The 144,179-nt window shown below is 46.3% G+C and overlaps 1 protein-coding gene and 1 long non-coding RNA gene across 3 annotated transcripts; both read right to left on the bottom strand.

Moving 5' to 3' along the window:
• Window positions 1-65,412: 65,412 nt before the first annotated feature.
• On the bottom strand, window positions 65,413-130,280 carry LOC123772789 (uncharacterized). The gene is made up of 3 exons (XR_011222473.1): window positions 130,077-130,280; window positions 129,406-129,547; window positions 65,413-65,566 (listed from the first exon to the last, which is right to left on the bottom strand). It is a non-coding gene; the product is annotated as an uncharacterized lncRNA (long non-coding RNA).
• Window positions 90,326-93,718, bottom strand: LOC138351585 (uncharacterized). Of its 2 annotated transcripts, none has more exons than XM_069303385.1 (2): window positions 93,002-93,718; window positions 90,326-92,758 (listed from the first exon to the last, which is right to left on the bottom strand). In XM_069303385.1, the coding sequence occupies exon 2, from the start codon at window positions 92,019-92,021 to the stop codon at window positions 90,612-90,614; it is 1,410 nt and encodes a 469-aa protein (XP_069159486.1). In that variant the 5' UTR covers window positions 92,022-92,758; window positions 93,002-93,718; the 3' UTR covers window positions 90,326-90,611. Both variants share the same exon structure in this region, with proteins under 2 accessions (XP_069159486.1, XP_069159487.1).
• Window positions 130,281-144,179: the final 13,899 nt, after the last annotated feature.

Here is a 144,179-nt window from a genome sequence, read left to right as displayed (position 1 = left end):
TGAACAAACTTAGGCCTGCCAACAATAATAAATTAGTCAGCAGTAAATCAATTCTCCAGCAGCCAGCTAAAATGAAAAACACAGCTGAGTAATAAACTCAGATTGAATGTAGTACAATTAGTATTCGCCGAGATGTTTTACAGCTCTCAGTGGAAAACCAGTGGTCCGTACCTAAACAAGTACAAGTCACAGCGACCAAGCCATTGAATCCACTGCAGACTTTAATTATTCTCGACAAGTAATAATTGACCACACTCAGTCTCCCTAGGTAATTGATAATATTAGGCTAGAGAATCTAGCACTCCCTAGGCAATTGATAATATTTGGCTAAAGAATTTAGCACTCCCTAGGTAATTAATAATATTAGGCTAGAGAATCTAGCACTCAATACATCTAGCATTTCCTGAATTTAACAATACTATGAAGTCATCAAGCAACTTCTATAATTATAAATTCACTGGGACCAAGGTCCAAAATACCTGCGATTAAGGTTTGCCAAGAAAACCTTATTAATTCAATGTTTTCTGCACTAAGAGTTAGTGAAAAATACTTGCATTAATTTTTGTTTGAGTTGTTTTTCTTTCGTTTCTGCTTAATTATTGTGGGAGCGCAGCATGAACAAACTTGCAAACTTACCAATACGTAAGTGAATCTACAGAGAACTAATAACCCGTGAAACGTTTAGGTTGGGAAAATGTTACAAATTATCTTTGAATAGGATTAATCGTGGCAGTAATTAAATTTCCAGCAACCTTAGGTTTCCCTTTGTTTAATGCATTATCATTAAACATCAGCATTGTTACTTAACATGCTTATTGAGATCAATATAGCTCACCTTTGAGTTAACGTAATATTTGAGCACTTTAATGTTCCCCATGCTAATACGAGCACTGCTCGCCATGACAATTGAACGATACAATGCTCCACCTCGTTAATTCGAGTTCAATATAACTCACCCTGAGTTAGCGTAACAATTGAGCTCTTTAATGTTCCCCATGCTAATACGAGCACTGGTCGCCATGATAATTGAACGCTACAATGCTCCCCGCGCTAATTCGAGCACTGCTCACCAGAGAATCTGTCTAGATTCCGTGCTTAGCTATTCTTCAACAAGGATCTTGCACTAATAAACCGAGTTGATCTTACAACTCACCTGTGAATTAACGTAATAATTGAGTGCTTTATTGTTCCCTATGCAAATACGAGCTCAATATTGCTCGCCATGATAATTGAACGCTACAATACTCCACCTCGTTAGTTCGAGCTCAATATAGCTCACCCTGTTAACTGTTAACGAGCTCACCCTGTTAACTGTTAACGAGCTCAATATAGCTCACTCTGTTAACATGCTTAATGAGCTCAATATAGCTCACCATGTTAACGAGCTCAATATAGCTCACCCCTGTTAACTCTGTTAACGAGCTCAATATAGCTCACCTCGTTAGTTCGAGCTCAATATAGCTCACCCTGTTAACTGTTAACGAGCTCAATATAGCTCACCCTGTTAACTGTTAATGTGCTCAATATAGCTCACCCTGTTAACTGTTAATGTGCTCAATATAGCTCACCATGTTAACGAGCTCAATATAGCTCACTCTGTTAACGAGCTCAATATAGCTCACAATGTTAACGAGCTCAATACAGCTCCCAATGTTAATTTGAGCACATTACTGCTCACAATTTAGCTAGAGTAACTCCACTAAGAATTAGTGAGTTATCACAATTAGCTTAGTCCTCTACTTACTTAGGTTAGAAATTTAAACCATTTATTTAGGTAGGTTTAGGGACTTTAGTTAGTGTCAACTGAGTATTAGCCTAGTCTGTACTCACAATTAATTACAGTTGACTATACTTAAAGAGACTGATTTAATAAACTCAATTTTCATTTAAAAGTTGAGGATGTATTAATGAGTTTACAGTGTCAAGCTTTTGAGCTGCAATTCAATTAGCTCATGAGTCAGAATGACTAGGCTACTAATCTCACTGTCGGTTCAGAATTTTCCTTGATTTTAATGAATAAATCTTTTCAGTTATCTAATATTACACTATTTTAGCTAGTTAGCAACTTAGTTATATCATCAATCAGAATGACTACTGCACGGCAGTGAATATTAAATCAAATTTCCTCATTTGATTTTGGGGTGATCATGATGCTGCGTGATGTTGTTGTCTAGTAACTCAATAGTTACAAGTCACAGCGACCCTAGACAGTAACCTTACTGTAGTGTCAAGGTCTCCTTGATCTTGAATGAACCAATAATACTTTACTGTATAATAATGTAGAATACAATTTATACAATGATGTTATCAGTTCTTGGGAACTTTTTCTGAGTTTGCCTACAATTCAGCAACTACGTAATACACCATTACATGTCACTGCGACCCTAGTTGTTGAGTTTATTGTAAGCTTTAGAGAGTTCCTGATTGCAGATAACTTAATCATCTAATATTTCAATTCTGTTCCACCGAGCATCCGCCCCACTAGAGCAGCTGCTCAACAATGCAAACGGAAACTACATGCCTATTATAGCTCTGACTAAGAGCAAATAATTTCCCATCCAATTTGAGTAATCAGGATGATGCTGTGTTGTGATGTCAAGTAACAAATCAGTTACAAGTCACAATGACCCAAGACATTCACCTCACAGTGGATTCTCAGTTACTTTAAATTTTATGATTTAATCCTTAATTTGTTTATGTAGGCTATCAACTATAACATTATTTCTTCAAGAGCATCTATGAGTTTGCAATACTCTAAGACTTAGTAACATAACCGTTACATGTCATAGCGACACCAGTCACAGAGTATATTGTAGGCTTTATTAGTCATTAACTTTAAATGATTCACAATACCATGTTTCATTCAACATGAATTTCTTTACAAGACTTAAAATTCTTGTATGTCCTTGACAATTACGGGACATCCGTTATGTGTGTACTAACATACTAACATTAATACTAATTTTGGGAGAGGTATGTCAGTACTCAACATTACACTGCGACCCGATTTTTCTCCCCCCAGAGTTATGTTGGCAATTTCCAACACTAATAAACTACTATTGTATTATAATAAATCATTATCATTATATACTAACTACAGTAGTTACTAATTTTACTAACAGTCGTGTCAACATAAATTAACCATTGTATCTGCGTATTAACCCTCAAACTGTGCATATCATATATAAATGATATCAGTGACAAAACCGAAACCGCGCACATCATTTATATATGATTTCGTGTCTGGCGCTATAATTTAAACTCCCCGCCTGGGATAGGGGCAGCTATAGTACAGCCACGACCGATAGTTGCTAGATGCCACCTAGAAAAAAAATCCAGGCCAACATTCTTGGGTGTGAGAGCGTCAGTATTGAGCAAGCCACCAAGGCTGGCGCACGCAGCACGAGCTCACAGCACCGCTGTTCAGCTTGTGACCACAGCATCGCCTACAAATACCATAATATATATGATACTGCTATTATTTAGCAGTGATAGTATTACTGAAGCCCCCTGACTGTGATAAAACTGACCAGGATTCTGATAATAGCAGGATTGTGGTGATATTTAGCGCTGTGCTCCATGGAGGGAGGCGTAAGGCTGTGCGAGGGAGGGTTGTGGCGTCGTCTTCTGACTGTGTGTGGCCACCATTTATTGACTGCACTCACCATACCAGCTTAGTGGTTCGATATGGTGAACACAAATGTAGATACTTATATATAACGTGTGTATATAGGGTATAAACAGCAAGAGGAGTAGGTTGGGAGCCGCCATTTTGGTGAGAGCGGTGGCGTTGTTGTTTACTGGTGACCACAATAGTCTTTGGGCACCATACCAGCTTATTTGTTCAGGTATGGTGAATAAAACAGGTAGATACTTATATATAATATGTGTATATAGCGTAATAACACCACAAACAGTATTGTTGAAGGACAAATATTAGTGCGTCTGGCCTTGAGGGCGGCCGCCGATCAGCTGACTGTGTGAGTAGCTACGTCTTTGTGGCCTTTACTCACCATACAAGCTTAGATGTACAGTTATGGTGAACAAAACATGTAAATACGTATATATAACGTCTGAGTATAGTGAATAAATACAGAAAGAGTATTGTAGGAGGTGAATGAGGGTGAGTGAGGTGGTGTTGAGGGAGGGAGTGGCAGTGAGTGGCTCGCTGGTGTTTGGCGGTCACTCCTCGTTGCTTTTTGACTCACAAGACCAACTTAGTAGTTCGTTATGGTGTACAAAACATGCAAATACTTATATATAACCTGTGTATATAGTGTAACAACAGCAAAACTATTTGTTTATTGTTTTATGAACATAATAATTGAATCACTAATATGCACACCATAATTTTGAGTACAGCGATGGTTCACACATTTTATAATATAAATGTACCACAATTCACTGTATGCAATAATATTACTGCAAAAAAACTAAGAAAAAATCAATCAGAGACATTGAAATAATTAGGTAATAATATATTTGTGGCAACTGCCGTCTGACAGCTCGGGCGGAGTAGACCTCATCTGGCGAAGGCTCTGCCAACGCCCCTTTTTTGCCACACTTCCCTACCCTATTGCGGCTAAAATATGCCACCTACGATTTTTTTGTTATTTTTTCCGTGATCAGGGAACAAAAATGAACACTTCTATAAGACGAAAGAATTTTTGGAATTTTTTTTTTTGTTGCGCCTGTGGGTGTGAATTCCATTTGGGCCCCTAGCAGTTTGAGGGTTAATGCTAGAACTCTCATGAAATAGAGCAGAAACATTGTGTCAGATAATGTCCAGTTAGACACGTTTATTACCAATGTGTTAGAGAATTGAATGTGGTTCTCTAAAATCATCAGTATTCCGTGTAATAATTACTTACGGATAATATAACTCCCAATAATCTTAAACCGAGAGTTATTAATTAAATTGTTCTGTAGTAACATTTCCTTCTGTTACTTACAAATGTCATGGAGAGCGATAAAATCTTCTCCATTTCTCATTTAACACCATAAAACGAGAATATGATAATATTTAAATCCCTATAATTACAACCCAGTTCTCATTAACGTATTACATCCATAATTGTGCGGAAAAAAATTATTCGTGATTAATAATTTCTGTGGTGAATGCGAGACGGGTTGAGGGAGGCGGCGACGCCATTGTTTGTACAACAGCTTGCGCGAGAGGAGGGTCCCTGGCATGAAGAGTGGCGAGACACGTGGTAGCGACTGGAGAGTTTATCGGCAAGAATTACGCTGACACTCGGTCAACAATTAAGTTACTCATCCACGTGTTCTATTGTGCCCAGCCAGTCAATAACACGTCAACAACTGAAGCCAAAACCCGTAAAAACACGTACACAGCAGTGAACGTCTGGGACTGGCAGAGGCAATACCGGCAGACCTCAGTATTCAATACGCTCACGATAAGTATAGATTTCTCGTTTGATGCATCATACAATATTTTATATTTATGAGTAGTCTGTCGTTATATAGCGAGAAGGCCCAAAATACAACGTTAGTACCTGTTCGGCTATTTCCTCCGTTTTCATGAATATTGAAATTAAAGCGTAGCCTATTCCAATACTACTTAATTCTCTCTGATTTCAGCGTGTAGGCGAGGAGTCCTCAAGTTGTTTCTCTTCATCCGTGTTATTCATCTCTAGTTCCTTCCTTGTGGAGATCCTGTGAACACGAGGATGAATGACGAAACGATGTTATAGAAATCGTCTTAAAGCTAAGACTTTTTTCGTACAAATTTAATTTACATGATTTGATTCTTATATAATTCTTGTAGAATCTTTACATTGAATAGATTATTACCAGAAATGATGATTGGTAATTCATGTGTTTACTTTGACTGTTGCTCAGTAATTTAATAATCATTAATATTCAAAATTTGAGTTCACATATTTGAATCTACAGTAGTTTAGATTTATAATATCATTTACTCAGCAATGAACTGGTGGCGAACCACACTAGTTCCTAGATGTATATGAATTTCTAGAAATACCCCCCCAATGTAGGTGTTTGAGGCTCTGACTTTAATTAATTAATCATACAGTCCATTCATTATTTCAAGTGATTATCCCTTTAATAATTATCCATAGACACTGATTCTCTAGTGTTATTCTAATGATCACTTTTATTAGTTTTCCCTCTTTTCTCAAAAGTGGGTGGTCCTTCGTTTTATTAAATCAAATAAGTAAATAATTAAATATACGAGTCAAGCCCCAGATATCCCACAGTACCTACTGTAGAAGGTACGATGTTCCCAGCTTTCATTTTATTGTCTTAGAGCTTGCTAAGAACTCCGAGAAGTTTGATAGTGATAACGTTTCTCCTCTAAGTCCATGGTGCCCTTCCATATGGGTCCGGTAGAACAATCGGGTTCGTTCTCAACGCACATAGAAAATTCCGGGTTCGAATCCCCGGTGAGACAGAAATGGTTGGTCACATTTCCTTTCACCTAAAGAACCTGTTCACCTAGCAGTAAGTAGGTACTCAGGAGTTAGTCAGCTTGTTGTGAGGTTGCATCCTGGACGGGGTCAGTAATTTGATCTGGGGGGGGGGGGGACTTCAATATAAGCCTAATGTGTATGAATACACTCTGGCTTCCTGTCCTCGACACAATGAATTATTTTAATTATTATACATGGTTTATGCTCACAACCTTTCTCCAGCACTTAACACGAAATAAGACAGTGATTTCAAATAAAGTGCCTCCGGTCTGTAACTGAGGCTATTCTGTTAATTCCACTAATGCAAGCAACTGCTCGATACACGACAAAACAGATAATTATAATCATGTGTTTAGCAAACAATATGTTCTTATGTGAACTTAGTGTTTGCATTCAATAGTAAAAATTACAAATTAAAATTAACACAAATTTGAGCTACATACTGATGAACAAGAAGTAAAGGTGAAGGAGGAGGAGGACTTGGGAATGTAAGTGGTGGTGGTAGAGAATATGAACGCAAAGGAACTTTGTTATGAGTGATCTCGTTACAGTGAGGTCTAACACTTTATCCCCGCCTATCCTTGTTGTACCTGTTGAGTCTTACTTTAATTATCTTGACATTCGAAGTCTTGATCGAATATTGACTTAATATTACAGATAGAGCTGGCTTGCAAAACTTCTCAGTAAATAGTTAAATATTTCCTTACACGTATTCAAATCCACCTTGTCTATGTGGACTTTGTAAGTTGTGATGATATAATCTCTCTTTCTTCTCTCCTTGTAAGATGTAGTTCTGTTAACCTTTCCTTCCAGCTTAACCCTTAGATAGATAGAAAGACAGAAAGAGAAATATAGATAGAGAGAGAGAGATTGATTTTCATTCATTGCTGGTAAATTAATCCAGTTATACTTGTGTTATATTGATAATATTTCATATATTTGACGTTAGTGAGATTACAGCAATATCCGAGCCAGGCTTACAATATACACAACCCAAACACGACGATACTTTTGATTTTGTGTACTTCACATGATTGTTTCCATCCTAAATGCACTCCCAGCAAACACTAAATGTTGTTGCAACCTCGGCAAACGTTTCTGAAGGTTTCCGGGAATGTTATGTAGTGAAAATGGCGCAGAAAGCATTTGACCAACGTTTAATCCAAGTTTTTTACAAATATTTATATATATAAGTTTTATAATATACGGTTTTTCTAAACTTATTTTATTCCAAATGTATTACAAATACTTTTTGCATATTTAAATTACAAATTTATGGTCTTTTGGTAAAATTCATTAATAAGTTGTGAATGATATTTAATGACTGTATGCATTTTAAGGGAGCCGGACAGCACACTGGACTTGTGATCCTGTGGTCCTGGGTTCGATCCCAGGCGCCGGCGAGAAACATGGGCAACGTTTCTTTCACCCTATGCCCCTGTGGCCTAGCAGTAAAATAGGTACCTGGGTGTTAGTCAGCTGTCACTGGCTGCTTCCTGGAGGTGGAGGCCTGGTCGAGGACCGGGCCGCGGGGACACTAATGCCCCGAAATCCTCTCAAGATAACATTCTTAAGACATTTAGTTATTCGATGATCTGATTAAATTGCTTTACATGATTTTGATAAGAATCGCTCCTTTAACAATATTTGACTCCTAATGTATCCCAATAAACACTAATATCATGTTTATATATTTAAATTATGTATTATTCGCTAAAAATATTTGATATAAATTGTAAATGATTCTTCACTGATCTGTGAAAAATTCTTAAAACATTTTGTTGTCTTATATATTATTAGAAGATCCTTTTATTATATTTTCTAATTAAGTAAAAATTTCTTTTTATAACACTATTTGCTTTCTTTTATATAAGACCAAATGATGTTTCCACAGTTATATATTAAATTTGTGTATTTTTACGTTAAAATACATATACATATAAATGTTGCAGCATAGGTTGCATGAAAGTTGTTGGAAACATTTACTTAATAAAAACTAACTGTACCCGGCCACGCATTGCTGTGGCTCAGCAATGCATGTACGTTGCTGAGTAATAGCAACCTTCCACTGTCTCCTAGTCATCCTCACCATTCCCCATGCCCCGTCCCCTCATCCTCCCAACCATTCCTCACTCACCCGTTCTCTCTTCCTTCCATCAATTCCCCACTCCCCCATCCCCTCGTCCTCCCCTCCCCCGTACCTTTGTCCTCCCCAACATTACCCACTCCATCGTCCCCTCCTCCTCCCCACCATCTCCCATTCCCCCATCCCCTCATCCTCCCTACCATTCCCCCCTTCCCCGTCCCCTCGTCCTTTCCACCAACCTCCACTCCTCTGTCCCCTTGTCCTCGCCACCATTCTCCATTCCTCTATCCCCTCGTCCCCACTATCCCCAACTTCCCCGTCCCCTCGTCCTCCCCACTATTACCCCCTCCCTTGTCCTCTCGTCCTCCCCACTATTACCCCCTCCCTCGTCCTCTCGTCCTCCCCACTATTACCCCCTCCCTTGTCCTCTCGTCCTCCCCACTATTACCCCCTCCCTTGTCCTCTCGTCCTCCCCACTATTACCCCCTCCCTTGTCCTCTCGTCCTCCCCACTATTACCCCCTCCCTTGTCCTCTTGTCCTCCCAAAAAATCCCTCACTCCCGTCCCCTTGTCCTCCCCAACATTTCCCACTCCCTCGTTCGATGCATTCCCAAACGATCAGATGATCCCATCAGAATATTAAGGACATCACATGATCTCATGTTCCCATCACTGAAATATAAGAAAAACAGATAAAAAACGAAATGAAAAACAAAGAAAAGTACAAAAATAAACTATACACAGAAAATGAATGGTATGGTAAAGAACACAGCTCAATTCCAATGCAATGTCACACAAAATAAATTAAATCATGAAAATAAATTGAAATTTAAGAAAATTATATTTATCAATGAAATCCTAAACATTGAAATGGAATTGTAACATATTTAGTATAGCGTGAGTTGCTATCACGTGTAACAGATGGCGCTGTTTTTCAAAAAAGCATGTTTTAACATGTCACAGGTGAGGCATCTATATTGTCGGTATATAAAAAAGAGTGTATTCGAATGGAACGTTGTATCTAAATTTCAAAGCAATCGATGACAAAATTTTGGAGATTTCAGCGTGTGTTGCTCTTAAGTCCAACAGATGGCGCTGTTTTTAAAGAAAGCACGATTTTTCCTGTCACAGGTGTGGCATGCATATAGGAGGTATATAAAAACAAGCGCCTATTTGAATGCAACGGTGTGTCAAAATTTCAAAGCAATCGTTAAAGAGGTTTCAAAGATTTCCCTCCCTGAAAACACATGAAAAAATACAGTTAAAAAAAAAAAAATCGTCACAGACGGGACATTTATATAATATGTATATATATAAACCCGTACGGATGCGAATGGAATGTTGTGGGAAAATTTCAAAGCAATCAGTGAAGAACTTTCTAAGTTAACCAATTTGGAACCAACGAGTATTTACATTTTTATTTATTAAATGCTAGCATGTGACCAGGGAGCCGGTCGGCCGAGATGACAGCACGCTGGACTTGTGATCCTGTGGTCCTGGGTTCGATCCCAGGCGCCGGTGAGAAACAATGGGCAGAGTTTCTTTCACCCTATGCCCCTGTTACCTAGCAGTAAAATAGGTACCTGGGTGTTAGTCAGCTGTCACGGGCTGCTTCCTGGGGGTGGAGGCCTGGTTGAGGACCGGGCCGCGGGGACACTAAAAGCCTCGAAATCATCTCAAGATATATATATATATATATATATATATATATATATATATATATATATATATGTCGTACCTAGTAGCCAGAACGCACTTCTCAGCCTACTATGCAAGGCCCGATTTGCCTAATAAGCCAAGTTTTCATGAATTAATTGTTATTCGACTACCTAACCTACCTAACCTAACCTAACCTAACTTTTTCGGCCACCTAACCTAACCTAACCTATAAAGATAGGTTAGGTTAGGTTAGGTAGGGTTGGTTAGGTTCGGTCATATATCTACGTTAATTTTAACTCCAATAACAAAAAATTGACCTCATACATAATGAAATGGGTAGCTTTATCATTTAATGAGAAAAAAATTAGAGAAAATATATTAATTCAGGAAAACTTGGCTTATTAGGCAAATCGGGCCTTGCATAGTAGGCTGAGAAGTGCGTTCTGGCTACTAGGTACGACATATATATATATATATATATATATATATATATATGACAATGTCAGACCACGGAGGAAAAATGAAACAGGAAATTTCCTTAAGTACTTTCGTATATTAAATACATCTTCCTAAGATGTATTTAATATACGAAAGTACTTAAGGAAATTTCCTGTTTCATTTTTCCTCCGTGGTCTGACATTGTCACATTCTTAATCACGTGTTTATTTTCGTGATATACATATATATATATATATATATATATATATATATATATATATATATATATATATATATATAAATATATATATATATATATATATATATATATATATATATAAATATATATATATATATATATATATATATATATATATATTATTAAATATGACCGAAAAAGTAATATTAATAATTCTAACGCGAATTTTCTCTATCTTTCTTATGTTTCTTTTCACTGTTGATGGTAATTCAAAGATCAATTCTCCAAAATTCATTTTTATTTCTAGTCTGACGCGACACTTGAGCACGTTTCGTAAAACTTATTACATTTTCAAAGACTTTAGTTTACAAACACACAACTGAAACTGAATAGAGCTTACATATCTTCGAGGTTTATATCTACATTTGGGTGAGGTGGATGAGGTGAAAAACGAACTTTAAACAATGGGTATTCAATGGGTATTAAATTCCAACACAAGACAGAACACGAAACAATGGGTATTAAATTGAAACACAAGACAGAACACGAAACAATGGGTATTGAATGGAAGTAATTGTAGAAAGCCTATTGGTCCATATTTCTTGATGCTTCTATATTGGAGCGGAGTCTTGAAGTGGGTAGAATATAGTTGTGCATTAATTGGCTGTTGATTGCTGGTGTTGACTTTTTGATATGTAGTGCCTCGCAGACGTCTAGCCGCCTGCTATCGCTGTATCTATCGATGATTTCTGTGTTGTTTGCTAAGATTTCTCTGGTGATGGTTTGTTTGTGGGAAGAGATTATATGTTCCTTAATGGAGCCCTGTTGCTTATGCATCGTTAAACGCCTTGAAAGAGATGTTGTTGTCTTGCCTATATACTGTTTTTTTTTTTGAGCTTACAGTCCCCAAGAGGGCATTTGAAGGCATAGACGACGTTGGTCTCTTTTAAAGCGTTCTGCTTTGTGTCTGGAGAGTTTCTCATGAGTAGGCTGGCCGTTTTTCTGGTTTTATAGTAAATCGTCAGTTGTATCTTCTGATTTTTGTCTGTAGGGATAACGTTCCTACTGACAATATCTTTCAGGACCCTTTCCTCCGTTTGTGGAAAAGAAGTTCCTGTAAAATAGTCTAATAGGGGGTATATAGGTGTCGTGTTAGTTGTCTCTTCAGAGGTTGCATGGCGTTTCACTTTCCTTCTTATGATGTCTTCCACGAAACCATTGGAGAAGCCGTTGTTGACTAGGACCTGCCTTACCCTACAGAGTTCTTCGTAGACTTGCTTCCATTCTGAGCTGTGGCTGAGGGCACGGTCGACATAAGCGTTAACAACACTCCTCTTGTACCTGTCCGGGCAGTCACTGTTGGCATTCAGGCACATTCCTATGTTTGTTTCCTTAGTGTAGACTGCAGTGTGGAAAACTCTGCTCCTTTCCATGACTGTTACATCTAGAAAGGGCAGCTTCCCATCCTTCTCCATCTCGTAAGTGAAACGCAACACAGAATTCTGCTCAAATGCCTCCTTCAGCTCCTGCAGATGTCTGACATCAGGTACCTGTGTAAAAATGTCGTCAACGTATCTGAAGTATATGGCCTGTTGCAAGTTCATGTCGACTAAGACTTTTTGCTCGATGGTACCCATGTAGTAGTAGTAGGCATCCTTCAGTCTCGGGAGACTATGGAGTTGCGCCCTAGTTGTCGGTCCTTGTGCAGCGTCTGGTGTGACTGATGAGGCCAATCCGAGAGTGGCAGTCCATCCCACACCGAGCACAAACGAAGTCCGATTCTGGTCTGTCTTCCTGGCTACAGGCTTTCCTTCTCTGTCTCTTTGCCTCCGATTCCTTGGCAAGTGACTCCTCGAACTTGGAGAGACCTCGTTGAACAGACTGCCTCCAGGCTGAACGGTCTGCAGCCAGTGTCTCCCATATAGCAAGATCGACGTCCATGGCTTTCAGGTCCCTTTTGCATACGTCTTTGTACCGTAGCTGGGGCTTGCCTGTTGGACGCTTTCCCTGCCTCAGCTCTAAGTACAGGAGATCCTTGGGGATCCTGCCGTCGCCCATTCGCACAACGTGCCCGAGCCAGCGCATTCGTCTCTGTTTCAGCATTGTGTACATGCTGGTGATTCTTGCTCTCCCCAAGACGTTGTTGTTTGTCACCTTGTCCTGCCAGGTGATGTCCAAGATGTGTCTAAGGCAGCGCATGTGGTAGGCATTCAGCTGTCTTTCCTGACGGGCGTGGAGTGTCCAAGACCCACTGCCATAAAGGAGAGTGCTCAGGACACAGGCTCTGTAAACCTGAATCTTAGTATACTCAGTAAGCCTATTGTTGGCCCACACTCTCTTTGTCAGTTTGGACATGGTAGTAGATGCCTTACCGATGCGTTTGTTTAGCTCCGTATCAAGAGAGAGGGAGTCAGAGATTGTGGAGCCCAGGTACACGAAGTCGTGAACGACTTCCAGTTTGGAATCAGAGATGCCGATGTCAGGTGGGGAGTCCACTCCTTGTCCCATGACTTGTGTTTTCTTTAGACTGATGGTGAGTCCGAAAGCCTGAGAGGCCTCGCTGAAGCGGGTTATGAGCCGTTGGAGGTCTTCAGCTGAGTGGGCAGTGACTGCTGCGTCGTCGGCAAAGAGGAAGTCACGCAGACACCTCAGCTGAACCTTTGTCTTGGCTCTCAGCCTGGCGAGGTTAAAGAGCTTTCCATCCGACCCGGTCCGGAGGTAAATGCCTTCCGTGACAGATCCGAAGGCGTGCCGCAGCATAACTGCAAAGAAAATCCCGAATAGGGTTGGAGCCAGTACGCAGCCCTGCTTTACTCCACTTCGGATGTCAAAGGCGTCTGATGTTAGGCCATCAAAGACCACGGTGCCCCTCATGTTCTCATGGAAAGATCTGATGATGCTGAGGAGCCTGGGTGGGCATCCGATCTTGGGGAGGATCTTGAACAGGCCATCCCTGCTGACGAGGTCGAAGGCCTTCGTCAGATCTATGAAGACTACAAAGAGTGGCTGCTTCTGTTCCCTGCATTTCTCCTGCAGTTGTCTGAGGGAAAAGACCATGTCGATGGTGGACCAGCTCTGAATCCGCATTGTGATTCTGGATAGACTCTCTCTGCAAGTACTTGGAGCCTCTTCAATGCAACTCGAGCAAACAGCTTTCCGACAATACTGAGGAGGGAGATTCCACGGTAGTTGTTGCAGTCGGTCCTGTCACCTTTATTTTTATACAGTGTGACGATGTTGGCATCCCTCATGTCCTGTGGCACCTCTCCTTCTTCCCAGCAGAGGCAGAGAATTTCATGCAGCTCCATGAGCAGGCCACCTCTGCAGCACTTCAAGGTCTCAGCAGGAATGCCATCTTTGCCAGGAGCTTTACCAGAAGCAAGGGAGTCTAGGGCATCGCTGAGTTCTTCCAGGGTCGGTTCGCTGTCGAGCTCCATTTTAACACAGGTAGACACTCAATGGCGCTCAGGGCATCTTCGGTGACCACATTGTCCTTAGCGTATAGCTCAGAGTAGTGCTCGACCCAGCGCTTCAGCTGCAGTGTCTGGTCCTGAATCACCTCGCCAGTGGCAGATTTCAGAGGAGCGGTCTTCCTCTGGATTGGGCCGAGGGCCTGCTTGATGCCGTCATACATTCCCCTTACATTGCCTGTATCCGCTGCAGTCTGTATCTGGGAGCAGAGCTGGAGCCAATAGTTGTTGGCACATCGCCTGGCGCTCTGCTGCACTTTGCAGCGGACGGCCCGAAGGATCTGTAAGTTGCGCTGACTTGGGCAGGCTTTGTAGGCTGCCAAGGCGTTTCTCTTCTCTTCGATTACAGGTGTCATCTCTTCCGAGTGAGCCTCAAACCAGTCTGCCGACCTGCTGGTCTTCTTGCCAAAGGTGGAAATGGCAGCATTGAACACAGCGTCTCTGAAGTGTCCCCATCTTTTACAGGCAGTGACCCCAGCTGGGCCAGGGAGAGCTTCCTCGTGCTTGGATCTGGGGTGTCTCCAAGATACTCGGTGTTGAGGCTTTGTGCCGAAGAACGTGTTGGTGACACAAAGACCATGAAGGCAGCAGAGTTCTAGCAGACGTTGCCCGTTCTCATTCATCCTTCCTATGCCGAATTGACCCAGACAAGTGGGCCAAATGTTGTGCTCGGCACCCACTCTGGCGTTGAAGTCGCCGAGGATGAACAGTGGCTCCTTTACAGGGATTCTCGCTATGACTCTGTTGAGGTCATCGTAGAATTTTTCCTTTGCCTCTACTGGAGAAGTCAGGGTTGGTGCATATGCACTAATTACATTGACTGGTCCTGTTTGGGAGTACAGTTGCAGAGACAGAATTCGTTCGGTTTCCCCCATCGGTGGCATAATGTGTCCCAACAGTGCATTCCTGACGGCAAATCCCACACCATGTTCTCTGGTCTCATCTGGAGGTTTTCCTTGCCAGAAGAAAGAGAAGGTCCTCTCTCTCACAGATCCTGATCCTGGGAGCCTGGTCTCTTGGAGAGCAACAATATCCATCTGCAGCTTGCTCAGCTCCCTATCGATGATTGCTGTTTTTCGGGCATCATTGATTTCTTGCAGGTCGTCAGAGAAACCTGGTGTCAGTGTCCTGACGTTCCATGTGCCCAGCTTTAGGGCAGTTGATATTTTCTTCTTTGGCTTGGTATTGCTTGGTGCAAAGTTGTCGGGCCGCTTGTCGGTTTTCACCCTAAACCCCACGCACCCAGTGAGGTTAACGGACCGTGGCGAGGCAACACCTTATTGGCTGGGGTTTGCCCAGCTTGAGGCGGGCGGTAGCTGCCCAGTGGGGCGCGATGACCCCTCCCACCGTCGGAAGCAACCCCTGGCGTCACACTCTTCGCCAATCGAGCAGAAGACTTAAAACCGGTAGACTGTCGCTTCCCATGTTGGTTCGACGCTGTGAGGCGAAGCTGGAGTGTCCTCTCCAGGGCGCAAAGCCTGGGTAGGTAGATATGGAGGAGAAGCTGTTACCCATGCAGCAGGTCCCCCCTCTCCACGTTGCTGAAATTATCCAATAGAAAGGCAAATGCCAATACGCATGGTTCCAGCAACGTCGCAGGAGCTGCCAGAACGAGGTCGACGTCAACAACGAACTGCCTTAGGGGCTCCAACTCCGGATTTTTCCTCGAAGTTGACTCCTGAAGCCTTCCCCCAAAAAAGGGTATGGCCGCAAGGCAGCGGAGGTTTAAAATCAGGGTTTTCCTTCCCCTAGATGGGCTGCCTTCCCAGGCTATCGAGTCCCATCTACCCGGAGCAGCTGGTTTTAAGGCGCCAGAGGCACGCCCTCGCCCCTTCTCCTGTCGGTAAAAGCAGTTCCGCCGGACTTAGACTAAGCCACCCGTGCAGGCCAGGAGTTGGACTTGGTTGTCAGAGGCTATTTGAGACGCATGCCGTATAGGAGCATTTTATAGGTCATGGGAGCTCGTCCTCCATTACCACCCCCTGGCTATGACAACCCCTTGGAACCATCTTCTGGTACCCATGTAGAAGTTTGCAAACAGGACACCTAGGGGAGAACCCATGGCGACCCCATCTACTTGCTTATACATGTGTCCATCCGGGCTCAAGAGGGGTGCCTCTTTAGTACAAGCTTGGAGTAGTTTCCTTAGCAGTCTGATGCTTAAGTGTCGCGTCAGACTAGAAATAAAAATGAATTTTGGAGAATTGATCTTTGAATTACCATCAACAGTGAAAAGAAACATAAGAAAGATAGAGAAAATTCGTGTTAGAATTATTAATCTTACTTTTTCGGTCATATTTAATAATATATGTCTACAGGAAAGACTGTTACCAATATATATATATATATATATATATATATATATATATATATATATATATATATATATATATATATATATATATATATATATATATATATATATATATATATATATATATATATATATATATGTCGTACCTAGTAGCCAGAACGCACTTCTCAGCCTACTATGCAAGGCCCAATTTGCTGCAAGGCCCAATTTGCCTAATAAGCCAAGTTTTCATGAATTAATTGTTTTTCGACTACCTAACCTACCTAACCTAACCTAACCTAACTTTTTCGGCTACCTAACCTAACCTAACCTAAAATGATAGGTTAGGTTAAGTTAGGTAGGGTTGGTTAGGTTCGGTCATATATCTACGTTAATTTTAACTCCATTAAAAAAATTGACCTCATACATAATGAAATGGGTAGGTTTATCATTTCATAAGAAAAAAATTAGAGAAAATATAATAATTCAGGAAAACTTGGCTTATTAGGCAAATCGGGCCTTGCATAGTAGACTGAGAAGTGCGTTCTGGCTATTAGGTACGACATATATATATATATATATATATATATATATATATATATATATATATATATATATATATATATATATATATATATATATATATATATATATATATGTACATATATATATATGGCCAACACCTGGCCAGGTGGCCGGGTACTGCTAGTGTATATTCTTATCCCCTGGAACCTTCCCTGTCCCCCATTCCCCCTCCCCCCCCCCCCACAATTCCCCCCCCCCCCCCTCACCTGTCTCCTCGGCCTCCCAACCATTCCCCACTCCACTGTCACCTTGTCCTCTCCACCATTCCCCACACCACCACCATCCCCTCTTCCTTCCCATCATGCCCCAGTCCCCTGTCTCTTTGTCCTACTCACCATTCTCCATTCCCCCATCCCCTCGTCCCCATTATCCCAAACTTTCCCATCCCTTCGTCCTTCCCCACCATTACCCCCTCCCTTATCCCCTCGTCCTCCCATCTCTCGCTTCCGTCGCCTCGTCATCCCCAACATTCCTCACTCCCTCGTCTGATGCCTTCCCAAATGGTCTGATGTTCCCATCAGAAAATTGGGAACATCAAGTGATCTGATGTTCCTAGCACTGAAATATAAGAGAAACAGTTAGAAAATGAAATATAAATATGAAAAAGTAAAAAAATAAACTATACTCACAAAATGAACGGTATGCTAAACAACACAGCTCAATTCCAATGCAATTCACACAAAATAATTAAATCAAAATGAAAATAAATCAAAATCTATGAAAATTCAATTTATCAATGGAATCAGAAACATTGAAATGGAATTGTAATATATTAAGTATAGCATGAGAGTTCTCTTACATGCAACAGATGATGCTGTTTTTCAAGAAATGCATAGTTTTACCTGTAACAGGTGTGGCATCTATACTTATATTTACGAAATGAGCGGTATGGTAAACAACACAGCATGCATGTAGTAAGTATATAGAAACACGCGCCTGTTCGAATGCAACGTCGTGTCAAAATTTCAAAGCAATCGGTAAATAGGTTTCGAAGATTTCTCTCACTTTAAAAACACATGAAAAACGCAGTTTTTATTTAAAAACATATTTTTTCCGTCACAGACGTAACATCAATATAATATGCATATAAAAACCTGCTCGGATGTGAATGGAACATTGTGTGAAAATTTCAAAGCAATCGGTGAAGAACTTTCGGAGATTAGCGATTTTGAACAAATGAACATTTCCATTTTTATTTATATAGATTATAGGTGGAGGAATGGGAGTTGTGGAGGAGGAGGAGGGAGGGAGAGGCAGTAGTAGTGGTGGAGGAGGAGGAGGGGAGGGAGAGGCAGTAGCATTGGTGGTGGAGGAGGAGGAGGGGAGGGAGAGGCAGTAGCAGTGGTGGTGGAGGAGGAGGGGAGGGAGAGGCAGTAATAGTGGTGGAGGAGGAGGAGGGGAGGGAGAGGCAGTAGCAGTGGTGGTGGAGGAGGAGGGGAGGGAGAGGCAGTAGTAATGGTCGAGGAGAGGTTACTGTCACCACTGTCTCCCCTCACCACCACCACCACCACCACTGTCTCCCCTCACCACCACCACCACCACCACTGTCTCCCCTCACCACCACCACCACCACCACTGTCTCCCCTCACCACCACCACCAGCACTGTCTCCCCTCACCACCACCACTGTTTCCCCTCACAACCACCACTACCACCATTGTCTCCCCTTCCCCACCACAATCCCTATATATCCCTCCCCACCACCACCACTACCACCACCGCCGCCACCAGCACTGTCTTCACTCACCACTACCACTGCCACCACCTCCACCACAACTACCACCACCACCAAAAGCACCACTGTCTCCCCCTCAAAACCACAACCACCACCAACACCTCCACCACCACCACCACCGACCAGCTCAACCCAGGGGAGCTGGTCGGCTGAGCGGACAGCACACTGGACTTGTGATCCTGTCGTCCCGGGTTCGTTCCTGGGCACCAGAGAGAAACGATGGGCAGAGTTTCTTTCACATCAAATAAAAAAAAAAACAATACCCCAGATTCTTTCGGCACTTCGCGCGCCTACGTGGTAAGACCGAAAAAGTGTACACTCTTTTGACTGTCCTGACAATAATTGAAGGCGCACGTATTTAAATTTGGTATCACTGTGTTCGCAATGAAATTGTCTATAAGAGCATACCTATAAAATGCCGCCCAAGCATAAGGAGTATCAACACCAAATAAAAAACTATGCAGATCACTCGCCGAGAGCGCCAAACAGCAACAAAATGTTTCCACTCTCTTAATGGTTGCGAAGCCTACAGTTGTCCTACATCGCTAATTTTGGTATCATTGGAATCACAATAAAATCCTCTACACGGACATATGCATATGAATGTTTAATATAGGTAATTGCCCACCCGCAAGAGTGTGTGAAGTGGAGAGTAGTTAGCCGCGAGCGCACTGGCGAAAACACAGGGGGGAAATCATGCTTGGAAAGTTTATACGTTTCCTGACCCTACTTTTCTATGTACGTATTTCTTTTTTATACCAATGTGTTCGCAATAAAATTTTCTATAAGATGAACTGTATAACATTTGTACAAAGCATGTGTAAGAGAAGCGCCAAATATAGAACCACGTCGCTCAGTATGCGTTCGCGGCAGAAACGAACGCATTGTTTTCGTTCGTTTGATGTTTGTCATGTTTATACTTGTTGAAACATTTTATAATTTGTATGACAGTGATCGCAGTAAAATTCCCTACACAGACATATACATAACACATACAAATATTTCCCACGCGTTGGATATATCAACGGCTAAAGGGAACCCACTGCCACACGCTCGCCACACCCCCAAACATACTTTGTGTATTTTTTATTTTACTCATAGAAGTTTGTGATATAATATTCATTCTGGTACCAAAAAATTCGCAAATAAATTCTCTACAAAACAAAAATATCCCCATCCATTTCGGTTAAAAAATGGAATTTATAGAAATATTTTTTCGATGGACGAGAAAAGTAGGCTGTTATGTGGAATCGTAAGAAAAAACGGCGACGAGTTATCTCTAATCTAAAGCGCGAAAGTGTTAAGATAACCTCAAGATAACCATTACCATCTTAACCACCACTGTCTCCCCCCTCAAAACCAGCACCACCACCACCACCAAAACCACAACTGTCTCCCCCTCAAAACTACCACCACCACTGTCTTCCCCTCCACCATCACTCATTCCCCCTCACCACCACCACCACTTTCTCCCCTCACCACAACCACTACCACTGTCTCCCCACACTAGCACCACCACCAACAACACCACCACAACCATCACTGTTTCTCCCTCCCCACCACAACCACCACCACAATCACTGCCACTTTTTCCCACTCACCACCACCACCAGCACTGTCTCCCTTCCCCACCACCATTACCACCACCACCACCACTGTGTCCCCCTCCCAACCATCCCCACCACTGTCTCCCCTCACCACCACCACTACTGTTTCCCTTTCACCACCACCACTATTGTCTCCCCCTCACCACCACCACCTCTACTGTCTCCCTCTCACCACCACCACTACTGTCACCCCTCACCACCACCATCACCACCACCACCATCACCATCACCACCACTGTCTTCCCTCTCACCACCATCACCTCCACTGTCAACCCTCACCACCACTACCACCACTGGTTCCCCTCCCCACCACCGCCATAGTCTCCCCTCCTCAGTGTTACGAATCCAAGTCCATCGTCAGAGCACGGAGCAACGACATCAACGCCATCTGTGAGTCCGCTCCCGAAACCCCCACTAATTGGACGACGCCATCTAGTAATGACAAGACTATATCAGCCAGAAATGCTAGAATCTTGTCCTGGTTGCTCGAGAGGTAGCCGGTGCTGACCTCTGGTGAGGTGGTGCTTAGAAACCCAGCGCCATCTATTGTAGGTGGAGTTGGGTGCATGTGTCTAAGTCAGTAAGTGTTGTTTCCTAGTGTCCCAGTGTACTGATGACGTGTCTATATTCACAGAGTCGACGTAGGGCTGCTGTGATACAAGGACAGTCAGTCTACCCAGGGCAGCCAAGGTCTCTACACCAGCCTGCTTTACGGAAGCAGTGAGCCGCTCGAAGAGAACTGTCAAGTGATCTACTGTCTGCCTGTGGAGTGGCAGTGACGGGTCTCGCTGTACCCGGGGCTGGCTAGTAGAAGAGATGACTATCGGTGCTGAAGAAGAGAGTAACCAGCGAGTTGCACGAAGCTCCTTCCTAGGGCTCGCTACCCTAGTATTTGCACGTGAAGTGGCCCAGCAGCGCGAAGCTGATTGGTATCTGCTAGCACCAGGCTGGACTGTGATTGTGGGCCTTCACAAGGAAGCACTTAGGGGGCATCTGACCGGAACTATGAGAATTGTTGTAGGGTATTCATAATTTATTATCCTGATACATGTGAAAGGTGCTGCACTTAGGCCAAGTTTCAGCATCTCAGCCTAAATAGAGAAGGAGAAAAAAAAAAAATTATACAATTTTTCAACAATGTTCAATTGCTTACACAGCCCACAATTGTGAACCAAAATCATTTCTACGACACTCAGCTATGACCTTACTATATAATAAAGATTTGCTTGTTAGATCTTTATCCCAGATGTATTTAGTGCAATAATACAGATTTTTAAAAGTTCCCAAAAACGTATGCAACAAAATGAAGTGTATCATTATTTATAAAATCAATAAATCTACGTAGATAAGAAAAATAAAATGCATTTTTAGAGGCGTAAACTCTACATATAATGTGCAAGTTTCATGTAAATTGAATAATAAATAAAGGCTGTGAAGGCAGATCTAGTTGTAAAAGTTGGAGTGGCGTAGCGCGCCGCGACAAGTTACTCATACTCGCAGTCATGATCTTCACTCTTGACAATGCGTGATTTACGCATTGCGGCCAGCTCGTACCTTCTATGGAGAGCTCGCATGCATCTAGCTTTCAATGCTTTTCTCTTGTTCGTTTGGTAAGTCATATTGCAGTACAAATAGCAAAAATAGCATGAGTTCTGGGAGATATTGTGAGAGCGCGTCAGCGATACATCCACTCCCTAAGGGACACACACATTGACTGAGGGGCTGAGCCACATACCCCACCCTCTCTCACACGAGACTGTTGCCAATGAGTGAGTTTATATTCATTTTATGCATAACATGTTATTTTCAATGCTATTACGAAATATTAGACTTCTACAACGTAAGATACAATACTCTGAGGCGCACCCACGCCGCGAGGACCAGATTCACGAAAGTTGCAGCGGGAAATTTGACTCTAATTACGTTATTTTTCAAGATAACATAAAACGGTTTGCACCACAGTATTGTAAGAACGTTGTAGTATTTTTCGTAATTTTTCGTAAATATTCCATTTTCTTCGGATTTTCGGCAGTTGGCCCCTTAGTGAGACTGAGGTTTGGCTGGCCCGTGGCAAGGGTAGACGCATTGTTGTTTCCCAGTACCTGCCGAGGACAGTACTATGGATAAGGAAACACGGTAGCTTACAAGACTGCATCGCCAGCATCGAAGAGCGCTTAGGCATGAGACACTTTTGTACATATTAGGTGTACTAATACTTTTGTTATGATTATATAAGAGGTGATGGAAAAAGTTATCATATGTAAATATATCGACATTTTATGAAGTGTAGTATTCAATACAACCCACCTTTTGTTTTACTTGCATTACCGAGCTCACTCCTTGAAAGCCACTACTTACTTGGGGCCGGATACCAGAACTTTAGTACCACCAGAAAAGAACCCGGTTGCAACCCATTGTGGCTGTAACACTCACTAAAACCACCACCACTTTCTCCCCCTACCCACAACCACCACTGTCTCCCCCTTACTACTACCATTACCCCCACTGTCTCCCCCTCAACGCCATCATAACTATCTCCCCCCTTCCCCACCACCACCACCAATATCTCCCCCTCACCACAAACACCACAACCACCACCACTGTCTTCACCTCCCCACCACCACTCTCTCCCCTCAATACCATCACCACCACCACAACTGTCTCCCCCTAACCACCACCATTACAACCACCACTACCACCACCACTGTCACCCCTCACCACAACCACCACAACAGTCTCCCAACACCACCACAACCACCACTGTTTCTCCCCCCACACCACCACCACCACAACAACCACCATTGTCTTCCCCTCCCCACAACTACCACTGTCTCCTTCTCCTCACCACCACCACCACATCAACAACCACTGTCTTCCCCTCAATACCACCACCAATACCATCACCACCACCTCCACTGTCTCTCCCTCACCATCACCAACACTGTCCCCTCACCACCACCTCAACCTCCACTGTCTCCCCTCACCACCACCTCAACCACCACTGTCTCCCCCCCCACCACCACCACAACTGTCTCCCCCGCTCATCACCACCACTGTCTCCCTTCACCACAACCACCACTGTCTCCAACTCGCCACCACCACTGTCTCCCCTCACTAATACCACCACTGTCTCCCCTCACCACCACCACCACCACCACCACCACTGTCTCCCCTCACCACCACCACTGTCTCCCCTCACCACCAACACAACTGTCTCCATTCACCACCACCACCACTGTCTCCCATCCACACCTTAACCACTGTCTTTCCTCACCACAACCACCACTGTCTCCCCTCACCACCACCACAACCACCACTGTTTCCATCTCCTCACCACTACCACTGTCTCCATCTCCCCACCACCACAACTGTCTCCTCTTCATCACCACTACCACCACCACCACGGTCTTCCCCTCACCACCACCATAACCACCACCCCCACACTGTCTCTCACTCTCCACCACCACCAACACCATCATCACTGTCTCCATCTCCCCACCACCACCACCACTGTTTCCCCTTCCCCGCCAACACCACTCTCTCACCCTCACCATCAGCACCACCACTGTCTCCCCCTCCCCACCACCAACACCACTGTCTCCCCCTCCCCACCACCACCACTGTCTTCCCCTCACTATCACCACCACTGCCTCCCCCTCACCATCACCACCACCACTGTCTCCTCACCACCACCACTGGCTTCCCCTCACCTCCACCACCCCCACTGTCCCCCACTCCCTACCACCACCACCATCATCACTGTCTCCGCCCCTCCCCACCACCATTGTTTCCTCTTCCCCACCAACACCACTCTCTCACCCTCACCACCAGCACCACCACCACCTCCTCCACATTTTCCCCTTCCCCACCAACACCACCCTCTCACCCTCACCACCACCACCATCACCACTGTTTCCCCACCACCACTGGCTCCATCTCCCCACCACCACCCCCACTGTCTCATCTCCCCACCACCACCTCTGTCTCCCGCTCATCACCACCACCACTGCCTCTCCCTCACCACCACCACTATCTCCCCCTCCCCACCACCACTGTCTCCTCCTCCCCACCACCACCACCACTGTCTCCACCTCCCCACCACCACTGTCTCACCCTCCCCACCACCACTGTCTCCCCCTCCCCACCACCAATGTCTCCCACTCCCACCACCAACACCACTGTCTCCCCCTCCCCACCACCACCACCACTGTCTTCCCCTCACCATCACCACCACTGCCTCCAACTCACCATCACCGCCACTGTCTCCTCCTCCCCACTATCACCACCACTGTCTCCCCCTCCCCACCACCAATGTCTCCCACTACCCACCACCAACACCACTGTCTCCCCCTCCCCACCATCACCACCACTGTCTCCCCCTCACCATCACCACCACTGTCTCTCTTCCCGACCACTGTCTCCTCCTCACCACCACTACCACCACCACGACTGTCTTCCCGTCACCTCTACCATAACCACCACCCCCACTGTCCCCCACTCCCTACCACCACCACCATCATCACTGTCTCCCCCTCCCCACCACCACCACCACTGCTTCCTCTTCCCCACCAACACCACTCTCTCACCCTCACCACCAGCACCACCAGCACCACAAACATCACCACTGTCTCCCCTCCCCACCAACACCACTGGCTCCATCTCCCCACCTCCACCACCACTGTCTCCATCTTCCCACCACCACCACTGTCTCCCGCTCATCACCACCACCATTGTCTCCCCTCACCACCACCACCACAACCACCACCACCATTGTCTCCCCTCATCACCACTGCCTCTCCTCACCACCACCACCACAACCACCACCACAGCTGTCTTCCCCTCACCACCACAACTCTTTCCCCTCACCACCACCACCACCACTATCTCCCCTCACCACCACTGTCTCCACCTCACCTCCACCATCACCAACACCACCACCACTGTCTCCCCTCAACACCACAACCACCATAGTCACCCCCTAACCACCACCACCGCAACTGTCTCCCCTCACCACAACCACCACCACTGTTCCCTGCTCCCCACGACCACCTCACTCTCTCCCTCCCCACCACCACCACCACCAACACCACAACCACTACCATTGTCTCCCACTCCCTACTTCCACCGCTGTCGCCCCTCACCATCACCACTACCATCATCACCAACACCACCTCCACTGTCTTTGCATCACCACTTCCACCATCACCACCACCATCACTGTCTCCCCCTCACCCTCACCACCACTCTTTCCCGTCGCCACAACCACCACTTTCTCCCCATCCCTTCCACCACCTTCACCACCACCACTTTATCCCCTCATCATCCCCACTCTCTCCCCTCACCACCACCAGTGTCTCCCTCACCACCACCACTGTCTCCCCTCAACACCACCACTGTCTCCCCTCAACACCACCACCACCACTGTCTCCCCTCACCGCCACCAACACTATCTCCCCCTCCCCACCACCACTAAACATCACTACTACTATTTCCCCCTCCCAACCACCACCAATGTCTCCCCCTCACCACCACCAACACTGTCTCCTCTCACCACCACCCTCACAGTAACCTCCTCACCACCACCACCGCCACTGTCTCCTGTCAAAACAACCACCACCACTGTCTCCCCCTCCCCACCACCACCACTGTCTCCCCTCACCAAAACCACCAGTGTCTCCTCTCACTACCACTACCACTGTCTCCCCTCACCGCCACCACCACTGTCTCCTAGGAGTCAGTGGTAGTAGTAGTAGTAGAAAGCAGGACGGACCGGGACCGTTTTGCTTTTTTTGTGGGTGACGATCCGTCCTGCCTGCTTTTAGTTACAGTTTTGTGGGTGACGATCCGTCCTGCCTGTTTTTAGTTACAGTTTTGTGGGTGACGATCCGTCCTGCCTGCTTTTAGTTACAGTTTTGTGGGTGACAATCCGTCCTGCCTGTTTTTCGTTACCCCAGCGGGTGATTGCCTTATAGTCTATACATTTCGCTCAAGGGGATTAAAAGGTCCCTCGTAGTCATACATGTTTTTCGTCACCCTAGTGACCCATGCACAGGCATCGCTAATAGTCAATGACGTCACCAGGTAGTCGCTCAGCGTTCCTGCTCAGGCACGTTCAAGGGGATTAAAAAGCCGGTCTACGAGTCATGTGTTTTGCGATACAACAGTAACCCTGAAACTTACTGTAAAATACCATCAACCCTAGTCTATTTTAAATTTCCTATTTACTTCCAACCATCGGCCATTGCATGTAGCAAAAGGGGAAGCAACACACAGGCAAGAACTATCATGTATCTCAGCATTCTCGCATTGTTACCAAACCAGTATTACCTAGGTCTCATCACGAGTCAGTCACTTAGGTGTGCTTCATCACGAGTCAGTCACTTAGGTGTGCTTCATCACAAGTCAGTCACTTAGGTGTGCTTCATCACGAGTCAGTCACTTAGGTGTGCTTCATCACGAGTCAGTCACTTAGGTGTGCTTCATCACGAGTCAGTCTCTTAGGTGTGCTTCATCACGAGTCTGTGTCTTAGGTGTGCTTCATCACGAGTCTGTGTCTTAGGTGTGCTTCATCACGAGTCTGTGTCTTAGGTGTGCTTCATCACGAGTCTGTGTCTTAGGTGTGCTTCATCACGAGTCAGTCTCTTAGGTGTTCTTCATCACGTGTCAGTCTCTTAGATGTGCTTCATCACTAGTCAGTCTCTTAGGTGTGCTTCATTACGAGTTAGCTTCTTAGGTGTGCTTCATTACGAGTTAGCTTCTTAGGTGTGTTTTATCACGTGTCAGTCTCTTAGGTGTGCTTCATCACGAGTCAGTCTCTTAGGTGTGCTTCATTACGAGTTAGCTTCTTAGGTGTGTTTTATCACGTGTCAGTCTCTTAGGTGTTCTTCATCACGTGTAAGTCTCTTAGATGTGCTTCATCATGAGTCAGTATGTAAGATGTTCTTCATCACGAGTCAGTCTCTAAGGTGTGCTTCATCACGAGTCAATCTCTAAGGTGTGCTTCATCACGAGTCAGTCTCTTAGGTGTGCTTCATCTCAAGTCACTCTCTTAGGTGTGCTTCATCACGAGTCAGTCTCTTAGGTGTGCTTCATCTCAAGTCACTCTCTTAGGTGTGCTTCATCACAAATCAGTCTCTTAGGTGTGCTTCATCACGAGTCAGTCTCTTAGGTGTGCGTCATCTCAAGTCACTCTCTTAGGTGTGCTTCATCACGAGTTAGTCTCTTAGGTGTGCTTCATCACGAGTTAGTCTCTTAGGTGTGCTTCATCTCAAGTCACTCTCTTAGGTGTACTTCATTAACAGTCAGTCTCTTAGGTGTGCTTCATCACGAGTCAGTCTCTTAGGTGTGCTTCATCACGAGTCAGCCTCTTAGGTGTGCTTCATCACGAGTCAGTCTCTTAGGTGTGCTTCATCACGAGTCAGTCTCTTAGGTGTGCTTCATCACGAGTCAGTCTCTTAGGTGTGCTTCATCACGAGTTAGTCTCTTAGGTGTACTTCATTAACAGTCAGTCTCTTAGGTGTGCTTCATCACAAATCAGTCTCTTAGGTGTGCTTCATCTCGAGTCAGTCTCTTAGGTGTACTTCATTAACAGTCAGTCTCTTAGGTGTGCTTCATCACGAGTCAGTCTGTAACATTTTACTGACCAATTTGTGATGAGCAGATCCATTACAATGTTTGTTTGCAAAATCTTGTTTTTGATTCATTGCCAGAGACCTCTGGCTGGACATTCAAGTTGCTTAATCTAAAATCTCAAAGTATTTCGCTGATTGTTAGTAGAACTTTACATAGGAATCTAAGAAAATTTCTCTTGAATTTCTAAACCAAACTGATCATTTATTTTAAAATGAAATATTTTAAAAAATATTATTTTTATTTATTATTTGAGCATTATTTTAAAGATCTACTGATAACTGAATGTCAATTGACTGGTGTAGAATTTCCTGAACTCTACTCATTTTAGAGTAATGTAATGTTTGATGTATTGTTTCTCTGCACGACTTGCCTTTAAATAATTTTAGTTTTCCTAAGCAAGTACTGAGAGCCAAGTGTGTCTTCTAATTCTTCAAAATTAAGTTTCGTCAAAACCATTTCATGGTCTGATTTGCTTGGTAACTACATCGTCTCCATGACACCCATGTCCAGGGAAGTTCCCTCTACGGCTGCCGCGGAGTTGTGGAAAGGTGATCTGTAAGACTTGTTGCTTAAGTGGCTGAACTGTTTGCTCGCTGTCATTCTTGCTATTGGTTAATTTAGCCATTTAAATACCTAGTAAAAAATAAGACATTGCCTCAGCTTTCAAATATGTATATTGATGATTATGAATATTGATGCTTATGTATATTGATGCTAATATATATTGATGCCTATGTATATTGATGCTTATATATATTGATGCTTATGTATATTGATGCTTATGTATATTGATGCTTATGTATATTGATGCCTATGTATATTGATGCCTATGTATATTGATGCCTGTGTATATTGATGCTTATGTATATTGATGCTAATGTATATTGATGCTTATATATATATATATATATATATATATATATATATATATATTGATGCTTATGTATATTGATGCTTATGTATATTGATGCTCATGTATATTGATGCCTATGTATATTGATGCTAATGTATATTGATGCCTATGTATATTGATGCGTATATATATATATATTGATGCCTATGTATATTGATGCTTATATATATATTGATGCCTATGTATATTGATGCTTATGTTTAATGATGCTAATGTATAATGATGCTTCTTTATATTGATGCTTATGTATATTGATGCTGATGAATATTGATGCTTATGTGTATTGATTATTATGAATATTAATGTTATGCATATGGATGCTTATGTATATTGATTGTTATGTATATTGATGCTTATGTATTTTGATGCATATGTATTTTGATGCATATGTATATTGATGCTAACGTATATTGATGCTTATGTATATTGATGCTAATGTATACTGATGTTTATGTATATTGATGCTTATGTATTTTGATGCCTATGTATATTGATGCTGATGTTTATTGTTACTTATGTATATTGATGCTTATGTATATTTATGTTTATGTATATTGATCCTTGTGTGTATTGATGGTTATGTATATTGATGCCTATGTATATTGATGCTTATATATATTGATGCTTATATACATTGATGCTTATGTATATTGATGTTTATGTATATTGATCCTTGTGTGTATTGATGGTTATGTATATTGATGGTTATGTGTATTGATGTTTATGTATATTGATGCTTGTGCATATTTGTAAGCTAGACTTCGGTAAGTCTAAACTGTGAATGGAGGAAATGTTGAAGACGTATCTTAGCTATTAATCCTCGCACTCATCACAATCTCCTGCCTCGCATTATGTCCACATCTTCACTTGAAGAAATAATTTGTAAACCAATGATATCCCTTTGTGTGAAGTGAGTCACACAACCAACACACTCAAACTATTGTCTCGGGCATTCCCTTATCACTTGCCACTCAAACCTTGCCCAAATATGAAGCAGGGATATTCCCAGCGTCAAATTTGGTATTATTTTGACATTCTTGTCATAGAGAGAGAGAGAGAGAGATGGCTTGACAAGCATTTGTTACCCTAATTGAAATCAGGTCCATTTTTCATTAGTATTGTGATCCGAGAGATTTTTTACCCAGGGGTAGACCCAGAATATGTCGATGTATAATGTTAAGGATGTGCATATTTCATTAACTTTCTGATATACTTAATTTATTTTAGTTGTCTTTTAGTTTTGTATGAAAAATAAATAGCAATAAACTACGTTAACTGCCATGAGTCATATATTTCAGAATGTATCACTTAATGTCAGTAAATTGTAAACAATAATTTTTCACCTACTACAGTTGTTATTTTTACCGCTCTGTTGTAATTACTGCTTCGTATTTTATTCTGTAAACTAAATGCTATATAATTTATCCAAAAAAATGTAAGTTCGATTTACACCTGTGTACACATTTTTAATCCAGTCTGAATGTAACGATTCGTATAACTTGTTACATTATGTGCTGCTATGTGCTCTAATATAACACGATGTTAGTTGTATAGTTAAGCAAATAGTACTTCTTCTCTGTCAATATTGCTAAAATTGACAGATGCAGCGATGGGTGTGTGTGTGTTACAGGCACGAAGATAAGAGGAATCGATGTTCTCCAACGTATACCAGAGCTACAGAAATGTTGAAATATTCAGAGCATTATAAGTATCTTCATATCAGTGATTGTTCATTTTCACATAAGGGCATTTATTTTATTGTTGGCGGTAGAAAAGTCTACTAATATTACTATCTAGTAGTAGACTAATACTACTATGTATTAGTAGACTGCAGCACTACAGTAGTAGTGCTGTAGTTTACACTCCAGTGTGAACTATAGCACTTGGAAAATAACTACAAAACGTAATACTATTTTCAGCAAAATTTCGGAATATCAGCAGCTACTCCCGAAGTGCTCCACAACAGTGATAAAAACAACAGTTCTGACTGGAAACATTTATTCACAGCTCCGAATACAGGTTTAGGAAAAAAGAACTTTGTTCAAACAATATGTGCCAAGAAAATGTAAAGGAAAGTATAAAAAGTTGTGTTAAATTAAGCGAAGATCTTGAGGTCGAGTAGATTGAGGAAGTCGACGGAGCCCTGGACAGTGAGGTAGCGAGCACAGACCCGTCCACTCACCGGGAACACCAGCCTGCAACACACACCACATCTCGTTGGTTGGTCACCTTGCTATAACAGTCAAAAGTATATTATACCTGGTTTAAAGCATATTATCTAAGATCCTCTAATATACAGTAAAATAACAGTCTATGGTTGAAGATGCTGTAGAAAAAGCCAAAACTGAATGCTCTTACACTTTCATCTTAAGAGCAGTATAAACTTTCAAGGCCTCCTCATATATGTCACTGAAACTACCCCCATGTACCCTTAAAGTAAATATACTCATATTTCCTATCCCATTATCAGAAAATATATGCTTTAATTATTCCTCTTTCCGCCCAGTTTTATATCACTATTCCACTTTTTGAGTTTTATTATAGCTTACACGAAAATTCTCTTCAGTGAAATAGACGACAGAGGTTAGCATGCAAGTGTTAAGTGAAGAGTTTCTCATTGAGTTATGTCTGGTCACAGTGGGTGATGTCTGGTCACAGTTGGTGACGTCTGGTCACAGTTGGTGATGTCTGGTCACAGTTGGTGATGTCTGGTCACTGTGGGTAATGTCTGGTCACAGTGGGTAATGTCTGGTCACTGTGGGAAAGCTTGACTCGTGTAATTTATTTAAATTGCTGCTATTTTCGATAGCTATGAAGGACCACCACTTTTTATGAAAACGTGGAAAACTAAGTGGAGCATGTGGTTAGATATTATTTCCAAGAACTAGTGTCCTATGGATATTCTTAATTAAGAATGTGTTGAATATTAAAGGGACTGTATATTTTAAGTCAAATTCACTCACCCAAAATGGGGGGTTACATGCTAAAAGATTAATATATCTCTAGAATTATTCTGGCACTGGTTCTTCGCCAGAGTAATAATAATAATAATATAAATGAAAATTAAATGGATTATATAATAATAATTAAAGGCAAATGTACCTCAATATACTACATTAATATGGAATAGTATATGGTCAAAAGTGTTAGTAGAATTTATCTCAATAGAGATATAACTAAATGGTTATTGCTCTACAAACAACGGTTAGCAGTTTAGTTGTAAAATTAAGAGATGTGAAATCGGTTGCCACACTCCACTGACGACGTGTTTTGTGGGGGAAGTTGTTGAACGTGATGGTGGGGTAGCCTAACTCCTCACTTGACGTGGACTTGATTCCAGGCCTCGCCACTGGAGGGGGAAGTCGTTGCCACTCGCGTTCCCAGTGGTTGTTTGGCGCTGCGTGGAGGTGGTTTGGTGTTCGTGGCGTGGTGCACTTGCTGACCCGCGTGTCAGCTGGCGGCATGGCGGCGGCCGGGAGTAGGCCGATTCGCCGCGTAGATACTGTGGGGCTTGCTTTCTCAGCTCCTGTGGACTGGCCTCTCGTAGAAGTCGCGTTAATGGACGTTTTGTATGTAAAGGTCGCCGATCTTCTAGGCCTGGTGAAACTTACGTCTGTGCATGTGGCAGTGAAATTTGCCACGTCAGCCAGCTACCTGGATTTTGTGCGCTGCTACAATGACGGGTCGTTTACGCTACCTGCTTTTGCTGTGACTGTGCGGGTGACGGATCCATGGGGCCCGCTGACTTTCGTGAGTGTGCACGGTGTGCCGGTGGATTTTCCAGAGCAGGAACTGCGTTCCGAGTTTGCCAGGTTTGGTGCGGTGGTAACACATCGCTTCAACTTTTTATGTTCTGGGAGGCTGCAGGGACTCCGTCTTGGCTTGCGAACACTTGGCATGCGACTCACCATCGACATCCGTTCCCAGGTTTCCATCTGCGGGCTATCTACGAGAATATTCTATCAGGGCCAGTCGTGCACCTGCTTCAGGTGTGGTAAAGAGGGCCACGTTGCGGCCGGGTGCAGCACGCCTCGCACAATGGAGCCTTCTGTATTTCATGCGGCTGATTTTCCTCCCATGCGCTCATGTAGTGCTTCGCCTGTTGATCCTCGCTCTGTACGTGAAGGGGTGTTGGTGTGTGCCGCGCCGCCCCCACAGCCTACTCCTTCGCCTCCAAAGGATTCTTCGCCTGTGCTCGCTCCTGCTCCTCTGCCCATCCTGCTATCATCTCGGGTTCCCTCCCCTGTGCGGGCCCCTTCTTTGTCACCAGCTGCGCCTGTTGTCTCTCGGACTCCGGTGTCCCCAGTGGATGGCGGCCTTATACCCCATGTTGTTGCGAACGCCCTTCTGCTCAGTCGTGCGCTCCCGGATGTGGGGCGGCCTGCCGCTGGCTCTTCTCGGGTGCCTTTTTGGCGATAGTTCTGATGACCTTCGACCTGTTCCTAAGCGTTGCCAGACGGACCAGGTTGTGTCGCCCCTCGTGCGTGTGCGGACATGGATGAGGATGCTGTGGAGGGCTCTGCGTTGCCTCCTGTGTCCAGCCCTTTGCTTCCTGCTGTTGGCTCCCCTCCGTAGGAGGCTGCCCCTGGTGTCCGTGACCTCGTCGTGATATTGAAGAAGGATGGGCGTCGGGGGGCTTCTGCTCCTGTTCCCGGGGGGAGGGGGGCCTACAGTGCGTCTGCGGATCCCCCCCCCTGTGCGCAGCCCTGTGAGCCGCCTAGTACATTTTCCGGTGCGCTTCCCGATGCTCGGCTCCCTGGGGAGGTGCCCCTCCCACTCTTCTCGCCCGCTTAGGAAGTGTTGGATGAGTCTAATTCTTTGTTGGTCCATTATGATATCCGGGTGCGTCCTGTCCCGTGTGGCCCTGCTACCATTTAGGCTCCGCGGGTGAAGCAATTTTTTAGTGGGGTGCCGAATTTCATGATTCGGCCGTGTGCATCTCCTGAGCGTCCGGTATCTGATGTTGAAATGGCGGTTTGGGAGGCTTATTGCCCGCGCTATCCGGTGCAGGAGTACCCTGATAAATATGTGTAGTCCTTGGGGTTGGTGGGGTTTCTGTGCTTCTGTCTTTCTGCCTGGGTGTGTGAGACTGGCTGTGTTTGTGCCTGCGTTTGTGTCTTTGTGTGTGCGTAGGTGTTTATTCCTGGCTCCTGCGTGTGCCTGTTAGGTATTGTTTTGTTAGTGTGTTTTTCATGTTTCTGATTCTGTGTTTTTGCTTCTGTGCTTGGGGTATGCGAGGCCTCATGTTTTATGTACTATTATGTGCCTGTGTTTGGGTGGTTGGGCTGTTGTGGTTGTGTATTAGTCTTTTGTATTTCGCCTCCTAATTATTATGGGTGTGGCTGTGATTTGTTATTTATGTTATTTATTTCTTGTATTATTTCTTTGTGTTGTTCTCTTTTTGTTATGTATCCAGTGCCCGTTTCTGGGTTTCCTGTTTTGTACCATGATTCCTTCGCTTTTGGGTTTTATGTATGTTTGGTCTGTTTTTCATGTGTTCATGGTGTATTACCTTGTTATGTTTTACCTGTATGTTTCCCCTAAATTTCTTCATGTATTGTTATTATGCCTTTTTCTGTTTTGTACTTGGGATCTTTCATAAATAAAAAAAAAAAAAACTTGACGTGGACTCGGTAGCTGAAAGGCAATTACAATGTAGAAATCTTGTATGTAAAAACTAATAGACATATCTAATAATAGGGAATTCTTCCTCATATAATTTGAATGATATATCTGACACGGTAGAATTCCTCAACAGACATAAATGCCTATAAATTCCTACATAAATTACGGAATACGGCTAGAGAGTAAACGTATTGGATTTTTATTGCATATAAATGGCCTAACGACAACTAGCCTGAATGTTAGATGTGATCACAAGAAACAGAAAAGCAAATTATAGTTGCCGGGCCAAGTGTCCGTTGATTGAGGGAACGATTCCAGTCCTCCGTCTTGAAACTGCTGTTGCTAAAACGTCAACTACGGGCTGGAGAATTAATTAGTTCCTGGACACTGTCGTTATGTGCCGAAATAACTTGGCACTCGCTCTCGTGGTTGTGGGAATGAATAAAATGACACTATGCAAGATCCTTACAATGGCGCCTCTAGTACGAATGTTATATAGAAATAACACCTAGGTGAAGGGCAGGGAAAGTGATCAAGGGCAGGGAAAGTGATCAAGGGCAGGGAAGGTGGTGAAGGGCTGGGAAGGTTGTGAAGGGCAGGGAAGGTGTTGAAGGGCAGGGAAGGTGGTGAAGGACAGGGAAGGTGATCAAGGGCAGGGAAGGTGGTGAAGGGCAGGGAAGGTGGTGAAGGGCAGAAAGGGGGTGAAGAGCAGGGAAGGTGGTAAAGGGCAGGGAAGGTGGTGAAGGGCAGGGAAGGTGGTGAAGAGCAGGGAAGGTGGTAAAGGGCAAGGAAGGTGGTGAAGGGCAGTAAAGGTGATCAAGGGCAGGGAAGGTGGTGAAGGGCAGGGAAGGTGGTGAAGGGCAGGGAAGGTGGTGAAGGGCAGGGAAGGTGGTGAAGGGCAGGGAAGGTGGTGAAGGGCAGGGAAGGTGGTGAAGGGCAGGGAAGTGGTGAAGGGCCGAGATGGTGGTGAAGGGCAGGGAAGGTGGTGAAGGGCAGGGAAGGTGGTGAAGTGCAGGGAAGGTGGTGAAGAGCAGGGAAGGTGGTGAAAGGCAGGGAAGGTGGTGAAGGGCAGTGAAGGTGGTGAAGGGCAGGGAAGGTGGTGAAGGGCAGGGAAGGTGGTGAAGGGCAGGGAAGTGGTGAAGGGCCGAGATGGTGGTGAAGGGCAGGGAAGGTGGTGAAAGGCAGGGAAGGTGGTGAAGGGCAGGGAAGGTGGTGAAGGGCAGGGAAGTGGTGAAGGGCCGAGATGGTGGTGAAGGGCAGTGAAGGTGGTGAGGGGCAGGGAAGGTGGTGAAGGGCAGGGAAGGTGGTGAAGAGCAGGGAAGGTGGTGAAGGGCAGGGAAGGTGGTGAAGGGCAGTGAAATTGATGAAGGGCAGGGAAGGTGGTGAAGGGCGGGGAAGGTGGTGAAGGGCAGGGAAGTGGTGAAGGGCCGAGATGGTGGCGAAGGGCAGGGAAGGTAGTGAAGGGCAGGGAAGGTGGTGAAGGGCAGGGAAGGTGGTGAAGAGCAGGGAAGGTGGTGAAGGGCAGAGAAGGTGGTGAAGAGCAGGGAAGATGGTGAAGGGCCGGGAAGGTGGTGAAGGGCAGGGAAGGTGGTGAAGAGCAGGGAAGGTGGTGAAGGGCAGGGAAGGTGGTGAAGGGCAGGGTAGGTGGTGAAGAGCAGGGAAGGTGGTGAAGGTGGTGAAGAGCAGGGAAGGTGGTGAAGGGCAGCGAAGGTGGTGAAGGGCAGGGAAGGTGGTGAATGGCAGGAAGGTGGTGAAGAGTAGTGAAGGTGGTGAAGAGCAGGGAAGGTGGTGAAGGGCAGGGAAGGTGGTGAAGGGCAGGGAAGGTGGTGAAGGGCAGGGAAGGTGGTGAAGGGCAGGGAAGGTGGTGAAGGGCAGGGAAGGTGGTGAAGGGTAGTGAGGGTGGTGAAGAGCAGGGAAGGTGGTGAAGGGCAGGGAAGGTGGTGAAGAGCAGGGAAGGTGGTGAAGGGCAGGGAAGGTGGTGAAGGGCAGGGAAGGTGGTGAAGGGCAGGGAAGGTGGTGAAGGGTAGTGAAGGTGGTGAAGAGCAGGGAAGGTGGTGAAGGGCAAGGAAGGTGGTGAAGGGCAGGGAAGGTTATGAATGGCAGTGAAGGTGGTGAAGAGCAGGGAAGGTGGTGAAGGGCAGGGAAGGTGATGAAGGGCAGGAAAGGTGGTGAAGGGCAGGGAAGGTGGTGAAGAGCAGGGAAGGTGGTGAAGGTGGTGAAGAGCAGGGAAGGTGGTGAAGGGCAGGGAAGGTGGTGAAGAGCACGGAAGTGGTGAAGGGCAGGGAAGGTGGTGAAGAGCAGGGAAGGTGGTGAAGAGCAGGGAAGGTGGTGAAGGGCAGGGAAGGTGGTGAAGGGCAGGGAAGGTGGTGAATGGCAGTGAAGGTGGTGAAGAGCAGGGAAGGTGGTGAAGGGCAGGGAAGGTGGTGAAGAGCAGGGAAGGTGGTGAAGGGCAGGGAAGGTGGTGAAGGGCAGGGAAGGTGGTGAAGGGCAGGGAAGGTGGTGAAGGGTAGTGAAGTTGGTGAAGAGCAGGGAAGGTGGTGAAGGGTAGTGAAGGTGGTGAAGAGCAGGGAAGGTGGTGAAGGGCAGGGAAGGTGGTGAAGAGCAAGGAAGGTGGTGAAGGGCAGGGAAGGTGGTGAAGGGCAGGGAAGGTGGTGAAGGGCAGGGAAGGTGGTGAAGGGTAGTGAAGGTGGTGAAGAGCAGGGAAGGTGAAGGGCAGGGAAGGTGGTGAAGGGCAGGGAAGGTGGTGAATGGCAGTGAAGGTGGTGAAGAGCAGGGAAGGTGGTGAAGGGCAGGGAAGGTGGTGAAGGGCAGGGAAGGTGGTGAAGGGCAGGGAAGGTGGTGAAAGGCAGGGAAGGTGGTGAAGAGCAGGGAAGGTGGTGAAGGTGGTGAAGAGCAGGGAAGGTGGTGAAGGGCAGTGAAGGTGGTGAAGAGCACGGAAGTTTTGAAGGGCCGGGAAGGTGGTGAAGGGCAGGGAAGGTGGTGAAGGGCAGTGAAGATGGTGAAGAGCACGGAAGTTTTGAAGGGCCGGGAAGGTGGTGAAGGGCAGGGAAGGTGGTGAAGGGCAGGGAAGGTGGTGAAGGGCAGGGAAGGTGGTGAAGGGCAGGGAAGGTGGTGAAGGGCAGGGAAGGTGGTGAAGAGCAGGAAAGTGGTGAAGGGCCGGGAAGGTGGTGAAGGGCAGGGAAGGTGGTGAAGGGCAGGGAAGTGGTGAAGGGCAGGGAAGTGGTGAAGGGCCGGGATGGTGGTGAAGGGCAGGGAAGGTGGTGAAGAGCAGGGAAGGTTTTGAAGGGCAGGGAAGGTGGTGAAGAGCAGGGAAGGTGGTGAAGGGCAGGGAAGGTGATGAAGGGCAGGGAAGGTGGTGAAGGGCAGGGAAGGTGGTGAAGGGTAGGGAAGGTGGTGAAGGGCAGGGAAGGTGGTGAAGGGTAGGGAAGGTGATGAAGAGCAGGGAAGGTGGTTAAGGGCAGTGAAGGTGGTGAAGAGCACGGAAGTTTTGAAGGGCCGGGAAGGTGGTGAAGGGCAGGGAAGGTGGTGAAGGGCAGGGAAGGTGGTGAAGGGCAGGGAAGGTGGTGAAAGGCAGGGAAGGTGGTGAAGGGCAGGGAAGGTGGTGAAGGGCAGGGAAGGTGGTGAAGAGCAGGAAAGTGGTGAAGGGCCGGGAAGGTGGTGAAGGGCAGGGAAGGTGGTGAAGGGCAGGGAAGTGGTGAAGGGCAGGGAAGTGGTGAAGGGCCGGGATGGTGGTGAAGGGCAGGGAAGGTGGTGAAGGGCAGGGAAGTGGTGAAGGGCAGGGAAGTGGTGAAGGGCCGGGATGGTGGTGAAGGGCAGGGAAGGTGGTGAAGAGCAGAAAAGGTTTTGAAGGGCAGGGAAGGTGGTGAAGGGCAGGGAAGGTGATAAAGGGCAGGGAAGGTGGTGAAGGGCAGGGAAGGTGGTGAAGGGTAGGGAAGGTGGTGAAGGGCAGGGAAGGTGGCGAAGGGTAGGGAAGGTGATGAAGGGGAGGGAAGGTGGTGAAGGGCAGGGAAGGTGGTGAAGAGCAGGGAAGGTGGTGAAGGGCAGGGTAGGTGGTGAAGGGCAGGGAAGGTGGTGAAGGGCAGGGAAGGTGGTGAAGGGCAGGGAAGGTGGTGAAGGGCAGGGAAGGTGGTGAAGGGCAGGAAAGGTGGTGAAGGGTAGGGAAGGTGGTGAAGGGCAGGGAAGGTGGTGAAGGGTAGGGAAGGTGGTGAAGGGCAGGGAAGGTGGTGAAGGGCAGAGAAGGTGGTGAAGGGTAGGGAAGGTGGTGAAGGGCAGGGAAGGTGGTGAAGGGCAGGGAAGGTGGTGAAGAGCAGGGAAGGTGGTGAAGGGCAGGGAAGGTTGTGAAGGGCGGGGAAGGTGGTGAAGGGCAGGGAAGGGGTGAAGGGCCGAGATGGTGGTGAAGGGCAGGGATGGTGGTGAAGGGCAGGGAAGGTGGTGAAGGGCAGGGAAGGTGGTGAAGAGCAGGGAAGGTGGTGAAGGGCAGAGAAGGTGGTGAAGAGCAGGGAAGGTGGTGAAGGGCCGGGAAGGTGTTGAAGGGCAGGGAAGGTGGTGAAGAGCAGGGAAGGTGGTGAAGGGCAGGGAAGGTGGTGAAGGGCAGGGTAGGTGGTGAAGAGCAGGGAAGGTGGTGAAGAGCAGGGAAGGTGGTGAAGGGCAGGGAAGGTGGTGAAGGGCAGGGAAGGTGGTGAATGGCAGGAAAGGTGGTGAAGGGTAGTGAAGGTGGTGAAGAGCAGGGAAGGTGGTGAAGGGCAGGGAAGGTGGTGAAGGGCAAGGAAGGTGGTGAAGGGCAGGGAAGGTGGTGAAGGGCAGGGAAGGTGGTGAAGGGCAGGGAAGGTGGTGAAGGGTAGTGAAGATTGTGAAGAGCAGGGAAGGTGGTGAAGGGCAGGGAAGGTGGTGAAGAGCAGGGAAGGTGGTGAAGGGCAGGGAAGGTGGTGAAGGGCAGGGAAGGTGGTGAAGGGCAGGGAAGGTGGTGAAGGGCAGGGAAGGTGGTGAAGGGCAGGGAAGGTGGTGAAGAGCAGGGAAGGTGGTGAAGGTGGTGAAGAGCAGGGAAGGTGGTGAAGGGCAGTGAAGGTGGTGAAGAGCACGGAAGTGGTGAAGGGCCGGGAAGGTGGTGAAGGGCAGGGAAGGTGGTGAAGAGCAGGGAAGGTGGTGAAGGGCAGGGAAGGTGGTGAAGGGCAGGGAAGGTGGTGAATGGCAGTGAAGGTAGCGAAGGGCAGGGAAGGTGGTGAAGGGCAGGGAAGGTGGTGAAGGGCAGGGAAGGTGGTGAAGAGCAGGGAAGGTGGTGAAGAGCAGGGAAGGTGGTGAATGGCAGTGAAGGTGGTGAAGAGCAGGGAAGGTGGTGAAGGGCAGGGAAGGTGGTGAAGGACAGGGAAGGTGGTGAAGGGCAGGGAAGGTGGTGAAGGGCAGGGAAGGTGGTGAAGAGCAGGGAAGGTGGTGAAGGTGGTGAAGAGCAGGGAAGGTGGTGAAGGGCAGTGAAGGTGGTGAAGAGCACGGAAGTGGTGAAGGGCCGCGAAGGTGGTGAAGGGCAGGGAAGGTGGTGAAGGGCAGGGAAGGTGGTGAAGAGCAGGAAAGTGGTGAAGGGCCGGGAAGGTGGTGAAGGGCAGGGAAGTGGTGAAGAGCAGGGAAGTGGTGAAGGGCCGGGATGGTGGTGAAGGGCAGGGAAGGTGGTGAAGGGCAGGGAAGTGGTGAAGGGCAGGGAAGTGGTGAAGGGCCGGAATGGTGGTGAAGGGCAGGGAAGGTGGTGAAGAGCAGGGAAGGTTTTGAAGGGCAGGGAAGGTGGTGAAGGGCAGGGAAGGTGGTGAAGGGCAGGGAAGGTGGTGAAGGGCAGGGAAGGTGGTGAAGGGCAGGGAAGGTGGTGAAGGGCAGGGAAGGTGGTGAAGGGCAGGGAAGGTGGTGAAGGGTAGGGAAGGTGGTGAAGGGCAGGGAAGGTGGTGAAGGGTAGGGAAGGTGGTGAAGAGCAGGGAAGGTGGTGAAGGGCAGGGAAGGTGGTGAAGGGCAGGGAAGGTGGTGAAGGGCAGGGAAGGTGGTGAAGGGTAGTGAAGGTGGTGAAGAGCAGGGAAGGTGGTGAAGGGTAGTGAAGGTGGTGAAGAGCAGGGAAGGTGGTGAAGGGCAGAGAAGGTGGTGAAGAGCAGGGAAGGTGGTGAAGGGCCGGGAAGGTGGTGAAGGGCAGGGAAGGTGGTGAAAAGCTGGGAAGGTGGTGAAGGTGGTGAAGAGCAGGGAAGGTGGTGAAGGGCAGTGAAGGTGGTGAAGAGCACGGAAGTGGTGAAGGGCCGGGAAGGTGGTGAAGGGCAGGGAAGGTGGTGAAGGGCAGGGAAGGTGGTGAAGGGCAGGGAAGGTGGTGAAGGGAAGGGAAGGTGGTGAAGAGCAGGGAAGGTGGTGAAGGGCAGGGAAGGTGGTGAAGGGCAGGGAAGGTGGTGAAGGGCAGGGAAGATGGTGAAGAGCAGGAAAGTGGTGAAGGGCCGGGAAGGTGGTGAAGGGCAGGGAAGTGGTGAAGGGCAGGGAAGTGGTGAAGGGCCGGGATGGTGGTGAAGGGCAGGGAAAGTGGTGAAGGGCAGGGAAGTGGTGAAGGGCAGGGAAGTGGTGAAGGGCAGGGAAGGTGGTGAAGGGCAGGGAAGGTGGTGAAGGGCAGGGAAGGTGGTGAAGGGTAGGGAAGGTGGTGAAGGGCAGGGAAGGTGGTGAAGGGTAGGGAAGGTGGTGAAGAGCAGGGAAGGTGGTGAAGGGCAGGGAAGGTGGTGAAGGGCAGGGAAGGTGGTGAAGGGCAGGGAAGGTGGTGAAGGGTAGTGAAGGTGGTGAAGAGCAGGGAAGGTGGTGAAGGGTAGTGAAGGTGGTGAAGAGCAGGGAAGGTGGTGAAGGGCAGAGAAGGTGGTGAAGAGCAGGGAAGGTGGTGAAGGGCCGGGAAGGTGGTGAAGGGCAGGGAAGGTGGTGAAGGGCAGGGAAGGTGGTGAAGGGCAGGGTAGGTGGTGAAGAGCAGGGAAGGTGGTGAAGGTGGTGAAGAGCAGGGAAGGTGGTGAAGGGCAGGGAAGGTGGTGAATGGCAGGGAAGGTGGTGAATGGCAGGGAAGGTGGTGAAGGGTAGTGAAGGTGGTGAAGAGCAGGGAAGGTGGTGAAGGGCAGGGAAGGTGGTGAAGGGAAGGGAAGGTGGTGAAGGGCAGGGAAGGTGGTGAAGGGCAGGGAAGGTGGTGAAGGGCAGGGAAGGTGGTGAAGGGTAGTGAAGGTGGTGAAGAGCAGGGAAGGTGGTGAAGGGCAGGGAAGGTGGTGAAGAGCAGGGAAGGTGGTGAAGGGCAGGGAAGGTGGTGAAGGGCAGGGAAGGTGGTGAAGGGCAGGGAAGGTGGTGAAGGGTAGTGAAGGTGGTGAAGAGCAGGGACGGTGGTGAAGGGCAGGGAAGGTGGTGAAGGGCAGGGAAGGTGGTGAAGGGCAGGGAAGGTGGTGAAGGGCAGGGAAGGTGGTGAAGAGCAGGGAAGGTGGTGAAGGTGGTGAAGAGCAGGGAAGGTGGTGAAGGGCAGTGAAGGTGGTGAAGAGCACGTAAGTGGTGAAGGGCCGGGAAGGTGGTGAAGGGCAGGGAAGGTGGTGAAGAGCAGGGAAGGTGGTGAAGGGCAGGGAAGGTGGTGAGGGGCAGTGAAGGTGATCAAGGGCAGGGAAGGTGGTGAAGGGCAGGGAAGGTGGTGAAGAGTAGGGAAGGTGGTAAAGGGCAGGGAAGGTGGTGAAGGGCAGGGAAGGTGGTGAAGAGCAGGGAAGGTGGTAAAGGGCAAGGAAGGTGGTGAAGGGCAGTAAAGGTGATCAAGGGCAGAGAAGGTGGTGAAGGGCAGGGAAGGTGGTGAAGGGCAGGGAAGGTGGTGAAGGGCAGGGAAGGTGGTGAAGGGCAGGGATGGTGGTGAAGGGCAGGGAAGTGGTGAAGGGCCGAGATGGTGGTGAAGGGCAGGGAAGGTGGTGAAGGGCAGGGAAGGTGGTGAAGGGCAGGGAAGGTGGTGAAGAGCAGGGAAGGTGGTGAAAGGCAGGGAAGGTGGTGAAGGGCAGTGAAGGTGGTGAAGGGCAGGGAAGGTGGTGAAGGGCAGGGAAGGTGGTGAAGGGCAGGGAAGTGGTGAAGGGCCGAGATGGTGGTGAAGGGCAGGGAAGGTGGTGAAGGGCAGGGAAGGTGGTGAAGGGCAGGGAAGGTGGTGAAGGGCAGGGAAGTGGTGAAGGGCCGAGATGGTGGTGAAGGGCAGTGAAGGTGGTGAAGGGTAGGGAAGGTGGTGAAGGGCAGGGAAGGTGGTGAAGAGCAGGGAAGGTGGTGAAGGGCAGGGAAGGTGGTGAAGGGCAGTGAAGGTGATGAAGAGCAGGGAAGGTTGTGAAGGGCGGGGAAGGTGGTGAAGGGCAGGGAAGTAGTGAAGGGCCGAGATGGTGGTGAAGGGCAGGGATGGTGGTGAAGGGCAGGGAAGGTGGTGAAGGGCAGGGAAGGTGGTGAAGAGCAGGGAAGGTGGTGAAGGGCAGAGAAGGTGGTGAAGAGCAGGGAAGGTGGTGAAGGGCCGGGAAGGTGTTGAAGGGCAGGGAAGGTGGTGAAGAGCAGGGAAGGTGGTGAAGGGCAGGGAAGGTGGTGAAGGGCAGGGTAGGTGGTGAAGGGCAGGGAAGGTGGTGAAGGTGGTGAAGAGCAGGGAAGGTGGTGAAGGGCAGGGAAGGTGGTGAAGGGCAGGGAAGGTGGTGAATGGCAGGGAAGGTGGTGAAGGGTAGTGAAGGTGGTGAAGAGCAGGGAAGGTGGTGAAGGGCAGGGAAGGTGGTGAAGGGCAGGGAAGGTGGTGAAGGGCAGGGAAGGTGGTGAAGGGCAGGGAAGGTGGTGAAGGGCAGGGAAGGTGGTGAAGGGTAGTGAAGGTGGTGAAGAGCAGGGAAGGTGGTGAAGGGCAGGGAAGGTGGTGAAGAGCAGGGAAGGTGGTGAAGGGCAGGGAAGGTGGTGAAGGGCAGGGAAGGTGGTGAAGGGCAGGGAAGGTGGTGAAGGGTAGTGAAGGTGGTGAAGAGCAGGGAAGGTGGTGAAGGGCAGGGAAGGTGGTGAAGGGCAGGGAAGGTGGTGAATGGCAGTGAAGGTGATGAAGAGCAGGGAAGGTGGTGAAGGGCAGGGAAGGTGGTGAAGGGCAGGGAAGGTGGTGAAGGGCAGGGAAGGTGGTAAAGGGCAGGGAAGGTGGTGAAGAGCAGGGAAGGTGGTGAAGGTGGTGAAGAGCAGGGAAGGTGGTGAAGGGCAGTGAAGGTGGTGAAGAGCACGGAAGTGGTGAAGGGCCGGGAAGGTGGTGAAGGGCAGGGAAGGTGGTGAAGAGCAGGGAAGGTGGTGAAGGGCAGGGAAGGTGGTGAAGGGCAGGGAAGGTGGTGAATGGCAGTGAAGGTAGTGAAGAGCAGGGAAGGTGGTGAAGGGCAGGGAAGGTGGTGAAGGGCAGGGAAGGTGGTGAAGGGCAGGGAAGGTGGTGAAGAGCAGGGAAGGTGGTGAAGAGCAGGGAAGGTGGTGAATGGCAGTGAAGGTGGTGAAGAGCAGGGAAGGTGGTGAAGGGCAGGGAAGGTGGTGAAGGACAGGGAAGGTGGTGAAGGGCAGGGAAGGTGGTGAAGGGCAGGGAAGGTGGTGAAGAGCAGGGAAGGTGGTGAAGGTGGTGAAGAGCAGGGAAGGTGGTGAAGGGCAGTGAAGGTGGTGAAGAGCACGGAAGTGGTAAAGGGCCGGGAAGGTGGTGAAGGGCAGGGAAGGTGGTGAAGGGCAGGGAAGGTGGTGAAGGGCAGGGAAGGTGGTGAAGGGCAGGGAAGGTGGTGAAGAGCAGGGAAGGTGGTGAAGGGCAGGGAAGGTGGTGAAGGGCAGGGAAGGTGGTGAAGGGCAGGGAAGGTGGTGAAGAGCAGGAAAGTGGTGAAGGGCCGGGAAGGTGGTGAAGGGCAGGGAAGTGGTGAAGGGCATAGAAGTGGTGAAGGGCCGGGATGGTAGTGAAGGGCAGGGAAGGTGGTGAAGGGCAGGGAAGTGGTGAAGGGCAGGGAAGTGGTGAAGGGCCGGGATGGTGAAGGGCAGGGAAGGTGGTGAAGAGCAGGGAAGGTTTTGAAGGGCAGGGAAGGTGGTGAAGGGCAGGGAAGGTGGTGAAGGGCAGGGAAGGTGGTGAAGGGCAGGGAAGGTGGTGAAGGGCAGGGAAGGTGGTGAAGGGTAGGGAAGGTGGTGAAGGGCAGGGAAGGTGGTGAAGGGTAGGGAAGGTGGTGAAGAGCAGGGAAGGTGGTGAAGGGCAGGGAAGGTGGTGAAGGGCAGGGAAGGTGGTGAAGGGCAGGGAAGGTGGTGAAGGGTAGTGAAGGTGGTGAAGAGCAGGGAAGGTGGTGAAGGGTAGTGAAGGTGGTGAAGAGCAGGGAAGGTGGTGAAGGGGAGAGAAGGTGGTGAAGAGCAGGGAAGGTGGTGAAGGGCCGGGAAGGTGGTGAAGGGCAAGGAAGGTGGTGAAGAGCAGGGAAGATGGTGAAGGTGGTGAAGAGCAGGGAAGGTGGTGAAGGGCAGTGAAGGTGGTGAAGAGCTCGGAAGTGGTGAAGGGCCGGGAAGGTGGTGAAGGGCAGGGAAGGTGGTGAAGGGCAGGGAAGGTGGTGAAGGGCAGGGAAGGTGGTGAAGGGAAGGGAAGGTGGTGAAGAGCAGGGAAGGTGGTGAAGGGCAGGGAAGGTGGTGAAGGGCAGGGAAGGTGGTGAAGGGCAGGGAAGGTGGTGAAGAGCAGGAAAGTGGTGAAGGGCCGGGAAGGTGGTGAAGGGCAGGGAAGTGGTGAAGGGCAGGGAAGTGGTGAAGGCCCAGGATGGTGGTGAAGGGCAGGGAAGGTGGTGAAGGGCAGGGAAGTGGTGAAGGGCAGGGAAGTGGTGAAGGGCAGGGAAGGTGGTGAAGGGCAGGGAAGGTGGTGAAGGGCAGGGAAGGTGGTGAAGGGTAGGGAAGGTGGTGAAGGGCAGGGAAGGTGGTGAAGGGTAGGGAAGGTGGTGAAGAGCAGGGAAGGTGGTGAAGGGCAGGGAAGGTGGTGAAGGGCAGGGAAGGTGGTGAAGGGCAGGGAAGGTGGTGTAGGGTAGTGAAGGTGGTGAAGAGCAGGGAAGGTGGTGAAGGGTAGTGAAGGTGGTGAAGAGCAGGGAAGGTGGTGAAGGGCAGAGAAGGTGGTGAAGAGCAGGGAAGGTGGTGAAGGGCCGGGAAGGTGGTGAAGGGCAGGGAAGGTGGTGAAGGGCAGGGTAGGTGGTGAAGAGCAGGGAAGGTGGTGAAGGTGGTGAAGAGCAGGGAAGGTGGTGAAGGGCAGGGAAGGTGGTGAATGGCAGGGAAGGTGGTGAATGGCAGGGAAGGTGGTGAAGGGTAGTGAAGGTGGTGAAGAGCAGGGAAGGTGGTGAAGGGCAGGGAAGGTGGTGAAGGGCAGGGAAGGTGGTGAAGGGCAGGGAAGGTGGTGAAGGGCAGGGAAGGTGGTGAAGGGCAGGGAAGGTGGTGAAGGGCAGGGAAGGTGGTGAAGGGTAGTGAAGGTGGTGAAGAGCAGGGAAGGTGGTGAAGGGCAGGGAAGGTGGTGAAGAGCAGGGAAGGTGGTGAAGAGCAGGGAAGGTGGTGAAGGGCAGGGAAGGTGGTGAAGGGCAGGGAAGGTGGTGAAGGGTAGTGAAGGTGGTGAAGAGCAGGGAAGGTGGTGAAGGGCAGGGAAGGTGGTGAAGGGCAGGGAAGGTGGTGAATGGCAGTGAAGGTGGTGAAGAGCAGGGAAGGTGGTGAAGGGCAGGGAAGGTGGTGAAGGGCAGGGAAGGTGGTGAAGGGCAGGGAAGGTGGTGAAGGGCAGGGAAGGTGGTGAAGAGCAGGGAAGGTGGTGAAGGTGGTGAAGAGCAGGGAAGGTGGTGAAGGGCAGTGAAGGTGGTGAAGAGCACGGAAGTGGTGAAGGGCCGGGAAGGTGGTGAAGGGCAGGGAAGGTGGTGAAGAGCAGGGAAGGTGGTGAAGGGCAGGGAAGGTGGTGAAGGGCAGGGAAGGTGGTGAATGGCAGTGAAGATAGTGAAGAGCAGGGAAGGTGGTGAAGGGCAGGGAAGGTGGTGAAGGGCAGGGAAGGTGGTGAAGGGCAGGGAAGGTGGAGAAGAGCAGGGAAGGTGGTGAAGAGCAGGGAAGGTGGTGAAGGGCAGGGAAGGTGGTGAAGAGCAGGGAAGGTGGTGAAGGGCAGGGAAGGTGGTGAAGGGCCGGGAAGGTGGTGAAGGGCAGGGAAGGTGGTGAAGGGTAGTGAAGGTGGTGAAGAGCAGGGAACGTGGTGAAGGGTAGTGAAGGTGGTGAAGAGCAGGGAAGGTGGTGAAGGGCAGGGAAGGTGGTGAAGAGCAGAGAAGGTGGTGAAGGGCAGGGAAGGTGGTGAAGGACAGGGAAGGTGGTGAAGGGCAGGGAAGGTGGTGAAGGGTAGTGAAGGTGGTGAAGAGCAGGGAAGGTGGTGAAGGGCAGGGAAGGTGGTGAAGGGCAGGGAAGGTGGTGAATGGCAGTGAAGGTGGTGAAGAGCAGGGAAGGTGGTGAAGGGCAGGGAAGGTGGTGAAGGACAGGGAAGGTGGTGAAGAGCAGGGAAGGTGGTGAAGGTGGTGAAGAGCAGGGAAGGTGGTGAAGGGCAGTGAAGGTGGTGAAGAGCACGGAAGTGGTGAAGGGCCGGGAAGGTGGTGAAGGGCAGGGAAGGTGGTGAAGGGCAGGGAAGGTGGTGAAGGGCAGGGAAGGTGGTGAAGGGCAGGGAAGGTGGTGAAGAGCAGGGAAGGTGGTGAAGGGCAGGGAAGGTGGTGAAGGGCAGGGAAGGTGGTGAAGGGCAGGGAAGGTGGTGAAGAGCAGGAAAGTGGTGAAGGGCCGGGAAGGTGGTGAAGGGCAGGGAAGGTGGTGAAGGGCATGGAAGTGGTGAAGGGCAGGGAAGTGGTGAAGGGCAGGGAAGGTGGTGAAGAGCAGGGAAGGTTTTGAAGGGCAGGGAAGGTGGTGAAGGGCAGGGAAGGTGGTGAAGGGCAGGGAAGGTGGTGAAGGGCAGGGAAGGTGGTGAAGGGCAGGGAAGGTGGTGAAGGGTAGAGAAGGTGGTGAAGGGCAGGGAAGGTGGTGAAGGGTAGGGAAGGTGATGAAGGGCAGGGAAGGTGGTGAAGGGCAGGGAAGGTGGTGAAGGGCAGGGAAGGTGGTGAAGAGCAGGAAAGTGGTGAAGGGCCGGGAAGGTGGTGAAGGGCAGGGAAGGTGGTGAAGGGCATGGAAGTGGTGAAGGGCAGGGAAGTGGTGAAGGGCAGGGAAGGTGGTGAAGAGCAGGGAAGGTTTTGAAGGGCAGGGAAGGTGGTGAAGGGCAGGGAAGGTGGTGAAGGGCAGGGAAGGTGGTGAAGGGCAGGGAAGGTGGTGAAGGGCAGGGAAGGTGGTGAAGGGTAGGGAAGGTGGTGAAGGGCAGGGAAGGTGGTGAAGGGTAGGGAAGGTGATGAAGGGCAGGGAAGGTGGTGAAGGGCAGGGAAGGTGGTGAAGGGCAGGGAAGGTGGTGAAGGGTAGTGAAGGTGGTGAAGAGCAGGGAAGGTGGTGAAGGGTAGTGAAGGTGGTGAAGAGCAGGGAAGGTGGTGAAGGGCAGGGAAGGTGATGAAGAGCAGGGAAGGTGTTGAAGGGCAGGGAAGGTGGTGAAGGGCAGGGAAGGTGGTGAAGGGCAGGGAAGGTGGTGAAGGGTAGTGAAGGTGGTGAAGAGCAGGGAAGGTGGTGAAGGGCAGGGAAGGTGGCGAAGGGCAGGGAAGGTGGTGAATGGCAGTGAAGGTGGTGAAGAGCAGGGAAGGTGGTGAAGGGCAGGGAAGGTGGTGAAGGACAGGGAAGGTGGTGAAGGGCAGGGAAGGTGGTGAAGGGCAGGGAAGGTGGTGAAGAGCAGGGAAGGTGGTGAAGGTGGTGAAGAGCAGGGAAGGTGGTGAAGGGCAGTGAAGGTGGTGAAGAGCACGGAAGTGGTGAAGGGCCGGGAAGGTGGTGAAGGGCAGGGAAGGTGGTGAAGGGCAGGGAAGGTGGTGAAGTGCAGGGAAGGTGGTGAAGGGCAGGGAAGGTGGTGAAGAGCAGGGAAGGTGGTGAAGGGCAGGGAAGGTGGTGAAGGGCAGGGAAGGTGGTGAAGGGCAGGGAAGGTGGTGAAGAGCAGGAAAGTGGTGAAGGGCCGGGAAAGTGGTGAAGGGCAGGGAAGGTGGTGAAGGGCAGGGAAGGTGGTGAAGGGCAGGGAAGGTGGTGAAGAGCAGGAAAGTGGTGAAGGGCCGGGAAGGTGGTGAAGGGCAGGGAAGGTGGTGAAGAGCAGGGAAGGTTTTGAAGGGCAGGGAAGGTGGTGAAGGGCAGGGAAGGTGGTGAAGGGCAGGGAAGGTGGTGAAGGGCAGGGAAGGTGGTGAAGGGCAGGGAAGGTGGTGAAGGGTAGGGAAGGTGGTGAAGGGCAGGGAAGGTGGTGAAGGGTAGGGAAGGTGATGAAGGGCAGGGAAGGTGGTGAAGGGCAGGGAAGGTGGTGAAGAGCAAGGAAGGTGGTGAAAGGCAGGGTAGGTGGTGAAGGGCAGGGAAGGTGGTGAAGGGAAGGAAAGGTGGTGAAGGGCAGGGAAGGTGGTGAAGGGCAGGGAAGGTGGTGAAGGGCAGGGAAGGTGGTGAAGGGTAGGGAAGGTGGTGAAGGGCAGGGAAGGTGGTGAAGGGTAGGGAAGGTGGTGAAGGGCAGGGAAGGTGGTGAAGGGCAGGGAAGGTGGTGAAGGGTAGGGAAGGTGGTGAAGGGCAGGGAAGGTGGTGAAGGGCAGGGAAGGTGGTGAAGAGCAGGGAAGGTGGTGAAGGGCAGGGAAGGTGGTGAAGGGTAGGGAAGGTGGTGAAGGGCAGGGAAGGTGGTGAAGGGTAGGGAAGGTGGTGAAGGGCAGGGAAGGTGGTGAAGGGCAGGATAGGTGGTGAAGGGCAGGGAAGGTGGTGAAGGGCAGGGTAGGTGGTGAAGAGCAGGGAAGGTGGTGAAGGGCAGGGAAGGTGGTGAAGGGCAGGGTAGGTGGTGAAGGGGAGGGAAGGTGGTGAAGGGCAGGGAAGGTGGTGAAGGGCAGGGTAGGTGGTGAAGAGCAGGTAAGGTTTTGAAGGGCAGTGAAGGTGATCAAGTTCAGGGAAGGTGGTGAAGGGCAGGGAAGGTTTTGAAGGGTAGGGAAGGTGGTGAAGGGCAGGGAAGGTGGTGAAGGGTAGGGAAGGTGGTGAAGAGCAGGGAAGGTGGTGAAGGGCAGATAAGGTGGTGAAGGGTAGGGAAGGTGGTGAAGGGCAGGGAAGGTGGTGAAGGGTAGGGAAGGTGGTGAAGGGCAGGGAAGGTGGTGAAGGGCAGGGAAGGTGGTGAAGGGCAGGGAAGGTGGTGAAGAGCAGGGAAGGTGGTGAAGGTGGTGAAGAGCAGGGAAGGTGGTGAAGGGCAGTGAAGGTGGTGAAGAGCAGGGAAGTGGTGAAGGGCCGGGAAGGTGGTGAAGGGCAGGGAAGGTGGTGAAGAGCAGGGAAGGTGGTGAAGGGCAGGGAAGGTGGTGAAGAGCAGGGAAGGTGGTGAAGGGCAGGGAAGGTGGTGAAGGGTAGGGAAGGTGGTGAAGGGCAGGGAAGGTGGTGAAGGGCAGGGAAGGTGGTGAAGAGCAGGGAAGGTGGTGAGGGCAGGGAAGGTGGTGAAGGGCAGGGAAGGTGGTGAAGGGCAGGGAAGGTGAAGATTAGCGACTGAGGCAGCAACAACATGGTTTGACCTTTGCAGATTAGATGCAATTAACGTTAATTAGTAAGGAATCTTGCCATACGTTTGTCATTCTCCCATAATGTGTGGTCAACGTACCTGCCTATACTGTCCCAGGGGCCGGTATAGTAAGCCAGCAGGTCATAATGTGTGGTCAACGTACCTGACTATACCGTTCCAGGGGCCGGTATAGTAAGCCAGCAGGTCATAATGTGTGGTCAACGTACCTGCCTATACCGTCCCAGGGGCCGGTATAGTAAGCCAGCAGGTCATAATGTGTGGTCAACGTACCTGCCTATACCGTTCCAGGGGCCGGTATAGTAAGCCAGCAGGTCATAATGTGTGGTCAACGTACCTGCCTATACCGTTCCAGGGGCCGGTATAGTAAGCCAGCAGGTCATAATGTGTGGTCAACGTACCTGCCTATACCGTTCCAGGGGCCGGTATAGTAAGCCAGCAGGTCATAATGTGTGGTCAACGTACCTGCCTATACCGTTCCAGGGGCCGGTATAGTAAGCCAGCAGGTCATAATGTGTGGTCAACGTACCTGCCTATACCGTTCCAGGGGCCGGTATAGTAAGCCAGCAGGTCATAATGTGTGGTCAACGTACCTGCCTATACCGTTCCAGGGGCCAGTATAGTAAGCCAGCAGGTCATAATGTGTGGTCAACGTACCTGCCTATACCGTTCCAGGGGCCGGTATAGTAAGCCAGCAGGTCATAATGTGTGGTCAACGTACCTGCCTATACCGTTCCAGGGGCCGGTATAGTAAGCCAGCAGGTCATAGGATGTAAAGTTACCATCTGTGATGTTGGTGGCGCCGGTCCTGATCTGTGGAGGATGTTCCAATAATAGTAATGATAATTACTTGTTAGCTCCCAGCTAGCTCTTGTCCCACCTCCTTAGTGAAGCCTCACATTAGTGAACCTCCACCTCCTTAGTGAAGCCCCACATTAGTGAACCTCCACCTCCTTAGTGAAGCCTCACATTAGTGAACCTCCACCTCCTTAGTGAAGCCTCACATTAGTGAACCTCCACCTCCTTAGTGAAGCCTCACATTAGTGAACCTCCACCTCCTTAATGAAGCCTCACATTTGTGAACCTCCACCTCCTTAGTGAAGCCTCACATTAGTGAACCTCCACCTCCTTAGTGAAGCCTCACATTAGTGAACCTCCACCTCCTTAGTGAAGCCTCACATTAGTGAATTTCCACCTCCTTAGTGAAGCCCCACATTAGTGAACCTCCACCTCTTTAGTGAAGCCTCACATTAGTGAACCTCCACCTCCTTAGTGAAGCCTCACATTAGTGAACCTCCACCTCCTTAGTGAAGCCCCACATTAGTGCATTAGCCCCACATTTGCAGGGGGTAATGATGTTGGGCGAGTTAGGAGTGAGGAACTAATACAGAGATTTAGGACAGCCATTGAATTAGTTAGGAGCAAGGGAGGAATCCCGATCATATGTGACATTCTTCCAAGAAAGGGAGTGGGAAATAAATGGATGTCGAGGACACTTGGTGTCAATTGCCGGCTGGAAAGATATTGCAAATCAAATGCAATATCTTTCATAGACAACTGGGAACGCTTCTATGGAAGATATGAAATGTATGCTCGTGATGGGGTGCATCTATCGAGGGCTGGGGTTATTGCTGTTGCGAACTCGTTGGAACCAGTGGTTAGAGGTGTTTGTTTGGGTTTAAACTGTTAGTAGATAGTGGTATGGGAATTGATTTGGAGGAAGGAGGTAATAAAAGTATGTGTTCGTGGGAGAAAAGAATTGGCAAAATGATCAGGGAAAGAAAAGGGCCTCAAAATAACAATTCACTTAGGATATATTACACTAACAGTAGAAGTCTAAGAAATAAAATTAAAAGGGCCTCAAAATAACAATTCACTTAGGATATATTACACTAACAGTAGAAGTCTAAGAAATTAAATTAATGAATTAAATGCTCTTGTCTGCACAGAAAAAATAGATATTATTGCACTTACCGAAACGTGGATGAATGTAGAAAATAGAGAACTATTAGCTGAATATCAGATAAATGGATTTAAACTATTTCACACAGATAGATATATTAGACGAGGAGGGGGAGTAGCCATATATGTTAGGGACAATTTGAAATGTAGTCTCAAAGAGGGAATCAAAACTGAGCCACACACAGAAACTATTTGGATAGAATTAAACGAAAAAGCAAATAATATTATAATAGGAGCTATATATAGGCCACCAAATTTAGACAGAATTGAAGCAAAGCATCTATGGGATGAAATATCTAGAGCATCTAGATTTAACAGTATTTATGTCATGGGTGACTTTAATTTTAGTGGAATAAACTGGGTGAACAAAACAGGGAATAGTGAAGCAGAAGATTTTCTAGAATTAATTGACGATTGCTTTCTTACGCAACACATTAAGGAACCAACGCGGGAAAATAATATTTTAGATTTAGTGTTAACTAACAGGGAAACACAAATTAATGACATCGAAATAGGGAGTGAGCTAGGGAACAGTGATCACAAAGTTATCAGATTTAGCATAGAATGGAATAGACCTGTAGGAGAAAATTCTGTTAAAGTGCCAGATTTTCGAAAAGCTGATTTTAATAGCCTAAGAAATTTTTTGGGTCAAATAGATTGGAAAGTCTTGGGTATGGGGTGTGGGCCGGTCTTAGAGCGAGGCATGAACCCAGCGACAGGTGACGTAAAAGGGGATTTCGATGTGGATTTAATATATAACTTATTTAAGAATATTCTATACAAAGCACAGGAACGTAGTATACCATACAAATTGAATAGATCGAATACTAATGACCCAAAGTGGATAACAAATAATTTAAAGAACCTTATAGGTAAAAAGAGAGCTTGGTGCAAAAGGATTAAGAATGGGGAAGTCAGGTTAGAACAGGAATTCATACAACTGGTTAGAAATGTTAAAAGAGAGATTAGGAAAGCAAAAAAAAACTATGAAGTTCGCATAGCAGAGCAAGCAAAGTCAAATCCTAAAGGGTTTTTTCAGTTATATCGAACTAAGACTAGGGAAAGGATAGGTCCATTAAAATCTGAGACAGGTCAAATAACGGATAATGACAAGGAGATGAGTAGTATTTTTAACAAATATTTTATATCTGTATTTACTAAAGAAGAACTTAACAATATGCCTTCAGCCGAACAAGTCTATGTGGGTGGGGATGAGGACAGGTTGACTAGTTTAGCAGTTACCAGGGAGGATGTAATTAAACAATTAGAAAAACTAAAACCAAACAAATCCCCAGGGCCGGATGAAGTGTTTGCCAGGGTGCTTAAAGAATGCAAAGATGAGCTTTCCGAGCCACTGTCTACCATATTTAATAAATCAATAGAGTCAGGCAGAGTGCCAGAGTCATGGAAGGTAGCTACTGTGGTACCAATTTTTAAGAAAGGAGATAGATCACTTGCTTCAAACTATCGGCCAATTAGCCTAACGTCTATTGTGGGAAAGTTACTTGAATCAATAATTGCAAATACAATTCGTCTCCATCTTGAAAAACAAAAATTAATAAATGAGTCGCAACATGTGTGGGAACCGACCTGTGAGATTTATATTTATTTAATTTATATGAATTTATATTTACGTTAATTTATATACTTCGATAGCAATTTGTATAATGTTAAGTGGACTGTATTTCTGCAATAATCTCATAATCTCACAAATCGATCCTCTACACATTAGGGGGGTTTATATTTATATGTATGCAGCCAATCAAACTACAGAATTAACTACATACATTGAAGAGGTTCCTTATCTTATAGTACAGCAGGTTAGTCCACCAGGTATAACTAGGGTGTAGACACCAAATTATCCTCTTTGAGGTAGCTTCCATCACCCAGGTAACTGGTGCACAAACTCTTCCTCGTCTTGACCTGTCAAAAGTGCGCTAGCTGTGAAGCCAGAATCCTATATATGACAAGCTATATCAGAGAAAACACTATACAGTACATGGAACAATAAAGACCTGGCTTAATTACCTTTAGTATGAGGCGATTTCGCGTTCTAACCGGCTAACCCTACCCAATGACATTAATGGCCACTAATGATAGATAATGGGTTTCGGATAGACACTTAACTTGAATTTGTAGACAGCGTGTTGATAATGGTACACTTTTAGTTTCCATAACACTTCGTCCAAGTAAAATTAACAGGAGCCGAATTTGCTTCTGTGTGAGCCTCTGGTCTCGTATAAAACAATGGCTGCCCTCCTTCCTCACTCTGACGCCTGGCTTACATTGTCCACATGTCAGAAAGTGATAGAAGGGTCACATTTACTCTACTTTAATATTGATAATTAAGTTAATTTATATGAGATGTTTTATGATGGTAAAGTCCAAAGACTAATGTATTTAAGAACAATTCCCAGCAGAATAGCTGGTGAATTATAATAGTATGTGGTGATGATATCCCGTTTTCTATAGACGGTAATTCCACTACAAGTTACGTTTTCTATGGTTAACTTGTTTATACAACACAGCTCTTATCTGTCTGTATGATATTATTATTAAATGGTGTCGGACTTTCCGACATAATTCCCCAGGGGCTGCTCACGGGTCGAAGTCCTATTTAGAACAGACGAACACCGATACTCCTCCTTCGAATTATTTGATTAATTTGATGTTAGTAGTTAGTAATCACACATTTGTGCGTCTGTTCGTACAGGACGGATGTCCCGTACTAGAGTTGTAGGGGTTAGAAGTCTAATGCGATTTCATTTCCCTGTCAACCCTTGAAAGGCTAATATTCAAGCCTAATTACATATTATTTACCCAGAAGACTGGATGTGATCAAGTACTACAGTCAAGTATGATTCAGGGACTGCAGTGAGATCAGTGACATTAGATATAACTTGAAGTTTGTTCAGGTAACTGGTCACTGATATATAAACACTGAGGCCCATGGAATACATCTTGATTAAATAATAAATGTATCAAATCAGTCATCAGATTTATTGGGGTTTAATTCAGTTAATTGATTCAGAAGATTGAATAGCTCATCATTGAAGTAAAGTATGGTTCTGAGACTGCATTGGGTTCAGTGACATTGGTCGCAGTGACGTGTAGCTGTTTTAGGCTACTGTTCACTGATTTGCCACTGAGGCCTCATGAACTCATCTCCAGCTTCAAATGATGATACTAACATCAACCTCTGTTGGTATAGTCAGCTGTAATCTCCTTAGTATAATGCTACTGGAGAAATATAAGCAGCTGACAAATTTAGATTTCTATTGGTATTGTTTATCTGCAGTCATAGGTCTCCTCAGGCTTGATACTGGGCCTGAGAGTAATTTACCTCCTGCAGAGTTTAACATGGTTATGCCCTGATATTTAGTAGGGCTACCAATGAATTGATGGTAGTAGTCTGTCCCCACAAGGACAGCCATTTGGCATATAATTTGCTCAAATTTACCTGCAGCTGCTTGATAATAGCTTTCCAGGTCAGCATAATCAACTTGAGATTGTTGTGACAAATCTTCACATTTCTTGATCTGTCTTGTTAAGTGGCCTTTAAGACCTGCAAGGGTTCTTTTCATTCTCCCTGCATTATCCATACTGGTTCGTTGGTGAAGCCTTGTGGGACTTGTACTTGGGCTGCTCATAATACTGAACAAGCTCTAATGGTAGCCTAGGGTAAATTCTGCACTCACTAGGCAATAATCCTACCTCTACTAGAGGTTAGCACTTAAAATTTATACACATTATATATATACAATCATACACACTAATGATTTGAGTGATAAACCAGTGTCACTGGAAGTACCTTTAGGTTAGCTCTTCTATATCACCCTAGGATGGTAGAGACACTAATTAATCACTCAAAGGTGTAATGATCATAAGTAAATTATTATATATACAACTCAACTCGAGTTGATAAAAATTACACCCAAAATAGGGTCTGGACCATTCATTAATGGTGATAGGTTATTCAATATAGTACAACTGACTATGGTAATAATGGGACTAAGATGAACGATAATAGTTCAACTAGTCAATGGTTAATATCCTACCCTGTTGTGGGTTGGCAATTAGTAAATATTATACTGTGAACACTAGTGCAGTATATATTAAATGATTCTCTATTTTGGAGAAATAATATACACAATTATTGATAATAGCCTCTTAATTAGCCTCTATGAAACTTCTAATATTATCTAGAAGTATTAAATATTATTAGTGACCTCGCGAAATAAAGTCCACAAAATTCGTAGATAATCTCTCGCGAAATGTAACACCACAAAATCCGTGAACAATCTTGCGAGGACACAGCCACTAATTTGGCTGGCTTCTATATTAGCGCTGTCATTTCAAGAAATAACACACCACCAAATTTCTGTGGGTGTGCATGAAACCGCTGACTAAGGCTGATCTGAACTGAGCGGGGCTCGTGAACTCCCACGAGTCAACGCCGCCGTCATGACTGCTGGCTTTGTTTAAATCACACTGCACTAGTATATTTAATGAATCCACTGGTTAACTGGTTCATCCGGTACTAAGATGACCAAATGTGGGTTCAAAGGATCAAATAATCCGTCATCCGGTTCGAAGATGACCAAATAATGTGGGAACCGACCTGTGAGATTTATATTTATTTAATTTATATGAATTTATATTTACGTTAATTTATATACTTCGATAGCAATTTGTATAATGTTAAGTGGACTGTATTTCTGCAATAATCTCATAATCTCACAAATCGATCCTCTACACATTAGGGGGGTTTATATTTATATGTATGCAGCCAATCAAACTACAGAATTAACTACATACATTGAAGAGGTTCCTTATCTTATAGTACAGCAGGTTAGTCCACCAGGTATAACTAGGGTGTAGACACCAAATTATCCTCTTTGAGGTAGCTTCCATCACCCAGGTAACTGGTGCACAAACTCTTCCTCGTCTTGACCTGTCAAAAGTGCGCTAGCTGTGAAGCCAGAATCCTATATATGACAAGCTATATCAGAGAAAACACTATACAGTACATGGAACAATAAAGACCTGGCTTAATTACCTTTAGTATGAGGCGATTTCGCGTTCTAACCGGCTAACCCTACCCAATGACATTAATGGCCACTAATGATAGATAATGGGTTTCGGATAGACACTTAACTTGAATTTGTAGACAGCGTGTTGATAATGGTACACTTTTAGTTTCCATAACACTTCGTCCAAGTAAAATTAACAGGAGCCGAATTTGCTCCCGTGTGAGCCTCTGGTCTCGTATAAAACAATGGCTGCCCTCCTTCCTCACTCTGACGCCTGGCTTACATTGTCCACATGTCAGAAAGTGATAGAAGGGTCACATTTACTCTACTTTAATACTGATAATTAAGTTAATTTATATGAGATGTTTTATGATGGTAAAGTCCAAAGACTAATGTATTTAAGAACAATTCCCAGCAGAATAGCTGGTGAATTATAATAGTATGTGGTGATGATATCCCGTTTTCTATAGACGGTAATTCCACTACAAGTTACGTTTTCTATGGTTAACTTGTTTATACAACACAGCTCTTATCTGTCTGTATGATATTATTATTAAATGGTGTCGGACTTTCCGACAACATGGTTTTACAAATGGCCGTTCATGTTTAACAAATTTGCTAACTTTTTATTCCAGCATAGTTGAGGCAGTTGATAGTGGTAAGGATTGTGATGTTGTGTACCTTGACTTTAGCAAAGCTTTTGATACAGTGCCACATGAAAGACTAATTAAAAAAATAGAAGCTCATGGTATTGGGGGAGATATATTAACTTGGATTAGGGCATGGCTATTCCAAAGGAAACAGAGAGTTAGTATAAATGGGGTTAAGTCAGAGTGGGATAATGTTGTTAGTGGAGTACCTCAGGGCTCTGTCCTGGGCCCTCTGTTGTTTATAATATATATAAATGATTTAGATTCAGGTTTGAGTAGCAACATTTGCAAATTTGCCGATGATACGAAAATCGGTAGGGAAATTAATTCGGAGGAGGACTCACTATCACTTCAAGTTGATCTAGATAGGGTTTTGAAATGGTCAAATGATTGGCAAATGCAGTTTAATGCTGATAAATGTAAAGTTCTGAGGCTAGGTAATGATGATAGAGTTACAAGATACGAGCTAGATGGTGTTGAGATTGCGAAGTCGGATTGCGAAAGGTATCTGGGAGTTATAATTAGTAAGAATTTAAAACAAGAGGATCAATGCATGAATGTTCGTAATAAGGCTAATAGGACACTGGGATTTATTAATCGAAGCGTTAGTAACAAGACACCTGGTGTGGTTCTTAAGCTATATCTTGCTCTGGTTAGGCCCCATTTAGATTATGCAGTTCAGTTTTGGTCGCCGTATTATAGAATGGATATAAATTCACTTGAACGTGTCCAACGTAGGATGACTAAGTTAATTCCCCAAATTAGAAATCTTTCATATGAAGAAAGATTAACAAAGCTTAAGCTGCATTCACTGGAAAGGCGAAGAGTTAGGGGTGACATGATAGAGGTTTACAAGTGGATGAATGGACATAACAGGGGGGATATTAGTAGGGTATTAAAAATATCAACACAAGACAGAACACGAAACAATGGGTATAAATTGGATAAGTTTAAATTTAGGAAAGACTTGGGTAAATACTGGTTCAGTAACAGGGTTGTTGATTTGTGGAACCAATTGCCGCGTAACGTGGTGGAGGTGGGGTCCCTTGATTGTTTCAAGCGCGGGTTGGACAAGTATATGAGTGGGATTGGGTGGTTATAGAATAGGAGCTGCCTCGTATGGGCCAATAGGCCTTCTGCAGTTACCTTTGTTCTTATGTTCTTATGTAGTGAACCTCCACCTCCTTAGTGAAGCCTCACATTAGTGAACCTCCACCTCCTTAGTGAAGCTTCACATTAGTGAACCTCCACCTCCTTAGTGAAGCCTCACATTAGTGAACCTCCACCTCCTTAGTGAAGCCCCACATTAGTGAACCTCCACCTCCTTAGTGAAGCTCCACATTAGCTAGCCTCCACTTCCTTAGTGAAGCCCCACCTCCTTAGTGAAGCTCCACCCCTGTAGTGAAGCTCCACCTCCTAAGTGAAGCCCCGCCTCCTTAGTGCATGAAGTCCCACCCCCATAGTGAAGCTCCATCTCCTAAGTGAAGCCCCCCTACCTACTTAGTTAAACCCCACTTCCTTAGAGAAGCCCCACCTCCTTAGTGAAGCCCTACCTCCTTAGTAAAGCCCCATCTCCATAGAGAAGCCCCACCTAAGTGAAGCCCCACCTCCTTAGTGAAGCCCCACCTTCTTTGTGAAGCACCCCTTCTTAGTGAAGCCCCACCTCCTTATTGAAGCCCCGTCACCTTAGTGAAGCCCCACCTCCTTAGTAATCTCCACCTCCTTAGTGCTTAGCTCTGCCTCCATAGTGAAGCCCTACCTCCATAGTGAAGCCCTACCTCCATAGAAAAGCCCCACCTCCTTAGTGAAGCCCCACCTCCTTAGTGAAGCCCCACCTTAGTGAAGCCCAACCTCCTTAGTGAAGCCCAACCTCCTTAGTGAAGCCCCACCTCCTTAGTGAAGCCCCACCCCTGTAGTGAAGCTCTACCTCCTAAGTGAAGCTCCGTCACCTTAGTGAAGCCCCACCTCCTTAGTAATCTCCACCTCCTTAGTGAAGCTCTGCCTCCATAGTGAAGCCCTACCTCCATAGAAAAGCCCCACTTCCTTAGTGAAGCCCCACTTCCTTAGTGAAGCCCCCATGTCCTTAGTGAAGCCCCACCTCCATAGTGAAGCCCCACCTCCATAGTGAAGCCCCACCTCCATAGTGAAGCCCCACTTCCTTAGTGAAGCCTCACCTCCTTAGTGAATCCCCATCTCCTTTGTGAAGCACCCCTCCTTAGTGAAGCCCCACCTCCTTATTGAAGCCTTACCACCTTAGAGAAGCCCCACCTCCTTAGTAATCTCCACCTCCTTAGTGAAGCCCAACCTCCTTAGTGAAGCCCCACCCTCTTAGTGAAGCCCCACCTCCATAGAGAAGCCCCACCTCCTTAGTGAAGCCTCACCTCCTTAGTGAAGGCCTACCTCCTTTGTGAAGCACCCCTCCTTAGTGAAGCCCCACCTCCTTATTGAAGCCTTACCACCTTAGAGAAGTCCCTCCTCCTTAGTAATCTCCACCTCCTTAGTGAAGCCCAACCTCCTTAGTGAAGCCCCACCCTCTTAGTGAAGCCCAACCTCCTTAGTGAAGCCCCACCCTCTTAGTGAAGCCCCACCTTCTTAGTGAAGCCCAACCTTCTTAGTAAAGCTCCACCTCCTTAGTGAAGCCCCACCTCATTAGTGAAGCCCCACTTCCTTATTGAAGCTCCACCTCCTAAGTGAAGCCTACCCCTTAGTGAAGTTCCATCTCCTAAGTGAAGTCCCACCTCCTCACTGAAGCCCCACCTCCATAGAGAAGCCCCACCTCCATAGAGAAGTCCAACCACCATAGAGATGCACTCCATAGTGAAGCCCCACCTCCATAGAGAAGCCCCACCTACTTAGTGAAGCCCCACCTCCTTAGTGAAGCCCCACCTCCTTTGTGAAGCACCCCTCCTTACTGAAGCCCCACCTCCTTATTGAAGCCCCACCACCTTATTGAAGCCCCACCTCCTTAGTAATCTCCACCTCCTTAGTGAAGCCTCACCTTCTTAGTGAAGCCCAACCTCTTTAGTGAAGCCCAACCTCCTTAGTGAAGCCCCATCTCCTTAGTGAAGCCCCACTTTCTTAGTGAAGCCCCACCTCCTTAGTGAAGCCCCACTTCCTTAGTGAAGCCCCACCTCCTTAGTGAAGCCCCACCTCCTTAGTGAAGCCCCACCTCCTTAGTGAATCTCCACCTCCTTAGTGAAGCCCGGCCAACTTAGTAAAGCCCCATCTCCTTTGTGAAGCCCCAACTCCATTGTAAAGCCCCACCTTATTAGTGAAGCCCCACCTTATTAGTGAAGCCCCACCTCAATAAAGCCCCATCTCCCTAGTAAAACTCCACCTCCTTAGTGAAGCTCATCCTCCGTAGAAAGCCCCACCTCTTTCAACAAGAACAAAGTGGACCCACATGGATAAACGGCACCCACACCGACAAACAGGACCCACACGGAGAAACGGGACTCACAAGAACAAACGGGACCCACACGGAGAAACGGGACTCACAAGAACAAACGGGACCCCAAAACGATAAAAGGGACCCACATGGACAAACGGGAACCAGACGGACAAACGGGACCCACAAGGACAAACAGGACACACAAGGACAAACGGGACCCACCAGGACAAACAGGACACACAAGGACAAACGGGACCGACAGGAACAAACGGGACCGACATGGACAAACGGGACCGACATGGACAAACGGGACCCACATGGACAAACAGAACTCACAAGGACAATCGGGACCCACACGGACAAACGGGTGTTAGAAATTTTCCAACACCAATACCAATTATTTCTTGTATTATAATACAGCATTATTGTATTAACCCATAGTAATTACTAACACTACTAATATGTAGAATTAATTCAATTAATGTTTCTATTACAAAGCAATATATTTGCCAAATTCTTTCTAGTCAGAGTGACGAGGTGAGGAAAGACAGGCTAAATCATGAATTCCCTCCACTTTTAGTTTGCATCTAAACAGATTTTAGTTAATTAAGTTTGTGGGATATCTGTGGCTTGACTCATATATTCAATTATTTACTTATTTGGTTTAATAAAAACGAAGGATCACCCACTTTTGAGAAAAGAGGGAAAACTAATAAAAGTGATCATTAGAATAACACTAGAGAACCAGTGTCTATGGATAATTATTAAAAGGATAATCACTTGAAATAATGAATGGACTGTATTATTAATTAATTAAAGTCAGAGCCTCAAACACCTACATTGGGGGGGTATTTCTAGAAATTCATATACATCTAGGAACTAGTGTGGTTCGCCACCAGTTCATTGCTGAGTAAATGATATTATAATTCTAAACTACTGTAGATTCAAATATGTGAATATTAATGATTATTAAATTACTGAGCAACAGTCAAAGCAAACACATGAATTACCAATCATCATTTCTGGTAATAAGAATTGGTACTAACGTTGGATGTTGAGTCTTCTCGCTATATAACGACAGACTACTCACAAATATATAATCTTGTATGATGCATCAAACGAGAAATCTATACTGACGTGAGCGTATTGAATACTGAAGTCTGCCGGTCCCAGACGTTCACTGCTGTGTACGTGTATTTGCTGGTTTTGGCTTTAATTGTAGACGCGTTATTGACTGGCTGGGCACTATAGAGCACGTGGAAGAATAATTATCAACTATCCGTTGGGTATCACCGTAATTCTTGCCAATAACTCCCAATCACCACGTGTCTCGCCACTCTTCACGCCAGGACCCTCCTCTCGCACCAGCTGTCCTCTCCACAATGGCGTCGCCGCCTCCCTCAACCCGGCTCTCGCATTCACCACAGAAATTATTAATCACGAATAATTCTTTTCCACGCGATTATGGATGAAATACGTTAATGAGAACTGGGTTGCAATTATAGGGATTTAAATATTATCATATTCTCGTTTTATGGTGTTAAACGAGAAATGGAGAAGATTTTATCTCTCTCCATGACATTCGTACGTGACAGAAGGAAATGTTACTACAGAACAATTTAGCTAATAACTCTCGGTTTGAGATTATTGGGAGTTATATTATCCGTAAGTAAATATTACACGGAATACTGATGATTTTAGAGAACCACACTCAATTCTCTAACACATTGGTAATAAACGTGTATAACTAGACATTATCTGACGCAATGTTGCTGCTCTATTTCATGAGAACTCTAGCATTAATAAGCAGATGCAATGGTTAATTTATGTTGACACTACTGTTAGTAAATTTAGTGACTACTGTAGTTAGTATATAATGATAATGATTTATTATAATACAATAGTAGTTTATTAGTGTTGGAAATTTCCAACAACGTTCTCTTACTAAGGATAATCGTTTATTTCATTGTTTATTTACGTAGCATATTATTGCTTACTGAATTCGTTCATTTAGGTGTATTAATAACTACAGCGGAAATTATTATAGTATAAAACGATTTATATAATATTATTTAATGCAATCTTAATAAGCTAACTTGCATTGTGCAAAAATATATTGCACCTTAATACATTTATTAGTGATATAAGAACTTGTCACCAGTCCTTACTTCCCTGATTAAGTATGTACGTTAAGTAAAATTAAGTATTGACTTATGATAAGTAAAATGAAATACTTAAAGCTCGAGAATATTTTGAGCGGGCTGCGCATGCGTATCGCAGCCAGGGATGAGGGAGAGGAGGGGGAGAGCCTCTCCTACTTGCTGCCAAGATTTCGGACGCCATGCTAGCTGAGAGAGAGGAGTCGCTTTCGCAAGCTACGTGATCGGCCATTGCAATTAATTGGCCTTGGAGTGCACAGTTACTCCTTCCGTGATCCTAAGGATTGCATCGGCGAACAACAATAATGTTAAGATGTTTGTTTCATTGTTTTGAGCTCATAACATGTAAACTTTACCCTTAGGTCGTCGTTATACTGCCCTCCCTCCTCCAAACACAAGTACGTCCCAGTGAATCTAATTTACCCTTTATTTGTCCCATAATGACATAATCAACAGTGTGTAAACAATTTTTAGACCATATTGGGTTTCCAGCGTGTGTTGAAGAAGCCTGAGGTGAGACAAATTCCCACGCCACGCTAGCGGGTCGCGTGTTCCAGCAGGTTCTAGATGACACCGTCGTACAACCACGCTACCGTTCAATAAGCTCAACGCCCCCCCAACACAATTAGTGGAATACAATTTACCTAATTGTATTCAACTAAATGTGTTGGGGGGGGGGGGGCGTTGATCTTCGGCTCTTTGGTCCCTGCCTCTCAACTGTCAATCAACTTGTGTGCAGAATCCTTAGCATTTTGTGTTCAATCATATCTACAAATGAAACTCTGCATGGAGTCTATCTTTCCACATCTCTTCCTAATGAATTTAATTTGTTAATTACTCTGTCACTAAAAAAGTTTCTTCTAATGTCTCTATGGCTCATATGGACACACACCCTTCACCTGTGTAATTTAGTGTGTGCTCCTGTGTTAAATAATTCCTGGGGACCAAATAAGTCCTGGGGACCATTTAGGCTTATTCGCATTTGTGTTCCTCACGTGTGCCCCAAAGAATGAGGTAATTTGATAAAATGCTATGCCCAAGATTACCATCCGAGTCCCAGCAGGGAAGTGGTTCAAATAGCTTCGGCTATCACTTCCTTATGTCCGGTTGTGATGGTCAAGCAGATTAAGGCGTCCTGTAGATACCAGTTGCATTGCTCCTGGGAGTATGGGTTCGAGTCACTTCTGGGGTGTGAGTTTTCAGTCGCATATAGTCCTGGGGACCATTCAGGCTTGTTCGCATTAGTGTTCCTCACGTGTGCCCCAAAGAATGAGGTGATTTGATAAAATGCTATGCCCAAGATTACCATCCGAGTGCCGGCGGGGAAGTGGTTCAAATAGCTTCGGCTATCACTTTCTTATGTCCGGTCGTGATGGTCAAGCGGATTAAGGCGTCCTGTAGTTACCAGTTGCGTTGCTCCTGGGAGTATGGGTTCGAGTCACTTCTAGGGTGTGAGTTTTCAGTCGCATATAGTCCTGGGGACCATTCAGGCTTGTTCGCATATATATATATATATATATATATATATATATATATATATATATATATATATATATATATATATATATATATATATATATGTTAATTAATTATAATTTTAGTCCTTATCTACCCAATCAATTCCTCTGAGGATCTTGTATGTGGTGATCATGTCTTCTCTTACTCTTCTGTCTTCCAGCAACATAAGGGATAGTTCCAGTAATCTCACCTTGTATCTCATACCATTCAGAACCCACCGCCCTCTCATATGAGTTGACCTGTAAAAACACCAGCACACCCGACTATAACATGGTAATTTTGCACTTGCTGAGAAAAAATGTCTGTGATAAAATTGTTTGCACAATACATATACATACAAGAATATTAGTAATAAATAATTCCATACATATTGCATCGCACCTCCACATTCCTGAACCGAGAAGCAACAGGGATGGCTGGGAGGATGTCGACGGAGGTGATAGTGAACAAGGCTCCCAGGTCGACCCTCCACCAGGACAGTGACGGGGTGCTACCCAGTGAGTGGTACTGTGTCGTGTTGTCGCCGTCAACAGCCTGAGATGACACGAATCTGTTGGGGAGAAGTACGTGAGACAGGAAGCTGTAGGGTAATCTGAGACTGTTTCGAAAAAGTTGCAAGAAAATTAACTTATGCAATTGAAAACTAAAATTACATTATAGTCTTTTGAAAAGCAATGCAACAGATGGGACAATGTGCAGAATCGGTCTAACCAACTTCGCTAATGCTGTACAGTGGACACAAGTCAGCCAGATGTACTCAGCTCTACATTTATGGCAGACATAAGAGTGTAGTTGCCAAAACACAACAGAGACAGTACAAGAGGATTCCGGTCTACTTTAGCTCCTGAAAGAAAAATATATGCTTCAATATGTTCATAATAATTCCCAAGTTTTCCCCAAATGGTCCCAAAGTTTTCTGTTGTATATTAACTTGAGGGACCATTCAAGCTTGCCGCACAAATGTTACTCACGTAGCCCCAGCATGATGAAGTGATTTGATGAAATATCTGTCCTCAAAACGATCACTGAGAGCTGTTGGTAATTGGGTTAAAGCCCACGACATACAACACGTTGTTGCAACCTCCGCAAACGGTTGTCGGAATTGCAATTTGTAAAAATGCTGCAGAATGTATTTGAGCAACATTTAATCCAAGAATTTGTAAAAAAAATTACTTATATATATAAGTTTTATAACATACGGCTTTACTAAAACTATTTTATTCGTGATGTATTACAAACACATTTAAAATGTTTATTTAACAAATTTATGTTCTTTAAGTAAAATTCACTAATAAACTGTTAATGTTATTTAATGGCTGTATGTATCATTCTTAAGGCATTAATTATTTGATGATTGGATTTAATTTGTTTTCATGATTTTGTTAAAATTCTTTAACACTATTTATCTCCTCATGTGTCCCAATAATCACTAATATCATGTTTAAATATTGAATTTATGGGTAACTCTTTAAAATACTTTATATAAATTGTAAATATTGCTTGATTGATATGTTAAACATTTAAAAGAAAATTATTATATTATTAGAAGATCATATGATTATTTTTTATGATTTAGCTAAGATTATCTTTTCATGTCACTATTTGTTTTTCTGTATTAACAAAATTATGTTTTCATGTATAAATATTATTTTTTTTTCGACAAATACAAAATTATATATTTTAAATGTTGTGTCATAGTTGCATGAAAGTTGATGGAACCATTTACTTTCTTTACATTTATAAAAATAATTAGAGGAGGAGGAGGGGAGGGAGAGGCAGTAGTAGTGGTGGTGGAGGAGGAGGAGGAAGGAGAGGCAGTTGTGATGGAAGAGGAGGAGGAGGAGAGGCAGTAGAAGTAGTGGAGGAGGAGGAGGGGAGGGAGAGGCAGTAGTAGTGGTGGAGGAGGAAGAGAAGGGGAGGGAGAGGTAGTAGTAGTGGTGGAGGAGGAGGTGGGGGGAAGGGAGAGGTAGTTGTAGTGGGGAGGAGGAGGAGAGAGAGAGAGGCAGTAGTAGTGATGGAGGAGGAGAGGAGGGAGAGGCAGTTGAAGTGGTGGAGGAGGAGGGGAGGGAGAGGCAGTTGAAGTGGTGGAGGAGGAGGAGGAGGAGGGGAACGGGAGAGGTAGTTGTTGTGGGGAGGAGGAGGGGGGGAAGCAGTAGTGGTGGAGGAGGAGGAGAGAGAGAGGGAGAGGCAGTAGTGGTGATGGAGGAGAGGAGGGGAGGGAGAGGTAGTAGTATTAGTGTTTGCTCTATTTTTGTATTCAATCAGTTTTAATCAAGTTTTGTAAATTAAAGTTCCCTGAATACCTAGGAACGTAATTCTGGAAAACTTTAATAAATGATGAAAACTAGAAATATAGTAGTAAAATGGTGAAAACTAGAAATATAGTAGTAAAATGGTGAAAACTAGAAATATAGTAGTAAATTGATGAAAACTAGAAATATAGTAGTAAAATTTTGGAAGAGTGGAAATATAGAAAATTTTCCACATAGAACTGTTCTCTAGTTAAAACTGTATCATGTGAAGGTTATTGCACTGTGCCTGGAACAAGTGATTCTAGAAATGGTAATTGTTGTCATCTTGTTTAGCAGTCATTGGAGCAAGAGGGGCGGACAAAATGAACATTGATACTGTTAGCTGGAAGTATGTTCTCATTCTATTGCTGTGTACTGTTGGGGTTTCCACCTCTCTTACTCTAAGTCTTGTCTTAATCTGGGGTGAGCAAAAGCTATGCTCAAGGTTACTCACCGTAGCCCTGCGGGTCTTCCCTCGATCCTCACGGCGCCACTCCACGCCAGGAGAGTCTCCCAGTCAATCTTAACGGCCTCTAATTAAGAAAGAGTGAGAACACGACTCGTGTACTTGACTGTCGTGTGCCCTCCCCAACAATAGGGCTCTACGGTTAAACACAAGGTCGCCAACTGGTGTTTTTAGGTGGCCAGTAACACCATCAGTGGACTGGTGTATTCAGTGGTAGCCTTGGCAAGGTCACACTCAAAGATCAGGAATCAGGCAGGTACTTATTGTTATCACTCTATGTTTACCAGCATAATATAGCCACAAGATCAATGGAGGGGATGATATAAACACGAAGATAGTTTTGTATTTTACTTAAAATGTATGAAAGATGTCACAAAGACCAGACAACAACAAATAAGTCAACTGATCCCGACGCGGCCGGAAGTTCCCACGGATAGTATGCGATCCCTATGGTGGCAACACTCCCCTCCTCATCAAGTGTCAAGATCAGCTGATTGCCTGGCTCCCGCGCGAAAGCTTTGCTTGTTTTCTAGATTCGCGCGCGCTTTTCTTAAAATTCTCCAATATTACCATGAACTCGCACACACGATATTGGCTACAATAGCACGTATCACTTGGTTACACTGTACTCAGGCTCAAACAGTCTTTTCTACAATCAATGCTATAATGATTCACTGTAATGGCTTCACATTGTTCTTCACTCAACAATATATTATGAACTATTAACACTGGAGTTTTCAGTACTTTCTCTCGTTGGCGATAACGCAATGATTCACTGTACTCACAAATGATTATTCACTGAATGAACATAGACATATATATGGTATAAAAATCAATCATCAATACATGGAAAATAAATAGTTTCTGGGCACATAGCCTAACCTCCAAATACTGGCATAATATTATATATAATTTACCACTATATGTTCATATCAAAAATCTATAGAAAGATATACACAACACAGTAAATTTATCACTGGTTCCTGGTGCCTGTACACACCAATAATCAACATGAATATTACAAGTACTCTTGATAGTACTGTCTAGCACACTGGTGCTTTACCGTGACATGGGTGAGACTTGCTCACGACATATAAAATCCTCAGGCTAGAAAATATAGCCAAATAACATAGCTAACTAAAGGGGAATGGGGAGGGAACTAGAACCACCTACTTCACCCTATCCTCCGATGAGAGTCGAGATGTAGCTCCTGGTCCTCGTGTCGGGAACGCCCCCACACTACACGTCGTCGTGTCCTACCAGAGCCTCTCATCGTCCCACCGTTTAGCGCGTCGTCTCCGTGCCTCCTCACTGCAGGTCCGTCCTCCTTCTTGACTTCTTGAAGGTTGGAGTCGGTCTCCTGGCCGTCGTCTTCTCCCAGCTACGGCTGTCGCCTACGTCTCAGCTACAGTCGTTCGGTTTCCCCAAATAGTCCTCTCTTCCTCAGCTACCCAGTGGCTCTGTCAGCCACTACGCTGTCACGAACTGGTGAATTGCCACAGACGTCAACATACGTCACTGCACGGCTTCACTGCTACTGGCACAGTACCTGACTGGAGCACTTGTTGCTCAAATAACCGTCAATTCCCTCTTCTGGTTCAACACATGAACTAGGGAAGACTTCTCAGAGTACTGGCGGACTTCCGGTGACGCGTAAATCCACGGGAGCTGGAATAACTGTCCGACTGACAGGACCACTCGTCGCACGTCCGACCTCTATGACGTGTCGTGTCTGACTCCTGGCGCCAGCCCGGCGCGCTGGCCGGACCCCCTTCCTTCGTGACGTCACTTTCGCTACGGGAGGTTTTCATTGGCTCCCGGTGCCACATTGTAGTCGGTGACCAATCCGGTGCCACTGACGTCACACGGTTTTGGCGGGAGATCAGTGAGGTAAGCGCCATCTTGGCTCCCTAAAGGGCCTAAACCACAGGCCAAAACATTACTATTTCACAAATTTCTCGGCTCTCCGAGAACACTTCACTCTCTCCCATATATCAAATTGTAGCCTGCAACGTAGAGAACGCTTGGGAAAAGCAGACATGACTCTTACTGCAGGCGTGGGAGAATTATAAGGGGGGGAACTCCGTCACATACCCCTCCCCTTAAAATAAGAGTCATGTCTCGTTAGTGTATGCGGGATAGGGCGTCCGCTACTACGTTGTCCTTCCCCTTGATGTGTTTGATCTCGATCCTTGTCAGACTCTCAGTGTGGGTGAGACTGGTGCCGTCCGCCCTGGACCACTTACTTTCCTCCTCCGGGAGTTCTCGGTCCCTCGGTACACTCAGTCCCGTCTTCCGCTGGGTTTCTCGGGTATTCGTTCCGTCCTGCTTGGCGGCTCTTCCTTCCACAGTGAAGAAAGGTTTTAGGTGGTCTACGTGACACACCTGTTTCTTCCGGCGTCCATCCGGCTTCCCAATCTCGTACGACACTGGACCCAACCGTCGCAGCACTCGGTACGGTCCTTTGAACCGCGACTTGGTCACTCTACCTTTACCTGGCAGCACCACCATTACGTTGGATCCGGCCTGAAAATCCCTCTGCGCAGCTCTCCTGTCATACCACTCCGACATCTTACGTTGCGCCTTCTTCAGGAGTTTCCTAGCCAGTTTTTTCGCTCTAGTGAGACGTTCTTTGAACTTCTGGACATATTTAATCACCGTTCCCCCGGTTGCTCCTGGTGTCCATCGTTCCCTCATCACAGATAGCATGGCATATATAATACAGATAAATGGAAAGTAAGCCTTCTCAGGACCCACACGTCCTCCTTCGGCCTTACTAACCAATTCGGGGAACTCCTCCTGCTGTAACTCTCCGAGACGATTGCGGTTTACCCCTGGAGAACCGGTGAGTGTCACCTGCAACTCACCATTCGGGCTACTTTCGCCCTCCACTCGTTCTCTGGGTCCTACGCAGAGGTGATCTGTTCCCAGGCTGTCAGTCGACTCCTCAGCCCCATCAGATCCACAACCTCCTTGTTCTTCGCGTTGCCTCGGTGTCACAGTACAAACGGGGATCGCCACCGGTGCAATTCCCTTCTCGTCCCCACAGGCGTTCAACTCTTCGCCTGTCTCCTTGTATTGTTCTGGGCACTCTTCGCCTTTCACGAGATGCGGGAGGACGTATCCTCCACAAGCGTCATTCCCCAAGATGACCTGTGCCTCCATCTTGGGCATTGATGTACAGACTCCCACCACTAGGGTCTGGCAGCCATAATCAGAATTTAAAGTTACCTGGTGTAGGGGCATCCTCACTGGGCCTCCCACAGTGGCCACCCGTGCCACCCCCACACTGGTATTCTTGTAACCCTCGGGGAACAGGGTTTCACTTACCAGGGTAAAGTCAGCCCCGGTGTCTCTTATCATCTTCACTGGGATGGGGTCTGCGACCCCCATCCTTACGGTTCCTTGACACATGAATGGGTGAACTTTCTTCTCCCCATTTAGCACGGGTTCATCCCGCACTCCCTCGGCCCTCTGGTCCTCGAACATCACTAAAGCAACGTGTCCCCGCTGCTTAGGGCGTCTGCATTCCCGCGCGACGTGTCCGGGTATTCCGCAGTTGTAGCAGCGGCCCCTCGGCGGAGACCATCCGCCACCGCTCGCCTTAGCACTGCCTCCAGAGACCGTCACACCCTGTGTCTTTCCCGCCTCACTTGTCGTTTCTTTCCCTGCAGTAACAGTTCCCGAGCTCTCAGCTTGGTTCTCCCCTATCGGCTCTACAGCACCTTTTGATCCTCGGGTGTTCCAACTTGAGAGGTGGGATTTGGGAGAATTCGCTCCTGTCCTCCATCCATCCGTCCTCCTATAATTCCTATCGTTTCCGACGTATGCGGGTGGTCGGTGCTGTCCCTCTCGGCGTGGGCGTAGGGCTTCTTCTAACATGTCGGTTCGGTCGGCTGCGGCCCTCAGGTCCTTTATGTCCGCCTCCTTTACCCTCATCCTGATCTCAGGAGAGAGCACGGACATAAACTTTTCCATGGCCATTAGTTCCTTGACCTCTTCGACCGACCTTGCTTCTTCAGAGTCCAGCCACTTAAGGAGCTTTCTTTCTATGTGCCTCGCCGTCTCCGCATACGATTTTCCTGGTGACCGGGTACATTCTCTAAACCTCTTTCGGTAACACTCCGGCGTGAGCTTAAAGGAACGGAGCACAGCTCGTTTTACCGCATCGTAGTTAGTGCATTCTTGGAAGTCGAGCATAGTGAAGGCTTCACGAGCTTCACCTGTGAGCCTCCCTTGGACCAACTCCGCCAACTCCGCCTTCGGCCACCTCTTCATAGCAGCAACTCTCTCAAAGTGATCGAAGAAACTTTCGGCTTCACTAGGCACAAAGACCGGCAGGTCTCGTTCCCTCACTCGTTGGCCTTCCTGTGGCGGGGCAGGGGCACCTAGTCCCAGTTCAGCTCGCTTCAGCTCCACCTCCTGGTTGGCTTCTATTTCCATTTGTCTCAGCCAAACTTCTTGCTCTCGTTCTTCCCGGCGTAGCTGTGCTTCTCGCTCCTCACGCTTCATCTGTGCTTCTCGCTCTTGTTCTTCTCGGCGCAGTTGTGCTTCTCGCTCCTCACGCTTCATCTGTGCTTCTGCTTCTCGCTCCTCTTTGCGCTGTTGTGCTTCTCGCTCTTCTTTGCGCTGCTGTGCCTCTTCTCTCCTCAGCTGCGCTTCTGCTTCTCGCTCTTCCTTGCGCTGCTGTGCTTCTAGCTGCAGCTTCATTATTTCCAGCTTTATGCTGTGCCTGCTGCCGCTGGATCCCCTGCTGCTTCCACCAATACTCAGGTGTTCACCCTCACTGGCAGGTGTTTGGGGCCGTTCCCCCCCCAAAGCTTCGTCTCTAGGCTTGAGCTGAGCCATTATCTCTAGTCTTCTTTCACCAACTCGGGCAGATTTCAGCTTTATTCCAAAATGATCCGCTATAGCCTGTAACTGTGCCTTGGTGCACTCTTCCAGCACCTGTTCGTCTCTAGAGTCAATAAACCTGGTTACTTTATCATCCTCCATCTTGTGCTATGAGTGATAACCTTCACCTGATCTCTAACACCACTGCCAAGTACCACTGCAACCTTTACTTCGATCGAGATCCTGGCGAGGTCGCCAATGTTGGGGGTTTCACCTCTCTATTATTCTCTACCCTTACTCTGGGGTGAGCAATAGTTATGCTCAAGGTTACTCACCGTAGCCCTGCGGGTCTTCCCTCTATCCTCACGGCGCCACTGCACGCCAGGAGAGTCTCCCAGTCAATCTTAACGGCCTCTAATTAAGAAAGAGTGAGAACACGACTCGTGTACTTGACTGTCGTGTGCCCTCCCCAACAATAGGGCTCTACGGTTAAACACAAGGTCGCCAACTTGTGTTTTTAGGTGGCCAGTAACACCATCAGTGGACTGGTGTATTCAGTGGTAGCCTTGGCAAGGTCACACTCAAAGATCAGGAATCAGGCAGGTACTTATTGTTATCACTCTATGTTTACCAGCATAATATAGCCACAAGATCAACGGAGGGGATGATATAAACACGAAGATAGTTTTGTATTTTACTTAAAATGTATGAAAGATGTCACAAAGACCAGACAACAACAAATAAGTCAACTGATCCCGACGCGGCCGGAAGTTCCCACGGATAGTATGCGATCCCTATGGTGGCAACACTCCCCTCCTCATCAAGTGTCAAGATCAGCTGATTGCCTGGCTCCCACGCGAAAGCTTTGCTTGTTTTCTAGATTCGCGCGCGCTTTTCTTAAAATTCTCCAATATTACCATGAACTCGCACACACGATATTGGCTACAATAGCACGTATCACTTGGTTACACTGTACTCAGGCTCAAACAGTCTTTTCTACAATCAATGCTATAATGATTCACTGTAATGGCTTCACATTGTTCTTCACTCAACAATATATTATGAACTATTAACACTGGAGTTTTCAGTACTTTCTCTCGTTGGCGATAACGCAATGATTCACTGTACTCACAAATGATTGTTCACTGAATGAACATAGACATATATATGGTATAAAAATCAATCATCAATACATGGAAAATAAATAGTTTCTGGGCACATAGCCTAACCTCCAAATACTGGCATAATATTATATATAATTTACCACTATATGTTCATATCAAAAATCTATAGAAAGATATACACAACACAGTAAATTTATCACTGGTTCCTGGTGCCTGTACACACCAATAATCAACATGAATATTACAAGTACTCTTGATAGTACTGTCTAGCACACTGGTGCTTTACCGTGACATGGGTGAGACTTGCTCACGACATATAAAATCTTCAGGCTAGACAATATAGCCAAATAACATAGCTAACTAAAGGGGAATGGGGAGGGAACTAGAACCACCTACTTCACCCTATCCTCCGATGAGAGTCGAGATGTAGCTCCTGGTCCTCGTGTCGGGAACGCCCCCACACTACACGTCGTCGTGTCCTACCAGAGCCTCTCGTCGTCCCACCGTTTAGCGCGTCGTCTCCGTGCCTCCTCACTGCAGGTCCGTCCTCCTTCTTGACTTCTTGAAGGTTGGAGTCGGTCTCCTGGCCGTCGTCTTCTCCCAGCTACGGCTGTCGCCTACGTCTCAGCTACAGTCGTTCGGTTTCCCCAAATAGTCCTCTCTTCCTCAGCTACCCAGTGGCTCTGTCAGCCACTACGCTGTCACGAACTGGTGAATTGCCACAGACGTCAACATACGTCACTGCACGGCTTCACTGCTACTGGCACAGTACCTGACTGGAGCACTTGTTGCTCAAATAACCGTCAATTCCCTCTTCTGGTTCAACACATGAACTAGGGAAGACTTCTCAGAGTACTGGCGGACTTCCGGTGACGCGTTAATCCACGGGAGCTGGAATAACTGTCCGACTGACAGGACCACTCGTCGCACGTCCGACCTCTATGACGTGTCGTGTCTGACTCCGGGCGCCAACCCGGCGCGCTGGCCGGACCCCCTTCCTTCGTGACGTCACTTTCGCTACGGGAGGTTTTCATTGGCTCCCGGTGCCACATTGCAGTCGGTGACCAATCCGGTGCCACTGACGTCACACGGTTTTGGCGGGAGATCAGTGAGGTAAGCGCCATCTTGGCTCCCAAAAGGGCCTAAACCACAGGCCAAAACATTACTATTTCACAAATTTCTCGGCTCTCCGAGAACACTTCACTCTCTCCCATATATCAAATTGTAGCCTGCAACGTAGAGAACGCTTGGGAAAAGCAGACATGACTCTTACTGCAGGCGTGGGAGAATTATAAGGGGGGGAACTCCGTCACAGTACTCATTTGTGAACTGTGATATTAGATATTATTTTTGATAATAAAGACTTTGATTTTTAAGGTTGGGAGAATGTCATGTGGATGTAACACTGTAAAAGTGTTTGGTTTAGGTTAATACATACATAGAGTACATGAGTCACAGACAAGGATCTGAGAGGCGCCAGTTGTCTGCCTGAGATCTCACACCTCTAACCGTTAATGACCCCAAGTGACCTGAGGTCAGATCATGATAATTTCACCTTGCTTCCGCTAAGCGTATAATTGGAGCCGGGTAGCCTTCAAACATGCCGACGTTTAAGGAGTGGCTTGGTAGTGCCGGAGGCTATCTACTTGTGGGCGGAGTTAGCTACTAGGTTCCCCAATATAAACTCTGAGAGCTATCCAGCATGAAGCATTAACAGACAGAACGGCAGTCAGGATTGCAGAGGAGACGGCCTAGCAGGAAGGCTGTCGGCCGGCAGGGCGGGAGTCTCTGTCAACTACAGACCCCCCCCCCCCTCTATCCAGCTATAGGCAGAGACACTTGGTGAGTGAACAGTAAGGTGACTTGTCGTGTTTTACAAGTGTTGTGTGATGATCAGGGGCAGTCAAGTTGTAGGGTTCTCGAATTCTTGGATGATGATTCACTTTGCATATTAAACTGGAACATTTTAATTGAATTTTAAATTATGATACTTCATGTGAAATATAATTATGAATTTATTATTTAAATTGTGTTTAACTTTGTTCCCTAGAGCTTTGAGTTGAGGTGAGAAAGCCTCTGTGGTTACTGGTTTCATGATATTAACGAGTACATGTTTGGAGTTGATACATGGTACAGAGGGAACATACTAATAATGAACTCATGATAACATCCTTTGAGAATTTTGTGATACAGGCAAGTTCCATTCCTTGTCTTGTATGTAATGATCATGAATGGATGGTGGCAGCATTTCGTCTTCTACTATCTACCCTTCTACTTCTACTATCTACTCTTCTACTTCTACCTATCTACACCTCTCCCTCCACCCATCTCTAAACTCTCACTTTCAACTAATGATCCCTTCTCGCTCCTCCCACCTCTCTGCCTCTCACCCCAAACCCTCACTAATTACTTCACTATTCATTTCTTTCCTTTCGTTTTCACTTATACGTATGTAGGCAATGATTCAGTATTCTAGAGTTCTCTCTAGAGTTTCGGGTAGCTGATCCAGTTACGGCGCCTTGTAGTCTTAGCACCTAGGTAGTCAAATACCTAGGTTACAAGGTGTTGAACGAGAGAGGCTGCCTTAGGAACTCTGGAGGTGCTCTAGAATAGTTAGCTAACTGAGGACGGAATAACGGACTAGAGAGAGCTGTTTCCCCCGGCCTCGTTAGTTAACTGGGGGGTGGAATAATGGACAAGATAGAGCTATTTCCCCCAACCCCCCGTTACAATGGTGGCAGCGGTGGGATTGGGGGAAATAGCGGCAAAAGACAGCGGTGTTGAACAATGTTGTAGGTAGTTGGTGTTCTTTTAACATTGTTCAGTCCCACGTGTCTTTTGCCGCTCAGGCGCTATCAGGGAGATCTTGACAGGTGTTTTACTTTCGCGATTTAGCGAGTTTTTTCAGGTTAGGAGATAGTGATTCTCTTGCGTTGTGATTTTGTGAGTTTTGTGAAGTTCAGGGAATGTTCACCAGAACTTGCGTGTGTAGTGATTAATGTTAGTAATAAGATTTGGCGATTTGGGAACTTAGCGGTGTTGGTAGTGCAGGTCAGCTGAGTGTGACAGGTGACCTCGCATGTCCCACGGGGACACCCAGACACCGCTGGTCTCCAGGTCAGTGGGGAGTGGCAGGTGTAGTTTTTAAATAGTTTAAGTAGTGGTTCTGCTCAGATTATTGCGATCGACTGTTTTTCTCCATTTGAACGCAATAACCCGAGGTGTACTGGTCTTGTACAGCATGCTAGGGGGAGCCTTAGTATGTCAGTAGACTTCACGTTGGGGACGCTCGACGTTAGATAGTCTGGTCACAGGGGTGGCAACAGTTTGGAGTTGTTTACCGGCGGAGAAGCTAGGGAGACACTCTGGGTCACGTAGGTGGCTGTAGGTTAAGGGTGGGAGTAATGGTTAATTATGTACTTAAGATTAGGAACGGTACAGTTAAGTTTAGGCTAGTGTTTTGTCTATTAGTGTTGATTTTTTTTGTGACAAGTTAAAGGTAGTGATGACCTTATTCTCTCTTCTCTAACTTTCCTCTGTTACTGTCTTATGTTCCACCAAGTCAGTATCATTCAGTGTTAATTGGATTATTTTAAAAAATTTAAGTGTAGTTGTTGCCAGGAGGAGAGCTTATAATTGGACTGTGTGAACCCTATACAAACTACAGGGTCACACAACAGCATGGAACACGGGTATTGTCGCCTTTATGTTCATTCACAGGTGGGAGCCAGAGGAGAGGCGCGACGCATATACAGAAGAGGGAGACGGCTGCCGTGTACCACACTCAGGGGCGTTTATCACCACCACCACGACCAGCCCCACTACCTGGAGGTCATGGCTCCACCCCCACCACCACTACCCCGGGGACCCCAAGATGCAGTCCTCTCGGTCGGTCAACATTGGTCTACCCAGTGGACCCCAGGACGGACGGACCCCAGTGGACCCCAGGTCGTTCTGCAGACGACCCCAGACGACCCAGTAAAGATGGAAGAGGAACAACAACGATTCCAGTCTGTCCCACCAACACCGGTCTGCCCAGGATGGACCCCAGGACGGACGGACCCCAGTGGACCCCAGGTCGCTTGTCTAAGACCCATGGGAGGAGGAAGAGAGAAGAAAGAAGAGAGAAGAAAGAAGAGAGAAGAAGGAAGAGAGAAGAAAGAAGAAAGAAGAAGAAGAAGATAAGACAAGCTGAGTGAGACACGATGCCTCGTGTCCCTTGCTGGTATCAGCATCATTGCATGGAGCGTAATTGCAAGACAGGATCGTTTGCCTTAACTGGCCGCCCCTCCTACAAGCATGTTGCTCTGTTGAGTGATTCTTCCTGTGTCATGCGGACTTGATGTGGCTGTCAGAAGTAGCTCTCTGAAGGAGGCGTGCTGGAGCAACAGGGAGGAAGAAGAGTAGGATGGGATTTCTACTGTTGGCAACTATATGAAGGTCTCGAAACTTGTAGTCCCTATAGCTGTGAAGAACCCCAATATACGTCTCTCATGGTGACTGACGTAGGGCCAATTACAGATCAGCTGGGACAACCGAATTCCACGGTCCTGTGCGCAGTTCAAGTAGTAACGGCTTTCGGGTTGACCAAAGGTTGTTGTGCGTTAACGACGGAGAAGCGACGGAGGCAGTTGTGTTGAAGAAATGTGGTACAGGATTATCTACAAGACCAAGCAGTGACGTCGCCCAGCCAGAGACAATGGACGTCTGTCTACATATTTCATTTTTTAGAGTAGGATGATGTATATTTGTTTAGCTAGGATGTATTCTTTTCGTTAATAAAGTTGTCGCACACAGCTAGCTTGCTTTAGCAGTGTTGCAAAAACTTTATTTTCGGGGAGAAGGGGAGATGTAACACTGTAAAAGTGTTTGGTTTAGGTTAATACATACATAGAGTACATGAGTCACAGACAAGGATCTGAGAGGCGCCAGTTGTCTGCCTGAGATCTCACACCTCTAACCGTTAATGACCCCAAGTGACCTGAGGTCAGATCATGATAATTTCACCTTGCTTCCGCTAAGCGTATAATTGGAGCCGGGTAGCCTTCAAACATGCCGACGTTTAAGGAGTGGCTTGGTAGTGCCGGAGGCTATCTACTTGTGGGCGGAGTTAGCTACTAGGTTCCCCAATATAAACTCTGAGAGCTATCCAGCATGAAGCATTAACAGACAGAACGGCAGTCAGGATTGCAGAGGAGACGGCCTAGCAGGAAGGCTGTCGGCCGGCAGGGCGGGAGTCTCTGTCAACTACAGACCCCCCCCCCCCTCTATCCAGCTATAGGCAGAGACACTTGGTGAGTGAACAGTAAGGTGACTTGTCGTGTTTTACAAGTGTTGTGTGATGATCAGGGGCAGTCAAGTTGTAGGGTTCTCGAATTCTTGGATGATGATTCACTTTGCATATTAAACTGGAACATTTTAATTGAATTTTAAATTATGATACTTCATGTGAAATATAATTATGAATTTATTATTTAAATTGTGTTTAACTTTGTTCCCTAGAGCTTTGAGTTGAGGTGAGAAAGCCTCTGTGGTTACTGGTTTCATGATATTAACGAGTACATGTTTGGAGTTGATACATGGTACAGAGGGAACATACTAATAATGAACTCATGATAACATCCTTTGAGAATTTTGTGATACAGGCAAGTTCCATTCCTTGTCTTGTATGTAATGATCATGAATGGATGGTGGCAGCATTTCGTCTTCTACTATCTACCCTTCTACTTCTACTATCTACTCTTCTACTTCTACCTATCTACACCTCTCCCTCCACCCATCTCTAAACTCTCACTTTCAACTAATGATCCCTTCTCGCTCCTCCCACCTCTCTGCCTCTCACCCCAAACCCTCACTAATTACTTCACTATTCATTTCTTTCCTTTCGTTTTCACTTATACGTATGTAGGCAATGATTCAGTATTCTAGAGTTCTCTCTAGAGTTTCGGGTAGCTGATCCAGTTACGGCGCCTTGTAGTCTTAGCACCTAGGTAGTCAAATACCTAGGTTACAAGGTGTTGAACGAGAGAGGCTGCCTTAGGAACTCTGGAGGTGCTCTAGAATAGTTAGCTAACTGAGGACGGAATAACGGACTAGAGAGAGCTGTTTCCCCCGGCCTCGTTAGTTAACTGGGGGGTGGAATAATGGACAAGATAGAGCTATTTCCCCCAACCCCCCGTTACATGGACATTGAATTTGAATACAATGTTAGATACTTAAGTGACATGCTGTGGCAGAAAGTGACCACAGGTATTGAGCAGAACACACGGATGAACTTTGAGGAGTTCAGTATTCCTCTCCTGAAAGACTGAAATTTCAGGATATATTTGGACTTGTTGTGTTACGAGTTCATGACGGAACACATGAATGGCTGAAGATCTAATGATGTTTTAGCTAGATTTTAGAGAGGGGTAGGGATATTGAATCTAGTTATATCAAATCAGGGAATAGGATGTTTTGATTTTTTGACATTGAAAAGTTTGCTGGTATGAATTCGAATCTTGACTGTTTCCTCAGTCAGGATTCGAATGAGTGGATTTAGCTTTTTTGATGATGGTTATTATGATACAATCTGCAGATTGTAAATTGTTTAGATTGTGTTGATATTGATTTTTTTAGGCATTGGTTCAATTTTTATACAAAGTAAAGGATTTGGATAAGAAACAACATGTTAATTTGTATTCTCACAACGGTTTCTTAAGAGATTGAGAGAGGGGGGGGGGGTTGTAACAGCCTAATTGTTTATAATAATTTACTTTCAATAATTTGGATTGTATAAACACGCCCACACGTTAGTTACTGCGGGAGTGAACTGCTGGTCGGGCCTTGATATAACACCTCAGTGCTTGGGTAGAAATTAAAAATGTTATCACGCATAATTTTGTACGTACAGTTACCTGAGATGGTTGCCCCTTTAAAAGAATAAATTTTGTATACTCCTTCGCTGTATGCCGAAAGAAGGAGTAAAGATTTATATGGTCAGGTATGTCATCAGCCAAAAAATAAGTATATAGAAAGAGTGGCTGACTTTGGTGAGCCGGAAACGCCAACCTTAGGTCAGGTTGCCAGAGAGAAGTCTTGGGTTTGGTGGGCTGTCCAGGAGGGGCAATCTATCGACCCACAAAAACATCATAATATTATTACGACAACCACAACGCAATAACTCATGACACTCTCTGCTCACTAGCAGCTTCCATGGTGATAAATGGCTACCGACCAACTAGTTAAATCATTAAATTAGAAGTAATTCCCCATCATCCCGCCGGCACTCTGATGGTAATCTTGAGCATTTGTGTTCCTCACTTGTACCCCAAAAAATGAGGTGATTTGATAAAATACCATGCCCAAGTACAGAACACCTTAACCGCTCGACCAACACGACTGGACAAAAGAGGATGGTAGCCGAGGCTATTTCCATCCCCCCCGCCGGCACTCGGTTGGTAGTCTTGGGCATGGTACTTTATCAAATCACCTCATTCTTTGGGGCACACATGAGAAACATAAATGCAAACAAGCCTGAATGGTCCCCAGGACTATATGCAACTGAAAATTCACACCCCAGAAGTGACTCGAACCCATACTGCCAGGAGCACTCTACTGGCATACAGGACACCTTAACCGCTCGACCAACACGACCGGACAAAAGAGGATGGTAGCCGAGGCTATTTCCATCCCCCTGCTGGCACTCAGTTGGTAATCTTGGGCATGGTATTTTTATTAAATCACCTAATTCTTTGGGGCACACGTGAGGAACACAAATGCAAACAAGCCTGAATGGTTCCCAGGACTATATGCAACTGAAAACACGCACCCCAGAAGTGACTCGAACCCATACTACCAGGAGCACTCTGCTGGCGTATAGTCATTTCTGGGATGTGAGTTTTCAGTTGCATATAGTCCTGGGAACCATTCAGGCTTGTTTGCATTTGTGTTCCTCACGTGTGCCCCAAAGAATTAGGTGATTTAATAAAAATACCATGCCCAAGATTAGTGCCAGCAGGGGGATGGAAATATATATATATATATATATATATATATATATTGTCACGTGGGGGTGGGCGGTCCGGGGCTCTGCTAACACTCGGCTGCTAGGGGCTCAAAGGCCCAAATACTCAGCCCCTCCGACTCCCTGGATTCACCGGAGTCTCCTTGGTCACACAAGAGAGGACCAACAACACCCACCGCCGCAGGTCTTTGCTTCCACCACAAAGGGGTGCCACTGATTCACCCTGGAAGCCCTTCAGTCAAACACAGGGAAACTGCTGTTAACAGTTCCGGCCTAGACCCGTGGGGGAGTGAAGGAAGACTCAGGCTTACCTTATAACCATAACCTCCCTGAGCCTTGCCTGCCAGACAAAAAAAGGTTGCAGGAACTCCTTTCCCGCCTGTCTTCTCTATCTTCCTCTTAGCAAGGTCGCCAGCTGGGTTATTATATCTGCACCCCAGCAATGCAGTTCAGTGGGTGTATTATATATCGTTTGTAGCCAGAAATGTATGCTCATAGAGAATTATCATAAATGGAGGCACACTCAAACAAAAAGTAATAAAATGTGTGGATTTACTGATGCAAATTACATGAACGCACACACACAATCACAAGTAATACATGAATATGGAATATGGATAATGAGCCTGGAGATCGTCAGCCTCTTCTTCCACGACCATCCAACACTCCTTCAACTGGGCAGGAAGACAGGAGTCTCACACTCTCACAGGAGGGCCTCTTCACCACGTCGGCACCTCTTCTTCACTGTCCTGCCATCCATACACACTGTCCTCTCTGACAGTCCTGGACACAAGCTGCCTTGCAGCCTACTCTACTATTAAAGTAATAAAGTCTTGCTGCCACATACACGAGTAAATATTGTGGCCTAACTAGCCTACTCATACAAGGGGTAATGGGAGGGAAAAATGATCTACCTTACACTCCTGGCTCACGACGCCTGTCCCTCGATGGTGTGAGGTTCCCACGCTTCCTTGGGTCGATCCTCGACGATCCAGGACGTTCCACAGGTCCTCAGGTGTCGTGAAGCCTTCGCGTCGTCGCCGTTCCAATCCCTGAGATTCAGCTGCCCCAATCCTGGTTCATCGATGGGCGCTGAGCTAATCACTATTTTTCCCCACACTCGCCTCTCCCACAGGGCGTCGCTCCTTGTCCTAGGCACGGTGTCGTCCTTCCAAGATTCTCAGTGGATGTGACCCCAGTCACAGCTGGGCTTGCTCGCCCCACCTTCCAGACCTCAACGTCCAGCCAGCGGCGCCGCCCAGCGTCGTCGCCGACTATTTTCCAAGTTTGGCACTTCTCTGCTCACTGAACTTGGTTCCTCCTTGGCTTCCCAGAAGCGCAGGGTCTCCAATAACGGTGATGGGCAACGATGGCCAGCTCAATCCACTGAACAAGGCTTGCAGAGCCTCCAATCCTTGAGAGCAGACCGAGGCGCGTCCTGTCGCTTCCACGGTCAGTACAACTCTGACGTTGGCGCCGCCCGGGGCACTCTGTGACGTCATGGCGGGCCCTGATTTGTCGCCCGCGACCTACGTCGGCCAATCCGCGATCGGCTTGTGTCCCTTCCAAAAGGTCACATCTGCCGTAGGGGATACTGTTTCATTTTATAACAGGGCGCCAACTTTCCTTTATTTACAACTTATAAAATAACTCCCTTCCCTTAACTGGCAGCCGGTCTGGTCGCCACATATATCATTAGACTCCCTGAACCTCAGAGAATCAGTAGGGAGAGCTGATATGACTCTTTAAGCCGGCAAACGAAAGAAATAGGAGAGGGCACCGTAACATACCCCTCCCCTTAAAATAAGAGTCATATCGGAAGAGCAGCACTCAAGAGGGCAATCTATACTCTTGCTCCCTCCGTTCCTGAAGTGTCACTCCTCCAGTTGGTGACGTGGCTCGTACCACCTTGCCAGTCACTTGCCTCATTGTATCTCCACCTCGCATAGTACCGGGTGTGATGGGTGTTCCCTGAACACCTACAAGAAATCCTCTCTCCGTGGCTACGAGTGTACTCCCACGGCTCGTTACCACTGTAAGATTCAGTGCATGCAGCGCCTCCACCGCGTCGTGCACTCCGAGATAGTCTTGCATTTCCACTGCGTCCTACAGGTACTCCATGTTTCCTCTCATGATCTCCTCTTCGCCAATCTTCTCTCTTCTCGGTTCCTCTTCTCCCATAGGTGCGTTGTCTCCTCACAGTGGCACTTGTAACCTGTACTCCATCCAGCAGCTTCCTCTCTTCCACACTAGGCTTTTGCGATGGCCCAATGCCCCTCTGGTTAGGCTGGCGCCTACCCTGGGTGTACCTATTCCCTGCTTTCTTCGTATTGCCTTTCCTATACCATTCGCTCCTTCGCTCCCGACGAACATCTTCACTCCTCCATGAGATTCTCTTCCCTGCAGACGTCTTCTTCGGTTCGTGGTTGGGCTCATCCACCTCCCTGTGGCTCACCTCACTACGGTGGTTCATCTTGCACCTACCACTATTCATCTGGCCGGCATAGGGTGCACTGCGTCGTGGCTCCTCCACTCTGCCCCTCACTGCCGTTCGCTCATCCACTGAGCTTACTTTATTCACGTTTCTGTATGGAGGGAGTGCGGTCTGCAGCCTCTTCACCGCCCCAGGCGTTTGTACAGCTGCTCCTCGCCACTCCTCCACACGCATCATCAGGCTTAGTCGGAGGTCCCCGTCGGGGTTTTCCACAACCTCCGACGACCTCTCTGCACTCTCGCCCTCGTTGTCGTCGTCTCTGGCGACGTTTTCCCTGGCAAAGTCGGCTTCCTCACCACCATCTGGAACGACCGATACCTCACCTGGCAGGGTTGTACCGCTGCTTGCAACATAGGCACTCCTGGCCCAATCGGGTTGTATCCTGCCTCCTCCGAGGTCATTACCCAGCACCATCTGTACATGCTCTAGGGGTAACTTAGGGGCTACAGCTACTATAGCTTTCTCGACTCCGCAGTCGGCAATCAGCTGTACTTCGTGAAGTGGCAACCTGTATTCTTCCCCCACACTGCGTATCCTCACCACTCCCACAGGTGAATCATTAAATTCCTTGGGGAGAATACTCTTGGTCACCATACTTATGTCAGCACCCGTATCTCGAAGCACGGCAACCTCCACTGGGTCTGACTTTCCAAACTTCACGTTGGCCCCGAAAACGAAGGGATGTTCACCCAACTTCATTTCCCAACCATTCACGTTGGGTCCACTATAATATGGGGTGTGAACAAACACTCTCTCCTCTTCCACCATTAATCCTACATTCCTTTGGTGCTCCTCACACTCGCGGGCATAATGTCCTCTCACGCCACAGCTGTAGCATCGGCTACCTCTCCTAGGCGATCCTCTACCAGTCCTCCTGGTAGCGCCAATGGTAGAGGTTCCCTGAGTCCACCTAGGACTCTCTGTCGTCGGTTCCCGGGCAGCAGCACTCGCTCCCGAGTTACGTCCACTGCTCACAGGTTGGGGCTTCCTCCCCGCGTCCCTTGAGCACTTGGACTGGGTTACCTCATTGGGTACACTACTTTTGGGAGAGTCCCCATCCATCCTCGCTCCTCCTGAACTCCTAAGGTTCCCTCCCGACCTGGGGTAAGGCGAGGGTCTGGGCGGCCCCTCCCTTTTGATATGTAGTGCCTCCTCCAGCATGTCGGCTCGATCCGCTACAGCCTTCAGGTCCTTAATACCTGCTTCTCTCACCCTTACTCGCAACTCAGGATGGAGCACCGACATGAACTTCTCCATCACTATCAGTCGTTTAACATCATCCACCGACTCCGCTTCCTCCGCCTTCAACCATCGTAGGAATTTCCGTTCCATATCCCTGGCGGTCTCGGCGTAAGTCTTTCCCGACGCTCTTGTACACTCTCTGAACCGCTTCCGGTACATCTCCGGAGTCAGCCGGAATGAGTGGAGAACCGCATTATTAATCGCGTCATAACTAGTACACTCCTCTAGGTCCAGCATGTTATAGGCTTCCCGGGCCTCACCAGTCAACCTGCCCTGGACCAGAGCAGCCCAATCATCTTCCGGCCACTCCTTCAGAGTTGCTATCCGTTCAAAGTGTTCGAAGAACGCCTCAGCTTCTTGTGGTTGGAACGTAGGTAAGTCACGTTCCCTTACCTTGAGGTCATCCCGCCGTGCAGGTAGTGAGGGCAGACCACGTTCAACGCGACGCAATTCGACTTCTTTCTTTGCCCTTATCTCCTCCAGTCGCAGTTGTCTCTCTCCCTCTTCTCGCTGCAGCCGAGCTTCTCGCTCCTCTCGCTGCAGCTCAGCCGCACGTTCCTCTCGCTGCAGCTCAGCCGCACGTTCCTCTCGCTGCATCTGCGCTTCTCTCTCCTCTCGTCGCAGCTGGGCTTCCAGTTGCATCTTCATTATTTCCAGTTGCAGGCTCCTCTTATTACAGCTGGACCTTCCACTGCTCCCATGTTCACTGTGAATTCTCTCCACCCTGGTAGGCGCTTGGGGAGGCCCTAGTCGGGACGGTTCACCTTGCGACGGCTCTCCTCGGGACAGCTCCTCTTGAGATGGCTCCTCTCCCGTCGCTTCCTCTCGAGCTGTGAGCTGTGCCATGATCTCTATCCTTCGCTCCGCTACCTTAGTCGTCCTCAACCTGATCCCAAAGTGGTTTGCCACTTGTTGGAGCTGGGCCTTGGTACACTCTTCCAAATTCTCTCGTCCCTTGTGTCAATAAATTTCTTTACTTTGTCTTCCTCCATCTCTATATCATCAAGCATACACGACAGCACAGACAAGTTAGTAGGCACTAATTTCACCATTTCAGTCCCTTAGCCGGTCGAGTAACAGTACCACCGAATTCACTGGCCACACTGTATTAGTACCCTGGCAACACTTGTCTTGAAATTTGGTCCACACTGTAGCTTGATCCACGCTTCCTGGCGAGGTTCCCAGTTCTTGGCTACTGGGGTTCGAATCCTGGCAAGGTCGCCAGTTCTCTTGTCACGTGGGGGTGGGCGGTCCGGGGCTCTGCTAACACTCGGCTGCTAGGGGCTCAAAGGCCCAAATACTCAGCCCCTCCGACTCCCTGGATTCACCGGAGTCTCCTTGGTCACACAAGAGAGGACCAACAACGCCCACCGCCGCAGGTCTTTGCTTCCACCACAAAGGGGTGCCACTGATTCACCCTGGAAGCCCTTCAGTCAAACACGGGGAAACTGCTGTTAACAGTTCCGGCCTAGACCCGTGGGGGAGTGAAGGAAGACTCAGGCTTACCTTATAACCATAACCTCCCTGAGCCTTGCCTGCCAGACAAAAAAAGGTTGCAGGAACTCCTTTCCCGCCTGTCTTCTCTATCTTCCTCTTAGCAAGGTCGCCAGCTGGGTTATTATATCTGCACCCCAGCAATGCAGTTCAGTGGGTGTATTATATATCGTTTGTAGCCAGAAATGTATGCTCATAGAGAATTATCATAAATGGAGGCACACTCAAACACAGTAATAAAATGTGTGGATTTACTGATGCAAATTACATGAACGCACACACACAATCACAAGTAATACATGAATATGGAATATGGATAATGAGCCTGGAGATCGTCAGCCTCTTCTTCCACGACCATCCAACACTCCTTCAACTGGGCAGGAAGACAGGAGTCTCACACTCTCACAGGAGGGCCTCTTCACCACGTCGGCACCTCTTCTTCACTGTCCTGCCATCCATACACACTGTCCTCTCTGACAGTCCTGGACACAAGCTGCCTTGCAGCCTACTCTACTATTAAAGTAATAAAGTCTTGCTGCCACATACACGAGTAAATATTGTGGCCTAACTAGCCTACTCATACAAGGGGTAATGGGAGGGAAAAATGATCTACCTTACACTCCTGGCTCACGACGCCTGTCCCTCGATGGTGTGAGGTTCCCACGCTTCCTTGGGTCGATCCTCGACGATCCAGGACGTTCCACAGGTCCTCAGGTGTCGTGAAGCCTTCGCGTCGTCGCCGTTCCAATCCCTGAGATTCAGCTGCCCCAATCCTGGTTCATCGATGGGCGCTGAGCTAATCACTATTTTTCCCCACACTCGCCTCTCCCACAGGGCGTCGCTCCTTGTCCTAGGCACGGTGTCGTCCTTCCAAGATTCTCAGTGGATGTGACCCCAGTCACAGCTGGGCTTGCTCGCCCCACCTTCCAGACCTCAACGTCCAGCCAGCGGCGCCGCCCAGCGTCGTCGCCGACTATTTTCCAAGTTTGGCACTTCTCTGCTCACTGAACTTGGTTCCTCTTTGGCTTCCCAGAAGCGCAGGGTCTCCAATAACAGTGATGGGCAACGAAGGCCAGCTCAATCCATTGAACAAGGCTTGCAGAGCCTCCAATCCTTGAGAGCAGACCGAGGCGCGTCCTGTCGCTTCCACGGTCAGTACAACTCTGACGTTGGCGCCGCCCGGGGCACTCGGTGACGTCATGGCGGGCCCTGATTTGTCGCCCGCGACCTACGTCGGCCAATCCGCGATCGGCTTGTGTCCCTTCCAAAAGGTCACATCTGCCGTAGGGGATACTGTTTCATTTTATAACAGGGCGCCAACTTTCCTTTATTTACAACTTATAAAATAACTCCCTTCCCTTAACTGGCAGCCGGTCTGGTCGCCACATATATCATTAGACTCCCTGAACCTCAGAGAATCAGTAGGGAGAGCTGATATGACTCTTTAAGCCGGCAAACGAAAGAAATAGGAGAGGGCACCGTAACAATATATATATATATATATATATATATATATATATATATATATATATATATATATATATATATATATATCCATCAAATGCATAATAAAGCACAAAAAATAAAAAAGGAAGAGGGTGGTAGGAGAGAAGCACACAGAAACTGTATTGGAGGGGATCTAAACATTCCCTCTAATGCGTTATGTGTGGTTTCCTCCGAGGCTATGGGGCCCCCTTCTTCCAGCTAGAGGTGGTACTTCCTTCCCTAAATATATATATATATATATATATATATATATATATATATATATATATATATATATATATATATATATATAAATATATATATATATATATATATATATATATATATATATATATGTCGTACCTAATTGCCAGAACGCACTTCTCAGCCTACTATGCAAGGCCCGATTTGCCTAATACGCCAAGTTTTCCTGAATTAATATATTTTCTCTATTTTTTTTCTTATGAAATGATAAAGCTACCCATTTCATTATGTATGAGGTCAATTTTTTTATTAGAGTTAAAATTAACGTAGATATATGACCGAACCTAACCATCCCTACCTAACCTAACCTGACCTATCTTTATAGGTTAGGTTCGGTTAGGTAGCAGAAAAAGTTAAGTTTGGTCAGGTTAGGTAGGTTAGGTAGTCGAAAAACAAATAATTCATGAAAACGTGGCTTATTAGGCAAATTGGGCCTTGCATAGTAGGCTGAGAAGTGCGTTCTGGCTACTAGGTACGACATATATATATATATATATATATATATATATATATATATATATATATATATATATATATATATATATATATGTCGTACCGAGTAGCCAGAACGCACTTCTCAGCCTACTATGCAAGGCCCAATTTGCCTAATAAGCCAAGTTTTCATGAATTAATTGTTTTTCGACTACCTAACCTAACTTTTTCGGCTACCTAACCTAACCTAACCTATAAAGAGAGGTTAGGTAGGGTTGGTTAGGTTCGGTCATATATCTACGTTAATTTTAACTCCAATAAAAAAAATTGACCTCATACATAATGAAATGGGTAGCTTTATCATTTCATAAGAAAAAAAATAGAGAAAATATATTAATTCAGGAAAACTTGGCTTATTAGGCAAATCGGGCCTTGCATAGTAGGCCGAAAAGAGCATTCTGGCTACTAGGTACGACATATATATATATATATATATATATATATATATATATATATATATATATATATATATATATATATATATATATATATATATATATATATATATATAAATATATGTCGTACCTAGTAGCCAGAACGCACTTCTCAGCCTACTACAAGACAGAACATCTTGTTCTGTCTTGTGTTGATGAAATTAATACCCTATTAATGCCACCTCTTGTTCTGTCTTGTGTTGATGAAATTAATACCGTATTAATGCCACCTCACCCCATCCACCTCACTCAAATGTAGATATAAAATCGGAGATGCGTAAGTTCTATTCAGTTGTGTATTTGTAAACTAAAGTCTTTGAAAATGTAATAAGTTTTACGAAACGCGCTCGTGTCGCGTCAGACTAGAAATAAAAATGAATTTTGGAGAATTGATTTTTGATTTACCTCCAACAGTGAAAAGAAATGTACGAAAGATTGAGAAAATCTGTGTTAGAATTATTAATCTTACTTTTTCGGTCATATTTAATAATATATGTCTACAGGAAAGACTGCTACCAAAATATACACACATATATATATATATATATATATATATATATATATATATATATATATATATATATATATATATATATATATATATATATATATTGTGACGGTAACGCGTTGGTGTTCGGCTGTTTAAGGCTAGGGGTATGGCCTCGTCACATAGTTATAAAAAAAAATAGAAAAACTGGAACTTCGTCTGTGGTAAGGTAAGGAGAAGACACACAAAACACAAGTAAAACTTTAACAATGAAATTTTAATTACGTTAAATAAATCAAAACATGAAAATAATGCACAAACAAATATGTATAATAAAATCAATGAATCAAAATAATAAGAATACTTAAATGACACAATGAAAGTTACGTTAAGGCAAAATAATAAGAAGTGCAAAACAAAAGTTAAGTGGGAGGTGCTGGAATATTGGCTTAAAGCCACCACCTCTCTCAGTACACGCTAACGTCTAGCTGGGAGGAGTGCTGGCTACGAAAGCACGGAACATTCTGAAGACTGATGTTGGGGCGACCCCAGACATCGGGTAGTATTGGGGCGAGTGCAGGTGCAGCCAGACCGGCGACCAATCAGCGGAGCCGTAGCGATCAACGGGTAGTTTGGTGATTTGGGTCCGAACAGGTGGCGGGCTGCATACGTTTCTGCTCACCCTTGCAAGCCTTGCTGGTGCTGGTGTTGTTGTCGTTGTTGGACATTTCTTCCATAGTCTTTTATATAGTTGTGAAGACGTAATTATGAAGGGAAGAGCAGGCTCAATCTCTTGAAGGAGATTATCGTCACAACTCTCCCCCGAAGCCTGCGGTTCTGGAAGAAGTACGTCGTTATGTGGTGGAGTAATGGATGGAGTTGCTTCTACTTCATAAACTCTGGAGAGATCATGGGCTAAGATGTTGTCAGACTCTTGGTATAGCGTGTCTCCAGGTTGAATTTCTGCAGGTAGCAAGCCCATAGTAGAAGACGTTGAGATGAGAAGTGGGCGTGCTGCAGGAGGTGTAGGGTGGTGTGGTCCATATTGATGGTGGACCGAGCACTTTTCAGGTGTGGAGTGAAGTGCTGAAGCTTCAGGATGAGGAAGAGTAGCTCCTTGCCAATTGTTCCGTCGTTCCTTGTAGCAGTAGTCGCTGACAGGTGTATTCTTCTCGCCTCGTTGCTGCATCACGACACCACCCACGTCGGTACCATTGGCGTCGACATGGAGGATGAAGGGCTTATCTGACGAGGTGAGAGTGGAATTAGAAGAGGGCATAGGAGCACGATTATTATCCTGAAAGCATTTGGGAAGATCATGAAGGATTTTGGAATTAGAAAGCGCCGACTCCTTGTCAGTGCTTTCGGGAGAAGAAGCCGGGATGGTCTCACTGTGGATGTAGGGTTCTGTGAAGGTAGAACAATTAATCAAGACAGTGGGAGGAGTACCATTATATTGCTTCAGGAGGTTGACGTGGCACAGCTGGGTCTTCCGCCGCCTATCTGGAGTCTCTATCACATAATTATTATTATTCCTGCACTCTTTGACGCAGTAGGGTCCTGAAAATCTGTTTTGTAAAGGTGAACCTGGGATAGGGAAATAAGCAAGGACGAAGTCTCCCGGCTTGAATTTTCTTACTTTGCTGGTCTGGTCGTAATGAGTCTTCATTCTCACCTGGGCTTTCAATAGATTATCATGAGCAAAGCGGTGGACTCTCTCTAGAATGTGCTGAAGGTTTTGAAGAAACTGGGGCACATTCTGATGCTCACTGAAGGTGGCATCTCTGAGAGAGTCTTTGAAAGCCTTAAGGGGAGTACGGCACTTACGGCCGTAGAGCATCTCATAAGGAGATACTCCTAGGGACTCATTGGGGAGACTTCTGAAAATACACATTATTAGGTCAATCTGCTTATCCCAATCCTTTGAGGTTTCACTACAAAACTTTTTCAAGAGTGCTTTGATGGTCTGATGACTACGTTCAAGAGAACCCTGTGAAGCAGGATGATAGGGCTGGACAATACCGGTTTGATGTTGAACTCCTCCAGTGTTCTTTTGAAGAGATCACTGGTGAAGTTGGTGCCACAGTCACTTTGAATCTCCCTGGGAAATCCGTATTGAGTGAAGATCTTCAGTAGATGTTTGATAACCGTAGCAGCCGTGATGTTCTTCACTGGAACTGCTATGGGAAATCTGGTGGTAGGACACAGGATGGTTAGGATGTAGGCGTTACCTGAACTGGTCCGAGGTAAAGGACCAACACAGTCTATTATGAGTCTGTGGAAAGGTTCCGCAGGCACCTGTATGGGAATCAGTGGTGCTCTGGGAATGGAGACGTTCGGTTTGCCTGCCATCTGACATGTATGACACTGTTTTACGTACTGTTTGACGTTGTTTACCATACCTGGCCAGTAGTAGTCTTGACGAATCCCATGGTAAGTCTTGTTGAAGCCGTAGTGGGAGAATGCTCCATGGGCCAGGTGTAGAATAGTGGGCCGCAGGCTGGTGGGAATCACAAGTTGTTCGGTGTTGGCCCAATCGTCCTCCTCCTTCAGTTTACTGGGTCTATATCGGCGGTAGAGCAAGTCGTTCTCTAGGAAGAACCCAGGAATACTGTCGGGTTGAGTCTCAGCCTGGAAAAACAATGGTGTTAAAGTAAGATCTTCCCTCTGCAACTTACGGAACTCCAACTTGGTCAGATGCGGGGGTAGTTTCTGAGGGTCTTGAGGGACAGCGGTGGCAGTAGAGTCAGCTGGCTGTGGACGTGCGGCTTGTGCACGGGTGGTCACGAGAACCGGAGGAGAAACTTCATCACTCTCTTGAACCTCTGCTGGAACATACTCGAGAATAGGATTTCTTGGCACAGAGTTACACACCTGGGGTTTGTCCATGACGATCAGGTTGGTTGGTTGCAGGTCTTCTGCCAAGTCGTTGCCTAGGAGAAGTTGCACTCCAGGCATGGGAAAAGGCTTTTCCCTGACGGCGACTTGGACTTCCCCGTTCACGTAGGGACAATCCAGGTGGACTCTGGCGAGAGGGTATGGAGTAGTAGCAGTGAGGTCAGTGATGAAGACCGTTTCCCCGGTGTAGACTATGTTGGGCACAGCCGACTTCAAGATGATCGATTGTAGAGCCGCTGTGTCCCTCAAGATCTTCAATTTGAAACGTCCCTCCGGATTTGAACCGTTGGCAGAGACAGTTCCAGTATACAGGTGGTTACTGAAAAGAGAAAGATCATTAACATCAACACCAACATTCATCACAGGCTTACCGGACTTAGGAGGAGTTGGTTTGGGTCGTTGTTGGTCAGTGGTTCCCTTGTATTGAGACTTACCACACTTGTCTATGGTATGTCCATAGAGTCTACAATACTTGCAGTACAGTTGTGAACCAGCTTGATCGGGGCTCACCTTCTCGTAACTGTACCACGACTTCTTACTGGAGGATGGTTCAGGTGTCAGCCGGTGGATGAGGCTGTAAGTGTCAGCCGACTTAGCACACTTCAGGTAGTCGGTTTCTTCTTTATCTGCTAAGTAGAGGCGGACAGGAGGCGGCACACGTCTCAAGAATTCTTCAACAAGCATCAGGTTCACGAGTTCTGTAAAAGTAGAGACATGTGCTGCTTCCAGCCATTTCATGAAATACCTCCGTTTCGTGTTAGCAAACTCGAGGAAGGTAGTGGTACTTGCCTTCAGGTGGTCACGGAATTTCCTTCTATAACTTTCAGTAGAGAGGAGGTAGGCGTCCAACACTGCTTGTTTCAGAGTGTAGTAGTCATTCTCAGACGCCAAAGTACTGAGTGTGACTGCAGCTCTACCTGTAAGATGGACTCTGAGAAGTGTGGCCCATTGGTCGACAGGCCAACTGAGTTGATTAGCAAGGGTTTCAAAGGTGGTAAAGAACACATCAACTTCTGCTTCTACAAAGGATGGCATTAACTTACTTGCATGTGATATATTAAAACTGACGGGAAGATTGGCAGTAGCTTGCTGGCGTTGAGCGAGGTGTGAAGTTTCCAACGTGTATTCCCGTTGACGACACTCAAGAGCCAGAGTCGCTTGTTGCTTGTCATGTTCACGTTGCATTTCCAACTCGCGTTGTTTGGTTTCAAGCCGTACGCGTTCCCGCTCCTGGAGTAGTGCAACCTCACGTTCCTGGAGGGCGAGTCCGCGTTCTTGTTCTTCTCTTCGTATGGCAGCAGCTCGTTCTTGTTGTTCGAGGGCTTCCCTTTGCTGTTCGCGGGCTTCCTTTTGCTGCTCACGTTCAATCTTAGCCAGCTCTAGTTTAAGTTTCATCGTTGCCAAGTCAGTTTTATCTGCAATATAGTAAGTTTCATGAGTTTCAGAGTCTATCTTACCTTGCTCTAAATAGTAATCCAGCAACAGGTTGTGTAGGTCATTTTTGTTGGCTTGGTAGGGAACTTCTAGTTGATACTCATGTGCAAGAGTTTGTAGTTCAGTCCTCTTGGCACGACTTAAAGTCCCTATTTCACCTGCTGGATTTGCACGGAAAGTTTGGAGACGAAACATGGTGAAATTAGCAAATAAAGGTACACGAATGTTCAATAATGAAATGTCAGAAACAGGACAACGTGGCAACTGGTACCTATCCTGTGTGATCTTTAACAATTAACGTTAAGTGAAAGATATTAAATGATTAAATTAAATCAAGGGCGCAGGAAATCTTGTACCCGGTACTCATGTAAGAGAATAAGGGCAAGAAAATCCTACTAACAAATGAAACAAAGTTTCGAAAACAAATGAAACAGTTAAATGCTTCAAAAGTAAAATTGGTAGTCCAAGGATGTAGGCATACCTTGCCAAGTCTCTATAGGACATAAAGCAAGTTTTTCCTACTGAATTTAATATGATACTTACAGAATTAGCGAACTTTTGTGCTCTGAAAAAATAAGCTAATTCCCTACCGTTGTATGTATCATCATCTCTGACTGACGTGTAGGGGTGCGAGGTGTCAACTGGTGACGAGAACTGCTGCTGAGGTCCCAATTCAGCAACTAAAGTTCGAGCTAGAGGAACTATGGCCCTCTTTGTCCTCCTACAGTCAGATTGCAGAAGATTGGGTACTCTTGACCCGGGGCAGACCACAGTACCAGGGTACCAATATGATGATCTGTCAGAATGAGAAATATTCAAGGGACATAGATGGTAAATACGAGTAATAACATGGAGGGAGAGATGACCAATTAAGAGTATGACTGAGGCCTACAGTCACCACGTAATCCAAAGTTGTCTCACCTTCACTATATGTTACTCTCGTAATGCACAATACACCGCACCTTATAAAAAATGAAATTGAATGAAAAACAGTAAAGCTACGTTAACAGAGTTAAATACGCTTACCATAAATTACCACTTGGCACCAGTACCTGAGTGAGGCTCCCGGACAGGCCCCCATAAAACTTGTGACGGTAACGCGTTGGTGTTCGGCTGTTTAAGGCTAGGGGTATGGCCTCGTCACATAGTTATAAAAAAAAATAGAAAAACTGGAACTTCGTCTGTGGTAAGGTAAGGAGAAGACACACAAAACACAAGTAAAACTTTAACAATGAAATTTTAATTACGTTAAATAAATCAAAACATGAAAATAATGCACAAACAAATATGTATAATAAAATCAATGAATCAAAATAATAAGAATACTTAAATGACACAATGAAAGTTACGTTAAGGCAAAATAATAAGAAGTGCAAAACAAAAGTTAAGTGGGAGGTGCTGGAATATTGGCTTAAAGCCACCACCTCTCTCAGTACACGCTAACGTCTAGCTGGGAGGAGTGCTGGCTACGAAAGCACGGAACATTCTGAAGACTGATGTTGGGGCGACCCCAGACATCGGGTAGTATTGGGGCGAGTGCAGGTGCAGCCAGACCGGCGACCAATCAGCGGAGCCGTAGCGATCAACGGGTAGTTTGGTGATTTGGGTCCGAACAGGTGGCGGGCTGCATACGTTTCTGCTCACCCTTGCAAGCCTTGCTGGTGCTGGTGTTGTTGTCGTTGTTGGACATTTCTTCCATAGTCTTTTATATAGTTGTGAAGACGTAATTATGAAGGGAAGAGCAGGCTCAATCTCTTGAAGGAGATTATCGTCACAATATATATATATATATATATATAATAGTAGCAGTTTTTCTTGTAAACATATATTGTTGAATATGACCGAAAAGGTATGATTAATAATTATAACACGATTTTTCTCAATATTTCTTATGTTTTTCTTCACTGTCGATGGTAACTGAAATATCAAATATCAAAAATTAATTTTTATTTATGATCTGGCGCCTAGAAGCATTTCGTAAGGGCTTATTACATTCTCAAAGACTTGTTTTCACTTAACGCTACACTTATGAAACACTTGATACAATGTGTATGATATATTTAACGTTGTTGTTGTTGTTTTAGATTTAGCCACTCAGAACGAAGTGTACATGTAGCACGCGCTATGGTGAGCCCGTAATTGAGTTCGGTTTTTCGCGATAACCTTGTTACTGTGATATTTGGGTCAAAGTTTTAAACGGAGGTGGGGATTCCTCCGTTTTCCCTGTTTATTTTTTGCTTCTGCTTTAGTGCACTAGTTTTAGTCTTGTTTTAATAACATTATCTTAGTGGCGGGTGTAGATGCAGAATGCTCACTAGTGAGTTCGATTCCTCAACGGCTTTTCTAATCATTATAGTGGCGGTGGAATGTGCCTCTAATGCAGCTGCTGTCGTTAGATTAATGTTGAGTTTGATGTGTAGGGCTTCAGTATCTTCACATTTCAGTAAGTAGTGCAATAGTGGCGCCTTTGCCTCTGTTCCACAGATATGACACTCTTTAACTATTGGGTTCATTACCTCCCAGCAGCACTTGTAACCAAGTCTGAGTCTGTGTATGGTTACTGCAATGTTTCTGGATATATTTTTGCCAGGCTTGAAAGAGGAGTACCCTGTGAACAAATCCACAAGGACCTTGACGAGGATTCGAACCTGCGTCCGAGAGCATCCCAGACGCTGCCTTAATCGACGCTGCTGCTGCCTTAATCGACTGAGTTACGACATGGTAGCAGCGTCGATTAAGGCAGCGTCTGGGATGCTCTCGGACGCAGGTTCGAATCCTCGTCACGGCCCTTGTAGATTTGTTTCATTTGATGCATCACGCAATTGTGATTTCTGTGTGTAAGGAGTACCCAGTCACTTGTTCGTACCATATTGCAGGGATTCTTCCTTCCACTACTTTGGCTTTGTGGCGACTTTTGATAGTTGGGAGTATTTTCTTCTTGATTTGCTCCTTAATCTGTGAAAAAAACTGGGAGGTATTTGAACCTGTACAACAGGTAGAGCAGTGGCAGTTTTTGCTAATGAGTCTGCCTTTTCATTACCATCTATGCCAGTGTGACTTGGTATCCAATTTAGGGTGATTGACAGCCCTAGATTATGGGCTTCTTTTCCTATATGTTGGATGTCTGTGAGGAGCTGTATATTATCTCTGTGCTGACTGGATAACAATGCCTGGAGCGAAGATTTAGAGTCGGTATGAATGATGTCATCATGAAAATTATTCTCAATTGTATAGTTTATGGCCTCCTTCAGGGCATATAATTCTGTTTGCATTATTGAGCACTAACTATTCATGCTCCAGTAAGCTTCATGGTTGGTAGTGTAAACTGCTGCCCCAGCAGAACCTCTTTCTTGATCAACTAATCCGTCTGTGAAGACGTGAGTCGTTGTAAGTCTTGAGATGGTTTCCATTTGTTGTTCTATGACTGCTTTGAGCCTCTGCGAGTCACATGCTGATTTTTTAAGTGAAAATCCTTCAATGATTATCTTTAGACTCGATTCTTCCCATGGAGGAGGCTGCCGAGAGTGTTGATATGGTCTATCTTCCCCTTTGTTTTTTTATGGTCCATTTCAAGTCCACTTTCTCAAGAATCTTGACCAGATTATCCATCCATGTACTTGTTCTATATTGAAGGTTTTTCTGAAGCAATCTCTGTATGCTGTCTTTGATTGACAGTCTGGCGGTGGTTAAAACAAGTTTTGCTGTTATGGTGGCTATCTCTTCTTTGATCCTTTTTCTAATGCTGGTAAGATGATTTCCATTCTTAGATTCTCTCTATGCATCTATATAGGTGCTCCCAGCATTATTCTGAGAGCATCATTTTGATACACTTCCAGTTTCTCCCATTGGTTATCACTGAGGGATGTAAGAGCAGGAGCAGCATAGTCATTGAGTGACCTAACTGCTTGAACGTAGTATATTTTGAGTACTGGTAGAGATGCACCATCTCTTAAGACTTGTCAGGGAGCGCAAATCTGAGTTTCTGGCTTTACAACGTTGCCGAAGATATTCAATTTCTTGAGTGAATTTCAACTGGCTGTCTATTATGACTCCTAGGTATTGAAAAGAGGTAATCCACTCAATTTCATGTCCTTGTATTGCGAGTCTGATGTCTTGAGTTCTCATTTTAACGGCCATTGCCTTTGTTTTATTGCTGTTTATTTTCACTGCTATGCGTTCTGCTTCCCTGCTGATAATATCTAGGCATTTTTCCGCATGGTTCCTTGCGCCTTTGCCATTGATGATAACCACAAAGTCGTCTGCATAGTTAAGCAGTTTGGCTTTTGGTAATTTGAGCTTCATGAAATGTTCCATGAGACAGTTGAAGAGGAAAGGGCTAAGTATTCCTCTCTGCGGAGTTCCATTTTCCAGTCTCTTTGACGTCGATGTTTTTCCTTGGAATTTGACTTTAGCTTCTCGGTTAAGCAGGCTTCCTTTGGCAAAGACAAGAGTGTGTCGTTTGATTTCATTATCCACAAGGCAGCACAGTGTAGCTGGAGCACTGGCTAACTCGAAGACTTTTTCAAGGTCCAGAAAAATAAGGATTCCAGGTTTGTCATTGTTTTGATCCAGGAGGGAGGTAAGGCATTCTGTGGTTCCAACACCTTTTCTGTAAGCAAACATATTTTGTTGTACTGAATGGGCTTTCCATTCAATTCGATTAAGGACCATTCTTTCTGCAGTTTTGGCCAGACAGCTTGTGAATGAGATGGATCTTGGATTTCCTGGGTCTTTAGGATTTGGAATGGGAAATATAATTGCACTGTTCCAAGAGAGTGGTCGAGTTCTTGTCATCCATACTCTGTCGATGAGATTCAAGAAGGCTTCTTCGCCCTCTTCTCCTAGGTTGGCTAGCATTGTTGGAAATAACCAACAGTTTCATACATCCATTGTATGTTATACAACCTTTGTGTTAACCACAAGTAGTTACTAAAATTACTAACTTGTAGATTTAATCATCATTATGATTTATATTAAACATATTGCCAGATTCTTCCTAGTCAGTGTGACGACGTGAGGAACGACAGGGAGAAACATGAATTCTTTCCACATTTAGTTGGATTTATAACAGAGTCCAGTATATCATTTCTTTTACTAAAAATACTTACTTAATAATAAGTTTAATTTCGTAGCATACTACTGCTTACTGGTACTCCTTTATTTAGTTGATATTAAACATTCTAGAGGAAATTATTTAATGTAAATGATTTCACTCTAATCTCCTCGATTCGCTGCGTGACTTTAATAAACCAATTTATGTTATTCGAAATTATATTTTAACACAGAAGAATGAAATGTGACATCAATAATCGTCACTATCTCTTCTTTCCTTAGTTAATCGAGAGCCGCGCATGCGCAATCAGGAAGAGGGTGAAGACGCGAGACCGTCGCCAGCTACCACACGACTCGGATGCCATTAGCAGCGTGCAACAGAGAGCTACGTTTCGATCGTGTTTATTTCACTCCCATGACCAGTTGAGGTGTGCCACGTCCTTTGGCACGTCACAACCGTGTCCCAGAGCTAGCATATCTTCAATTCCATGGTCAACGCCCTTCAAGCAGCAGCTGGAGGACGAAGGATTGCACAGTTCTCTACATCAAAGGACACGCGGCTCGGCAACTATTATTTCCTTTTTGTTACCATGTGGCCACAGTTAACATTTAGGCTAGTTGTTATTATGCCGTATATAAAATAACAAAATCCCGTACGTGTCTTTTCTAACAGTTTCATAATCTAAATAGGCGGTTATATTCAAATTTCTGTAGAAGAAATTTACAGTGCTTGAACATAAATTGCACAGATATTTGCAGGAGATTTCTACAATGATTATCATATCCATTAGGAAGATTTCCTCAATTTAGGATGTACTTGTAGTTACCATTAGTGGAATTCTAAAATGTAATTGCCTTCCAGCTCCAGGTCCACGACAACCGAGGTGCTAGGCTTCCCCACCTTCACGTGCAACAATTTGCCCTATGCAACACGTCGTCAGTGGATCGTGGCAACTGATTACACCTCTCTAGTTTTACAGCTAAGCTGATCCTGTTATCTGTAGTAATAACTCTGTAGTTATATTGGTGATCTCCTGAGATCAATTACACTAACCCATTGATTTACTATATACTGTACTATTCTATCTAGTAGTATTTTGAGGTGCATTTACCTCTAATTAATATTATATAATCAATCTTATTTACTTTCATAATATATTTACTCTGGCGAAGAACCAGCGTCAGAATAATGCTAGGGATACAGTAATCTTTTAGCATGTAACCCCCTAAATTTGTGCAGGTTAATTTTACTCCCTTTATATAAGAAATCAGTTGAACTAAGATCCATAGGACACTAGTTCTTGGTATCAGTTTAATCCACTGTCTCATTTTGTTTTCCCCTTTTTTCAAAAAGTGGTGGTCCTTCACAGCTATCGAATTGATTTATTTAATTACAAAATCTTGGAGTCAGATTTTCCCACACAAAATTTTGGTCCTTCGAACCTTATCAGTCACAACTAATATTAAAATCTATACCGGTTCTCAGAGCCCAAAACAAAATTTTGGACCACCGAACTGGATGTACCATTAATCATCTAGGGTCCAGTACATTCACCTAATTTACTGACCCCATATAATTAACCATTTACTAACACTGATTATCATGTGTTACTATTCTTAGGCTATTTACCAGTATACTTCATTATTTATGGCTGTCAGCAGACTGCCCATATTACAGCCTAAAACTCATTAATTATTATCAACATTTCTATTAATACTTTATGTATAAAGTAGCCTTAGTGGGGCATAGCCAATTGCTCACAACCCTTAGACCTATACCTCACACTGAGGTGAGAAATTTTAGGTCACCTGGAGCAACTGCTCACAATTTTTACAATAATCCAATATTAACACCTTCATTAGAATGGCCTCACCATTTAACCATAATTTATCTAGGTGGTAATGATATCCATCCCACTAGGTCAACCAGCCGAAATAAATAACCATTTAAAAATAATTATCAGTTCTTTTAAACAAGTCAGCAACTCTGTGGTATTCACATTGGTGGAACCTCGCCAACTGAGAAGTGATAACCGTTGGGTAGTGAGTCCTGAATATTATCAGCGTTCTGCGAAATACATAAACTTTCGACTGAGAAAAAGAGTGAGATTGGAAGCCACTTATATTCATTTCACAGCTAGAGCATATCAACAGGGCTTGACCTCAGACGGTGTACCTCTGTCAGGAGAGGCCAGGACCCATATGGTCGACAAATTAGTAAATACTATTAATCATTATAAACGGTTGTGACTAGCAAGTCAAACATAGTGTTATATATTTATAATTTTTTACTTGTATTTCTAAGCACAAACATATATATCAAAACAAAAAATCCCCAAAACATAGCACTATATATCCATATTACTGCACCAGTGCATATATGCCAACCTTTGATGAGGTAGGATATTTATACTGTAATTGTACTAATGTTTGTACAAACACAGTCTAAACTATTTAGTCATTCTTAAGTAGGAATTATTTAGCGAGTACTGTACTAGACAGTGCTGGTGTACATACATATTATTTAGATTGTGCTGACCCTAATTTAGGGTGAAATCACCAAAACATTTATTGTGCATTTAACATATTATTTTGTGTATTATTTTTTTTAGTACTGCTGAATGTTCACTGTTGGATCGAATGGTGATAATTGAGGAGCTAACCGGATGAAATTCCAATAGTGACATTCGAGTACTACTCAAAATATTAGCTATCCATTGTTCGGTAGGTAAATTGACCTCTAAATGAGGTAATATAGTCTATTAAAATATATTAGGCTATTATATTGATAGTGAGCTCCATTGAATGAGCCAATATCCCAGTTACATTAGTAACAACTATTTATTATCAGACCAGCTCTTACCCAGCAAGATGGAAGGGGCTGACAAAATGAAAAAGACCCTTATTGGTCTGAAAGGTCACTTGACCTGACAGATTATCAAGTGTCAAAATCTGTCACAACAGTCACCTGATGACTACATTGAATTAGAGGACTTACTTCAAGTTGCTGAAAGTAAATTCGAGCATATTAAGCAACACAGTAAAATGTGTACTTGGATGAAAAAACGATTCTTCGCGGCGGGGGATCGTATTCCAGGGACCTGCCCGAAACGCTACGCGTACTAGTGGCTGTACAAGAATGTAACAACTCTTGTATATATCTCAACAACAACAACAACAACAACAACATATGAATCTGTACTTGACAGAACTTTACCAAACCTCTATAGGTGAAACTGAACTTGAGGACATTGTAAATGATTTAGCCCAGTACGAAGATGATGTACAGGTTAAACTTCAACCCTTCAAAAAAACAGATTGCTAAAAACAAATTAACAACAGCCTTTACTGCACATCCAGACCTTGATGTCAAATTACCTCAGATCAGTATACCGACATTTCTCTGGTAACGAGAATGAGACCTGGGATGATTTCTGGAGTAAATTCGTGGATGCAGTAGACTCTAAACCTAACATCCCCCAAACAACCAAGTTCACTTATTTACAAGGCTTGTTACGAAATGAAGCCTTGAAGGTAATCTCTAACATAACACTGACCAGTGATGGTTACGACCTAGCTGTTCAATTGCTTAAGAGCAACTACGATAACAAGCAAAGAACTATTACTATCTTAGTCCAAAAATTACTGGATTTACCAACTGCTAATAATTCTACAGATTCTCTCCAAACTTTCAGACTAGAGCTAGAGTCTCTACTCAAGGCTTTAAGCCTTAAAGTCCAAATTCAGACTGCTGAATGGATGACAAAGGTAGTTGTAAGGCACAAATACCGAGAGAAACTTTAGATAAATTGTGTACTATGTACATTAAAACCTCTCTCACCATGAATGAGATCACAGAAGATTTACATAACCTAGTCGAAAGACAAAGAGCCAACCAAGATGGGAAGAGTGTTTCAAACTTCTCTACTAACTCTCATCATAAACCCAAACGTACTGCAACTACTATAGTAAAACCAAATTTCAATAAATCATCTTCGAAATGCAAATCTGGAAATGTAGGTACATATACAGTGAACCCTTCAAACCCCGTAGTGAGCACCACTCCTACGACTTCTCCTACAATGAAGAAGTGTTTGTTCTGCAATAATGAACATCTTACTTATAAGTGTAGTACTTACCCAGACCATAACACCCGAATTCATCGTTTGCAAGAGTTACACAGATGCACAAGGTGCACGGGTCCTCATGACCCCAATAGCTGTACTGTCTCCTTACGTATGTGTAACAAGTGCCACAAGAGTAGACACCATTACTCCTTGTGTGGTAGTGATCAATCAAGATCAATCCTCATAAGAAAATTACAAAATTTACTTCTGTATAGTATTGCAAGGTGCAGCAAGACATAAGTGTACTTGCAACAGAGTCGAATAACACAACTACGTTACCAACAGCTCAATTAAAATTAATTACCAAAGGATCTAGAATTTCCACTCGTGGTCTCTTTGACCAAGGTTCACAGAAAACCTTTATTTCTCAACAGTTAGTTGATCAGATAAAACTGAAGCCTATTGCTCGAGTGAATTTGAATATCTCTGGATTCCTAACCAACAGTGGACCTTGTGATTACCAGGTTGTTAAAGTTTTGGTACGTTTAGGAGGCTGCACCAGCCTAATTCAAGCCATAGTCATTGATAAGATCCCTTCAGATTTACATGTTACAGGTCTTGCTCAAACAGTCAAATTTCTGATACGCAGCGGTATTAGGCTAGCGGATCATAAAATTAAATACAGACTGTCTCAACGATGTAGGTATTCTTATTGGAGCTGACTATTCCTATAGATTTATTACTGGATGCACCAGGCAACGAAGTATAAACTTGTTACTGTCAGCTGGGGGTAAACTACTCACAGGACCAGTGTTGATCCAACGACATTCTAAGTCTATTTGTAATCAACAACTAATTCAATAGTGGCATGACTAGGTCTAGAGCAGCCACCACTACTTGTCAGAGACGAAACCGAGGATGATGAGTCCACTCCAGTTCACAAATTATGGGATTTGGACACCTTAGGCATAATCCCTGATCAACCCAGTTCAGATGATAGTTAGACGTATCAACAATATCTTGATACTGTTATTTTTCAAAATAATCAATATTGGGTGAGACTCCCAGGGAAGCTGAACCACTCACAGCTTCCAGTAAATTATTTCATGGCCTCAACCCAATTAAATTCTCAATTAGCTAGGCTACGGAAGTAACCAGATAAATTGCAACTATATCATGCTTTGATACAGCAACAACTTGCTAAAATATTTATAGAAGTTGTTGAAGAAGACAACCATAAGACAGGCCATTATTTGCCACATCATGCTGTCCTGAAAGATTCAGTTACAACACCAATCAGGATTGTATTCAATTGTAGTTCCAAATTAAAGGCAGATAGCATGTCACTAAATGATTGTCTACAAACTGGACCTAGCCTAACCTAAAGACTACAAGATGTCATTACGATTTCGCTCTGGTGTTTTCGCCTATACGGCCGACATTAGTTAAGCCTTTTTAGGAGTAGGCTTACAAGAGACAGATCGTGATTTTACTAAATTTCTCTGGGTGATAGATCCACAGAATCCTAATAGCGAAGTCATTACTTATAGATTTGCCTCAGTACTGTTCGGAGCGACATCTTCACCATTCTTACTCCAGGCTACTCTGGATACACATCTTAAAAAGTTTAATAGCCCTTACGAGACTGAGATTAGCAAAAATTTATACATACACAATTTTCAAGGAACCACTAATGATGAAAATAAACTAGTGGAAATCTACCATGAGGCTAATCGTGAACTGTTAGGAGCTAACATGCCCTTACAATCGTGTGCCTCCAATAATAAACAAATAAACCAAATAATCGAGGAAGAATGCCTTGATTATAAAGTACCTCACAAATTGAAAGCCTTAGGTATGGAATGGAATACGTCCACAGACAAATTGAATATCAAGTCGGTGGAGATTAACCATTCACCTCTAACTAAGAGAAAACTACTCTCCCATATCAGCAAGCCATTTGACCCTTTAGGCCTACTCAGTCCTATTCTAATTAAGGGTAAACTCCTTATGCAGGAGTGCTGGCAAAGAAATTTGAGGTGGGATGAAATGTTGCCGGAGGATCTCCAAGAAAAATGGCAGCAGTTGATTCCTGATTACAACTAACTTAGTATTCCACAATTTCCTCGAAATACCTTAGGACGAAATTTACCCACAAATTTACATGTATTCTGCGATGCTTGAGGCAAAGCGTATGGCTCAGTAGCCTATCTAGTTAATACTCAACAACCATTTTTGCTTACATCCTAGGCAAGGGTCGCCCTGATTAAAAGGAGGTCACTACCCCAAATGTAATTAACTGCCTTATTAATAGGTGTAAGACTAGCTCATTGCTTGATCAAAACCCTCAGTAATGTTCACCTTGGTGAATTTTTTTTTATAAAAGAGTTACACAAGGTACAGCATGAAGAAACAATTACATAAACACAGGACAAAAAGGGAAAACCCTAAACTGGGCACGGGGACGACCACATAAAACAGAAACGTTACAGATACATAGCACAAGAGATAAATAACATAAAACATAGGCACACGAATACAAACACAGGTGCAGAATAGTACAAAACAACACCAGGCCTCCGAAACTACTGACATAGAGGCAAAATACAAAAATTCAGGAAACAAGAAAATAGAAATACAGCAAATACATAAACAGGGAAATACAAACAGTAAGGACATAAATAACAGAAATAATTTACACAAAATAAATCAATGCAAACGCACACACACGTCGTACACAGCCACATAAGCAGCACAAGGCAAAAACACATGGCACATGAAAGAGACAAATAACAGTAAATAATGGCAAAACAAAACACCCAATGCACAGGAACAGTAATACAAAAACCCCTACAAATTAAAAAGGGGTGAACAATAATGTACAGACAAACGCGCAACAAGCACCCATACCAGAACGAATATAACAAAGTAAACAAACCCACACAGGGCAAACTAGACGGCCCATGCAGGAACCAGGATAGAATCACACCTACACACAAGCATACCAAAACATAATCACATCCACAAAACCATAAGTACAGAAATACAAAAAGAGAACACACAAACAAGCCCGGCCCAACCCAGACACAGGTGCAAAATAGTACATAACAATTAAAGGCCTCCGAAACCACTGACATAGAGGTAAAAATACAAAACTACAGGAAACAACAAAAAATATAAAACAGAAAAACAGCGAAATACATAAACAGTAAAATACAAACAGAAATAACATAAAGAACAGAAATGTATTACAAAGAATAAAGCAGTACATGAGGCCAAGAAAAGAAACACACGCACACAAGCAACATACACAACCACACCGCCTGCCACCCCAACACAAAACACGGGGTGCGTGCAATAACACGCAAGAAATAACACCATACACTCACAACCGCACACAACCACACCACAAACATGTATAAAAGGCAAGCACAACAAAACAGGGCCATGCATGGGCAAGAACAACACCCACACTGCCCACACTCACAGACAAGGACACCCACCCATGCATGCAGGCACCAGGGAAACATCATGCACAACACAGACAGAAACCAAACACACCAATCACTCATACTTCTCCGGGTACTCCCGAGCCAGAAATCGTAAGCAATAAGCTTCCCAAAGAAGTTGGTCAACATCAGGAATCGGACGTGCATGAGGCGCAATAGGCCGAGGCATCAAATTCGGCACATCCGAGACAAAACACTGCGCCCCTGGAAACCAGATGGCAGATGGGCACCAGGGAACAGGACGCACCAGGTCATCATAGTCATAGACCATAGTTGCCTCGGGCCGACCACCTCAACGGAGGAGGAGACGAAAGGGATGGGTTTCCCCCTAGGAAGCTGGTGACAGGGCCGCACACCATGCTGAACGGTAGGCCGCACACCGGCCCGCCCACTAGGGCTTGCACTCTGGTCGACGCCAGGCACTGCACCGAGTCCCACGGACGGTGGCTCCGCAGGGGCCCCAGCGCTCCCACCAACTGGAACAGTAGCAGAGTCCCCCTGCCGCACATCCTTTCGACAACACCACTACAAGGTCCGATCACCAGGGGCAACCGCCCACTGAGGGGAGCCACCAGCAGGAGGCACAGCGTCCAACACAAAAGGCACCACCGGAGGCAACACAGCGTCGGCCACAGCATCATCGTCCTTCGCATCATGCTCCTCTGCCCACAACCGGCGAGGCGACGCACCACGAGCCGAGCGACGGCGCTTAAAAAGAGGCCGCTGATCGTCGGAACTGTCACCCCCAGCAAGTGGTGTCCCAGAAGAACCTACGGCAGGCGGCCCCAAAGCCGGGGCAGCTCGATCACGCAGAGCAGTAGCCTCAACAGCATGGGGCAAAAAGCCACTATCATGCCTGGAGACCGGAAACGGAGAAGGAGCAGACACAGCAGGCGGTAGAGCACACTCCAGCACGGACGACAGAGCCGGCACAGGCAAAGAGGCACTGGGGAGCGAGGAAACCACTGAAGGCGACGAGGTAGACGAGGAAGAGGCACAGGACAGTGGGGAGGGCTCACCCACCACAACCCCGACAGTCCCGGGAAGCAGTCGCAAGCAGGAGAAGCAGGCACCACCCCTACAGCAGCATCCAAGGCCCCCACGGAATCAACCGGCCACATATGCACCTCCGCAACCACCGAACGACGAAGATCCGAAGCAGGAGTCTCCAGGTCCACAAAGCTCACCGGAGGGGCAGACATACCAGGGCCAGACAAAGCAGGGCCAGACAAAGCAGGGCCAGACAAAGCAAGGCCAGACGGAACGCCCGCTGAAACCGCTGCAGGAACCACACCAGGCACCAGGACAGAGTGAGGATTCGCCGAGGAAACCCCACGCACAGACAAGCAGGGAAAGTCATCCTCCAGGAAAACCAAAGGAACCTCAGCATGAGGAGCGTTACAGCCGGCTGCCACGTGGCCTTCAGCACCACACCGGAAACAGATCCTTGTCTGGCCCTGATAGAAGATCCGTAGAGGGAGCCCACGAAACAAAATCTTGGACAGAATAGGGGTTGTAACCCGCATGACAAGCATACGAGCGCCCATACGTACCCCTCTCAGCTGGCCCGCACTCAGTGTTGAATCGGTGGTTCACCACCACACTATACGCGTAAAGACCAACATCAGCTCTTCCACGGGGAAAGTCACTGGCACACCGTGAACACTCACATATTGCAAGGGCCCCTAGGGATTCGAGATCTCCACGGTCACAGCCGATGCAGGAATAAGAAGCGTGCAGGTATCCCAGCGCGCCACAAACTCCCGGTAAATCAGCGATGTGGCAAATGACACCGCCACTCGGGTAGGTGAGAGCTTTTCCAGCCCCAGTAAATCAGAGACGTCCACATGGAGCACATCCAATAGCGCAATCTCCACAATGGGCCAGTCCACAGCACCAGAAAAATCCAAGCGTACCATGTCGACCCGCCGAACACGGGTATCATCACCAACAACCATACCGCCAGCCGGGTCCCCGGCTTGCGGTCACACCACACCTCAAACCGCACCCGCCTCCACTCAACACCAGGCAACAACTGGCAGGTCAGGCGAGCACATCTAGACCCCTTGGCGGCCAGCGACAGAATCCTGGAGTAAAGTCAACCTTGGTGAAATAGTAGTTTGGTCAGACAGTGAGGCAGTATTGCAGTGGGTAAAAAACGACAGCAACAAAACTCCCTTTGTCAGCAACAGAGTAAGGGAAATTCGAGAATTGTCTGCTGGTTATAAATTAAGACATGTCCCCACCAAGGACAATCCAGCTGACTATTTATCTAGAGGTTTGACTTTAAAGCAATTGATTAAAACCGAGATGTGGTTTAATGAGCCCCAATGGCTACTTAGTGGTCAGTGGCCCCAATAGAAGCCAAAAGTCATTGTGACCAATATTACTACCCCTGTTGTGAATCCAGAACCCCCTCGAACTTTAGCTATCAATGCTCTTCGTTATTCCAATTTAAGCAAATTACTAAGAGTTACAGAAATGGTATTTGATTTCATCAACAAGATGGGGATCAAGTATCGATTTCCTAGTTCCATCAAATATTGGGTCAAACAGGCTCAACAAGAGACTTATGGTAAGGAATATGAACATCTCCCAGAAAAGTTGAGTAAGTCTCTGGGTATCTGGCTTGATTCAGACAACTATAACATTTTGAGATGCGATGCGGCGGACGTCTGCTTCATGCAGAAATAAATTTATATGTGAAGATTCCTATACTTCTATTACGTCACCACATCGTTACTAAAATCTAGTTCTACATTACCATGAACATAATACATTACATGGTGGAGTATTATATACTCTTACTGAACTCAGACAACGTTTTTGGCTTCCCCAAGGTCGCCAAACTGTCAAATCCTTAACCAAGTCTTGTGTAATCTGCAAGAGATATGATGCTCAAGTGTGTCCTTATCCAGGTCCACCGCCCCTACCTAAGGAACGAGTCGTCCACCTTCGTTCCTTTGAAACTACAGGTGTCGACTATACAGGAGCATTAATTTTAACAGGCACACCGAACAAGATTCCAGTGAAAGCCTACATTCGCCTTTTCCAGTGTGCTACCACACGTGGAGTACATTTAGAAGTCACTTCTGGCATGAATCTTTTCTGCAAGCCTTTCGCAGATTTGCTGCACGAAGGTCTTGCCCAAAATTAATGATCTCCGATAATGGATCTAACTTCGTGGCAGGAGAAGCTTGCTTACAAGAAATATGGAATCATCCAGAAGTACTCTCTGAACTCAGAGACAATGCTATTGGAAATTTATCCCTCCAAGAGCACCATGGCATGGTGGTTTTTACGAAAGAATGGTGGGAACTGTTAAGAAATGCCTAAGAAACGCCTTACACCAGCAGAAAATTAATCTCACTGAATTACAGACCCTTGTCGTGGAAATTGAAGCACGAGTCAACAACAGACCTCTAACCTACTTATCAGAAGATTTCTCCCAAAGAGAACCCCTAAGCCCCTCTCATTTGATTCATGGTGGTCTTCTGAGCCCTCTAATATCTCTAGGAGACGAGGATCCAGCTGACCCTTCATGTGTTAAGGCGAGTGACTTGGTGGAGAGTTATAAACACCTTTCAAGAGTAATAGAGAAATGGAATGAGGTCTGGACACGTGAATATTTAACTGCTTTAAGAGAATATCATAATGGAGCTGCAAGCCCATACAACAAAGTTCAGCCCAAACCAGGTGATCTTGTCCAAGTAGACAGTAATGGACCCAGGTCAGATTGGCCTATAGGTAAAATTGTTGACATCCATCCTGACTGCCATGGTATTTTACGAATTGTTAAGGTTCAGTGTTGAGGCACAACTACCTTGAAAACACTAGAAAAATTAGTACCTTTAGAGTTAGCAGAACATGAGTGTTCTACAGATATACCTGTAACTCAAGTTTCAGAGAACAATAATTCTACTCAACCGAGCACAAGGCCATCTAGAGTCGCTGCTCAGAACTGCAAAAAGAAAATTAATCAATACTTTGATTCTATATAAGTGTAGGTAACTTATCATTTAAACTTGAGGTGGCCATGCTGAAGCAGTGGTGAGCTGATGTCCAGTAGCTAGATAGTTACAAGTCATAGTGACCCTGGACAGTAGCCTCACTGTATTGTTGAGGTCTCCTTGATACAATGTTCCAATTATTCATAATTTATTTTTGATAATATCACTCTGTTTCTTACAGAGAATTATTCAGTAAATTACAATGTTTATTTATGTCCCCATGTTGACTTAGAGTCATCTAACACAAATTCGGGACATTTGTTAGGTGCGTACTAACCCACAACCCATAAATATAACTGCAGCATAGAGAAACAGGTATACGTTAGTACTAAAACCTTAACTACGACCTGAGTTTTCTCCCCCCAGAGTTATGTTGGAAATAACCTACAGTTTCATACATCCATTGTATTTTATACAACCTGTGCGTTAACCATAAGTAGTTACTAAAATTACTAACTTGTGGATTTAATCATAATCATGATTTATATTAAACATATTGCCAGATTCTTCCTAGTTAGAGTGACGACGTGAGGAACGACAGGGAGAAACATGAATTCTTTTCACATTTAGTTGGATTTATAAGAGTCCAGTTTATCATTTCTTTTACTAAAAATAGTTACTTACTAATAAGTTTAATTTCGTAGTATACTACTGCTTACTGGAACTCCTTTATTTAGTTGATATTAAACATTCTAGAGGGAATTATTTAAGGTAAATGATTTCACTTTAATTCACTCGATTCGCTGCGTGACTTTAATAAACCGTTTATGTTACGCGAAATTATATTTTAACACAGAAGAATTAAATGTGACATTAATACTCATCACTATCTCTTCTTTCCTTAGTTAATTATGATATATATATATATATATATATATATATATATATATATATATATATATATATATATATATATATATATATATATATATATATATATATATATATATATATATATATATATATATATATCCATTTACGCTCGAGATGTCTATCGAGAGCCACGCATGCGCAATCAGGAAGAGGGTGAAGAAGCGAGATCGTCGCCAGCCAACACACGACTCGGACGCCATTAGTAGCGTGCAACAGAAAGCTACATTTCGATCATGCTTATTTCGCTCCCACAACCAGTAGAGCGTTACCACGTCCTTTGGCACGTCACAGCCGTGTCCCAAAGCTAGCATATCTGCAATTCCATGGTCAACGCCCTTCAAGCAGCAGCTGGAGGATGAAGGATTGCACAATTCTCTACATCAACTGCCACGCGGCTCGGCAACTATTATTTCCTTTTTGTTACCATGTGGCCACAGTTAACATTTAGGCTAATTGTCGTTATGCCGTATATAAAATAACGAAATCCCGTACGTGTCTTCTCTAACAGTTTCATAATCTAAATAGGCGATTATATTGAAATTTCTGTAGAAGAAATTAACAGTGCTTGAACATAAATTGCACATAAATCCGGGTCCACGACAACCGAGGTGCTAGGCTTCCCCACCTTCACATGCAACAATTTGCACTATGCAACACGTCGTCGGTGGATCATGGAAACTGATTACACTTCTCTTGTTTTACAGCTAAGCTGATCTTGTTTTCCGTAGTAATAACTCTGTAGTTATATTGGTGATGTCCCGAGATCAATTACACTAACCCATTGATTTACTATATAATGTACTATTCTATCTAGTAGTATTTTGAGGTGCATTTACCTCTAATTAATATTATATAATCAATCTTATTTATTTTCATAATTTATTTACTCTGGGAAAGAACCAGCGTCAGAATAATGCTAGGGATGCATTAATCTTTTACCATGTAGCCCCCTAATTTTGTGCAGGTTAATTTGACTCCCTTTATATAAGAAATACAGTTTCACTAAGATCCATAGGACACTGGTTCTTGGTATCAGTTTAATCCATTGTCTCATTTTGTTTTCCACTTTTTCTCAAAAAGTGGTGGTCCTTCACAGCTATCGAATTATTTTATTTAATTACAAAATAATGGAGTCAGATTTTCCCACTAGCATGTTATAAGTAATTTTGTCCTCGCCTGGAGCTGTATTTTTAGTTGTTTTTTTTGTAACGCTTCTGAGTTTTTTCAGATTGAAAGGTTGGTCTAGTTCGTCAGGTAAGGCTAAAGCATCATCTATTTTTTCCCATCTTGCTGCTTGAAGTCTTTGTTGGTGAGTCAGATTTGCTTGAGAAAGTTGAGTGGAACTGGCTTTTGAAGCAAATAGATTTGCTAACCTTTTTGCTTCTTGCTCTGGATGAACATGATGCAGCAGAGCAGGAGGCGATTTTCCTTTGGCCTTGTTGATCTGCCTCCAGATGTCGCCCAAGGATGTGATTTAGCATGGCGCACCACTCCAGTCATTTTTCTTCTCTGATTTTTGCTGTTTCTTCGTGCACATGATCTCGGACAGCTCTAAGAAGTCCTAGATTAGCTTCGGTTCTATTTCTTCTGAAAATCTTTCGTGCACAATTTAGTCTGTTATGCAGCTTTTTCATCCTACCACAGTAATAACAATGGTCCTTTTGTTGTTGGGTAATTGTTTTCCTCTTGGGGATGGCGTGATTTGCTGCTCTATGTATAGCATTTACTAAATATTTTTTCCATTTCTTCTGTGCTGTCAGGAGTAGTGTAGTTTTGGTGCCAAGTTTCGAGAGATTCCTGAAACTTCGTCCAATCTGCTTTGATAAAGTCCCATCCGGGCTCGGGAGCTGGAGGTCTGGGAGGTAGTGCTATATTAATAACTGTTTTTGTAGCAAAGTGGTCACTGGTCAGAACATGATCAACTGACCAAATGACGCAACTCATAAATATTGGTGGAAACAAACGTGAGATCCAGCTAAAATGCCAAGCATATAAACATGCTTAACATTTTCAGGGAACTTTAAACTAAAACTATTATATTCCCATAGCCTGATACAGTCTTCAGTCCACTACCCCCATGTTTGAGTGACTCCCTGACTGCTGTGTTTAATAAGGAATAAAAATTATATATAAAGGGTGCCACTGTGAGAGAGAGACAACTAGACAACTACGAGTTATGTGGGAGGATTCGCTTGTCGTCCACCAGGGGGTCTGGACGTGCCCCCCCCCCCATGCTTGCCAGTTGTCGCCTGGTGTTGCGTGGAGGCGGGTGTGGGTTGTGGTGCGGTGCGCCTGCTTGCCGGTGGACCCGACTGGCGGTTTGGTTCTTGGTGGTGTCTCCCACGTTCGGCGGGTTGACACGGCATGCCTCGATTTTTCTAGGGCTGTGGACTGGCAGCTAGTGGAACTTGCAGTCGTCGATGAGCTGAAGCTGAATGTTCAGGATTTGTTGGGGCTGGAAAAGCTCTCTCCTACTCGGGTGGCGGTGTCCTTCCGCTCGGGTCCGTTGTACCGGGAGTTCGTGGCTCTCTGATCTGGCCAGTCGGTTCCCATCTCTACCTCAGCTGTGTCTGTAGACGTTTCGGATCCCTGGGGGGCTATGCAATTTGTGGGCGTTCATGGCGTGCCGGTGACCTTCCCCGCGGACGAGCTGAGGGCGGTGTTTGCACGATTTGGCACGGTAGTGGTTCACCGTTTCAACATTTTGAGTGCGAGCCGGCTGAGCGGGCTCCGTACGGGCTCTCGTGCGATTGTTATGCAGGTTACATCGCCTATTCCGTCCAGGCTTTTGTATCGTGGGCTTCGGGTCTTTTATCAGGGCCAGACCCGGACCTGTTTCCAGTGTGGTGCTGAGGGCCATATGGCGGCCGGATGTGACGCTCCTCGTGCTGATGCTCCCTCGGTTTTTTTGGAGAGTGACTTCCCCAGCTTGGATGAGAGTGGAGCTTCCTCGGCGCCTGCTCGCTCTGACCCGGTGCCTGGTATGGTTTCTGCGACGGTTTCGGAGGGTGCTCCCTCTGGCTCTGCTTGGTCTGGTCCTGGTAAGTCTGACCCACCGGTGTGCTCTGTGGGCCTGGGGGCTCCTGCCTCGGGTGTTCTCCATTCGGTGGTTGCGGAGGTGCATCCGTGGCTGGTTGCTTCCGTGCGGTCATTGGATGCTGCTTTTGGGGTGGAGCCTGCCTCCCCTGCCGCCGGTTGTCTGCTTCCCGAGGCTGCCGGGGTTGTGTTGAGTGTGCCCTCTCTCCTGCCCTCCGCCTCTTCCCCGCTCTCTGTCCCTACATCGACTCCCTCGTCGCCTTCATTGGTCTCCTCGCCTTCTAGTCTGTCTTCACCTGCGCCTGCCATGTCATCCGGGTTGGTTGCCCCCTGTGTGCTGGAGTGTGCTCTCCCACCTGCTGGGCCTGCTCTTCCTCCGGCTTCCGTCTCCGGGTGTGGTGGTTGACTTTTGCCCCGTGCTGTGGAGGCTTCTGTTCTGCGTGGGCGTGCTACCTCGGTTTTGGGACCGCCCGCGACGGGTTCTTCTGGGGCGCCCCTTGCTGGGGGTCATAGTTCCGACGATCAGCAGCCTCATGTTAAGCGCCGTCGTTCAGCTCGGGCTGAGTCGCCCCGTCGGTCGTGGGTGGAGGACCGTGATGCAATGGAGGATGAGGGTGTGGACGTCGCCGTGTCGTCTTCTGTGGTGTCCTCCGTGGTGGAAGTTGTGTCCCCTGCCTGTGGCTTCCCTTCGTGGGCGGTTGCCCCTGGTGATCGGGACCTGGTGGTCATATTATCTAAGGATGGGAGTCGGGGGGCTTCGGCTCCTGTTCCAGTTTGCGGGGGCCCTGCGGCTTCGGTGGAGGGCTCCTCCATGTGGCGCAATGCGGCGCCTGATGTCAATCGCTGTGCCTGCCCTGGGGTCCAGGTTGATGTGCGGCCGGTGGGTCGCGACAGGCTGGGAGTGTCCTGAGGTTGTCCCGATGGCGCCCTCTGTTGTATGTGCGTCCTTGAATGTTTGTGGTTGCTCCTGTGGTTGTGTGTTCGGTTTGGTGTGTGTGTGTGTGTGAGGTATACTTTCCTGGCTCCTGCGTGGGCCGTTGCTTTTGCCCTGTGTGGGTTGTTTACGCTGTTTTGTTTCCACTATTATGTTCTTTCTGGTGTGCGTGTTTATTGCATGTGTGTCACTGTATAGTCTTTCCATGTCCATGTACGTGTTGTCCATTTTTCGTGTTTGTTTTGTAGTTTCCCTCCGTACCTGGCGTTTCTAGGTTCTAGTGATGTTTTGTGTTATTATGTGCCTGTATTTGTCCTGGTTTATGTATTGTGTATTATACTATACCTTGTATAATTCTTATGTATCAATTGTTACACACGAAAAACAAATAAAAACAAAGTAATACTGTACTGCCTTGCGATGATTATTTGTTAATGTACTTTCAGTGAATACTGTACTGGTATTGCAACGACTTTTAGTTACACCCTGGGTGGGTAGTTTACGCTGTTTTGTTTATGCTATTATGTTCTTTCTTGTGTGTGTGTTTGTTATGTGTGCGGCTCTGTTCGCCCGTTTATTTCTTGGGGTATGTGCCTGCGCCTTGAGCGTCTTTTGTATGTTGCTGTATTTCGTATGCCTTGTGCTTTTGCTTTGTGTTGTTTCTGTAGTTGTGTGTGTCGTGTGTGTGTGCGTGTATATTGGTTTCATCTATGTACGGTTTTTTTTGTGTGTGTCTTTCCATGTCCATGTAATTGCTGTATGTCCATTTTTTGTTTTCTTTGTAGTTTTCCTCGGTACCTGGCGTTTCTAGGTTCTGGTGTCGTTCTGTATTATTATGTACCTGCATTCGTCTTTCTGTTTCTGTTTTGTGTATTTTGCTATACTTTGTATATTTCTTTTATAAAAATAAAAAAAAATAAAAAGTTATGTGGGTGGTCCCACTTTCATAGCTGCACTCATCTTGTAAAAACAGAGAACGAAATAGTAGCGTCATATGTTTTTGTCTACTCCAGCTAATAGATAATGCTACAATAGTCTTATATGTTAAGTTTACTTTACTTTACTAACTGCGCAATGCTTGGAATTTGTATGTGGGGAACATGGCTCACCTATTGGAGGGAGAGAGAGAACGAGGAGGTTTAAACCAGGCTAAAAAGCAAACTTTTAAGGAATGACCCCCTCCCCGCTCAGCTCGTTGTCGCCGTCTGGGGGCTTAGTGGGCGGCTGCCGGAGTGTGATGCTCCTTGGGACAGTCCTCTGTCCTTTTCTGGCCTTGTGCTCCTGCTGCCGTCCTCTCCAATTCTGCTGGGCATCTTTTCCTTTTCCTTCTGTTTCGTTTTTCTCCCCCCTCTTCTCCTATCTGCTTGCCGTTTCTTGCCGACCTTTTGCTCGTTCTGGTTCTTCCCTTGGACTTCTTCTACTTTGACGCCCGGGTGCTTGAGGAGGCATACTCTTGCACCCGTAGAACTGCAGTACCCGACGTCGAGAGCGGAGGGGACCTTTTATTGTCAATCCCCACTTCGTCACTGAACCCGATCTCGACGGACTGTCGGTTTCTTAAGGTGGCGTTTGTGGGGCGTATACTCACGACGCACCCCTAGGAGGCCCCGACAAGATCGGCGATAGCTTCTTGTTGGGTGTCCTGCCTCTAATTGTGGCTCCATGGTGGGTGTGGGGGCACATTCGTGAGTGAATTCGTAATTTCGTCAAGATGATAACCCCTGTTTCGGCTGCTTCTGGCTTACCTTTTCAGGCTCGTGGGGTGGGCGACCAAGCCCCCGAGTCGGTCCGTATTGGAAGACCGGGCTCTGTAGCCTCCGCTGCATTGGGCCCCGACCTTGCTCCTCCTTTGGCCTCTCTGACTCCTTCCCCTGGCTCCCCTCCCTCCTCTGTGGTTGGGTCGAGCCCCAAGCCCCCAGTGGTGACTACCTCGTCCCCTGGCGCGGCTCCTTCTCTAGTTGTAACTACTGCGCCTTTTAACCCCTCTCTCTCTGGGGGTTCTCACCGCCGTTCTCGTCACGGCCGCCCTCGCTCGATTCCTTCCAGTTCTGCTACCTATCAAGCCTTGTTTGGTCCCGCTTCGTGGGCCAAATATTTTGATCTCCTCCCTCTTGATTCTGCGCCTCCTGACGATTTCTCCCTTCATCGACATCTCATTGATTCCGTGGATGCCTCCATTACTTTTAACCCCACTCGTCTCGGTACGCGTGTCGTTGCTGCTCCTTCTCAGGATGCTGCTTCCCGCTTGGCTGCCTTATCCTGCCTTGGCGAGACCCCCGTTCGGGTCTCGAAGAACGTTCAGTTGAATGCCAGTGTTGGCACTATTTTGCTCCCGCCCCATGTTGCGACCGGTGTTCGGGACCTACGCGACTGCCACGACGATATTCGACATATCCTCGCTGCCCAGGGCCATTCTATTCTCCAGGTGGACACGTTTACTCGTCCCCCTCGTGGTAGTCGCCGTCAACCCCTCCGGGTTGTGAAGATTACCTTTGATGGTAGGACCCTTCCACCCTCTGTCATTCTTGCTGGTGCCAGGTGCTCTGTCCAGGAGTACATTCCTTCTCCTCGGCTCTGCAACAAGTGCTGGAGGTTTGGGCATGGTGCCCTCCGCTGCTCCGGGACTGTCTCTCTCTGTCCTTTGTGTGGTGGCGAAGGTCACTCTAAGTCGGAGTGCGCTTCTCCCCAGGCTCGTTGCCTCAACTGCGGTGGGGCCCATCCTACCTTCTCCCGTGCGTGTGTCCATTACAAGCTTGAGGCAGCCGTCCTCAACTTGAAGCACCGGGAGCGTTTATCTTTTCCTGAGGCGAGGCGCCAGGTTCGCCGGCTCCCGCCTTATGCTAATATCTCTTATGCTCGCGTGTTGCGCTCTTCCTCTCCTCGTCCTTCCCGCCTTCCTCAGACTCACAACCGTTTCCAGGCCTTGGACCCTGATGCGCCCACTGCCCCCTCCTCTGTCCCTTTGGGTTCTCTCCCGAAGGATCCTCCTCCTGGTCCTCTGTCTGGGGTTCCCCTTCCTTCTACCCGGTCTGTCGTGTCTTCTGTGTCTCCTTCCTCGTCCCCCTCCGATCCTCCTTCCCATCCTCTTCCTCCATCTATCGGCTCTCCCCGCCGCCTGTCGGTGCGGGCGGATGTCCATCGCTCTCCTAACGGCCGTCGTGTGTGCTCTCGTTCGGCTTCTCCTGTTGAGACACTGGAATCCGTTGCCCGGTACGTAGTTGCTGGGACACCGGTCTCTTTAAGTCAGAAGCGTAAGCCTGGCTCCTCTCCTTCCTCTTCCCCGGCGGGTAAGAAGGCTTCGCTTTCTTCCTCAGCTCCTCCTCCTGGCTCTGTTGCTCCTTCCACTCCCGTTTCAGTGCTTGCGCCCCCTGTTCCCGCTATGGAGGTTTCTTTGGCCCCTGCTTCCCTTTCGGTTGCTGCTCTTGCTGGGGTGCGCTCCTCTCTTTCTACTCCCCCTCTTCCTGCTGCTGTCCTTGACTGCTCCTCTCCGTTATCTCCTCCTCCTCCTCCTCCTCCTCCTCCTCCTCCTCCTCCTCCTCCTCCTCCTCCGGACCCTGCCCGCCCACCTCTGATCTGTTCTCCCGTTTCCTTCCCTCCGTCTTTGCTCAGTTTACCCATGCCCCCTAACCCTGACTTTGCTGACCCTGATCCCGACCCTGATATTCTTTAACGTGCTCTGTTGGTCTTTCGCCTTTGTTTCTTCCTTGTTCTATGTTTTTGTCCTTTCTCTTCTCGTCGTTGTCCATTCTTCAATGGAACGTTCGAGGTTATTACGCCAATTTCCTCGAACTCCAACTTCTGGTTTCGCGGTTTTCGCCCCTTTGTGTCTGTCTCCAGGAGCCGATGCTTGGTGCTCGTCCTGGTCGTTTTCGTGGCTATTCCTTTCTCTCCCCCCCCCCCCAGCCATTGCTGGGGCTTCTAATTCTTCTGCTCTCTTGATTCGGGCTGATGTTCCCTTTGTTCCTTTACTTTTTCCTTCGCCTCTCCATTGTTCTGCTGCTCGTATCTTTGTGGGGAAATGGTACACAGTTTGTTCCATTTATCTCCCCCCGAGTGTCCCGCTCTCTCTTCCTGATTTGAAACACCTCCTAGACTCCTTGCCGGAGCCTGTGCTCCTGCTGGGTGACTTCAATTGTCGTCATTCTCTTTGGGGTGACGTTCTGACGAATACCCGGGGTCGCCTCCTTGAGCCGTTTCTCCTCTCTTCTTCCCTGTCTCTTCTGAATTCTGGTGAGCCCACTCATTTGGACTCTCGAACTCGTACCCTTTCTTGTCTTGATCTTTCTCTCTGCTCTTCTTCTCTTTACTTAGATTTCACATGGCAGGTTCTTGATGACCTCCATGGAAGTGATCATTTCCCCATCCTTGTTTCCTTTTTCTCTTTTCGCCCTTCCCTCTCTTTCCCTAGGTGGCAGTTTGCTAAGGCGGACTGGACCCTATTTTCCCTCAGTGCTACTCTCTCTGACCTCTCCCTTCTGCCCCTCTCTCGCGCTCTCCTCCTTTTTCATGACACTGTCTTCGACGCTGCCCTCCGCTCTATTCCTCGCTCTTCCTCTCGGGGTCCACGGAAGTGCGTTCCCTGGTGGAATGCGGACTGTGCTCGGGCTGTCCGCTGTAAGCGTGCAGCCTGGAAGAAGCACCGCCGTAGGCAGACGACCGATTCTTTTCTTTTCTTTCGGAAAGCGAGTGCGGTGGCCCGTAGAGCCATCCGTACGGCTAAACGTGAATGTTGGGCATCTTATGTCTCGACAATTACGTCCGAAACCCCTCTGGCCCAGATCTGGAAGCGTATCCGCAAGATAGCGGGTAAGTTCGTTCCCGATGTTTCACCGGTCCTTCACCTCCATGATACTCTTGTGGCGGACCCGTTGCAGGTCGCTTCCGAACTGGGTTCCCACTTTTCTTCTGTTAGCTCTGGTCTTCATCTTCCCCAATCTTTCCTTCTTTGTAAACCTGTCCTTGAGTCTCGTCCTTTAGATTTCTGCACTCATCTTCAGCTTCCCTATAATGATCCCTTCTCTCTCTCTGAACTTCGTTCTGCCCTGGCCCTCTGCGGTTCTACGGCGGCGGGCTCCGATGGTATTCATTATGAGATGCTTCGCCATCTCCCTCCGAGCACGTCTCAGTATTTACTGAGTCTGTATAATCGGATCTGGGAGTCGTCGTCAGTCCCTGAGGACTGGCTCGATGCCGTTGTCCTCCCTGTTCGCAAACCGGGGTCTCTGGGTACTTCCCCTAAGGACTTTCGCCCTATTGCTCTCACAAGTTGTGTCTGCAAACTCTTTGAACGTATGGTTAACGTTCGTCTGATGTGGTTCCTGGAACACCATCACCTCCTCTCCCCTTCTCAATTTGGTTTCCGCAAGTGCCGCAGCACGACAGATGTCCTGGTGAACTTGGAGGTCTATATACGTACTGCTTTTGCTGCGAAGACCTCCGTTGTTGCCGTCCTTTTTGACCTAGAAAAGGCTTACGACACCACTTGGCGTTATCATATCCTATCTCAACTTCATTCTTTTGGCCTTCGTGGTCATCTCCCTCTCTTTCTCCGCAGCTTCCTCTCTCGTCGTTCCTTTCGGGTGCGCCTTGGTACCGCTCTCTCTCCCTCTTTTCAGCAATACGAAGGTGTGCCCCAGGGTAGTGTTCTGAGCACTACTCTTTTTCTGGTTGCCCTCAATGGTCTTCTTTCCTCTCTTCCTTCTGGTGTCTTCTCCGCTCTCTATGTCGATGATCTTACCCTTTGTTGTCAGGGTGATGATTCGCCTCTCCTTCAACGCCGGCTTCAACTTGCGATTGATGCCGTGTCGTCTTGGGCCACAGGTCATGGCTTCAAGTTCTCTACTTCTAAGACTTGTGCCATGACTTTTACGCGGAAACGGGTTGTTCTTCGTCCCTCTTTGTCACTTTCTGGTCATCCCCTTGAATACAAAGATTCCGCGAAGCTTTTGGGGTTATTCCTTGACACTCGTTTGTCTTGGTCTCCCCATATCTCTTACCTCCGTGTTGAGTGCTCTAAGTCCCTTACCCTCCTTCGGGTCTTGTCCCATACTTCTTGGGGGGCAGATAGGCGCACTCTCCTTGCTTTACATTCCTCTCTCGTCCTGTCTAAGCTCGATTATGGTTGCCCTGCTTACTCGTCTGCTTCTCCTTCTACTCTTCGCCGTCTTGATGCTTTGCACCATGCTGGGTTGCGCCTCAGTTCTGGTGCCTTTCGTTCGACTCCCGTCCTTAGCTTGTATGTTGACACTGGCTTCCTGTCTCTCCAGGACCGCCGTGATCGCTACTGTCTTCGCTATCTTGCGCGGTCCTTGCAACATCCTTCCTCTCGTCTCTGTCGTGCTTTAACTTTTACCCCTCCTGCGGTTCCTGCTCCTCTTCACCACCTCCCTCTTTCTGTCCGGTTATCTCGCCTGCAGGATTCTCTTTCCGTTCGTATTTCTGATGTTTCTCCTCGTGTTGTTCCTTCTTTGCCCCCGTGGAGGGTCCCTCTTCCGCGGTTTTGTACATCCTTGACTCGTATCACTAAAGCTTTTACCCCTCCTACAGTTCTAAAACGCCTTTTCCTCGAGCACTTTTCTTCTCACTCCCGCTCCGTTTCTGTCTTCACCGATGGGTCTAAGTCAGCGGACGGTGTTGGCTACTCTGTTGTTTTTCCTGATCGCACTTATATGTGTCGCTTGCCTCCGGAGACTAGCATCTTTACAGCGGAACTTTATGCTATTCTCTATGCTCTTCGTCTCCTGCTTTCTCGTTGTCAGTCTTCCTTTGTGGTTGTTGTTGACTCTCGTAGTGCCCTCATGGCTCTCGGGTGCTTTAATCCAGTTCATCCGGTAGTTGTCGAGATCCAGCATTGGCTGTTTCTCGTTCACAGTAAATTTAAGTCGGTTGAGTTTTGTTGGGTTCCCAGCCATATTGGCGTGTCTTTAAATGAGCGTGCGGATGCTGCCGCTAAGGAAGCTGTCCGCTCTTGTCCCATCTCTCGTAAAGGCATTCCGTATTCCGACTTTTACCCGGTTATCCATTCCTCAGTCCTTACCCGTTGGCAGGCTTCTTGGTTGTCTGTTACTGGTAACAAGCTACGTACTCTTAAATGTTGTGTTTCCTCGTGGCCGTCCTCCTTCCACCGTAACCGGCGGTGGGAAACAGCTCTAGCGAGGTTGCGTATTGGCCATACTCGCTTAACCCATGGTCACTTGATGGAGCGCCGCCCTGCTCCTTATTGTCCTAGTTGCATTGTCCCTCTTACGGTCGTGCATGTCCTTCTTGAATGTCCTGACTTCCAGGACGAGCGTGTGTCTTGCTTTCCGACCGCCCCTCGCGGTCACCTATCCCTCGATAGAATTCTTGGTGACTCGGATACTTTTGATATCGTTCGCCTTATGCGTTTTTGTTCTCGTATTGGCATCCTTGGTGATATTTAGCGCCCTCTGATTATTTTGCGTATTTGATGGTGCTACATAGCCTTCCCGGTTTGGTGCCTTCTTTTGATAATTACTTACTTACTTAAGGAATGAATGGCACATTTGAAGTCAGATCGTGGGTGTTTGGTGACATGGTCTGTCACCTCAGCAATTTGCTGAGACTTGTTGTTGTTAACCTAGTGGTGTGTTTGTGAATTGGTTCACTAATAAACATATTATCAGAAATAATACTAAAGGCTTTTGCATAGAACAACCGATCTGGGAAGGTTGGAGTGATGGTTGATGGTAAGGCCTGGGAAGGGTGGGGGGGTGGATAGGGATGGGGGTGAGGGTATGGTCAGTAGCGGAATACCCTTACCTGCAAATCTCCTAGCGCTGCTGCCTCCAGAAGTTGTGTTTCCCACATTCAGTAAAAAAACGCCTACTGACTTTATCAGATTGACTGCTTTTATTGGCTAATGCTAAATGCTATTTACTTCTCGGCAATGTTTTGATTTCATATAAGAAAATTGAAGACTGGTATATGATGAGGATCCTTACTCAGAGTCCAACGAAATTAAAAGATCTCTACCTCGGGCTATAGCCAATATTTGATATGAATACAGAGACATATAATATGTTTACTTTCCCTAACTATTTTTAACCTCGTTTATGGTGTAAAGGGGGAATGTGAAGTGGGGAATTGTTGAGAAATTGATAACTGTCACCTGCATGGGACGGGGGTGCGGGGAGGGTGCGACACACGACACCTTTTTTTTTATTTTTATTTTTACATGCGAACATGCGAACAAATACAATAAAATAAATACAATAAAATAATAAACCAAGAACGAACTATCAGACATAACAAAAAAAATACAAAAGCACAAAACAAATTAATACAAATACACTAAATACCGGCCTGAAGGGCCGACAACAAAAACACAACAATGAGCATAAACACAATGAAACAGGAAAAAGAAACAACAATACTGGACAGGAGGGTAACGGAAATACAATAAATACAACAAAACAACGGTCATGAGAACAAACACAACACTGGCCTGAAGGGCGCACAATAGGTACAACACATTGCAAACAAACCACAGGTCCAAGCACACACCAAACACACAGCAAGCACACAGACTACTCAAATTGTTCATACTTATCCGGCCACTCTGCCGCCGGGAATCGAACACAATACGCTTCCCAAAGTAACATGACGTGATCCAGAACAGGTTCATTATGAACTGTATGAGGATCAGGCATCAGCTCCGGCTCACCCACAACAAAACACCGAGCCCGCTGAACCCAGATGGAAGAAGGGCACCACGGAACAGGATGCACACGGTCAACAATGTCAAACCGCAAAGGATTCTGAGCATCAGACGCCATGCCGGAGGCCAAGACGAGAGGGAGGGGCTTCTTCCCACGAGGCTGGGCAATGGGCAGCGCACTGGGAGCCTCCTCGGCTGCCTTACAGGGCCCCGCATCAACCACCGGACGTTGCACCTGCAGGGACCCCCCACGCTTGGCATCCTTCTTCAGCACCAGCTTGAGGCTTCGGCTTGCACCAGAACCCTGACCTCCCACGTCCGTAGGAGCGACCACCCATTGTCAACAGCAGGCACATGGACGTCAGCAACCACCAGCAACGTAGAGCGTGAAGCACCCGGAACCGCCACATCATCGCCCGAAGCTCCACCTGCGTCGAAGTCCTCCACATCAGCCCAAGCAGTAGAAGAACACCTGGAATACTTGGGCACCGGCCGCACACCCTCATAGCCGGAGGCAGACCTTGAACCACGGGCCTCACAAACTGTGCAAACCGACGCCTGTCGCAGTACAGCAGCAGCCTCAACCACGGGGGGAACCAGGCTGCACACAACAGGACGCTCTGCAACCCCCCACCCCCCAGCACCCAGCACAGCCGTAACACCTGGCGAGGGCGCAGGGCCAGGCGCATCAGCAGGAGACGAGGAAGAAGATGATGACTCGCAGAGATCATCCGGAAGACCCTCGGGAGCAACTGGCACAGCGAATTGACCAGCGACAGGAGCCACTGGAATACCCGGAGGAGGGACAACAACCACCAGGGGCATGTCGGGTGACGCAGGGGGGGGGGGCCACATCAGCAGCGAACGGGACCTGCCCCTCTTCATCTCCGGAATCCATGCTCTGAGGGAGCGGCGGGAAATCCTCTTCCCGGAACAAGTTAACAGGTGCAGCAGGGGCCTCAGAGCACCCGGCTGCCTGATGCTGTAACTGGCCACATCGGAAACATGTATGGGGCTGCCGGGCATAATACACCCGAACGTAGTAACCCAGCAGCCGGACAGAAGATGGGATATCTGACCGCAGGCGCATACCTAAGATACGGATGTTCGTCCGCTTCCCAGCATACTTCCCCGAGGTAAGCGTGTTCACCCGCACACTGATGACTGCACCATACCTCCCGAAGAAGCGCCGGAGAAGGTCTTCAGGGAACTCCAGGGGCGCACCGTGCACACTGACATAAGTCAGGGCACCACTGCGGTCCGAGACCGCAACAGAGCCGGCGCCATCTGGCAACGGCAACAAACGCCCTTCGTAACGACGGAGGAAGTCTTCCCTCACGAACTTGATAATCACTCGGTGGGCCGTAACAAGCTCAATTCCGTAGACAGCTTCCACCGGGACACGATGCATGTCACACATCACCAACTCAATGGCTGGATAACCAGCCGTACACGAGAACTCCAGTCCCACGGAATTCACACGCAGAACAGGAGGAATTGGAATGCCCCACATGTCAGAACTGCCACGTCAGCACGCAGCCAGGCAGGCAACAACACTGGGAGGGCAGAGACGCCCACACCACCTGGCGACCAAAATAGCAAACAACCCCAGCAGTCACGGAGGCCGGGACACGTCCTCACTCCACGGCTGCTCAGGGCGGACTCCATGACACCTTAAATGCAAACACAATCCACTCTTGCACGGGCCGCTAAAGACCGCACACCGGTCATAAGCGCTCTGCTACCATGTGGTGAAAAACCTCATGATTATGTGCTTCTGCTGCTGCTATGTGGCGATGTGAGCTATGTCAGGAGTGACTATGGTACAGTGCATCGCTGTCATTCTCACCAATTATGCCTCGCCCTCAAAGAGGAGAGCGGTACAAAATGCTCGCTCTTGCACACAGCCATGTAGCATGTAGTGACACTCCTCAGGTCTATGTGGTGGGTATGTGGTGCCGCTCCTTACCACTCTGGAAGCAAGGAAGGGGACGGGAGTGAGGAGGGTGCCCCACCACCGCTGTTTGCAAAAACTATTACGGGACATTCTCCCCTTCCATTTGATGCTGAGACCTCCTGTCGCGAACACCCCTTGAGTCTGTCATTGAAAACTAATCACCTACGGAGATCCACACCACAGGCCGAGAATTGGTAAAATACATATATATTCACTTCACTACATAATACAGACATTTTGTTAAAAAAAAAAACACCCTCGCTATCAGTTAAAGCTACCGACTACCTCCCCTCGATACTCCCCTCCCCCTTAACCTCCTTCACATGCCCTTCCCTAACCACCCATCTTTAAAGCTCGGTCTCCCAGGCTGGGCCATGCATGGGAGGGTGGGTCTAGTTTTTTTAGTTTTTTTATTAACCCATTAGGTACATCTGCATTAGTGCAGCTACCCTAGACTATATGAAGTGGAGTACAGTGTGTCAAAAAAGCTAACTAGGTGATGCTAAAAAATCCCCATCACACAGGATGGTTCGTCATACAGTGGCATGTGATAAGCGGTCTGCACTGGCAGACTCCGGATGCATTTTGAGGATATCAACAACACAAGATTGAATAAGGTAGCAGTGGTAATACAAGTCCCCATCTCGCAGGATGGTTAGTCATACAGAGCATGTGTTTAATAGCCTGCACTGACAAATTTTGGGTATACTGTGAGGATATCTTCAAGAATACGAGAGTGAATAAAGTAATTGCAGAGCTCCAGGTACCTCATGCCAACTGGTCTGAAAGGCCTAATAACTGGGCATTCAGTGATGTAGTGCGGGAGATCATGCCGTAGTTCCTGCTCACAGAGTTTGCAACTAGAGTGCTCAGGATTGGGAGACCTGTCACCTGCAGCCACCCGCCACAGGTAACGGTAACCCAACCTGATCCTTGCAACCACTGTCTCGCACAGTCTAGTGGACGTTTTGTGCTGTCCATAGATGTAGGTTTCAGATCTGAACAAATCATAGCTTTTTATACTAGTACTTTCAGGTCGTTGGGAGTCAGTAAGTTCTTTCCTATCAGATCTGAATGTTTTGACCAATACAGTTTTGACAGCAGAGATGGGGATACCTAGATCTAATTCAACTTCAAACTTGTTACACGCTGATTTGGCTGCAATGTCTGTCTCATTATGATGGGTTATATTTATGTGTGAAGGTATCCATACAAAGGGTGGGTCTAGGATGTATCTAGACGCGATTAACTCTATGGCACATATTCATACTTATTCATCTACTACTACTACTACTACTACTACTATAGCTCGCCTCTTCACCTCATCTGTTCCTATACTTACACTTACTTAGTCCTTCTACCTGTTACCCCCCTTTACCCTACATGCCCCACAACATCCCACATACTGCTGCCCTCCCCACACCATGTGTCACCCTCTTCAGCACCCCCCCCTCTCCCTCTCTCATAACCTTTGTTGATGTACACCTGACACATACTTATACTCCTCCCCCTCTCTCGCCCTCTCTTAATCATATTTTTTATGTACACCTGACACATACTTATCCCTCCTCCCCCTCTTACCCATACACCCTCCTTTTATCCCCCGAGACTCACAACGTCCCTGCGACAGGACCTGTCTCAATCTACAGGACCCTACCCTCCCCAAGAACAGTGACCCTCCCCAAGAACAGTGACCCTCCCCAAGAACAGTGACCCTCCCCAAGAACAGTGACCCTCCCCAAGAACTAGTGACCCTCCCCAAGAACAGTGACCCTCCCCAAGAACTAGTGACCCTCCCCAAGAACAGTGACCCTCCCCAAGAACAGTGACCCTCCCCAAGAACTAGTGACCCTCCCCAAGAACAGTGACCCTCCCCAAGAACTAGTGACCCTCCCCAAGAACAGTGACCCTCCCCAAGAACAGTGACCCTCCCCAAGAACAGTGACCCTCCCCAAGAACAGTGACCCTCCCTATGAACTAATGACCCTCCCCAAGGTGCAAACCCACAACATGCTAAATTACACCCAGGTACCTATTTACTGCCATGTGAACAGGCATTTGGCGATAGGAAACATGCCCAACCAATTCTTTCATTTCTTGGATTCGAATCTGGGAATACCGATTGTGTGTCGAGAATGAATCCAACTGTGTAAAATTTATTTAACGTAAATATTTTACCTGGAATAGATTCTACAACGAATTTCTTTCTTGATCAATGGGACAAAGACACTTGCTGCAATGCTATAGGAGCTCAGGTATTCCTAACCAGTTCACTTCTTCCCTCTCCAAAAGCCAACATCAGATTGCCTGTTCACAGCAAAATTCTGGAACAGAGCGTCCAAATAATCTCTGCTTCTTTAATTCTCCTCCAATCGCACACCACTGAGAGAGTGCTCATAATGAATGAAAGGATAGAAAGTTGAAGTGTTCAATCCAGGATGTCTATTATAGGTCATCCCTCGGATCCCTTCCACTAGTTCTGCTCTTACTAATGAATGCAGGTGAGAATTTTGATTCATGCACAGACATCACAACACGAAATAAAATATTTACATTCTGGCTCAGTACCTTCTCCTTTTTCGCCCTACCTTATGCCAAAGGAGTACTCTCTAGTACACGCACTAATTCCACACAGATTCTGTTATCAGACAAAAGAAGTGTTACAATGCCTGGAAATCATAATTTTACACAAAAGATGCTGGTTCGTCTATGCCTCTTATCTGAGAGAGATAGAAACAGAATGAATAATAAAGAGAGAAAAAATAATAATTTGAGACGAGCTAAATAAAAATGAGACACTTAGGGAAGTCAGACCCCATACTAATACTTACAAGCCCCACTGAAAGTTTGGAAGTGTGGGCTTGCTGCGAGCAACTTCTACGGGAGCGGTTGGTTGGTAGGGAGAGAAGACCCGAGCCTGTTCCTCGCCCACCTGCTGATCCAGCCCTGGGTCGTGTACCTCACACACGCCATCTGACGCAACAAACACACCAGACTCTCATTATCACGGCGGAAACGACCTGAAGTAGTTATGGCCCCTGATTTTGCTCTTCACAAACCAAGGCTATCATGACAGGAGTCACTCGTGGCGTCCATGAGATAAGTTCTCGTATTGATTATCATTGTGGGGACGACCCGGGAGAGGTGGGTCCCAGGAACACATACTCCACTGATTAACTTGGCAAAGTTTTTTCCAGGGGGAACATAATGAGATACGTTGGGCCTAGGAGCCAGCTCATGAGGAGGGGTTCTCCGGTGGAGATCTGAGAGACCAGGCCTAGGAGATCATTCACCACAAACATTGACTATCATTGTGACGCCCTCATCTGGGGCAACCTGCGTGAATTGGGACAAAGGCACTCGGGACAATGGAACAAACATTGATAATTTATCAAGACTGGAGCCTCCCTTGGACAATTTTGCAGGGAGTTATGCCATGCTTCTCTAAAACAGTTAACTTGGGTAAATATTATCAAGTAAGCAAACTAAGGCGAGAACAAACCCTTGAAAGAGAAGAATACACATTGTTGGATCCTGCAGTAGATGGCACAGGTTATGATGGAGTTAACCGAAAAGTTCTGTGTGTTGAGGTAGCCATTGCCGGGGTAGCTGTCTAACCTGTAGAGCGTCTCCGAGGCCGCCCACACCCACATCAACGCACACAACATCACCCATCTTGCCAAAGTTCCCATACCTGCAGCTTAACAACCTGTTAGGAATAGAGATGTTAGCATCATAACGGATCACAGGTCGAAGCTCACCTCTAGATGGGCTCTTAATATGTTGAAAAACTGTTAAAGACCCCACAGTGTTGTGTATAGTAATTGTACTTGCCTAGTTGCATTGCGTTACGTTGCGTTCAGACCCTAGTTAACCCTAGTTGCTAAGAGGGCTTGACAATTGAGTTGACAGCGCTCGGGATTCGTTATCCTGAGGTTCCGAGTTCAATCCCCGGTGGAGGCGGAAACAAGTGGGCAGAGTTTCTTACACCCTGACGCATCTGTTCATTTAGCCGTAAATAGGTACCTGGGAGTTAGATAGCTGCTACGGACTGCTTCCTGGGGGTGTGTAACAAAACAGGAGACCTGGTCGAGAACCGGGCCGCAGGAATGCTAAGCCTCGAAATTATCTCAAGATAACCTCAAGAAGATGGTTAGCTTCTGGATTGTTACTGATTGGAGTTGGAGCCGAGCTTAGTGCGGGAATTGGACACGTGCGCGGACATGAGGATAGATTTAGACCCATTAACGAAGAAGTGAAGAAGATGCACAATTGCTTGTCGCAACATGAAGACTTAAATTATAGTGAATGAAGTTCATATGAAAACAATAATATGGGTTGTCTCCAGAAATAAGTGTCTAAGGAAGACAATGAAGTGGTCATTGATACTTGTAATAACCTCCAAACACATTCTCTGCACTGGTGGACGAGTGTTCAGAGAAAGTAGCTGCTCCCCCGATAGTGGAGACAGAGAAGATTTCAGGCATGGGTACAGGAGGTACAGTATTGATGCGACTCAGCGGGATAGGTAAGAAAATCTTGCTTCAAAGACATTCTCAGATAAAATAGGGTTTTATATTTCAAGTGATGTTTGTAACAGGATGAAGGTGTGTTTCATTGGGGCGGGTGTATGTGACATAGCAGACAGGACGGACAATATTTTGACCACCATGGGAACAAGCTTATTGTCTGCCTCTGTGTTGGAGGTGAATTTGCATTGTTGAAGGATATTAGCAAGAGTAGAAATTAAAAAGTTATAAATAATATGATTGGGGGAAATAGTTACGGGTTCATCTCATTTGTGGAGTTCTGACGAGAAGCGGTGTTGGTGGTGAGTGGTTGTAAAGGGAAATTAGGATAAACTACTGAATTTAAAGGCATTTTTATTTGTAAAATGCTAATCATCAACAACTGGGACTCGTTCATTGACCAGAACTCGATGTACATGAGGGTCGAGTTCACCTCTCTTAGGGATAGGGCGGCGTCCTTAGGAGACTTTAGGACGTTAAACTAGTAAATTTTTGAGGTTCGGGTTTGGACGATAAGAAGACAGCTTAGGACATTATGGAAAGAAAAGCAGTGAGAAGAATGTAGAAAGTTTGATTCAAAATATCACAGGTGGACAAAGGCACTCAATGTGTACTACACAAACAGTATGAGTAATAGAAACAAAATGGCCATTTTAGATGTTCTTTAGCGTGCTGAAACACTATGTGTTATTGCAGTAACCATAACATGAATGAATGTAGAAAACGGAGAACTATTACTGAATATCAAATTATGGGACTCAAATTATCGCACACAGATCAGATGAGGAGGGGCATAGCAATATGTTCCAGAGAAAATTTAAAATATAGCGTCAAAAAGGTGATCAAAATTGAGCCACACAAAAAATCTCTGTTTAGAATTAAATGGAAAATATAAAAAATAGGTTATTAGGGCTTATAAATACACACTAGCAATCATCAACAGAATGAAAGCAAAGCATTATAGGATGAAATATCTACAGTATTCAGGTCAGACAATGTTCGTGTTATGGGTGACTTAGTTTTAGTCAAATAAACCGGACTAACTAAACAGGGAATGTCGGAAATTTCCGACAACATTAATACAAACATCAATTAAAATATTTTAGTCATACTTTTAAGGAAACTGTATACCATGTATACATGTATCAACCGTTTCATTACGGTGTGATAAACTGAATTTAAAAATCCTGCAATTGTGTGAAAGGAAGTTTACTTGTGATAGTATATTATAAAAATACAGTCCACTCGTAAGTAATAAATACAATTAAATACTGTTCATTTTAAATAATCATAAGTTAATCAATGGTAGATTTTCCCTAATGGGAGTTCCGGAGCTGAATATATTGTAAAATTTGATAATTGCTCTGTCAAACAACACATTAACAAGACAAAAACGAACTCAATATATCAGACCTAGTGTTATCTTATAGGAAAACAGGAATAAATAACATCGAAATAGGGGAGTGAGCTAGGGAACAGTGATCACAAGTATATCAAATTTATCGCAGCAAGGAATAGATGTGTAGGAAAAAAGTCACTTAAGGTGCCATATATTTGGAGAGCTAATCTGAGGGATAAAGGATTATATTTGTTTGAGGTAGAAGAGATTGAAGAGCCGTGAACATGAGAGTAGGCAGGCTTAACTTGAGCCTTGCGATTGGTAACCTAATCATGGAAGGTGGGCTGTTCATTGACCTGATGTGAGCCTTGGCGGCGGGCGACGTGACAAACTTGTCCGATGTAGATTTATTTATTTTATTTTTTTCTAAGTAAAACCAAATAACGTAGTATACCTTACAAATTTATTAGGTCAAACAACAATGAACCAAAATGGATAAACAAAGGACTATGGAATGTAATAGGTAAAATGGAAGCTATGTACAAAAGGAATAAGAATGGGAAATTGCAGTAAAAGTGTTGTATCTATTGTACCTGGCTGGAGGTATTGTTGTACCGGATGGATGCTCGCTTGACTGTTGTGGTTTGGTGACCAGCAGATCAGCTGTGACTCACATGTATACTGATCGGTGTAATATACTTTATGTGAAGCCTAAGAATGAAGTATTCACAGGATATGTGCTTGCAACACGACGCCAAGAACTCGATGGATTGATTGACCAGTTTTTCCAGACATTGAAATTTTTAGCTAAAGATTGTCAGTTCAAAGCCGTGATTGCTGCAGAAGCTTGTGATAACTATGTGAGAGGTGCTTTCATTAATGGGCTAGGTTCTGCCACAATAAGGCAGCCTTTAATTGAAAATAAAACTTTAGACTTACAGTCAGCATATGAACAGGTTCACACTCTAGAAACGGCACAGAAACTTTCTGCCTCTTATGATCAGCCAGGGGCTATAAACGCATGTGTGACACACGCATTAGACCTGGAGGGCTCAGGGGGGACGAGAAATTGTACAAGAGAAAGCCGAAACATTTTCTGCTAGAAAAAAACCACTAAAACTAGTGGTTTAAGGTGCTTCTTTTATGGTTACACTCGACATCCTCGCTGTCGATGTTTAGCTAAGGAGGCTCTGTGTATGAATTACAAGAAAAAGGGTCATTATGCTAAGTACTGTCGATCTCTGAAACAGAGCTTCAAGCACTCAACATTCAGCTGTTATGCTTGCTACTTTAGCTTGGACTTCACCCTCATGCCTTGATAAATCAGTGTTTAGCTCTAATATCAATGGGATTCCAATCAGTACACTGATTGAAACTGGTAGCTCTGAGAACTTTATTCATAAGAATATTGTCGAGCAGAGCGGGTTACTCGTCTATCCTAACAATGGGGAATTTTCTATGGCTACTGTATCGTTTCCTACAAAATTCCTGGGTCAGTGTTCTGTAGACCTAGAACTGCAAAGATAAACTTACCATCATGTGAACCTCAAAGTGGGATTGATGATCCCCTTACCACATATAGATGAGATTGTGAATAATGTTGCTAGATTTAAAATATACAGCATGCTAGACTTTAGAAGTGCTTACCATCAAGTACGTCTAAAAGGGGAAGAAAAAACCGTATAAAGTCTTCCAGGTTTGTGGAAAGCCTTTGGAATTGAACCCTTTTGGGGTCACTAATGAAGTGGCCAGTTTTCAAAGAGTTATTGATGGCATCCTCGAGAAAGAAAGTGTGGAGAGTACCTTTGCTTATGTAGATGATGTCTGTGTGTGTGGAGATTCTGAAAAAGACCATGATAAAAATCTGAAACATTTTATGGACGTTGCAAAAAGATATAACCTGTTACGGAGCCCCCTTCCTTATTTCTCCCCAAATACGGCGTTAAGAATCATATCCGCTGACCCTGCAGATTCCCTGAGATGCAGGGAGTCTTTTGGGATACAAGGCAACAAGATTGGTCAACTAATTAGGGAGAAATTTGTTTTTATAAGTTCGTAAGTAAGGGGGAAAGTCGCACCCCTGGTACAAACAAAATGGCGCACCCTGTCTGCAAATCTGCCATTTTGTGGGCGATGCCAGCCTCGATGCCAGCTAATCGCCAGCTAATCGCCAGCTAGCGATTAGCTGGCCGGGGTCACGTTGAGAGGCCAACCAATCAGGGCCCACCGTGACATCACCGAGAGCCCCTGGCTCCGCAGAGGCGGAGGCGTCACTTAGAGCTGATCGGACTGTAGACGCGAGCGGTCATACGTCAAATAGCTCTCGAGTGAATTATAATGTGGCCATCGCAGTCTACCATCAATGCTGAAGACCCTGTGGTCTTGGGAAACAAGAAAAAGCCAATTTTAGTGAGCAAAGAAGTGTCAAAGCTTGAGGTATCAGTCGGCGACGACTCGGGAGGGCATAGGCTGATGCCCGAAAGTCTAGTTAGTAGACAAGCAGGTCTGCAGTGACCGGGGTTACATCTACTGAGGCGCTGGAGGGAAGACACCATTTCTAGGTCAAGGAGGAAAGGCCTCATGGAAGGAACGTGTATATACAATGACTGGCTCAGTGACCCCTGTTGGACCAGGATTGGAATACCTGAACTTAGGAAGTGGCTTGGAGAGGACGTGATTACTTCACGACAAATGAGGCCCTGCAACACGCTACTGGATCATCAAGGAGCGGCCCAGGAACCGTGGGAACCTCACATCATTGAGGGACAGGCGTCGTGAGCAGGAATGTTGAAGATAGATAACTTTTCCCTCCCATTACCCCTTGTTGATTAGGCTAATTAGGCCATCAAATATATATATATGATTTCAGTATATTTATTAGTACATTAGTATTAGGAAAGGCTGCAGGGCAGCTAGTATTTGCGACTGTTAACGAAGACAGTGTGTGGATGACGTGTCAGTAGGTGAGGAGGAGGTCGACGTTGAAGAAGTGCCCCCCCCCCCCACCTTGAGAGGGTGTGAGAACCCTTTTTATATCTCCAGACTATTTATTCTATATATATCCATTCATGTACCATTACTATATATATATATATATATATATATATATATATATATATATATATATATATATATATATATATATATATATATATATACATATATATATGTGTGTGTGTATGTGTGTGTGTGTTTGTACTCACCTACTTGTACTCACGTAGTTGTGCTTGCGGGGGTTGAGCTCTGGCTCTTTGGTCCCGCCTCTCAACCGTCAATCAACAGGTGTACAGGTTCCTGAGCCTATTGGGCTCTATCATATCTACACTTGAAACTGTGTATGGAGTCAGCCTCCACCACATCGCTTCCTAATGCATTCCATTTGTCAACCACTCTGACACTAAAAAAGTTCTTTCTATTATCTCTGTGGCTCATTTGGGCACTCAGTTTCCACCTGTGTCCCCTTGTGCGTGTTCCCCTTGTGTTAAATAGACTGTCTTTATCTACCCTATCAATTCCCTTCAGAATCTTGTATGTGGTGATCATGTCCCCCTAACTCTTCTGTCTTCCAGCGAAGTGAGGTTTAATTCCTGTAGTATCTCTTCGTAGCTCATACCTCTCAGCTCGGGTACTAGTCTGGTGGCAAACCTTTGAACCTTTTCCAGTTTAGTCTTATCCTTGACTAGATATGGACTCCATGCGGAGGCTGCATACTCCAGGATTGGCCTGACATATGTGGTATACAAAGTTCTGAATGATTCTTTACACAAGTTTCTGAACGCCGTTCGTATGTTGGCCAGCCTGGCATACGCCGCTGATGTTATCCGCTTGATATGTGCTACAGGAGACAGGTCTGGAGTGATATCAACCCCCAAGTCTTTTTCCTTCTCTGACTCCTGAAGAATTTCCTCTCCCAGATGATACCTTGAATCTGGCCTCCTGCTCCCTACACCTATCTTCATTACATTACATTTGGTTGGGTTAAACTCTAACAACCATTTGTTCGACCATTCCTTCATCTTGTCTAGGTCTTCTTGAAGCTTCAAACAGTCCTCTTCTGTTTTAATCCTTCTCATAATTTTAGCATCGTCCGCAAACATTGAGAGAAATGAATCAATACCCTCTGGGAGATCATTTACATATATCAGAAACAAGATAGGACCGAGTACAGAGCCCTGTGGGATTCCACTGGTGACTTCACGCCAGTCGGAGGTCTCACCCCTCACCGTAACTCTCTGCTTCCTATTGCTTAGATACTCCCTTATCCACTGGAGCACCTTACCAGCTACACCTGCCTGTCTCTCCAGCTTATGTACCAGCCTCTTATGCGGTACTGTGTCAAAGGCTTTCCGACAATCCAAGAAAATGCAGTCCGCCCAGCCCTCTCTTTCTTGCTTAATCTTTGTCACCTGATCGTAGAATTCTATCAAGCCTGTAAGGCAAGATTTACCCTCCCTGAACCCATGTTGGCGATTTGTCACGAAGTCCCTTCTCTCCAGATGTGTTACCAGGTTTTTTCTCACGATCTTCTCCATCACCTTGCATGGTATACAAGTCAAGGACACTGGCCTGTAGTTCAGTGCCTCTTGCCTGTCGCCCTTTTTGTATATTGGGACCCCATTCGCCGTCTTCCATATTTCTGGTAGGTCTCCCGTCTCCAGTGACTTACTATACACTATGGAGAGTGGCAAGCAAAGTGCCTCTGCACACTCTTTCAGTGTCCATGGTGAGATCCCATCTGGACCAACAGCCTTTCTAACATCCAGATCCAGTAGGTGTCTCTTGACCTTCTGTGTGTGTGTGTGTGTGTGTGTGTGTGTGTGTGTGTGTGTGTGTGTGTGCTCACCTATTTGTACTCACCTATTTGTGCTTGCGGGGATTGAGCTTTGGCTCTTTGGTCCCGCCTCTCAACTGTCAATCAACTGGTGTACAGATTCCTGAGCCTACTGAGCTCTATCATATCTACATTTAAAACTGTGTATGGAGTCAGCCTCCACCACATCACTGCCTAATGCATTCCATCCGTTAACTACTCTGACACTGAAAAAGTTCCTTCTAACGTCTCTGTGGCTCATGTGGGTACTCAGTTTCCACATGTGTCCCTTTGTTCGCGTCCCACCAGTGTTGAATAGTTTATCCTTGTTTACCCGGTCGATTCCTCTGAGGATTTTGTAGGCTGTGATCATGTCTCCCCTTACTCTTCTGTCTTCCAGTGTCGTAAGGTGCATTTCCCGCAGCCTTTCCTCGTAACTCATGCCTCTTAGTTCTGGGACTAATCTAGTGGCATACCTTTGGACTTTTTCCAGCTTCGTCTTGTGCTTGACAAGGTACGGGCTCCATGCTGGGGCCGCATACTCCAGGATTGGTCTTATATATGTGGTGTACAAGATTCTGAATGATTCCTTACACAGGTTCCTGAACGCTGTTCTGATGTTAGCCAGCCTCGCATATGCCGCAGACGTTATTCTTTTTATGTGGGCTTCAGGAGACAGGTTTGGTGTGATATCAACTCCTAGATCTTTCTCTCTGTTCGTTTCATTAAGTACTTCATCTCCTATTCTGTATCCTGTGTTTGGCTTCCTATTTCCACTGCCTAGTTTCATTACTTTGCATTTACTCGGGTTGAACTTCAACAGCCATTTGTTGGACCATTCACTCAGTCTGTCTAGGTCATCTTGTAGCCTCCTACTATCGTCCTCAGTTTCAATCCTCCTCATAATTTTTGCATCATCGGCAAACGTTGAGAGAAACGATTCTATACCCTCTGGAAGATCATTTACATATATCAGAAACAGTATAGGTCCAAGGACTGACCCCTGCGGTACTCAACTCGTAACGTCTCGCCAATCTGAGACATCACCCCTCACACTGACTCGTTGTCTCCTGTTACTTAGGTACTCCTGTATCCAACGGAGTACCTTCCCTTTCACTCCAGCCTGCATCTCCAGTTTTTTCACTAGCCTCTTGTGTGGCACTGTATCAAAGGCTTTCTGACAATCCAAAAATATGCAGTCTGCCCACCCTTCTCTTTCTTGCCTTATTTTTGTTGCCTGGTCGTAGAATTCAAGTAACCCTGTGAGGCAGGACCTGCCATCCCTGAATCCATGTTGATGCTGTGTTACAAAGTTCTTTCGCTCCAGGTGCTCCACTAGCTTTCTTCGCACAATCTTCTCCATCATCTTGCATGGTATGCAGGTTAGGGACACTGGTCTGTAATTCAGTGCCTCCTGTCTATCCCCTTTCTTGTATATCGTGACTACGTTAGCTGCTTTCCAAATTTCTGGCAGTTCCCCTGTTGCCAGTGATTTGTTATACACCATGGAGAGCGGGAGGCACAGTTCTTCTGCTCCTTCCTTTAGTATCCAAAGGGAGATTCCATCTGGGCCTATAGCCTTTGTCACATCCAATTCTAGTAAACACTTCCTTACTTCCCCGCTGGTGATCTCAAACTCTTCCAGTGGTTCCTGGTTAGCTATTCCCTCTCTTATCTCTGGGATTTCTCCTCGCTCTAAGGTGAAGACCTCTTGGAATTTCATATTCAGTTCCTCACACACTTCCTTGTCGTTTGTAGTGAATCCTTCTGCCCCTATCCTTAATTTCATAACCTGTTCCTTTACTGTTGTTTTTCTCCTGATGTGGCTATGCAGCAATTTAGGCTAAGTCTTTGCCTTGCTTGCGATGTCATTTTCCTATTGTCTTTCTGCCTCTCTTCTCATCCTGACATATTCATTCCTGGCATTCTGGTATCTTTCTCTGCTCTCCAGTGTCCTGTTATTCCTAGTTTCTCCATGACCTTTTACTTTGCTGCTTAGCTAGCCTACATCTCTGATTAAACCATGGGTTTCTCATCTTCATTTCACTGATTTCCTTTTGGACTGGGACAAACTTGTTTGCTGCGTCCTTGCATTTTTGCGTGATGTATTCCATCATATCTTGGGCCGTCTTTTCCTTGAGCTCTGTTTCCCATGCTATATCTGTCTTCCCATGTCTATATCTGTCCATGATATATATCTATTTCCCAAGCTATATCTGTGTGTGTGTGTGTGTGTTCATGTAACTTTTCGTTAGTAAATGTCATACATTTTTACTGACGTGTTTAAGTGTGCCTCCATATTATCTCTGCGAGCAGACACGAGTGATATTATAACTCCACCTAGTGAATAGTAAGATTTTATATGGGAATTTCCTAGTGGCTTGTGGTGCTAGAGCAACACAGACATTTATAGCAGAGTATCCTAGGCTAGTAGTTCTGTTTCAATGCTGTAAGTACAGCAACACTTTACAATCAGGCACAATAGTGCATACTCATTGAACGGCATTGCTGTGGTGCAGAGATGACCCAGCTGACGACCTTGTAACATAGTAGAGAAACGCAGGTGTGGTGTAGAAGAGAAACCTGCGACCCTTTTGCTATGGCCGGCAAGACTCAGAGAAAGTGTTTTTGAAAATAAGCCTGAGTCTTCCTTCACTCCTCCGTGGGACAAGGCTGGAATTGCTGGTAGCAGTTTCCCCCCATGGTTGACTTAAGGGCTTCGATGGTGGATCAGTGGCACCCAGGTGGTGGGTATTACGTGGTCCTCATCCTTGGGACTAAAAGACTCTGGTGAGGTACGAGAGTCAGAGAGACTGACTATTCTTTCTCCCGAACCCCTAGCAGCCTCCTTGCTAGCCCACCCCTCGTAACAAAACTGGCGACCTTGCCAGGATCCCTGAATCCTGAAAAGCGTAATTTTCGACTCCGGTCTAAAAACCTATTGGGATACTTTATACAAGAAGAAGAATTCTGACCTGACCCGGAAAGTTTCGTGCCACTGTTAAAACTTCCACTACCAAGCGACACAGGTTCTATATGCAGAACAATGGGAATGCTTGCACAATACTCCCATTGGGTGTTGGGGGTTCTCTGAGAAAATCCATCTCCTCTCTCATGCCAATTGTTTTCCCTTATATGTTGCCCCTGCAAAAGCATTTCAAGGATTGAAAAGAGACATTGCTGGGGCAGTGGTTCGATCAATCTACCCTACAGCTCGTTTCTCTGTAGAAACTGATGATTCACATCATGCCATTGCCGCTACCCTAACCCAGAATGAGCAACTGGTAGCTTTCTTCTCCCAAACACTTTCAAATAGTGAACAGAGGCACTCGTCAGTGGAACAGAAAGATTATGCCGTTGTTGAAACTCAAAGGAAGTGGCGACACTCTCATTGGACGCCATTTTCGGCTTGTGACTGACAAGCATAGTGTTGCTTTTATATTTAACTCTAAATCATCTGGTATGATTAAAAAGGATAAAATAGCTAGATGGCGAGTCGAACTCTCCTGTTACCACTATGACATTGTATATTGCCCAGGTAAAAAGAACCTACCCGCTGATGCATTCTCACACGTATGTGGTGCCACCAGTGTGACTGAACCTAAAGAATTGCATGAAATCTGTGTCACCTTGGAGTGTCTCGTATGGCTCATTTTGTCCGATGTCGAAATCTGCCTTATTCAGTGGAAGAAGTGAAGAGGATAACTATTGTTGCTCTGCATGCTCTGAACTTAAACCTCAGTATTTCAAGTTTGACTCTGGGCATTTCATTAAAGCTATTCAGCCCTTTGAAAGACTTAACATAGATTTTAAAAGACCACAACCATCACAGTCATGAAATAAATATATACCTACTGTTATAGATGATATTTCTAGATTCCCTTGCTCGGATATGACTATTGGTACAGTAATTCAGTGCATGGTGCAGGTGTTCACAATCTTTCGTATACCTGCGAATATACACTCTGATAGGGGAACCTCCTTTATGTCTGAGGAGTTGAAAGGTTTTCTACTAAAAGAAAGTCGTACTGGCTGTACGACTCCTTACAACCCCACAGGAAATGGCCAGGCAGAGAAGTACAATGAGATTATTTGGAAGACAGTGCTGCTAGCTCGTAGGATGAGAAGCTTAGATGTACCCCAATAGAAAGTTGTTCTTCCTGATGCTCTCCAAACTTTTCGATCATTGGTGTACACCTGTACAAATTGTACACCACTTGAACGATTCTTCCAGCATTCAAGAAGGTTTACTTTAAGGCGAACAATACCTACGTGGCTTGCTTGCAAAGGCCCTGTTCTCCTAAAACGTCAGATGAGGCAAAACAAAAATGAACTCCTAGTTGATGAGGTTGAGATCGTAGACGTGAGTCCGGAATATGCCCAGGTCAAGTTCCCAGATGGCATTACCACTGTGTCTTTAAGACACCTCGCACTCATGGCCACAGAGGGCTGTGAGAATTTGGATACCAATCTCGCCATTCAACAGCCTCATCCAGCGACTGCAAAAGCTGGGGTAAACCCCAACCTGCCTGGTCCTGAGCCACTTCATCCTGAACAACTTCGTGTCGATCCACCTGACCTAGAAACACCTAATTGGGAACCAATCTTTGAAGTAACACTTCCTCGAGGAAATGGTAGGCCGGAATTAACTGGAATACTAGGTCCTTCAACATTGCAGGAGCCCCTTCGACGATCTTGAGACACACAATACTCAACGCACCTTCAGGACTATATTAATTAAATGCTAAACAGGGCGAATGTAGTAAAAGTGTTGTATCTATCGTACCTGGATATATTTATTGTTGTACTGGATGGATGCTCGCTTGACTGTTATGGTTTGGTGACCGGTAGATAAGCACATGTATACAGGTCGGTTTAATGTACTCGCTTATTTTCTGTTTGCTCTAGCTTTAGTTCATATGCAGTTTGCTTATTGTTATAGTGAATAAAAAGTGCTTAAACTGTTAATATGTATTGTATATTATATTATATGGCTTGGTATTATTGCAGGATGTAACTGCACTGTAATTATTTGATCAATAAAGCCACAAGTCTGGCAATGCGTTTGTTTATCTCAGGAATCAATCAAAACAAAATTTTTCAGTTTAGTTGGAAATTTAAAAAGATATTCACGAAAAAAAAGATAATATGAGCAGGGCAGGCAAAGAAAAATTATATTTTTTCCATATATGTGACATTCAGATTCGTGAAAAGACTGGTACATTAAAACTGAGACGGGTCAGGTAACTGATAATGACAACGAGATGGGTAGCACTCTAAGTACTTTTTCTGTATATTTACTTGTTATGACCCAGTTATATTACAGGAATGAATAACTGCATTATCATTTAATTTAAGAGTAGTCACTAGCTAGGTTCGTACTAAGGCTGTCGTGAACTGTATTGGCATGACCTGTTTGTTTTGCTAACTACCAGTGACAACCATTTAGGTCCATTTGGGATTCCTGGCTGCACCACCAGAGGGTGCAGACGTCGAGCTCTGGCTGTCAGTGGTCGTCTGCCGTTGCTGAGTGGCGGTTGCTGTAGGGGGGTGTGGAGCTCCCGCTGGTCGGGGCCCCACCTGCCAGTATGGACGGGGCTTGTACTAGCCGTATTCGAAGAATTGACACAGTGCGGCTGGATTTTTCTGCTGATGTGTATTGGCCCGTTGTAGAAGTTGCCCTCCTCGACGTCCTCCGTGTTGACGTCCCCGAGCTCCTGGGCCTAGAGAAGTTGTCGCCCACCCGTGTTGCGGTGTCGTTCGCCACGTCACATGTATACCGGGAGTTTGTGGCTCGCTGGAATGGCCGCACGCTTCCTCTTCCGGCTTCGGCTGTGTCTGTAGAGATCTCGGATCCCTGGGGGCCCTTGACGTTTGTGAGTATTCACGGCGTGCCGGTGACCTTCCCCGAGACGGCCCTCATGGCCTTGTTTAAGCGGTTTGGGTCGGTGGGGAAGCACCGGTTCAACACTTTGAGTGCGGGCCGGCTGAAGGGGGTCCGGCTGGGTTCACGCACGCTTGTCATGCGGCTCACAAGCCCTATACCGTCCAGGGTCTCGTATCGTGGGCTGTCTCTGAGGACTTTCTATCAGGGGCAGACCCGAACGTGTTTCCGGTGTGGTGCAGAGGGCCACATCGTGGCCGGTTGTGACGCTCCTCATAGAGAAGCCCCTTCCGTTTTCATAGAGGATGATTTTCCTCGCTTATCTGTGCGTGTGGACTCCCCGGCGGATTCTCGCTCTGTGCAGGTGCCTGGTGTGGATCCCGCGGCGGTTCCGGATGTCGCTACGTCTGGACCGGATGTGTCTGCCCCGCCGGTGAGCTCGGGGGACCTGGGGGCGCCTGTTTCGGACCTTCATCGTTCGATGACTGTGGAGGTGCATCCGCATCCGATGGCCTTGGGGGATGCTGTAGGGGTGGTGCATGCGTCTCCAGCTGGAGGCCATGTGCTTCCCGGGGCTGACGGTGCGGTGGTATGTGTGTCTCCACCCACGTCCTCTGCCTCGTCTCCTCTGGGAGTTTCCTCGTTGACGAGTACCTCTTCCATTCTTCAGGTTCCGTCGCCCTCCCTGGATACCTCACGTATGCTGAAGTCTTCCCTTCCGCCTGTTCTCTTCCTTCTCCGACTCCGGTCTCCGACTCCGGTCTCCTTTCCTGGTGGTGGCTTTTTGCCCCGCGTTGTTGAGGCTGCTGTTCTGCGTGAACGTGCTGCCCCGGTTTTGGGGCCGCCTGTCGATGGTTCTTCTGGGACACCGCTTGTTGGGGGTGACAGCTCCGACGATCAGCAGCCTCTTTTTAAGCGCCGTCGCTCGGCTAGGGGTGCGTCACCTCGCCGGTCGTGGGTAGAGGAGCGTGATGCAATGGATGATGATGCTGTGGCCGACGCTGTGTTTCCTCCTGTGGTGCCTTCTGAGTTGGATGCTGTGC

This window comes from Procambarus clarkii, chromosome 50, assembly GCF_040958095.1.
Source record: "Procambarus clarkii isolate CNS0578487 chromosome 50, FALCON_Pclarkii_2.0, whole genome shotgun sequence".
Classification (NCBI taxonomy): Eukaryota; Metazoa; Arthropoda; class Malacostraca; order Decapoda; family Cambaridae; genus Procambarus; species Procambarus clarkii.
Note: the sequence above shows the minus strand (reverse complement) of the source record. Positions and strands in the feature narration are given on the sequence as shown.

Bases quoted from the DNA above. Each gene is read 5' to 3' on its own strand.
- LOC138351585 (XM_069303385.1), bottom strand. From the start codon at position 92,021: ATGTGTATTTTCAGAAGTCTCCCCAATGAGTCCCTAGGAGTATCTCCT.